At 42.1% G+C, this 138,244-nt stretch overlaps 13 protein-coding genes across 25 annotated transcripts; 5 read left to right on the forward strand and 8 right to left on the reverse strand.

Moving 5' to 3' along the window:
* Positions 1-397: 397 nt before the first annotated feature.
* Positions 398-4,371, reverse strand: Hey (Hairy/E(spl)-related with YRPW motif). Its single transcript, XM_078183405.1, has 3 exons — positions 3,734-4,371; positions 2,901-3,115; positions 398-825 (listed from the first exon to the last, which is right to left on the reverse strand). The coding sequence occupies exons 1-3, from the start codon at positions 4,369-4,371 to the stop codon at positions 398-400; spliced, it is 1,281 nt and encodes a 426-aa protein (XP_078039531.1).
* A 7,337-nt stretch (positions 4,372-11,708) lies between these two features.
* Tap42 (immunoglobulin binding protein Tap42) lies at positions 11,709-13,278 on the reverse strand. Its single transcript, XM_078183161.1, has 4 exons — positions 13,028-13,278; positions 12,621-12,959; positions 12,165-12,562; positions 11,709-12,091 (listed from the first exon to the last, which is right to left on the reverse strand). Exons 1-4 carry the CDS (start codon positions 13,169-13,171, stop codon positions 11,893-11,895), a joined length of 1,080 nt encoding a protein of 359 aa, XP_078039287.1. The 5' UTR covers positions 13,172-13,278; the 3' UTR covers positions 11,709-11,892.
* A 166-nt stretch (positions 13,279-13,444) lies between these two features.
* LOC144471276 (proton-coupled zinc antiporter SLC30A2) lies at positions 13,445-20,386 on the reverse strand. 4 transcript variants are annotated; one of them, XM_078183158.1, is made up of 8 exons: positions 20,267-20,386; positions 15,380-15,582; positions 15,171-15,287; positions 14,941-15,089; positions 14,698-14,849; positions 14,381-14,612; positions 14,069-14,309; positions 13,445-13,992 (listed from the first exon to the last, which is right to left on the reverse strand). In XM_078183158.1, the coding sequence occupies exons 1-8, from the start codon at positions 20,287-20,289 to the stop codon at positions 13,850-13,852; spliced, it is 1,260 nt and encodes a 419-aa protein (XP_078039284.1). In that variant the 5' UTR covers positions 20,290-20,386; the 3' UTR covers positions 13,445-13,849. The 4 variants fall into 4 exon arrangements, with proteins under 4 accessions (XP_078039284.1, XP_078039285.1, XP_078039283.1 ...); XM_078183159.1 differs by lacking the exon at positions 20,267-20,386 and adding an exon at positions 19,035-19,211; XM_078183157.1 differs by lacking the exon at positions 20,267-20,386 and adding an exon at positions 18,495-18,969.
* A 365-nt stretch (positions 20,387-20,751) lies between these two features.
* Positions 20,752-28,493, reverse strand: Uggt (UDP-glucose-glycoprotein glucosyltransferase). 5 transcript variants are annotated; one of them, XM_078182965.1, is made up of 25 exons: positions 28,399-28,493; positions 27,999-28,240; positions 27,316-27,526; positions 27,012-27,247; positions 26,767-26,949; positions 26,516-26,688; positions 26,237-26,432; positions 25,937-26,150; positions 25,637-25,857; positions 25,351-25,572; positions 24,919-25,277; positions 24,612-24,855; positions 24,316-24,522; positions 23,985-24,243; positions 23,805-23,913; positions 23,540-23,725; positions 23,264-23,470; positions 22,796-23,188; positions 22,605-22,619; positions 22,278-22,455; positions 22,030-22,212; positions 21,668-21,943; positions 21,472-21,588; positions 21,223-21,364; positions 20,752-21,152 (listed from the first exon to the last, which is right to left on the reverse strand). In XM_078182965.1, the coding sequence occupies exons 3-25, from the start codon at positions 27,524-27,526 to the stop codon at positions 21,103-21,105; spliced, it is 4,581 nt and encodes a 1,526-aa protein (XP_078039091.1). In that variant the 5' UTR covers positions 27,999-28,240; positions 28,399-28,493; the 3' UTR covers positions 20,752-21,102. The 5 variants fall into 5 exon arrangements, with proteins under 5 accessions (XP_078039091.1, XP_078039094.1, XP_078039093.1 ...); XM_078182968.1 differs by lacking the exon at positions 22,605-22,619 and having other exon boundaries at positions 28,399-28,492; XM_078182967.1 differs by lacking the exons at positions 27,999-28,240; positions 28,399-28,493 and adding an exon at positions 27,886-27,938.
* Positions 28,494-29,600: 1,107 nt separating this feature from the next.
* Apt1 (Acyl-protein thioesterase 1) lies at positions 29,601-33,437 on the forward strand. Its single transcript, XM_078183399.1, has 7 exons — positions 29,601-29,798; positions 30,121-30,152; positions 30,235-30,300; positions 30,375-30,422; positions 31,406-31,652; positions 31,727-31,891; positions 32,002-33,437. The coding sequence occupies exons 1-7, from the start codon at positions 29,745-29,747 to the stop codon at positions 32,044-32,046; spliced, it is 657 nt and encodes a 218-aa protein (XP_078039525.1). The 5' UTR covers positions 29,601-29,744; the 3' UTR covers positions 32,047-33,437.
* Positions 33,438-33,617: 180 nt separating this feature from the next.
* LOC144471307 (enoyl-CoA delta isomerase 3, peroxisomal) lies at positions 33,618-35,351 on the forward strand. The gene is made up of 6 exons (XM_078183223.1): positions 33,618-33,936; positions 34,010-34,182; positions 34,255-34,375; positions 34,447-34,536; positions 34,601-34,735; positions 34,819-35,351. Exons 1-6 carry the CDS (start codon positions 33,835-33,837, stop codon positions 34,972-34,974), a joined length of 777 nt encoding a protein of 258 aa, XP_078039349.1. The 5' UTR covers positions 33,618-33,834; the 3' UTR covers positions 34,975-35,351.
* A 2,757-nt stretch (positions 35,352-38,108) lies between these two features.
* Positions 38,109-41,815, reverse strand: LOC144471609 (DNA repair and recombination protein RAD54B). 3 transcript variants are annotated; one of them, XM_078183826.1, is made up of 11 exons: positions 41,605-41,815; positions 41,201-41,511; positions 41,015-41,114; positions 40,848-40,940; positions 40,645-40,777; positions 39,996-40,558; positions 39,186-39,924; positions 38,957-39,116; positions 38,756-38,882; positions 38,451-38,678; positions 38,109-38,380 (listed from the first exon to the last, which is right to left on the reverse strand). In XM_078183826.1, the coding sequence occupies exons 2-11, from the start codon at positions 41,491-41,493 to the stop codon at positions 38,306-38,308; spliced, it is 2,511 nt and encodes an 836-aa protein (XP_078039952.1). In that variant the 5' UTR covers positions 41,494-41,511; positions 41,605-41,815; the 3' UTR covers positions 38,109-38,305. The 3 variants fall into 3 exon arrangements, with proteins under 3 accessions (XP_078039952.1, XP_078039953.1, XP_078039954.1); XM_078183827.1 differs by having other exon boundaries at positions 39,996-40,086; positions 40,177-40,558; positions 41,201-41,612; XM_078183828.1 differs by lacking the exon at positions 41,201-41,511.
* Positions 41,816-42,707: 892 nt separating this feature from the next.
* Bc10 (BLCAP apoptosis inducing factor bc10) lies at positions 42,708-44,343 on the forward strand. The gene is made up of 2 exons (XM_078182232.1): positions 42,708-42,868; positions 42,940-44,343. Exon 2 carries the CDS (start codon positions 43,016-43,018, stop codon positions 43,256-43,258), a length of 243 nt encoding a protein of 80 aa, XP_078038358.1. The 5' UTR covers positions 42,708-42,868; positions 42,940-43,015; the 3' UTR covers positions 43,259-44,343.
* Positions 44,344-44,643: 300 nt separating this feature from the next.
* LOC144470740 (small ribosomal subunit protein eS10) lies at positions 44,644-45,939 on the reverse strand. The gene is made up of 3 exons (XM_078182231.1): positions 45,856-45,939; positions 45,158-45,302; positions 44,644-45,017 (listed from the first exon to the last, which is right to left on the reverse strand). Exons 2-3 carry the CDS (start codon positions 45,299-45,301, stop codon positions 44,682-44,684), a joined length of 480 nt encoding a protein of 159 aa, XP_078038357.1. The 5' UTR covers position 45,302; positions 45,856-45,939; the 3' UTR covers positions 44,644-44,681.
* Positions 45,940-45,985: 46 nt separating this feature from the next.
* On the forward strand, positions 45,986-49,626 carry Snx17 (sorting nexin 17). 2 transcript variants are annotated; one of them, XR_013494181.1, is made up of 9 exons: positions 45,986-46,704; positions 46,901-47,190; positions 47,271-47,636; positions 47,714-47,804; positions 47,885-48,135; positions 48,279-48,485; positions 48,554-48,736; positions 48,825-48,930; positions 49,017-49,068. XR_013494181.1 is itself a non-coding variant. In XM_078182230.1 (9 exons), exons 2-9 carry the CDS (start codon positions 47,131-47,133, stop codon positions 49,194-49,196), a joined length of 1,434 nt encoding a protein of 477 aa, XP_078038356.1. In that variant the 5' UTR covers positions 45,986-46,704; positions 46,901-47,130; the 3' UTR covers positions 49,197-49,626. The 2 variants fall into 2 exon arrangements, 1 of the variants encoding a protein (XP_078038356.1); XM_078182230.1 differs by having other exon boundaries at positions 48,835-48,930; positions 49,017-49,626.
* A 40-nt stretch (positions 49,627-49,666) lies between these two features.
* On the reverse strand, positions 49,667-54,253 carry Hpo (serine/threonine-protein kinase hippo). 2 transcript variants are annotated; one of them, XM_078182228.1, is made up of 9 exons: positions 54,057-54,253; positions 53,489-53,569; positions 53,242-53,422; positions 52,931-53,158; positions 52,411-52,863; positions 52,169-52,331; positions 52,003-52,094; positions 51,736-51,930; positions 49,667-51,588 (listed from the first exon to the last, which is right to left on the reverse strand). In XM_078182228.1, exons 1-9 carry the CDS (start codon positions 54,068-54,070, stop codon positions 51,409-51,411), a joined length of 1,587 nt encoding a protein of 528 aa, XP_078038354.1. In that variant the 5' UTR covers positions 54,071-54,253; the 3' UTR covers positions 49,667-51,408. The 2 variants fall into 2 exon arrangements, with proteins under 2 accessions (XP_078038354.1, XP_078038355.1); XM_078182229.1 differs by having other exon boundaries at positions 49,670-51,567.
* Positions 54,254-55,207: 954 nt separating this feature from the next.
* Yki (Transcriptional coactivator yki) lies at positions 55,208-86,346 on the forward strand. Of its 2 annotated transcripts, none has more exons than XM_078182525.1 (6): positions 55,208-56,705; positions 79,641-79,864; positions 80,233-80,420; positions 80,501-80,704; positions 80,831-80,916; positions 81,657-86,346. In XM_078182525.1, the coding sequence occupies exons 1-5, from the start codon at positions 56,062-56,064 to the stop codon at positions 80,870-80,872; spliced, it is 1,302 nt and encodes a 433-aa protein (XP_078038651.1). In that variant the 5' UTR covers positions 55,208-56,061; the 3' UTR covers positions 80,873-80,916; positions 81,657-86,346. The 2 variants fall into 2 exon arrangements, with proteins under 2 accessions (XP_078038651.1, XP_078038650.1); XM_078182524.1 differs by having other exon boundaries at positions 80,501-80,687.
* A 28,959-nt stretch (positions 86,347-115,305) lies between these two features.
* LOC144471483 (uncharacterized) lies at positions 115,306-116,646 on the reverse strand. The gene has a single exon (XM_078183564.1). It carries the CDS (start codon positions 116,644-116,646, stop codon positions 115,306-115,308), a length of 1,341 nt encoding a protein of 446 aa, XP_078039690.1.
* Between the last annotated feature and the right edge of the window lie 21,598 nt (positions 116,647-138,244).

A 138,244-nucleotide genomic window follows, 5' to 3' on the forward strand; every position in this document is an offset into this window, starting at 1 on the left:
AATGAATCGGGCGTGCCGGACTCCTTGTTGCAAATGATCGTTCTCTTATTTACAAGAAAAATATGTATAATATGTACACTGTACAGTATCGCTCGCCATTCGGCAGACTTCGCTAGTCAAGATAATAGAATAAATAATATCGCGCTAATATTTCACTATTAGGTACTCGCATGACTATCAATCGTATCACACATAGAGAAAATACTTCGGTGCGTATTTCGCTGTCTCAGATCCTTTCGTTTCTGTTTTGAATCAGTTCTTTGTTAACACTGAGAGACCAACAAGCTTTACAAACGAAGTGGCCAGTTCGCGGTCGCTACCGCGACATCGTCCTCCTCGAAGGGTCTCTGCTTCCGTTTGGATTCGTTCGCGAAGGGTTGATCCGAGAGGTCAAGCCTCAATATGCTAGCTCCGCTCCCCAGGGCCTATAGGGTTTGCCATGCTGCTGCTGAGGGTACTGTCCTGGATACTGGCTCCATCCCAAGGCACCGCTGCCGAGAAGGGGCGGCATAGTTCCGGTGCCAGTCGGCATCCCCGAGACGGTGCTGGCAGGCTCGTAGCTGATCGTCGATGACGTGGACGTCAGAGACGTTGGCGGGGGTACTGCGGAGGGAACAGGTCCGTGGCCACCTGGGCCAGGCCCGGGACCCGGTGCGTGCTCGCGGTGGAAGCTCTGCAGGTGAGAGAGCAGTCGCAATCTCAGAGGATCCCTCTCGTCCAGGCCCTCCATGGTGACAAGGTAACGGCCCACTTCCGCGGCGCATTCACCCCAGCCCACCGCGTGGTAGTCCATCGCCAGTTTCGTGCTGTCATAGCCTTCGGGTCCTGCAAAGATAACCGATCATTGGTAGAGTCGCTTCCCAAACTCGTCCTCGAAAAGGAGGATTGCAGGCGATCTCTCTCGTAGGGTGTCTCTTGTAGCCGGCTGTCGGCTGTCGGCCGCCGGCTGCCGGCTGCATTGTGACGGTCAATGGGACAGGTAGCAGCGTGGGAACCTTATTAGACCCCCATAGTGCTCCGTGCAAATACTCCGGTGATCTAGGATCTTAGCCATTGGTGGCCCCTCGAGGAAAAATAGATAATTTAGGAAGAGGAAATACGGCTATTCGAGCATCGCGGCTTGTTTTTACATTGGCTCGAATCGTAAGTACTTCCGAGGCAGCTAGGTAGAATCTATTGTTCTTATTTTCCCACTATGAATCATCGGGACAAGCGAGCTTTTGCTTTAACTAAATAAGTAAGCGTTCCAAATAAATCAAATAAAACCATAGAAAAATAAATAAAGAAGAAGTTATTAAGTTCTATTAAGTTAAATTTAAGAAACCGACGTTATTTATGACTCGACCTTTCGCCGATTGTTAACAACTACAGAGACAAAATATGGGTTCTTGCTTCTCTCGTAAGCCTCCGTATTCATTTTTCTAAGCGAAAAATATCATATCTCGCGCGAATTAACACGAAGTCCACGATTGAGAGTCCCTTCTTAGTAGCGACCCCCATGAAATTCGATTCACTCGTATTCCCATTTTACGAATGAAAGGTGCTCGTCGTTAATAAACGATTATTCTTGTAGGATGATTGAACCAACTTTACGGATGTGTAAGGGTATATAAAGTGAATGCTATCGCCGGCATCTCCGGAGGTGCTCGAGGGCCGATTTGGCAAATACTGTATGCATAAGCGTACACGGACACGGAATAGAACGGAATGGGACGGAACGGGACGCGAGTCGGTTTCCCACAGAGTTCGACATCTGTCCCAGCCGTGGGCATGGGAGTAAGGGAGTAAGGGAGTAAGGGAGCAAGGGAGCAAGGGAGTCGACGGCTCGTCCGCGAAGGGTGCCGAGCTCGGCGCGGGATACCCCACCACCTAGCACCGCCACCAATCGTGGGAACACCGCCTCGGAAGAGTCGTTGACTTCCTATCCTTCCCACAGGATCTCCGTTTCGGGTCCCAGCACCTGCTGCTCCTCCGGGAATATCTCGACTAGCGGTACGCTCACCGACCTCGATCCCTATTCGGGATCACGGCTAGGAGCGGAGATTCCCGCGGTATTTTCTATTTGCCACGGATACTTTGTCCCCCCCCGTTCGACGCCATTTAGGCATCCCCATTTCCGATCTGTTTTACAGTAAATTCTCTCAAATTGTTTCCTTGTAAACATGAATGGATAATTTGGGAAAAGAAAATGCAATTATTCGAGCCTCGATATTTGTTTTTATAGTTTGTTGATTATCAAGAATCAGTACTGGGTAAAAATAGATTTTCGAAATAGTAAAGAAATACTTCTATCTTCTTATGTAATAGAATAATAATAATATTGAAATATATTTGAAAGTCTTTATCAACGTGTTAGCACCACTTAAGAAAGAATCTATTTGCCAAATTCTGTACTACGTTAGAAGATCTATACTATTATAGTCTATAGCCTATATTATAGTCTATACTATAGTCTATTACTGTTTTAAAAATCTATTTTCTCCAACTAGCTTTTCCCAAATCCAGTCCATTATCATTTTCAAGCTAAGGACAATGTGAGTAAAATTACCGTACTCCGAAGATTTTTCGAACTGTCTCTGCTTCCACCCGACCGAGAAGTGAGCAACAGGAGTCGCGAAGATGTGCGGTATATGTAGGTGGCCAGTAATTAAACGAGGAGGGTGGAAAAGCGCGGAACGCGCGGTGGACATCGTTACGGAACGACGTAATGCGACAGATGGTTGTTCGGTTGCAGAGTTACGCTGGCAGTCGCTGAGGTTCGCGGGACGTCCCACGGTCAACAGGTGTCTTCCGGTCGCGAGTAGGGTCGACGTCGACGTCGGATCGACGAGAGACGCGACGATTCAGATAGGGAAGGCGAGAGAAAAGAAGGGAATCCTGAATATATCCAGAGGACTTACCTTTGTTTCGGAGCGTTCGCAGATGCTCGACGGTCAGCTGTAGGATTTCCGCCTTTTCCAATTTGCCGCTGTGCGGATCCCTCGCCGCTGCGGGTACCAATCTCCGCAGCTCGCCGAGGGACGCGTTTATCCTGTCGCGACGCTTCTTCTCAATCATCCCTCTCCTACGCTTCCGCGACGCGTGCTGACAGGAATCGCCTCCGGGCGAGTTGCAACTATATTGAACAAAAAAAGAGAAACAAAGGCATGGTGAGCGGCATCACAGACAGATCAGATGCGCCAGTTATATTTCAAATATTCGTGCGACGCTCGTCTCTCTTCCCACCCCTATCATTCGATCCTGTCCTCTCTCCGTCGCCGCTCTTCCCACGATCGGGAACGTTCGAGCTTTTAACGCCCGCGACGATTCCGACAGCTCGAACCAAGCCCCAAGACAAGCGAGTTCCTAAATAATCAATGCCGCGGTGGCTTTCTAACTTACAGTGAAAGGATTCGGCGCAAGGTTCAAACGCGTCTCGATCCTGCGGAACCGGAGAACAATCGCCTTTTAATTATTCGACGATTGTCAACGTCGGCATATGTTGCCAAACTCTACAATATGGCTAATCAAAATGCTTCGCCGATTATAAACACAGGGGTTGAATGTGTCGGCAATTATTTAATTTGCATATGCAACTGAATGAAACGAAATGCAACTAGATGCAACCGGATGAATCTAAATGCAACTAAATACAATCAAATGCGTTGCTTATCTATGATAATCGACCCGAATCGATAGTTTTACCATTAGGAGTAGTAAAAAGTCGTAACACGATCATTCCTCGTGTACTTACGGTTCTTTGCCGCTCTCTTCCGAGAAGACGTCGTCGCAGTCGGAGTCGCTCATGGCTCTCTTCAGGTTTCTCTGCTGATGTGGTTGACCCTGCTGCGATGACTGCTGCTGTTGTTGTTGTTGCTGTTGTTGTTGTTGCTGCTGCTGTTGTTGCTGACCAGCCTGTTCTTGGTTTCTAATGTCTGCCACGTCGATTTTGAGATCGAATTCGTGTCCAGGTCTCATCTCAGTGGGGATATCCTGCCGCATAGCTGTCATCTCCTGATGCCTGATGTCTTGGTGCCTTTGCATCTCGGCTCTGTGCAGCTCCTGGTGCCTCTGCATATCTGGATGCCTGAGGTCGGGCCTGAGATCGGGCCTGAGGTCAGGCCTGAGCGAATCGTGCCTGATCTCCTGGGTCCTCGGATCGGGGCCGGAAGAGTGACGAAGGTCGTGGGGCGGTCTCATGTCGTGATGGTGCCGCATATCGGGATGCTGCGGCTGATAAGAGGGATGTGGCGGCGGCGGGTAGCCCCAGTGGTGGCCGGAGGGTGGTCCTGGCAGGCTGGAGATGTGACCTGCGGCCACAGGCCCCGAAGCAATCTCCGACGACAGCAGGGTGCTGTTCTCGTCAGACCGTGCAACCACTACTCTCCACATTTTCTTGGCTAAATCTCGCGGCTTCGAAAACCACGGGCACTCGAATTGTTGACACGGGAAGACCGTAGTAGGACGTCGAACTGTTTTTATTCACCACTAGTGGATGCACCGGGTCGGTAACGCGAACGTGACGAATTTTGCAGGGCGAGACGTCATCGCAGGAGAACGTCGACCGATGTCCTCTTGATAAGAACGCGTGACACGGCGATGGACACTTGTTACGCGAGAACGTCGATCGGATTCACACGTGCCGGAGGACATCCGCGGCCGCGGTCGCGTGCGCGAGCAAATGCGCGAGCAAATTGCGCGACCGAAGAAGCAGCGACCAAGTTGCTCGGTGGACACGTCGGTTGCTGGCTGTTGGTTGTTGGCTGCTGCGAGATGCACTCGCGTGCGTGTGCACTGGTCGCGTGGCGGCCGACGTATGTCGTGTGCGGGAGGACCGGGGACGACACACGACCGCGTGCCCTGTTCCGTGCCCTAACTCTACGCCCGGAGTGGGGAGTCTTGGATCTGCTCCCCCGTTAGGTGGGGGCAACTTCTCTCTTTCACTCCTCGATTCAAGGTGAAAAGCAACCTCGAGCCTCGAACCCCTGTTACTTCGTCCTGAGAGGGTAGCGTAGGCTAGACCGAAACAGGACGAGACGGGACGAAACGGGGAGGGGGCGATCGAAGGGGGCGATTATCGTGGGAACGTTTCGCGTTCGCGGCGTTAGCCTCTCGCCTCGTTCCTCCTCTCTTCCGCAAGCCCGAAAATCATTCGTTTCCACGATCGATTGCCATCGAACTACATATTCGAGACGTCTGTCTTGATTGTCGATAAGGATATTTGCTGCTTCCGTTATCGCTAGACTACGGATTATGGATACTTACGTGGACAATTTGTAGATGGGCTTTTACTTCTATTGGAATTTCTATTTATTTTTGGCAATCGATCGGCCGCAACAACTTCCGAGGAGAGTAAAATCATATTAAACCACGGATGACGGGCGTCCATTTGGACCCAGAGTTGCAAACATGTCATTTAAATCCTAATCGCAGCCATACGCAGTTATTAGCTACTAATATATAAGCTAATAAAAAGGTTAACTTTGGTCTTAAAAAAAAACAAGAGCTTTTAATAATATACAAGCGAAAAGTAATTGTAAAAATTTGAAAATTATTCAAAAAATACCATTGTTCGATTCTTCTTCTGCACTCGGTTATTCATATTGAAACTCTAGCTTTGAAAGGATTAGTAGCAAGAGAGTAAAGTGGGCTGTGTGTTTGACAAAGTAATAAATTGTATTTAAATAAACAAAGTTAAACAAATATAATAACATTGAACGGAGTATAATGGTGAGATAAACTAGATCGAGTGGTCAGTGGTAGTTATAACGCTGTAGCGGTAACGGTAGCTGTGAGCACAGAGAATATGTAGTTACGGACACGACGAAAGGAGCGAACGATAAAATGCAAACGCAATTCTATAGCGAACGCTGGCCTATTTATACCGTCGCGGGCTATCGGGCAGGACAGGAACAGGTTCGGGATTTCTGAATATTGAAAGGGCTGCAGCACCGAACGTTGGTTAACACGAAGAAGGATAATCCCCTAATGAAGTGTGCTGCACGGGAAACAATGGAAAATAGGTTATTAGTTTTGGTATTAGGATTATTGGAAGGACGGACCAAGAGACCAAGAAATTGTTTTGCGGCAATATTCTGAGTTTCGGAAAATGATGTGTCACAATTTTGCACAATACTTCTATTTGTTTCCTGCATTCAACGGTCGGCCATAACTTGTCACGAGTGTTAAATAAATAAAGATCGTGTTAATTCTTCTTCTTCCGCACCTGTTGTAAATATACAGTATCGCATCCAAGTAATCCTCGGTTAGCGAGAGTTTATTCTTGCTTGGTCCAAGGAGGAAACGGATCAAGGAAATCGCGCGACGGTGTTCACATGGAAATATTTCTGAAATCCAAGCAAATCCGAGCCGTCCCACCCACTTCATCCCTCGGTCCCGTAAATTGATACGAGCGCGCTACCATGAAATCACTTGGCCACCACCCTAGTTTCTCCCTCGGAGTCGATTCACGCGGTCACGAAGGGTGGGCGTTTGAAGAGAGAAAGAGAGAGAGAGAGAGAGAGAGAGAGCGAGGGAAAGATAGCGGGAGAGCGAGAGAGTGGAACACAGGGAGGTTTGGCGACGATAAAGTTCACACAGGAATGGTACGTAGCACGCGCTCGCACGATTATCGTCGCCCTGCGCCTGGGAACCGAGCTGACTAATCGTATCGTTAACTTTCCGCCGTGGTACTACCAGCTGGATATTCCATTTATTTAGACGGGAAACAGATTTCCCCCTTATTGCTCCGATTAAGAATTCAAATCTTTCCCATTGTCCAGCGATTAGCACCGTTTCCGCCGATTCTGGATGCGTCGCAATCCGCTTCTCGGTCGTTCGCACGACTAACGTCGGAGAAGAGATAAGGCGAGTGGATGGAGAACGGTGTCGCGTGGCCGATCCTCTCGCGAGAGGATCCGCACACGACGGGCACGCGTGTCCGACGCGCTCAGAGGGGATAGGGGAAGAAAGTGGATCGCGTGGCCGTTCTAGTCACTAGCCGGTGTCATTCTTACTTACCGTTGCATCGCGATTCAACAAATTTTGCCTCGCCCTTAGGGAGCTTCCCTCTCTCTCTCTCTTTCTGTCTCTTCCTACTTCTCTTCATACGCATTCCGCGTGTTCCAGTTATCCCGTACATTCTGCATATCCTACTTCCTGCATCTGTTTTTGACTCCCTTCGAGTGGCGTTTGCGTCGACGAGGGGTTCACGCGTTCCCACAGGTACAAGGACTGGAATAATACTTTCCCCGATTCCACGGGGGAAAGTATGTTCGATCGAATTATGCATCCACCGTCACAGAGTAACTTCTTCGGTACTGCGCGAATACGTTGAACGTAGAGAGGGGTTGGACAAAACGTCAAAAACGCCCCGCGTATCGATCTCTAAGTGGACCATTTGCGTTTCCGCTACTGTATGCCTATTTAAATTAGTTATTTAACGAGTAAGGGGGTTTCCAGGTGTTTTATCATTATTATTATTTTTCATTATCGTGCTTTATTTAAAATTGATAGTTAATTTTTGTTATTATTGGTAAAATATTAATACTATAGTATGAAACTATATTTTAATAGTAAAAAACAAAAATGTAAATAACGAAAATGGAGGATAATCGAATACGGTTAATTGCGATTCTCCTATACTTTCTCTTCCATCATCTATAGATATCTCACACATTGATTGAAACCATCTTGACATGAAGAAGATTCTAGTGATTGAGGGTGAAACGGAAAGAGTAGTCTGCTTCAGGAAAATAGAAAAAAAGAAAATGGAAAGAAGAAATAAATATAGGATATAGAATGTAAAATGTAGAATAAAAAAGAACTAAAGAAAAATATTTCAATTGTTAAGTTTGATACATATAGTTTCTTCTTACTACTTTATTTTATAATAATAAATAACTTTATAGTTATATTAAAGTTTTGGTGGAGCTGGGGAAAAATAGATTTTTGAATTAGTACGTATCTTCTCATATAATAAATAATTTGACAAATAAACTTTCCTTGAAATAGAATTTGCATTTAGAAATATTAGGTTGGTGCATACTAAATGTCTGATTTTTAAGTGACTATATATGAGTCTGCATATCTTTTTACAAAAGCTGTTTATTTAGTCATAATATGTTCCATTTGCTTCAATACATTTTTCTCAACAAGATCATAATAGATGCCTATCCGAAAATATACATATATTTCTTTAAGATAGACATCTATACATTAAAACCTCGTTGGAAAAAATCTATTGAAGCAGATGGAGCATATTTTGATTAAATAAATAACTTTTGAAAAAAGATGTGAAATTTTATATATTCACTTACAAATATGACATTTCACATGCATGAACCTAATAGCATATTCAAATGTATTTAACCACGATAATTTTTACATATAATTACTACTTTAAAAAAACGTTTATCTATCATTCTATATTGAATGAAAAGAAGATAACATTTATTTACTATTTCAAAAATCTATCTTTCCGCAGCTCTGCTAATAACTAGGTGACTTAAAAGGAAAAACGGAATGTTAATAATAATGTAAAGAGTCAGGTCTGCTTCTAGGCCAAACAACTGTGATAAAGATTCATTGATTACTATGTTGTACATATCGTACATTACTATATTGATACATTGATTGCTATAAAATTTCATGCAATTCGTCTGCTTGCCGAAAGTGCTATAGCCCAAATTCGGAATATTGAATTGTGACGATTGAAATTTTGCAATCGAACTCGAATACTTTTGAATGCCGAGGCGGTGTGTCCGTCGAGATGCTCGAAACGCTGCCAGTGTGACTCAGAATCGGTAAAATAAACGCGATTCCGCGGGACCGTGTCGGTCTGAACAAAGTATCCGGTCTAGAGCTTCCGGCGGGCACGCGACTTCACGTGCAGAAGTCGCGTGCCGTTCGCCGCGAATCGAGGTGTTCGCGCGTGCTCGCGTGTGGCCGCGTGTGTGCTCCCGTGCGCGCGCGTGTATCATCGACACAAGCCTAGGACACGATTGCAAGACGACTCCACTCGAGAACCACAGTCGAGATACAGTTTCTTTCGGTGAATGGTGTTCTACGCGTCTAGCCACCATCCAAGACCATTCCGGATTTTCCTTGCGAGCGTAAAACGTGAACGACGGGGGCACGCATCGACGCGGAGTATGTCGCCGATGCGGCAAATATTTATTCATAATTTCACCGAGATCGGTGGGACGGGGTTGAGTGGATTTGTCCGGCCCATCTTCTGGACAAATAACGACCGAGGACCGTGTGTGTAGCTGGTGTAGCTAGTCCTTCTCCCCGGGTGCAAAGCAAACACGCATAAAATTACGCGATCACGATTAGGCAGACGAGCAGGCGCGTGGACCGAGGCAAACGGGAGGAGACGTCTTTCTTGCGAAAACAAAAGTGCCGTGCCGGCCGTTGCGATACATGGTTGATCGATTCGAGTGATGGTCACTCACTCCCCCAATCGAACGGTTGACCAACGCTGACAGTTGGCACCGCGGCACAATCGTCCAATAATTGGCAGATATTGTTCGGAACACTTGATTTTCGGCGCGACTCGGCGCGCATATGCACGGACGTCTGTGTTCCTCGGACCGGCCCACGAGTCGCGTGCTTTACGATTTGTTGCTCGTCGTCTGGACAATCGGAAATATGAATTTATCGGCGATCGCGTTACCGAATCTTGACCGAGTCGGTGCCGATGTCCGTTTCACCGCCGCCATCGAATATGAATTTATCACCGATCGCGTTACACAATGGTCAACGCGCGGCGGTAATAGCGATGAACTCATTGTGCGCATAGTCCTTGTTTGCGTTCGTAAATCCGTGCGTGAATCCGTGACGAGACAACGAACTGTCAGCAAACTATTCTATTTGTCGCGGCAGATTTTGTCTCCATCTTTCCTCGTTTTTTAGGAACATGAAATAGTTTACGTTTAGGTTTAGTTTATATTTAGAATCTACTCCATCGATGATACGGATTTTTATTTTACAGAAGCTAGTTGCAACGGGACTATCGTGTAAGCTTCCGTGATTCGAAGCTTTGGAAATCGGCAGAGTCACAGTCGATATTTCCGCGCACCATCTGTGCCAGCGCAACGGCCCTTTTCAATTAATCAGTCATCGGATAAAAGCATTAGCTCTCCAGTTAACTACCGTCAAAGTACTCAGATTACAAGCTGACCAAACGTACTGCGGAGTTGCCGGGAACAGCGAATTCTAGCGCGGAGATTGATTGAATCGAGTCAGATCGGTTTGGCTCTGCGCGACGGACGGGGTCACGCTCCGAAATCGGTTATTGACCGACCTAGATGCGGACATCGGCTATTTTCGTCGTGTTCCCAGACGCTGCGAAACGGTTTCCCGATTTCGCGACAAAAAAAACCACACCTGAATGAAAACATGGTCACGCGAGGGTGACCGCGCGATTCAAAAGTCATCGATCGGACTTTAAATGAACGTAGACGGTCGCGGAGTCGGATGGGATTGTCCGCACCCTAAAATTACAGCCCCATTTGAAAATCACCCCAATCGTCGCGACGATTCGCCGCGGTTCGCGACTCGAACAAGTGCCGTGAAGAACAGTTACGGAACCGCAACCGAGTCGTATGTTAAACATTTTTTTAGGCGTGATTTTAAAAGGTGACAGCTGTCAGGCTGACTCGCCGGACCAGAACCGGAATGAATGCGAACACGTATACGTGTGCGCGTACGTGAGCCCGTGTTGGGTTTGCCAGGGTATTTCGACGAAGTGTGAAGCGCAGTTCATTAAGCCAGCGCATTCAGCCTCTGTTTCGACAACAACGCTTTGACAAACATCCTATCCCTACGCTAACCATGCATTTTTCGATTTCTTGCGTTCGCAATCGATTCGAAATTTAATCGTACGCGGTTATATACTATTTTGTGAATCGCGTTGGGCTCCAACATCCTCGTTAACTGTCTCTTGATGCGAATCGACAATCGATCACAGGTTCAAATTTTACAACATCATGCAGCATTGTGCGAATTAAGATGCGTTTGATCGATCATTTTCCAATCGATGTCTTGTATTGTCTGGCTTTGAGGGGGTGCGAATCTCCCCCTCGATTACATATAACTACATCGTACCATTAATTCACATTCTAGCTCTTATCCCGAGGGATAATAGCTATAGTGGATTAAATTCTTCTTCGCAGTCATTTTCGTCCCTTTCTTTTCTCGAGCTACGAATATTCGTAAGAAATGGATGTGATAAACAGCACGAAATCTGCTAATGTAGCAGTCAACTGATAGTTGACTGCTACATAATAGAGGAATTTTCTGGAGACTTTCCTACACCCGTATCATGAAAAATAAGTTTGTCCACTATTGTAAGTATAGAGAACAAATGATGCGTGCCGTTTCTGATGTGCAATCTGGCACGCATCATCAGCTTCTGAAAATGTCAGAAAGTGGCGCCTCTTGTAGAGAAGTAACAAAGCGCCAGTCAAAGTACCTGCAGAGCCAATTGGGTAGCAGCAAAACAGATCCTGAAAATAAGCTTTTACCTTGCAGTAACAAGTTTATTTATTATTGCAAACGTTGGGAAACATTTTTACCACAAAAATGACTTAAATTCCATAAGAGGGCACAATAATATAAATAAATGTTAATGTATTAAGTATGTACTGTTTCAACTTACATGTATTTTAAACAGCGATTTTTTTGAGGATTCTAGAACTTGTTGGAAAAGTAAAAAACGAAGGATGTAGACTACAAATATCTTTACCATACCATGATTATACAAAGTCTATTCTAAATAAATCTTATACATACAGAATGATTTATTCACTCTCAATAAAAAGGAAAACAAAGCGAGTATAAATTGAAATAATTAAATGACGCATACAACTAACAAATTAATAACAGTTTCTGTATGCAACATTTGTAATTTTAGCTTCTATTCATACGATTGCCCCATCCTCTTTTGTGCATATCTTTGTATTCGTCCATAGCCCGCATCTGTCTTATCGTTTCATCATCGTCGTCTTCGAGCAGTTCTTCTTTCTTAATCTCTTCCTGTTGATCGTTACTGCTTGAGTTTGCCATGTCTTGCAAAGATTTGGTACCAGCCTTCGCCGGATCCGGCCAGCTTTAGTAAAAAAAATATTAACACGATTAGAGTTTCTCAATAATGTGAAACAACTTTAATGTTTTATACTAACTCTCCATCCTTCACACGCTGATCGTAAAATTCTTGAACTGTAAGAACAGGTAAACTGGGATAGCCAGCTCCATATACTTGTTTCTGTAGTGCGTCTCGAGTAATTAAGATTGGCTGCAGCTTGCTAGCTGATGGTTTATATTTCCGTGAAGTTTGAGAACCCATGGTTTCGTTTTTTCCTACATTTTTCATATATTCTATAATCGGCTTCTCAGCCGCTATCATGCTCAGCTCTTCTACTGCTGAATTTACATACAATTTAACGAGCGTCGTGAAATATTCCCGTTTGTCCTCGTCGTCAATGTTCGGGTTGTCTAGACTCTTCTTCAGAATCGCCAAACGCGATTCTAATTCTTCCTGCTCCTTATATCTCCTAAGTTTAGTGTTTCTGCGTTGTACCTTGAAAATGTCCAAAATAAACACTGGTTTCAGGATAAATTCAAATTTTTAAATATACCATTTCAGTAATTGCTTCTGCGTTCGAGCGATTTCTCCCAGAATCGTGTTCCTTATCTTCATTCGATTGGGGTTTCGGTACGTGAACGTCTGTCAAACCGTATGATTTCACACGGTCCAAAAAGTCGATGAAATAAATCTCGGCGGAGTTAACAATAGACATTCGATCATCCCCGTTAAAAGTCTTCGTGGTGAGCGTACCAAGAAGTGCTGGGAGTAACAAATACTTGATACTTTCTGTTGGTAGTTCTTCAAAGTCTTCGTATTTGCTGAAGATATCCAGTGCAGATACCAGAATCGTTGCAGTATACAGATCATCTTTGGCTCGTGCGATATCGTGCTATCATAAAAAAAAGCAAAAATGTAAAGAAGGAATACGTTAACGTCGATGAGTTTCGCATTTAATACCTGAATTTTTGTACTATTTGTAGGTTGATCAGTCTGATTGATATCGTTGAATAGCTGGAACCCTTTGTCAAACTTATCTGACAGTGTAAAAGGCTCTTCCATATCGCAGGTTGCCATTTTTATCGTATTCTCTGAGGAGGACATACTTGTCAGTTTGATAGGTCCTGTTCACCGTTTACCAATTTCTTCAACCGGGAAACAAAGACTTCCGTAGTAAAGGTTATGATCAGCAAAAGCTCAACCCGAAGTTAACGTTAACAGCCAACCATTTTCGATAAGACTGCGATATTATCGACAGAGTTGAAAGCGGTTCTTTCAAACTGGCCAAACAAACTCGAGATTTAAACTTCGGAAGTTGATGTCGATTGGATTGTTTGAAATAAATTTTTTGTCGGGTTTCAAATAAATCAAATACAATTATTTCGTAAAGGTTCATTTCTTTCATGTTTCGCTATTTTTTTTCTGCGACAATTACTTCGCTTTCGTAGCGAAATTTCCACGTGTTTGGAACATTTAGTCGCAACTCTATTCACGGAGAGTCATAGTTAAAATAAACAACTGTAGTGGTGTGTGATGAGTTTGGAGATTGACGCGATCATGATAAAATGGAAAAGGCACGATCAGTTGGATGAATATGTTTTCAGACATACGGTTCAAACTTGTTGTAGACGTTTTATGCCTCATATTTCTGATTAGCAGTCGTTTTAAGGAATAAGTTCGAACTTGGAAACACGCTGACGAAGACTATAGTGAAAAACAGCATGTACACGCACGCTGTCCAAATTGACAGATTGTGATCAAACATAATTCCAGAAACGATCACTACGGCAATGCTCTGCACTGTTTACAATTCTCCATTTGTTCGTCGAATTCCTCAATTTGAAGGGTCATCTCAAAGAATCTGTACTTGTCGTGGATGTTCCTCGTGGCGATGCGCAATATGTCTTGAGGTTTCGTACCAGGTTCTATAAACGAACAAGAGAGTCGCGTTAATTTCAATAATTGACAACAGTCAATGATACGATTCATGTAATCGCATACTTATTGCTAGATGCGCGGATAATGCAGTTTTGTCCAGAGAAAGCGCCCATATTCGAAGATTGTGTACTTTGACAACACCGTTGATATTCATAAACGTGCTCTCAACTTGAGAGTAATCGAATCCCTTTGGAATTCCTTCCATCAAGACGTTCATCACGTCCTTAATTATGGCAACCGTGGTCAATATGACCAGCAATGAGAATAGAAAAGTACAAATTGGATCTACTATCCTCCAAGTCGGCTGGAAAATTATACGAGTTTAATGGTATGAAATTTAAAACCACTTCCTCGAAAGAGTAATATCTCTTGTACCTTGAAGTAAATGATCAGCGCCGCGACAAAGACACCAATGCTCTGAATGAAATCTCCAAGAACATGAATGAAGGCGGCACGCACGTTGATATTGCTCTTGTCTTCATCATGAGCTTCGTGTTCGTCAGTTTGGTCTTCCAGGTTTCCAAGCTGGCTCGATTTCGACCGCTCGTATTCATTCTGATGACTGTGGCCATGGCTATGGCCATGCTGATGTAACGACACGCCCATTCTGCAACACAATGTCATTTAGATTTCGAGAACGAACAATTCAGAGAAAAGGAATTCTATCTATATATGTATATTCTATCACTGACACTAGATTTACCGCAACACCAACGATGGAGGAGATCAACATCACGGTGGCATTCAATTCGAAATCTTGGTGGATGATTCTTTCTACTGCCAGATAGAAAAGAATTCCGGTAACCACCCATATCAGTAGGACCGAGGTCAGAGCTCCGATCACCTGAAACGATTCAATTGGTTAGTAGCTCAAACGATTTTCTTTCAGTAAAAAATTAATTCTAAAATTTCGAGAAGAGAGATACTATACTCACTTCTGCCCTATACCATCCGAACGGCATTTTCCTAGTTGCTGGTCGACTCGAGACCCATATCGAGAACAATGATATCATAAATGACGCGAAATCAGTGAGTAGGTGCGCAGCATCTGTCGCTATGGCTAAACTATGCGACAATATTCCACCTGAAAGAACGGATCAATCGTTTCGTTGACAAATCGTTCTAGTTTTCTAGTGACCAGCTACACGGAATGTTGTTGTATTACCTACGATTTCTGCGATCATAAAAATTACACACAGCGTGCTGGCGATCAGTAATTTCTTTCTTGCTTTCTTATCAATCTCTTCGTTTCTTTCCCTGTGACAATGGTCGTCTGGTATCACTGTAGCAGCGACAAGAAAGATCTAATTACCATAAGCAATGGCGGCTGTGCCGTTTGCGGCGATTGTATTGAATTGAATTTGAAAGTCCTACTCGAAGAATGTTTTCGGTAACCGGAAGCTGTCATTTCATCGACTGGACCACCACCGCCGCCTTTCACAACCGTGCAGCAACCGGAAAGCTTCCCGTGAACACAAAAGATCACCTGCCTAGGGGACGTTGCTGCGATTTCCTCGGGATCGTTATTGTTAGGTGGAATGGTAGTCCCGTATCCATATATAGCCTTGTCTTTAAATCTGTGTAATATTCAGAAGCAATTACCGATCACCGCCGTTTATTATCTGGTATCGAGATTTAGAATTTCGATCAATGCCTAACTAGATTGACCGGCCGTTTATTTTATTAGGGAAAAATACTTCCAGCGTTGCTTATGATATCAAATTATCATCACTTTAATTTAGAAAAATTTCTGTTTAGAAAATCTAGAGAAATAATTATTTTCATAAAAAACGTACAGAAAACTACCTTTTTCCAGTCGTTAACTAAACTCTTTCGCTGTTATATCGAAGTTAAATTGAAATGAAATTAACGAAAGGTAATTATTTACAATAGTCACATATCCTTGTCTCAAACCCCGCAATGTATGTAAATATGTATGTACTCCTTAAGGCTTTATAGTATGTACCCCATTTTCATTTCCCCATCTTATATATTCCCCTCTTATAGTTTTCGCTGATACACCAATCCATTGGTTGCGGACATACTAATAGTAAATAAACTATAAGAAAGAAATGTCCCTCGATGATCGAGAATTACCGTATTTGGAATTCCACGGCGTTAAAAACGGTGCGCGATTTTAAAAATAAGCATGAATTTTAGAGAAAGATATTTTCACAAAAAACGCTCTAATCACATCCCTGGCATTCACTCTGCTAACGAGTCAATACGTGCACAGACTTGAAGTTAGTGAGTTCGACAGTGACATCTAGCCATTTCACCAATATTAATCTGTTATGTTTTTAATTTGTTATTAATAAATGCACTATTCCATTTTTAGTACCTTTCTCTAATTATAATTTTTATAATTTCATATTTGTATTGTGTAACACTCGACGACCGTCTCGCGACTAAATCTGTGTATGCGTGCACAGAGAATAATTTATCGAGGACTCCAGAGTATCAGTACCAACCGTTTAACTATTAGCGTATACGCGCAAATATGTAAGAATAATCCAGCGACCCCGTTAAAAATTTCGTGATTTTTAACTGCGTTCTGTGAATAGTGAATACACAATCCGTACAAATTTGTGAAATTCCCGTCCGTTTCTCGCGCTTGACATCCGATCTCTACGCATCCCGCGTATAATTAAATATCCTTGCACATGCAAACGTCTGATTAAGATACCATCGTGTTCGCGGAGACAATGGTATTCAATGATCGTGAATCGCGAATCTTAGTTATCCATCTCATGTCGTCTCTAGATCCCAGTGGATCAAGGACGCCTCGATCGACCGGTTCGAGTTTCGGGCATCGTTCTCAACAAGACAGAGGACGATTCGCTCGACCGTTACGAATCATTTTGTTATCCCGATTGTGATCTCGAAATCGCTGGAATCTGGCGAAAGCGTTTACGTGACTCAATTTGTTGTTGGCCTGTCGCCGTGCGATTGTCATCAATGTGTGAGTCTTTTATCTGACGGCGAGATAACCATGATGCCGTGTGCAAAAGCCTATTCCTTGGATCGTTATCGATAATCTTGATTGAAGGCGGTATACGCCATAATCCAATTGCGCCTGACGTCATGGGACGCAATCGTATAATTTCGTATAAGTTGTACGAAATTATACAATAGACAGAAACCGATCCATCATGGAGAAACCAATTAATTACACGCCTCTTTGCGTTTCCTCTTTCGTTCGCGATACGCGCGACTTGCTATCTACTCTCTTCCTGCCCCAACCCGTCCTCGATGGTCCGTAAATAAAGAGACAAAACCGTGAAAACACGAAAACAAGAAAACACGAGCTACGCTTTGGGAATCCCTCGATGCACCGTGTCGATTCGTCGAACAGGATTTATTTTCGTCAGAGGTATAGGTCGCAATCTAGCAATGGCATTGCGGTACCCTTGCTTCAAGGTTCGACTACTCCGTTACACGTATGGTTCCTGGGGCACGCGACACCTGCCACCGATTGGACAAGTATCGGTGAACACAGGTAATCGTCGTTTAATTGCAAACCCAACCGCATCACCGACGACCGTGGATCATAACCAATCGTAACCCGATCCACACGTCGCAATCGCGATTCCCACAAACTATCTCGTTTCCTACGTCGCATTCTACTACCCTCGAACTATTACTAATGATAGAGTCTCACATACCTATTGCTGCGGAAGATTATTTTGATGGCTCATTAAAATAATGCAGTAATTCGTGTTGCACAAATGGTGAAAAAATGCATCCTGGACAGGCAGATAGACGTTAACGTAATTGGCAATTGTTTGTTGCGAGTTTTCAATACAGTAGAGGACAATTTGATAACGTGGACGACTTATTGTGGTACAGACGATAAGCAATGTCGAGATCTCAGTTTTTAAATGTCAATAATAAAATGATTGATTTTTTTAATATGTGGCCAGCGTACGGACGCTTATGCGTTGTACGTGATCTTCGTCGAATGACGCTTCGCAAGCGTGCAAAGTATCTGGTATCTTATCAAAATCTAGGGGTTTGCCTTGCCAAGCGACCTTTTCTCTTACCGTACAACTTCCACCTAGAACCAATAGATTGAAGAGTACAATGATGCCTCGATAACGGTAATAATCTAACACTCTATTAAAGTCTTTACATTTACAATAATCTTAAGCGATTGTACAAACAGTCTTGTATACTTTCAAAATAAAATCAATTTGAGATCCACCGTATGAAAATCTGCTGCGAGCCATTTGTTGGATACCGAAATGAAAAATGGGTGGCAATTTTGTCGAAGCATTACTGTATTTTACGATCGGACATTAAGATCGTCAACGTGGAAAAAACATTGGTAGCCTGAGACGCGGTTGTAATTCGCAAAGTGCACGCTCTGGAACCTCGTTCCGATGTATTTATGTACTTGGTGGGGAGAAGGAGGGGATGAAGGCTTGGTTCGATCGAGTAATCGAATCGACGCCGAAACGGATCCGGAAGATAGGATATTCGAACTCACAGCTTGATAGTCTCGTCGTCCATGTTCCTGGATCCGATGCGCAGTGGGCGCAGTCTCCTTCGATCGTAAGGTTCGCCACGGAGAATCGATTCGACACGATCGATATCGGCGATCGATCGATGTGAAAATATGGAAAAAAAGAATTGAAGACGCGAAAGCGAACCGCGAAAGCAAGGGCGAAGGCGATCGCGAACGTTGACACGAATATGGAATTCGGAACACGGAATACCAAATACGAAATACGAAATGTAAAATACGACGGGGAGGGGGCCGCGACTCTAGAAACGAGCTACAAAGTCGGCCGAGGAAACGATTTCGAGAGCCGTTAGGTCTCCGGTCGACCGGCGACCAACAGACACGGATGGACTGCACGCGCGTCACTAGTTACATAAACAAGAAAACCCGGTTGCCACTTCATGCCGTCGATCTTTTAGTAGAAAATCCTCTGTCCAGTCTAGTCGGTTTGTTTTAACAGATAACTTAACTTAACTTTCGATGAGTTTCTCCCACTCTCATCGATTCTCTGTTTCTCTCGCTCACCTCGCTTCGCTCCTTGCCCCTCCGTCCTATCACAATTCACCGAGCTGATTCCTCTCTCGTTCCTCTCCCGTTCCTCCCGATCGGCATCCGCCCCTCCTCAACCCCAACGGGCCCACCTCACCCTCTCCTTCTTGACCCGAGCAGAAGCGAGTTAGCTTCCTCTATCTGCTTCTGCTTTTCGATCCTGCTATCTACCCATCCTCTCCCGTCCCTCTCCCACTACCGCTCCCGCTCCTTTCCATTGTCAGCCCAAGTGTACTCGTTCACTGTCATCTGTCTCGTTCCTTCACACACGTACCAGTATTCACGTTGTCCTCGTATCGCGCAATACCGCGGCTTTCTTTTTCCTTCCTCGTCCGTTTCCTCGATCACTTATTCGAACGATCACTTCCGTTCGAACTGTAACTGTGCGCACGCGCTAACAACCGATTCCCATCGACGCGGATCTATCCGTTCCACGTCGTTCTAGCGTGCGGTTCTGATCGAGCAAAGCGTTCGTGGGCGCGTTCATTTCCCGACAGAAATATCCCATACAATATTCCTGGGTTATCATCGATAGATTCATAGTAAATTCACAAATGAACGGTTTAGTAATTACTAGTTGACTTCATCGCGTTAAATTCTTCTTGATTAAATTTCAACGTTGCGACTACCGCAAATCTATTTATTAGTAGGCCTTTCGATAACTCTGTTGTAGCTAAGAGAAACTCTATAATTTTCTTACAAATAATAGCCTCCGGAGAACTAAGTGCTTCTTATTGCTTATTAGTACTCTAAAATTGCATTTCGAGCCACCATGCGTCTATTCAACTTTTCATTTGAAAATGGAAAATCCTCGTCTAGAAGTATTCTATGTACATTTATCATTTTCAAAACTATCAGGAGGTAGCCAACGAAACGAGATAACAACTGAAGAAGCGTGTTGCATCCGCCTCGTCTTAATCCCACTTAATACCTACAAGATGTACAGATATTTACACTTACACAGAGCCTTATCAATATTCATATCTAGATACGAAGCAACGTACAGAATGTGAAATCATCAATCATCGAATTTCTTTCGTGATCGATTCGATACTCAAACATCACGATCTCCGAATTGTTTTTTCGATTTAGAACCCATGGAAAGTTCTATCGGTCATGGTTTCGAGCATAAGTAAACATGAATTATTCTAGCCCAACTAAATTTCAAAACTGCTAAAATTACTGAAATAATTAAACTATGTACGTACGATAGTGAAGCAGCTTCGGTCATCGTTGGTATGTATAGCTTCTCGTTCGAAATATGAAATCGCCGATCTTCTTGATCGTGACAAACAATGCGGCCGTACCTAAGAAACAACAAACGCGCCGAATGGTTTACACGCTCTTGCGTGCGACGAATCACGACACGATCTACGTGTTTTTCTATCGGCGAGAGATGTCATTAGCAGCAAACTAAACACTGTTGGTTTCTATTACCGTGAAATCGTAGCAAGTTTACCAATCATAGAGCGAAACTGACGATGCGCCGTCTTCTGTGTCGGGACACTTGTTCGAGCCAACGAAGATCAACCTTAACGTATCTGTACTGCAAACAGTGTAATTTTTAATACACTTCTAACTAACACACGCGACCATCGGTATTTAGGTGTCTCGTACGTTTCCTTTCTATCAATATTGTCGTTGTAGCCGTTGTCGGAGTCGAATGCAAGGAATGAGTATTCGAGAAAACCAGTTAGAAACGTTACGTGTTTATTTCTTACTACTATGCAGTAGACGATACAAAATCACAATCGCGTTATCCTTGCGAACCCGGATCCTTGTGTCCACGACCAACCACAATACCGCGAACAACGATCGACACATTTCAATCCATTTAGATTTTAATTTTCGTTCGTATTCTTTGATCCTTTAACGGATATAGGAGGCGGTGCAGAGATTGTACTATGAACGATTTAACATTGGGAATTAAATTGGTTGCAGTCACCAAATGCTTCCCAATGTAGACAAATTTTTGTAATAACGTTCAGTTACCTTATTGCACTTCGGCAATACTATTTTCGTAACTGGTGCGCTGGCACTGCTCTCACAGCTCTTCGTGTTTCGCGTCTTCCATAACTTCTTCTTCCAAAATTTCTGAAACGAAGAAAACCATGAAAGAGTTTGTATCATAATTGCTTATATATTTATATACGCGTGTATATACCATGCTCCTCTTTCTCAATTTGTCTATTTTGGTTTTCCACTTTTTGTTGCAATGTCTTTATCTCTTCGTCGTATCCTACCCATTCTGGTAGAATGCGTATGGCGGCTTGCAGCTTGGCTTCCTTCGTCATTGGATTATTACACTGCCATTTAAAAATATTGCGACTCAGCATTACGTTAAATATTTGTGCATTTGATCTTCCATAAATAGATAAGAAGTTCATATTTGATTTAAAAGGGTTGACTTTACCAAATCTATAGTCTTCGCATATTTCTTGGACGTATCATCACACCACGTCTCGCACCACAACCACTCTTGGGGTAGTGTTTTTATGGCCACTTGATGAATCATATTATTCGGGAGATCCTGAAACGGGCATTAAGAACGTAAAAATGTTTCGTTAAGTAAAAGTACGACGTCATTATTATTATTGTAAGATACAAACTTGATCTAAATTGGCCAAACTGTTAGGATCTTGACTGAGGGCTTGATACTGTCCCCTCAGTCTATCACCAGCAGCAATGCGTCGAAATCGTTTTAAATGCACCACGTACAATGCGCTAATGTGATAAGCACGACCTTGTAAATGGCTTCGCCAATACCCTTGCTTCCAGAATCTAAATCCGTCCATTTCTGTCCTACTGTCACAGAAAGGAGTGTACGCGTACGGTGCTCCTCCGAGATCCATAGTCGCCAATTCTTTCAAGTCTGCTCTTACCACCTTAACAATTGGAAAATAGGAAAAATCGATTGAATCTTATCTTTTTCCTCTGATTACTTTATCAGTGTTATTGTATTTTCTAATACCTGATCGGCGTCTACGAATATAATCTTTTTCACGTTTAATGGAAACAGCACGTCTAGAAATAGTATTTTGTAACCCCATATCGTCCTTTGCTTCTCAGTTTGTTGAATAAGCCAACGAGGCCACTTATACTGTACCAGCTCGTACTCAAAGCCATATTCTTTGGCCATATGAGGCAAGAAATCCTAAAGGCGTATATTTCAGTAGTTTTTCGATTCCATACATGCATTTTCGTATTATTTTGTATTACCTTTAGCGTTGGAGAAAGATAATTTTTTAAAAACCAGAATTTCACAGGAGTTTTTGTGTGTTTTATAACGCTTAACATCATGATTTTTAAGAACCTTTCATACAAGTGACCCGATGCCAGGGAAAAGATGTTTAACTTCTCGTCTTCATCGTCGCTCTCTTCATTCGCAGTGAACGGCCTAATTAAAAAAGGTGGAGTAAACAGAAGGAACAAAATTACATTTCATAAGCGGAAATTAAACGTTGTCATTCGAATATGTGCCAGACAACATTTAAAACTAGGAGGGTACGTTGTGCGACGCAATTTATGTAAACGTGAAAAGCTTACCAAAATTTGGAAAAGCTAAAAAAACAGAGAATAAGTAAAAGTTAAAGTTCGAGAGCAACTGAACGACATGTTCATAAAAGTATTACTTAATTGATCTCAGGCGATCTTTCAAGCAATGCAAGACTACGTGATGGACGAACTATACGCGAGATCGTTTGAAATAGATTAGATAGGTCCAAAGTACCACCTACCTAGAAATGGAATTCCAAAATCCAGAATTCTTTTCATCCTCTGACAATAGATCCATTCCAATTTTATCCGGTTTCTTGGATACTTTAACTTTCAACACATGACTTCTTAACGAACTTATGACAACTTTGACATCGTTACCCTTTTGTATAACATCTTGACCACCGACGGTAGTGAAATCATATATTTCCGCCGATCGACCTTGCCGAAGCCGCAGTAACCATTCTCCTGGATTAGCCTTCAGTTGGAAGTACCCCAAGTTCGCCATGACTATGGTGTCTACCATTAATGGTTGCTTTTCCGTTCCCAGAGTGAATTGCAATCCTCGTGGTGGATTTCCCATTACCGCTTCGAAACAATGCCCTTCTAGCAATAAATGTTCCAATTCCAGCTCACTGCAAGGATCAATGATTTACATCAAAGATTCAAGGGTATTGTGGTAAATTCCAATCTAATAATGTATCACTTACCTGTGTACTCCGATCGCAACATTATCCAACTTAATATTATCCAAATCGTAAACGCTTCTGACTACTTCCACTAACCAGTTTTCGGGTGCATGGATATTCTGCGTCAATAACGAGGAGGTGGGCAATTTCGTAAACTTTGCCATTGCTCCATTGATATGACCATCAGCAGAAAATTGTAAATGTGGCTCGAACACGAAGCGATAGAAACTGAAATAAGACAGAGATGCGTCAAGTAAATGAAGAAACAAATAGAGACAGTAAGAAAGATACGTTTACCTTTTCAATGGCATATCGCTGTTTTTGTCTAAACAGTTCAGAAATACTTTGATGTTGCAGTTAAGAGACTGTTGTAGAGTTTTTAAGATGGGGCCCAGCTTTTGAGCACCGCGTGACACAGGATCTACGATTGCGACCAGAGAGAATGCCACTTCATCTGGATTTGCTGCTGGGATCTTTATAGAGCTAAATATCACAATTTATTAAGTTTTGTAATGATTCTTGAGTCACAGAATTAGTTTGATCTAGCCGTAATGTAGTTCACCTGTGATCGTCACCATGAAAGAGTACATCGAATCGACTTCGTGTCTGAGGATGCGATACCAACAATGATGTGATTTTCATAATCATGTCATCCGTGACTTTATTCTTTTCTGTAGAACAGAAAGTACGTACATTATTCTTCGTCAAAGCACGTGTTTGATAATAACTTCAACTATCATACCATATTCGTCGTCATCGAGCAACTGTTCTTTTATTAACTTTTTAAATAACTTTTCGCCATAACTACTGTGGCTGAATCTTTCTAACAAGGAGAAATCTTCGCTTGTAAATCCCTCGTTATCATCAAACGGTCCAACCAGTCTTCCATTACACACAATTGCTCGAGCACCCTCTTCCATGTTTAATACAGCTTTAACGTATTGTCGATGTATAGAAAGTTCATTTACTTGCTTCTTCAATTGTTCTCTCACAGCTTCTTCCTAATTTTCATTCATCGCGGTCTTTAATAATTCGGAAACAATATAGGAAATCACTTATTTCTTCGTTCTTACCTCTATTTGGAAATCCCCCTTGGCAATATCGCCTGCAAAGTTTTCCTGAATTACACGACGAATAAAAGGCTTAGCTTCTTCTACAGGTAAGCTATTCAATGCAGCCAATACAATTTCATTAATATCGGGCTTGATGTTCTGATAGTTGTTATTTTTATCAGTTGTAGGGTTAACGATTACGGTGATTCTGATATGAACATTCGATTCCTGATAGATTATAACGAACATTTGTTTAGAGTTTTTTCTTTACGATTAGATCGTATATTTGTATGCAAATACAAATTTGTATGACTTACTAGGTAATCGAGAGTCTCGCGTAACAATAATCTGCCTGCTGGACTTCTTAAATCTGTTACGACCCAAAAGCTATACAAATGGTGTACACTTGTGCGACGTGGCATGTAAAGATAATGTAGTCTGCTCATCAACCATGTTGAGTAGTCCTCGGGACTCCACTTCATGTAATTTTCATCGCTGGGTGTTGTTCCGATCAAGTTTAACCATGTATGTTTCTCTGATTTTAAAATTCGTTCGTTTAAGCTACAAAATGATAAAGAATAAGTTATGATTGGATATTACAAATGGTAGACGAAAAGTACGTACCGTGGCATAACGTTCGGTTGATTCATAATGTAATCAACGACATCGTCTCTTTCAGTCAATTCGCCTCGAAATACTGCTTTCTGTAGCGCCGGGGTTTGCGACATGATAGTAGAAAGAACAGCTTCTTTGAACGAATCGGGGTTCAATTGATCCGAGGATAATGGTACACCATTAATTAAAGCTTGCGGAAATTTTTTAAAGCCTGATCGTTTCACGAAATCGCTAGCTAAATGACGCCCAACATCATATTCTGATTCCTCGCTGAGAATATAGTTAATATTGGCAGAAGCATCTCGTGCTTTTATAGCTTTCTTTACGCCGTCTAAGGTTGCTCCCTTTGTACTGATGTGATTTCCCAACTAAAACAAAACGCTGCACCATGGTATACAATTGTAACAAAACCGAGAATTGAAGTTCAAATAAAACTCTTACATCTATCAAAAATTGTAGAGCTTGTATCGACCCTATAACCTCGGCAAAGTAATGATAAGCACTGTTCACTGCAACACTAGGATCTGTTAATCCGATTGCTGAAGTATCAGAATTCGTTACAAATACAAAGCCCACTCGTAGTGGGGTGGCATGCAAAAGTAAAGACTCTGCGAGAGATACCAGAGAGGTGGATTCCGGGCTTAATGGATCGATTATTAGAACCTGTGGATAAATTGCATGATATACTCTAGAATCAGACAGTATTTTTGTTCGCGAATTTACGAACCAAATTGTACAAGTTTCTTCGAATATTCCGTAACATTCCTGGAAATGTTGGCCTCAGTAATTCTGTTAACCATGCCGGCCATCTTGCATATGTTGAATCCTGTTCGATATCATTTACCCAAATTATAGCCGAATCTCTTATATCCATTGCAAATTCTTGCTTATCCATATTTGTAGATAAATCTAGTGACAATAATTTGCTCATCTTCGTATTGCTGAATCCTACCAATGAATTAAATGGTAAATTTAGTAATTACAAAATGACGCAACATGTCAGGTTCTAAAAGAGGGTCCGTCATACCGATTTTACGAAGAGATTCCATTACTCTGAGCTCGCTTCTCAGCGACTCCAGAAGACTGAGCACATCTACTGCGTCCAAGTCAAAAAACAATCCATTCACAAAGAGCGCGGTATCAGTGGGTTGAATGTTCAAATTTAAAGAAAAAATTGCTTGATTCAGTTTCATTTCCTTTTTCATTTCATTGTTTACTTTTGTCCTGATTAAAGACTTCGCCTATTAACGGAAAAGGGCCAAAAATCAGTGTTTACCGGCTCAAAGGGAACAAAATTCGCTTGTCAAGTTTGTAAAGATATATTTACTTGCATGGGAAAGTTTTGGGAAATATCAGTTAAAACGTGAATAGCCTCACTCATTGGAGAGTTCATTATTCTTTCAGCTGCTTGATGACTTAGTTCTTGAAATTGCCATACTTTCAAAGCACCAATTTCGTGACTAGTTTCCAGCAAATGAGTTTGCATTTTATCTAACTCTGCTTGCTTATCAGGATATAAATTCCTATAAAAATTACAATGAGATCAGTCTCGATATTCGTTACCATGATTTACAAAAAATATAAACTAAATACATATCCACCTTACTTTAAAGTTATAAAGTTAATTCCATCTACTTCTTCTGTGCCATCGTCGGACGTTTCGGAATCTTTGCCAGCGTTATCTTTAATATCCGAATCATCCGTGGCTTTATATTCTGTAGACTTCATTTGCAATTCCACACCATATCCTGATAAGCGAACATTCTTATCTGCTCTATCCTACGAAAATCGTACAGAAAGAAGACATTTAAATTATACAGATTTATGAAAATAATTACTATGATCTATGGGTAATACCTTTAAATAATGCCTCAAAATGTAATTGAACCCTTTCGTTTCTGCAAGGTGTTTCAATTTTTCGTGAAAGGTTGCAAAATTTGGAGTCCCAACTTGTCCATACAATATAATAACTTTTCCAGGTTGTTGAGACACACGATAGCTATGATCTACACTGTAAGTATCAGGATTCAACCATGTCTCCTGCAAAATACATGCAAACTTTATAATTTGAATAAGTACAATTTATGATATTTATTTATTACCTGGTTAACTAGTTCTTCCAATTCTTCTATTGAACACGTGAATCTTCCACCAATATCCACTACATTATAGCAATCAAACTTGGAAATATTCTTATTTTGGGCCATTTGGGTAAACATTTCCACTCGTGCAGAATAAATACGCAATGATAGCCCTAATTTAAGTAAAGCTACCTCCGACAATGATAGAAACTCTTCAGCAAATTCAATAATAGCATTATAATTATCTCTCTCTGTAGCTGGAATGAAAAATTAGAAATCATAATGTTGTAAAGAATAATTGCGATATACAATAGGTCAGAATTACCGTTCCTAAAATCATTGTCAGCAAAGGTGTCTATAAATTTCCAAAAATAATTTGGACTTTCATCGTGTAGATACTCAGCTGCTTCGAGTATCAAAGGTGTTTCTCTCCATTTTGCATCTATTAAAGTAGTCACATATTTATTGACTTTTTTATCTGCTTTAAGATGAGTTGTACATAAAAGTAGCAGACAAAATATTATATTTGACCACATCTGTAAACAACGTAAGTATATGTTAACAATAATAACATGTCAAGAAGAAAATAAAAGAAAGACGATATTCAACTGTCACAACTATAATTATTAATAATAACTTTATGTAAAAGTATCATTATTCTCTAAGAATGTAACTTAACAGATTTTTCAACAATGTGAAAAATTACCGATATTTATAATACAGTTCTGTATTGGTTACGCGTCCAACCGAATAAGCAACACGTCAAACACGTCTATGGCAAATATCAATTTATGTCGGAGTTAATACCTTTCTTTCGCGAATTCAAATGTTAGAAAAATAAAAAAGCTGGTCAAATTTTTCATTATAACAATAAATACAACTGACTCAAACTTACAATCGCCGAAAACCAATAAAAGTAATACACACTAATGATACACAGCCCTAAATACTAATACATAAATACTAATGTTATACATAAAAACGGTTACCGTAATAGAATTTACATACCTTTAGAGTTGCAATAAAAATTATATTAATGAAAAAGAATCAAATAACATTGATAGCCAATCCATGCATTGCACGTGCCGGTAAATACCACACTGGTGGAAGAACTCGACGAGTTTCACGCAAATGTACACGTATTTAAACACATACATGAGATTATCATACGTGTGGCTTGGCTACACATTTACGAAATTTATATCAGAAAATCATCGCAACTGGAGCTAATTCATCAAAGAATCTGATCGCTATACATAAATATTAAATAATGATTAACTCTTTGTACATTTACGAATCACGTATAATTTCAACGATTAGATTCATGTAAAACAATGAATGTACATGTATATACATACACACAGGCACATGTATATTGCATCGTTTATGAATTTTAATCTAGGCTTACCAACACGTTTCTGATAAAAGACCGTAAAGTTTCCTAGAAGTTTTACCAAGAGAAATATCATGTACAAATTTTAATCACTGGTAGGCACAACATTGCAAGCCACGAGCTCGACTAAATTCCTCCTCGCATCTGATTGGTCGAGACAATACATTAATGGTATTCTGTGTCCTGTGCATGTACACGTCCGTAACAGTACCCTTTCGCACTTGTTTGAACGCATTTGCGACGGCTGACGCGAATTTACGTCATTTTAAATTCTATTAAAGGAAGTATAGCAAGTATATGAATTATAAAAATCTTTTTATTTTATACAACACATAATTGCAATATTGATATTTCAAAACAAATTTTATCATTTTTATTCTTGCTTTAACGATATAAATTTGCGGCAACCAGCTACAGAATTTCATTATTTTCGCCGCTATTCAGTATTAGAAACAGAAAAAATTTAAAAAAATGTAGCCTTTCTATTCTAGGTAAGAGGGTTTCACCCACGCACACACAACACTTCACCATACTGAACTGTCTTTTCAAAATTAACGATTAACAAGCAATTTCTCAAATTTGTAACTAATTCTTCTATTGCAATAAATGTACATTCAATCATTGACGAAGAAGTATCCTAGCAATAACATCTGTACAATATGTAGTACGTAAATGTATAATATATACATATAGTACTTTCTTACAGCATTATTATATAAAAGCAAATGATTAAAATTTTAATATCGATAAGTATTTAAACACTTCCAAGTTGATTATAAATTGAATATAATCTAAAAACGATTTAAAAAAGTGTCTGTATGAATGATTCGCTACATAAGAAATGCAGAATTATCGAATATTTATTAAGAAAAATTATATTATTTTCTGGAAGAATGTACAATTAGTATTATATTACAATAGTATTACGTTGTTTTTTAGAAACTCGTATTAATGTATTCCCCGTCAAATATTGTTGCATAAATGTCAATACAGAGCATAGTTTTATTAACTTTCTAAATCCACATACCGGATTCTTCAATCGGTCGTTAATAGATATTGTCGTTCCAAGAGTTACCATGAATCTTTTCACAATATTAAAGTATCTAACTCTTAAAGTATTCATGATGGACAATCATGCAGGTTTGTGAAACAACTCAATTTTAATTTGAAAGTTTACATATATGCATAATCATAATCTTGCGAAGCATGCGCAAGACTTCCGTCTATTCCGCATTTGATCGCTTTGGGGAATTTTAAGCGGTAGCAAAGAGAATCTTCCGCCATTCTATACTCTGAATTTTTGTGAAAGCGAGGTACATAAATTCTGTTTTTGCACAGTCCGTCCAAAAACACAAGAAACAATGTCGTCGATGACTCCTGTTGTAATAGCGGCTACAGCCAGGCACACAGCCACGGTAAAGACAAAGATACTATCATTTTTGGTTATATCTAGTGCAAAATAGTCTTCGATTAATTTTAATTTCATTATTTTTTACATGTTAACATTCTTGAAGTATCAACCGTAATATCATTATATATTAGCTTTTACCCTTCATCTTCCTATCGTCATAGAAAGTTTCGATTTCTAAACAGTGGATAATTTGTTGAGTAATGTTTGTTGAAAGTCTAAAGTCTAAACTATCAATCAGCAGCATATGTAAAAAGATATTAGTTTCTAAGACGTTGTTAAATACAATTTCATTAATTAATACACTTTCGTTTGTATTGTTATTATAGCTGATATTTTTCCATGGATTGGGTGATACAGGGTAAGTTAATGAATTATGTAATGCTATAGAGACAATGTAACTTTGCATAACATGTTAATTAAATTTCCATTTGTACTTTCAGGCATGGCTGGGCCAGCTCAATGAGCGCAGTACGATTACCTCATATGAAAGTTATTTGTCCTACTGCGTATGTATAGTTTCATTTAAAAGTAGTGACATATATTTATTTTGTATATACATAATTTAGTTCTATTATGTTAGGCCTACAATGCCTGTGTCATTAAATGCAGGATTTATCATGCCATCTTGGTAAGTATTCAAATTTATTCTATAAAATAAACTATGTCATGCAGAGTGTCTCAACCAAATTATGTTTTTAAAGTTATTTGTTTACTAGATTTTGAGGCCAGTAGTATTCTTTAAATAAAGCCTTATATATTAGGTTGGAAAGTATGAAACAGGCGCCGCAACCGAATACAGACTAAACAAAAACGCCTGTTTCATAGTTTCCAACCTAATATATTCTTCCAATGCATGCATAGAGCTTTTACCATTATACAGGGTCTCCCGGAAATTGTAGTACAACCGGACAGGGGGTGATTTTACATCGAAAAAGAAGAAAATATTTTGGTATAAGATTTTTTCATACTGTACTCTGTTTTCATGATAATCGATTTCAAAGTTTATTCAACTTGTAAACCATTTAATACAATTTACTTGTCGTGTATTTCATTGCTCTGCTTGTCTCTGTCCAGGATAGTGTTTACAAACCGTAATAATTGTGCGGTTCAAACAATACAAAGTGTGTCTACTGATGTGTGACATTTTTTATTCTGTTTTACTACTTTCTATTACAATGCTACAATAATTGTTGAAAATGTCCTCCTGACTGCTGCATACATAAGTTTGCTAGATGAATTAATGACATCTGGACAAATTGTAAATTGTTATCGCTTTTTAATTTTTCGAATACCTCAGTAATCTTATGTTTCATATGTGTAACATTTGAAATGTTGTTCATGCTATAAACTTGTCTTTGATATGACCTGATATAAGTTGAACGAACTTTGAAGTCGATTATCACGAAAACGAAGCTCCAGATGAAAAAATGTTATACCAAAATATTTTCTTCTTTGATGTAGAATCACGCCCGCCCCGGTTGTACTACGATTTCCGGGACACCCTGTATATATTCTTTGGGACACACTGTATATCGCTCAGTTATAAAATTATAAAAAATAAGGATATATATGGCAGTATTAAAACAAAAATTTATGCATTGACAAATTTAGGTTTGATTTGCGTACACTGGATCCTAGTGGTGCTGAAGATGAAGAAGGTATAAAGAAAGCTGCAGAAATGGTACACTCTTTAATTGCGCAAGAAGTTGCAGCAGGGATTCCTACAAAACGCATTGTACTTGGTGGTTTTAGCCAAGGTGGTGCTCTAGCTATATATAGTGCTCTTACATTTCCAGAACCCTTAGCTGGTATTGTAGCTTTATCATGTTGGCTTCCTTTACATCAGAAGTTTCCTGCTGTATGTATATAATGGAAATTATAATAGAGTTAGAATGTTTCCATGCATCTATATAAATATTTTCTATATTTTAGGAAGCAATAGGAAATAGAAATACTCCATTGCTACAGTGTCATGGCAATTGCGATCCGATAGTACCATATAGATGGGGACAAATGACAGCATCATATCTCAAACAGTTTATGACAAAAACAGAATTTAAAACGTACAGGGGAATGATGCATACGTTCTATGAAGAGGTGAGCATATTTATATACAGCCTACTAACACACTATATATCTACTATTGAAAAATATTGAAAAATTATAAGGAAATCAGTAATAACTAATAACGACTATTACTTTTGCAGGAAATGAGCGACATGAAGAAATTCATCGAAAAAGTATTGCCATAATAGTTCTGTGAAACACATCAATGTTTTAAGTGTTTGCCCTTATCTTATTGTTCTTTATTAAATTAATTACTTCCAACATTACTGCTACTTAAATCTAGAGCTTGGTGACAGAATAAATGGAACGCAGTAGTAGGTAAAAGTATTTAAAATATTAAGAAAAAGAAATCAATACTAATAAAAACTTTGATTCCATTGTGGCATTTGCTAATTCAGTTTATTATTTGCTTTCTTCGTATGCCGAAGTTGTTATTGTGACACTGTCTGTCCTTAATTTAATAATGAATAATTATAATTATAGGCATTTCTAAGCCTAACTATTTTACTACATATAGCAGATACTAATATTGGAAAATATAAAATTGTCTTCTATGTATTTCAAATACAGTTCGATTATTTTTATCTGTTTGTATAAAACGCGTGATATTAATTTAAAATTAATTTGATTATTGAGAAAAAATTCTTCCATTCTATCTTCAAATAAAGATTCTATCGTTGTAAATGTAACATGTGTAATTCGATTTACTTTGTAAAAAAGTGTTTAATTTTATACCTTAATTTATGTATTAAGAAGTTTTTAAGCATTTAGGAATGTTTTATAATATTTCCATTTTATATAAGTTATATATAATGTACAAACATTACGGCGTATAAAACAATGAATTTGTAGAAATGTTGTTTAGAAAACAGTAATATAACCATGTATTTTATGGTTACAAAATATAGTTTTTAAATCAACATACTTTATAATTTTCGGTGGATATTGTAATTGCGAGTACCAGTCGAAAAAGGATATATATATATATATATATTAGTAAAATAACATAAACCTGTTACTATATATAGGGATATTATCTTCAGAGTATTTATTTTAAGTCTATCTAAATAATACTATTAAAAATAAAAAATGTGAGTACCGTAAGTTGTAAATTGTATGACTGAAAAGCAATACTAGCTATGTAATGATACATAAGTATAATCTTATGAATCATTAATAGTACATACCATAAAAACTTTTAAATTGTTTTAAAGAATATTTTTATTTGTTTTATAGGAAGTTTTATTATATAACTAGTATTAATTCTATCAGAAATCAGATTGTACAGTTGTGGATTTTTGTTAAATTACTCTACTTAAAATTGTAATAACAGTGATTTACTAACGTTCCATCTGCAAAAAGTAAATTCTTAGCATTGTGTAAAGTTTATACATCAAATGTATTTAAAAATATTGTTAAGTAGTTTACTGCTATGGGTGGACGTTAGAAAACGCAATGTCTTACCACATATATTTAAGACTATCACTTATATAAATTGCTATCTACGTTAGTTATACCTTTTTAATTTATTGTCAAAAATTACAACGTATTAATAAACTTTTTGTTACCACTTCAACCTATGACGTTAATTGTTTTATAACTTGATGACAATTATATAAGAGGATGAAAAAATTCTGTAAGTATATGCATATAGAGAAAATGTACTTATGTATACGTGCTATATGTGTGTATATATGTATATGCATGGAGAGAGAGAGAGATGATATTATATGTAGATATATACATTTGAAACATAATCAATCAAAGTCATATTCTACATAAAAGATGAGTAAGATACGAAAGTAACATTTTTATTTTGGCAAAATATATTTTTTTGCGATAACGTCTATTAAAATCTGATAAAGATTTTGAATATTTAACATAAACATAGCGATGTTGTATACAACTTGACAACCAACGGAATACTGGAGGAAAGTATCGTGTTATTAAAATTGCATAAATCACTGTTTACAATGACAAATCAAGATTCATCAGATATATTATATTCTATAGAAAACAAGATTTTAACAATTAAATTAAATCGACCAAAAAAAAGAAACTGTATCACCATTCCTGTAAGTATATTGTTAAAATTTCAACAAAAATTCAATTTTTAGGTTGAGGCAAAAAAATTTGTTTATTTTGTAGATGTACAATAAATTGTCACAGCTCTTGCACAATTCTATTCAAGATAGTAATGTACAGGTAGTTGTTTTAACAGGAACTGGAGACTTTTTTAGTGCTGGAAATGATTTCTTTTCAATTATGTCTAATTACAATGAGAATTCTCCCAGCGCTGAAGAGGCAATTTCTAATTACACGTAAATATTTATAATGTAATTTGATACTAATTAGAAATCGTATTTCGAAATTAAACAAATCAAATCTTTCAGTAATTTTATAGAAGTTTTAATTACATACCCTAAGCTGTTAATAGCTATTGTAAATGGTCCTGCAATTGGTATTGCAACAACTATTCTACCATTATTTGATATGGTATATTGTTCTGATAAGGTAAAGTTTAATATAGATAATAGTATTTTTCAAATTGAATATATAAGATACGATTTCTATCTTTTTCACAGGCTTACTTTCACACGCCATTCTCTACTGTAGGTGTTACTGCGGAAGGATGTTCCACATATACATTTCCTAAAATACTAGGACACTCTAAGGTATGTAAAATACTATTACTAAATATAGAAACCATAAGTTTATAATGTTTGCATACACTTTTAGGCTGGAGACATGTTGTATCTAGGATATAAAATGAATGCTCTTGAAGCCAAACAGTATGGCTTTGTTAGTGAGGTATATAAAAACTTAAACGATGTATGGACATATTTGATAAAGATATCCACACTTTCAGTAGAGGTATTCACCATGATAGTGTTTTTATATATAATTTACATATAATTATTCAATGTTAATTTTAATAAAACGTAATTTGTTTTTAGTCGATAATGGCAACTAAACGTCTTACTAAAAGATGGGATAAGAAACTTTTATTAGAAGTTAATAGAGAAGAATCAAACGAATTGTTGAAAATTATAGAATCTCCTGAATTCTTTGAAAGAATTATGAATTTAACGTCTCGCAACAGTAAACTTTAAAAGAGAAATTAAAGGAATGGGATGTGGGGTTTTTAATGGAGACATGGTTGCAGAAGAAAGGATGGGAAAGGATAAAAAAATGGCTACCGAAGGGATATGTATGGGAAATGCAAGAAGCGGGAAGGAAGACCAAAAAAGGGAGGGCAATAGGAGGAATGATTGTGGGGATAAGAGAAGGGATAGAAAGAGAAAAAGAGAAAAGGGAAGGGAAGGAGGAGGGAATACAAGCAATTAAAGTTAACTTAGGGGGAGAGTGGTGGAGGTTAGTGGGAGTGTATGTAAATGGGGATATAGAGGAAAAAATGAGGCAGCTAAGAGAGTGGATGGAAGACAGAGAGGAAGGGGTGAAGGTATTAATAGGGGGGATTTCAATGCGAGAACGGGGGGCAAGGGGGAAAAATAGAAGAGGAGGGAGAGGGAATAGTAGGGGAGGGAAATAGGAAGTCAAAGGATGAAAAGGTGAATAGGGAGGGAAAGAAATTGTGTGATTGTATAGGGGAATTGGGTTGGGAAATATTAAACGGAAGCGTAAAAGGGGATGAGGAGGGAGAGTGGACTTATACGGGAGGAAAGGGAAGGACTGTAATAGATTACGTGATTGGGAATGAGGAGACTAGGGGGAAGGTGGAAAAGATGAAGGTGGAGGACTGGGTGGACTCTGACCATCAACCAATAACGGTTTGGATAGAGGGAGGAGGAAGGAAGGAAGAGAGACAAAGGAAAGGAAAGGGGAGAGGAAGAAGGGGGGTTTGGACGGAAGAGGGAAGAAGGAAATTTGAGGAATACTTTGGGAAGAGGGGTAGTGAGGGTAAGGGGGTGGAAGAGGAGTGGAGGAAATTGAAGAAGAGAACGGAAGAGGTATTAGAGAGAGTAGAGAAAGAAGAGAAAAAGGAATGGAGAGGATAGTGGGATAAGGAATGTAGGAATATGAAAAGAGAAGTAAGAGAGGAGTTGAACAGGTGGAAGAAGAGAGGGGAAGAAGTTTAGGGAAATGAGAAAGAGATATAGGGAGCTATGTAAGGAGAAGAAGAAAAAGGAAAGGGAAAGATGGGAGAGAAAACTAAAAGGAGTAAGATCGGAAAGTGATGTATGGAAGGTAGTGAATAAAGGAAGGAGAAGGAGAAAGAGAGTAAGGGAAGGGATTGAAATGAGGGAATGGGAAAGACACTTCAGAGGAGTGCTAGGAGGAGTGGAGTGGAGGGTGAGAGGGGAGGTGAAGGAGAGGGGGGAAGAGGAGGAAGAAGATATTAGCAGAGAGGAAATTGAGGGGGTGATAAGGAAGTTGAAGGAGGGAAAAGCGGAGGGAGGTGATGGAATAGTAAATGAGGTATGGAAATACGGGGGAAAAGAAGTAAGGGAATGGCTGTGGGGGATTTGTAACAAGGTGTGGAAAGGAGAGGGGTGGCCAGAGGAGTGGAGGGAGGAGATAGTGGTACCTATAGTGAAGAAGGGGGAGGGGGAGAAAGTGGAGGAATATAGGGGGGTGACGCTAACGCAGACGGCGTATAAAATATACGCAGCAGTACTAGCAGAAAGGCTAAGGGTGGATGTGGAAAGTAAAGGAATTCTGCCACCGAGTCAAACGGGATTCAGGAGAGGGGTAGGAACGATCGACCAAGTATACGTATTAAATTATTTAATAAACAGGAGAGTGGCGGAGAGAAAGGGAAAGTTAGTAGTAGCTTTTATTGATATGAAAGCAGCGTTTGATTCTGTGGATAGAGAAATATTGGTACGGACGATGAGGAGGAAGGGAGTGAGGGAGAGTTTAGTGGTGAGATGTGAGGAGATGTTGGAGGAAACGGTGAGTAAAGTGAGGGTGGGGGATAGGGAGGGGGGTGAGGCAGGGGTGTCCTCTAAGCCCAGGCCTATTCACACTACTGATGGCGGATTTGGATGAGGAGTTAGAGAAAGGAGGATGGGGAAGGGTGAAGGTAAAAGGAAAAAAGATCTATTCGCTAGCGTACGCGGATGACGTGGTAGTGGTAGCAGAGGAGGAAGGAGGGATGAAAGGGATGTTAAAGACGTTGGAAAGATATGTAGAACAGAAGGGACTGGAAGTGAATGTGGAGAAGACGAAAGTGATGAGGTGCAGAAGAGGGGGTGGGAGGCAGAAGAAGATAGTATGGAGATGGAGAGGGAAGGAAATAGAAGAGGTGAAAAAATATAAGTACCTAGGGTATATTTTAATGGCAAATGGAGATCAGAAGGAGTAGGTAGAAGAAAGAACGAAGAAAGCGGCGGTGGTAATGAGAGAGGTATGGGGGATTGGAAAGAGGAAGTTCGGAAAGGATTGGGCTAGAAGGATGTGGTTGTTTGATAGATTGGTATGGACAGTAATTAGTTATGGAGTGGAGATATGGGGATGGAAGGAAAGGGAAAGGGTGGAGAGAATTCAGAACAGGTATATCAAATGGGTGCTAGGGGTTGGAAGGTACACACCGGGATACATGGTGAGAGAGGAAATATAAAGAGAAAAGCTAAAGGGGAGGGCAGGGATGAGAGCGTGGAGTTACGAGAGGAAACTGGGAGAGGGAGGAGGGGAATTGGCAAGGAGGTGCTGGGAGGAGATGAGAGATAGGGCGAGAGAAGGAAAGGAAAACTTATTACGAGGAGAAGAGATGGAGTATAAAGAAGATAGAAGAGATGAGAGAGGAGGGAGGGTTGAGGGGGGAAGAGGTAGTGGAAAGAGAGAGAAGGGGGCAGGAAGAGGAGAGGTGGGAAAAAATTAGGAAGTCTAGATACAACAGATGGTATGGGTGGGAGAAAGGTAAGGGAGTCCCGGAATATTTAAAGAGGAATTGGAAGGAAGAAAGGTGGAAGAAAATAGCTAAGTACAGGTTAGGAGACGGGATGAGAGGAGGTAGATATTGGGAGGGGGAGGAGAAAAGGAAATGTAGGGTATGTGGAGGGGGAGAGGAAACGTGGGAGCATGTGTGGGAAGAATGTACGGACTGGGGGGTGGAAAAAGGATGGCAGGAGATGGTGGAAGAGGTATTAGGAGAGGGAGGGGAGGGAGAAGTATGGATGGAAAGGTTAGAAGAAATGAGGGAGGGAAGACAGTAGATGAGGGTGAATGGAACGGTAGAAGGGGGAGGGGGGGGGGGGGGGGGCGGAAGCGGAGGGCCGAAGAATGAATGGGTGTGTGAAGGATGTTTGTATCTCTCTTTCTCTCGAAAATGTAAGCGGAGCGGAGGTCCGCAATGTGCCCAGCAAGGGAATAAAAGTACTACTACTACTACTACTACTACTACTACTACTACTACTACTAGTAAACTTTAAAATGAGTTATTTTTTAATATTTTTATAAATATTTTACAATGTCTAATAATTAAGCTGCCTTATTTACGATAGAATTCTTAAACACGTATGTTATATTATTAGATACTTCTGATAACATAAGTTCCTACAAAAATAAAACAACAATTTTGAAGAAAGGTGTATTGCATTATATACTATTAAACTATGATGTGTACCTGCATTATTGTATTTGAAATTGGATGTTGATAATGTTCCCACTCTAAAAGCTGATTTATCGTTAAATTTCGTTGCGTTAATTTATCTTCCAAAAATAACTGGTGTTCTCGTTCATTTTCATTATCATATTTCTCTAATTTTGTTCCTGATTCTTTATATCCATTACAACAACATTTGATTAGATCATGCGTTAAACAGTTTGTATTTGTCGCCAATGTAAAAAGATCCTGAAAGTATTGAAACTATTATTATTGAGAACAGTAATTCTTTTAAGTAAAAATGAATTTTATATAAAACAACAAACTTTTAATTCAATTGTAGACAATTTTAGAGAAACAAAGTTGTTTACATCCACAACAGTCTCGCTTAAGCTTGCTTTACTAACTTGTCTTTGAAAAATCTTTTCTTCAATTGTTCCTGTTGTTAATAAGCTAAAAATATTCTTTTTACTTCTTACAAATCTGTACTTTAGAAAATATTTTATATAAATATAAAATGTTCAAACCGTAATATAAAAACATTCTTTTTTTGGCCTTCTCTCCAAATTCTTGCCATGGCTTGAGAATCGGATGCTGGATTCCAGTCTGAATCGAACAATACTAATCTAGATGCCCCAGGAAGGTTCAAACCAACTCCACCAGCTTTTGCACTTAATAGAAGTACCTCTAAAATCATTATTGTAGAAGTTACAATACTATATTGATTTACTTAAATACTCTACGATATGTACTAACTGTGTTCATCATTTCCTGAATTGAATTGCTGAATAATTTTTAATCTGGAGCTGCTTGCTGTACTACCATCTAATCTAAGAAATTGTAAGTTTTCATTGTTGCAAATAGTTTCCAATAAATCGAGCGTTTGCGTATAATATGATATTAATACTAGTTTCTCCTTGGTCTTCTTTAAATTTCTCATTAAAGTTTGTACAACAGATACTTTTCCTGAATAAGTACTTTTTGGAACATTCCTTTTTATATTTTTGAAATTATTCGTCAGCCAATCATTCTTTTCGTTGTAAAACAAATCTGGATGATTACAAATTTTTTTCAACATTGTTATAACTGTTAAATGGGGCACTGCGTTGGTCGGAAGTCCAGTTTTGTCAAACCACGCGTTCGTAACACGTGTATACAAATCTTTTTGTTCGTCCGATAAACGGCAAAATAGAACCAACTCGTGTTTAGATGGTAGATACTTATTAATTGTATCCTGCGTACGTCTTAAAATAAACAATTTTGTTTTTTCGTGTAATTCATTGGCTCTTTCTTTACCCAGGGATATAACACTATCAGATGCATGAGAACATTGCGATGCCACAATTGGATTTTCATAATAACTTTTGAATTTACAAATGTTATCTAATATACCTGGATTTACAAAATCAATTAATGCGAAAAATTCTTGTAAATCATTTTGTATGGGTGTTCCACTCAAAAGGACTCTCTTTTTACAACTTATATTATTTAAGATCTATAAAAGAAACATGATGGTGAGTTACTTAAATTAAATATTCAAATATGAATAAATAAAACTGGTATCACCTTTGCTGCTTTAATATCATTATTTTTTAGTCTGTGACCCTCGTCGCATACAATTAAGTCAAACTCTATCAGTTCTAATTCTTCTTGACATCTGATAAGCATTTCATAACTGATTATCATTACTGAATTCCGGGATTGCTTTTTGAAATCTTTTAGCTTATTTTTAGCATTTACCACATACGGAGAAATTCTATGTGAACCCAACCAATTACTGAATTCCTTGCTCCAATTATTACAAAGACTACTAGGTGTTACTATTAGTACATATTTCAATATTGGCTTTCCATGTGGTCCTTTTTTTAACAATGTCCAAATGATAGCAATGCACTGTAGTGTTTTACCAAGACCCATTTCATCAGCCAAAATTGCACCAAAGTAATTAGGTAATTTCAAGCCCATAATGCATTCATAAAGAAATATAATACCCTGGCGTTGATGTGGCCTAAGTGCATTTACTAAACAAGCATCCACAGATACTTCTTTTTCTGGTATATCATTCTCCCCCCAGTTCTGAGAGTTATATACAGAAGGCATTATGAGTGGATTAGTTAATAATTTGAGTCCTACAATTAAAACAAAAATTACAATATCTTGATATATCATTCATAGTATTATTAGATTTCAGTTTTAAGTAAATTATATGCTGAACCTTTTTTTAAAGAGGTCAAAGGTACATAATGGCCAGACTTTGAAGTTTTTAATCTTTTTGTGGGTGGTTCTGATATTGTTTCTGTAAGTAATTTTTCTGGTATTGATTGGTTACCTATTACTTTATCAATAATCTGTAATACAAACACATATTAATCTTTCATAAATATTATCTATCTACATAAATTAAATTCTACTTTTTACCTCAATTTCTTTACTATTTATATACATTCTAAATCCTTCCACGAGAACCTCTGGATCAATCACTGTTCTATGGATAACATTACCTCCTGAATCCTATTAAATTGATCATTTCATTCGTAATTATTTAAATGACATGGAAGTAAACATATTTCGCTTGAATATATTACCTTTAAAATGCCAAATTTTCCTGTGACTTCCAATGTCCCATCATCTTCCCATTTTTTATGTTTCCTCTTGGATTGTTTGCCTATTACCACATTGAAGATACTAAAAGAAAGATAATGTTAAATGAAAAATATATCCATAATACCTATAACATATCGTACTATTAAATAAGCAATTAAAATTCATACATTTTATCATCTTTAGTACTAGTAAATGTTTTTTTTTCGATCGCACTCGCATTGTTTTCATTCGGTTCGACTGGCATATTTTTTTCAGATATTTTTTCATGTATTTCTTCATTACATTTTCCAATTGGTCCCTTAAGTAAATTAAGAATGTTCGAAGTACTTCTCTGATAATTATCTTCCGAAATTTCAGTTATTTTGTTAATAGTTTCTAAATTATCCTTCGTTTTGCTATTCGATGATTGCTGACACTTTAGAACAGATTTGAATCCCTTCACGTGAGTATTTCGATACATATTACTGCGGTTGGAACACTTTTTTTAAAAGGAACACGCTATTTACTTGTGCGACACTCAATTACTATCTTATTGAAGCATTATTTACGTGAATATATAATTTACACTCACATTTGAATTTCAACCTATCCCACTATCTTCTGTGTTACCATAGTAACCGGGACGCCAATGTATATGTAACGCCATCTACTGTTTAGTCCACAGACTAAATAGAAGGATACAGTCTTAACAATATGATACTTTACAACTGACTGCAATATCTTCATCTCATAGCCTATGATTAAATTGGATTGTTGCGTGATCACGCGAACGTAGCTATAAATAGCGCCTCAGGTTATGCAAATCATAAACTTAGTTGATGCCGACAGGAGGGAAATTCGAATATAAATACAAATTTAGATCGTATATATATATAGAGAGATACAGTATCGGCCGAGAGGAATAACTGAGAATATGTAAAGAGATAATGAGAGAGTTCTCACGAAATTCTTCGCTGAGCCTTTTTTTTTTATTTAGCGACACTACTAGACGAGCACACTACAACTACACGAGCCACAATAACAAATCCGGATCTCTCAAATACAGGATGTCGTAAATGTTTAGACGAGGACTTCTCGGAACCCTCCCTGACCTCTCTCTCTTACTCAGTCCTCGAGCCGAAATCTTCGCGCGCGGCACACCCCTACACCGTTCGTTTCGGCGGACTTTTTACCCCGGCGCGCTCGACTACCGCGTACTCCCATCCGCACGCACACCGTCGAACCATCACTCACCACCAATCTGCGACCGGAAAACGAGCCATCCGACGAATCAGCATCCAGCTATATGACCTCAAGTTTCCTATTGGACAAAGAAGGAAAAACCAGAAGCAACGCAGGAACAAAACTCGATTCCTCGGGTTGGTAATTTGTTTTCCACGGGTATCCGAATTAGTCAAACTCCCCAAATTCCAACCAAAGCTACGCAACATGTGCAATCAGAATCACCAGGGGTTGACTTAGGGATTGTTTCGTTGCAATTTTCTTTTCCCGGAACCTCAATATATGATTTTGAACAGGAGTTAACATTTACTGGTGACCCAATAATTCATAATACGTTCCCTAACTTTCTCGAATCCCGTGCAGCATCATAACAACAGATATTAGGAATTTCTAGGAATGTTGTCCTAGTAACTATACGAACGATTGAAATGCGTCGTATGCAGTCGTATGTTTTCTTAGTATTTAATTCATGGTCGTTGTACGTAATCTCGTACATGCAGAAATCCACAGTTAAAATACTTGCTTTAGCATGAATACATATCGTTGAATTGTTAAAATCGGCTGGGAGAAAATGGTTCGAAACGTTTATAGTGCTTCCAAATAAAATACCTAAGGTGACATTAACCGACGCAATAAATTTGTAAGCCAATGTAAGAGAAACTAATTACGTTTGTTTCCTTTCCAGAAAGGTTCTGTCATAGATGAGAGATCTAGACTGACTAAAGTCGAAAACAGAGCTTTGACAACGAAATAAAAAAAGGATGTATTGCCTACAGTGGTTGATTCCGTTATTGCTAATACCAAAGCCAGTAAATCCAACGTTACTGCAAACACATGCCATGTTCGTGATGCTCTATCTAATTGGATTCTTCCTCGAACGAAAACCATGCACTATATGTAGTTTAGCATTTTTTGCCGCGGTTTTATTAATTTGTTACGGTGGCATAGGTAATTGTCCCCTCTGGAGCACAAATTGTGATACAGTGAGATGCGATAATAGTTAAGATTATTCAAACAATTGGTTCTAGGTTCTACAATTGTCATTACTTTTATATTCCTTTTAAATGAACAGAAAATTGAATTATTTTATGATATAACCCACACAGTAGCAAATTAGTATATATACATACACCTACTTCAGCATTGTGCGCATATGATTTTCAATGTAGTTTTTATGGATCTTGTAATTGATACACATACATGTTTATATATGTACATATGCGACTAGTATGTGTACGTATACGCTCATTTATAGATGCATGTACATGTACAGAATATAAGAATCTGCAAAATTACTAAGCCATAATGGACTTTACACAAAGCTGAGGAACTTTTGTGAAAATTACAATATGGTTGAAGTCTATAATCTTTGTATATATGACTAAATTTGAGTTTAATTTAAGTGTATTAGCTAATCATGTTGTGGTGTATATAAAATTAATTCTTAATCAGGATTCTCTTAATTTTTTTGTAAATTGTATACTTCAAAAGTCAAGAGTATCTTCTTTTCATTTTATTCGAATAAATTCTTGTCAGATGAATTCCATCATTAACTTCATTTGTATGTTATATAATATTTAACTTTTCCTAACAATCTTATAATGTATTAGCATTTCTCATATATACACCAACTGTTGATACAACTAAAATGTAACCAATGATGTTCCAAAAGAAATACATGGTAAATTGTAATATCAAATTATGCTTATATTAGAGACGAACTGTATTTCTATTCGTTGATCGAATATGAAAAGCAATAGAAATGAATATTGTGCTAAGGCATGAATTTTACGTATTTCATTCTAATATGTATTACATTAGAAATGTCATGTACAGGATTTTGATTTATTTATAGAATATACCTCATTTAGCATAAAAAATATAGTAAACATCGAAATGTAACTGAGTATTGCCTTTTCCAGAGCAATTGATAAACAGTAGAATACTAAGATAGCATGCTTCCAGGGTTTTTAAAATTGTAAAAGTGAAGTTTCTTTTCTACTACTAGAGCGCAGAGTCTTTTAGTTTTGAAAGAAACTGGAACAAAATCGTTTCACTACGTAAATGAAATAAAGGGATTGATAATTCATTTAGAGTTTTTGCTTTAGCACAATCATGTATCTGTGATGCTTCCAGTTTGATGCATATGTTTTAAAAAGTACTTCAATTTACCAACAGAAACCTTTCAGTATCTCTACCTCATAGCTATAAAACATTCAATTGCCTACTGTTTGCTTCCACTCGAGATTTTACGTATTTAACAATTGTCAAATGTAAGTGAACATACATTTTTGTAATGTAATAGAAAATAAATGAAAGGCTTAACTTTCATGCTTCATTGTTTTTGAGACTTGTTAATGTAACAAGGATGACTGAAATAATAATACTGTTTGATTACGAAAGATTTATTTATTTTACATTAAAATATTATTGTGGTTTACCACGACCGAAACCGCCACGGAATTCAACATCACCAGTACCCGCTCCCACATCAGCCTTCTTGTCACCTGCACTACCTGGACCTCCAGGTCCTCTCCTATACCCAGCACGATCTTCTGTTGGCCTAGATGCTTCACTTCTTGTGGCTGCCGCAGGTCGAGGTCTTGATGCTTCCGGCCTAGCTTGCCTCTTCAATGTGGATGGTACAATTTCAGGAGGTAAATGCAAGTATCCACGCAAATATTCAATGCCTTCATTTGTGAGGTACCAGTAAAAATGTCTCCATGCAAACTGTTCTTTGACGTATCCTCTGGATTTCAAAGACTGCAAACATAAATTTATGAGAAATTTATTTAAGTTCACAGTCCCTTATCCAAAATTACACATAGGAATATTTAATTCCATTAAGATAATACACAATTGAATGACAATAATCAATAAGTTTGATTGCCCATGAATATTACCTGCATTGCTTTAATAACTTGGAGATTAGGAATTGATTCCAATTCTGGATGTTTTGGTGCATGGTAGTCTTTCTTTGCTACCATAACACCCTCTTTGAAAAGGTATTCATAAATTGCTACTCGATTCTTTTTTGGCATCAACATCCTGAAAATGAGAAAGCAAAATAATTCTTCCACCGATATACCGACATTTGTTTTGAATCGTTTAACATAGAAAATAGGAGGTAATATCTGTTTTTGTAAATTTATAAAATATCAGTAAATGATTAACACGTAATAACAAAATAATTTATTAAATAAGAAAATCAGTTAAGAGCAGAAATATGCAAGTTCTTTTAAATTTAACAAGTGTATCAACCATGTTGACAGATAATACAAAATATTAAAATTAATTTTCATGAAAGAAATTTTGATGTTTGTCTTTGTACCATTGAATATAATATTTTTATTTAAGTGTGCAATAAAAAATTTCAACAAAGCAAATCATAAATTTGTGTAGATCACGTATGAATGCTGTGAGTATTTTGTTTGGTTAGGTGCATGTCAATAATGTTCAATAGGAATTATAATAAAAAATATATATCATATGAAAGTTCTTTGATTAATTGAAAGTTAAAGAATCTAACAAACCTCCTACTTTCTCACAATATTTCTATATAGCTAGGATTAAAACAGATATCGTAAGAATCTTAACATACTTGACGTTTCACCGCGAACGTTTCGTCGGAAAGAAATCTTTCTCGCTTGCGATTTATCGTAAGCATGAATCGATATATCGTTCGAGACTAACCGGAAGCAGTTAGGTATATACATTAAAGGATAAAATTGTTCACAAACATATTGTCGCATTGATTAATATTAAATCGCAAAATAAGTTATTAAACGTATTTAAACATTTTCATGTTGTGTTATAATAATCTACGAATACAGTGAATTCTATAAAATATAAATATTTGTACCCTAGAACAGTATCTTCAATAATTTAGTAATTTCGAGAAATTTTTATCGTAAATAAAAACTATAAAATATACGTAGCGATTTAATAATACATTAAATAAATTTAACGTAAGTATATACTAGATATATACATCTGCCTCAATATTTTCATTCGTCGCAATAAAAAAAGCATTATTATTTTGAAATTTACAATCGAGTATCGGATCTAGTATTACCTGATATTTAAAAATACCATCTGTTAAAGCGAGCGCCGTGGCGCCCAGAATATTACAAAACGAAATGTCATAGATAAGAGAAAATTAAATGTATTCGAAAATGAAAAAATAAAATTGTTCGGCAAATATGTGAAAACACATGCCGTACGATTGTATTGTAAATTGGTAACTGTGAAACACAAATCATTGAGATTCATACACGTATAATCATACGAAGAATTTCATTTCTGAAAACTTGTATTTGTTTATGTGGATGAGTGTTTCTCTATTAATGTAAGCACTAAAAAATGTGTCACCGTTAATCACTTGAAATATAGTTGCTGAGTGGGTGTAAAACGTATACGCCTACCGTGAAGGAAAAGAAACCAGCCATACGTAAGTAAATATTCCATACACTTCAATAATTGTAGCAAAAACCAGATAATAAATTATATTTACCTAACGCGATTAATCAATTGGATTTTATTTTAAAGCAGAGAAGATGAAATCGTTCGAAACATTTGACATTTACAGAAATTTCACTTTTTACAGATTTGACATATTCACATACTTTCATTATTCTAATTTTCAGATGGAGTGATTTTCTTTGGAGCTATATGCATATACGTTCGTAAATACATTTGCCTTTTAATAAAAAAAAAATGATGACAACATCTTTATATGGATATTTTTGTACATTTTTGACTATATTTCTGTACATGTTAATATCTGAACATATTTTACATACCAGATCAATTGATTGGAATTGATTATAAATGAATTGCATTGCAATACTGTATATATAATTCTACTTTATAAAAAATGCATTTTTCCATACCAGATACTCAAGAATTTATTGATACAACTGGCAATACATATGTGGTAATTAATCCTTCTTTATAACATATACATATGTTAGAATTTGATAATGTTTATTAAATGTGTTTAATTTAAAATTTCAGGGGTATAATATCCATATAAATGGATTATTCCACTGTACTATCAGATATAAACAGTTGCATAATTTTCATGAACAGTTGGCCAAGGACTTGGATATATCTTTACCATCATTTCCACCGAAAAAATTTTTTCCTTTAACAACAAATCAACAAGAAGAACGTCGTTTATCTTTGGAAAAATACATTCAATCTATTGGTCAGAATGAACTCATTAATAATTCAGGAATGTTGAATGCATTCTTACTAAATGCTCAGCATGAAACTATAGGTGGCTTCTCTGATAATGAGAGTATAGATATTTTCCTAATGAATGGATGCAAAATAATAGTGAATGTTTCATTGGGTGACCATACTGGAGTTGTTTTGAAGGTAAGAAATATAAAATGAATAATAATAATATTGGTGTATTTTTGATTAAAATTTGAGTGGATTGTTTTGTTCAACAGAAAGTTTATAAGCATCTTAAACTGCCAGAACAATATTATCCCTACTTTGCCTTATTTATTGTTGCTCAGGACGATGGTAATAGTGTTTATTGTAGGTATAATTTAGCAGATGTATTTAGTGCATTAACATTCTTTACAGTTTGCAATTTTGAAATTAATTTATTCTTTTAGTGTTACGCAAGTTACAGAATTTTGAGTCTCCTTTTATCACAAATAAACATATGCATAACATAGGTAGGAAGATTGTACTTGGAAAAAATTACTGGGATATAGCATATGATCTTGAATTAATGAACAATGCAGCAGCTATGAACTTGCTTTATGTTCAAGCTGTATCAGAGATCCAAAGAGGATGGGTTATTGCTAAAGATGAATTGAAAGATTATTTGATTACATTACACAATCAAGGGAAGAAGAAGGAAGTAAGTTTCAGTACATAACATAAAATGAACATAGGAGTCCATCTATTGTCTCTTACATTAATCTGTATATCATAGACATTTATAGTTTCTCATGATTCTTATATCTCTATTAAATTATTTATTTTTCATTACTTTTATTGTAGTACCTGGATGTAGTGCGTACTTTAAAGTATTATGGTTATATTCAGTTTGCTCCATGCTTTTGTGATTACCCTCAATCAGATTCAAAAGTATTAGTTGCTATAGGTAGGAATGAGTTAAATTTGCGCATAATCTCTGATGGAGAACAGCGCGAAGAAGTTTTTAATGTTTCTCAAATGCGTTGTTGGCGAATAACCACTGTACAGAATGTGAGTTATTATAGAAACGTTTATGTTGGAACTACCGCATAAATTTACTGATCGCAACTGAATTTTAGGGGCTTGAAAGATCCGAGGACAATGATGATTTAAGTTTAGAATTATCTTTCGAATATTTGGTAGCCAAAAATCAACTACAATGGATTACTATCACTTCGGAACAAGCTATTTTAATGTCTGTATGTTTACAAGCTATGATAGATGAATTGTTGCTAAAACATGCTGGTGGTAGCCGGATTCAGGTTAGTAAAGCATTATTATTTACGCATACTATCACGGTACATTATTGTGTACCGCTGTTAACGCAAAATAAAATTTAATTTTGAAAAGCCTTTTATAGGAGATACCTGAAAAATCATGGACATATGTTATGAGAGATGGACGAACAATTGTAATGGGATCAAGTTCTGGTGAGCAAACTGATGAAAGTAAAAAGGTGTGCATGTATATATAATAAATAAGATATTTTAGATACATGACTTAGAAAAGACATCCCGCATTTATGTGGTAATATTATTTCAGAATCAAGATACAAAATCTGAACCGATCATGAAGAAACTAGCAGACAGACTGTCGGCAGTAAAAATAAAAAGATCTGTGGATGTTAGGGGTGGTGTAAATAATGTAGTTCAAAGGAAATATGTATCGGAATGTGGTATGGAAAACAATGCATTTCACATGATCGGCGATGACGACTTATAAACGTGAAAGACAAAATATGCCTTCTGTACATAGTTTCGTAAAATGACTAAGCTTCCAAGAAAACGATATTATATTTTTGATAAGATTAATTTGTAAATTTATAAAACTTTCATACGAAATATAAAAACATTGAACTTCTTACTTATGTACCAATGTTGTAACTATTATGTTCAGTACGCGTTTGCTTTGTCATTAATTTAGTACAGAAAATTATTATAATTAAATTTAATAATAATTTAATCCATTCTAATATCATAAGTGTGAATATGAGATATATGTTCATAGAAAACGAATAAGTTATGAAAGAACTATAATTGTTTACATGATGTACTTATGTTAAATCCGAGAAAACAATGGAAATATGTAATGGAAGAATTAATTAAATTAATTAAATAATTTAAAACAAATGAAATCGTGTATAATATTTTATTGTTGAAACGACGATGTGTTATAATGGTGCGAGATCATCGTTTTGACGACGGGGTGATTAGATTTATTTATTTTTCATCGAATGCTTATGTTTGCAGGAATAAAATTTATTCGTTTCTGTTACATTATTAACGCATATATGTTGATGAAGTCGCATATCGCAGTGAATGGTGCGTTCTACTTTTCATCAAACAGTAGAAATATTACTTTTTTAGATTGTAACTTATTTTATCTGCTCTTCTTATTAACAGTGGAACCCAACGCTATTATTATGATAATATTGTGTACCATGGTAGGGCCATATAAAGACTGAATTTAATCATTAATATTCGAATCTTCTTCGATTGTAATGTGCATATTTTCTATATCAAAAATATGTTGTAATTCTGTATTGTTACTTTCTAAATAAACAGAAAGGTCAGTTCTGGCTATAGCGTTTAAGTATTATAAATCTATTTCCGCTACTTTTAAAATAGCCCAACGTCAGCAAAGAATTACTCCACTTATGTTGAAGCATTGTCAGATGCATGAGTATACATACGTCATTGTTCTTCTGGTACAATATTGTGCATACTAGTATTCATTGAAATTTTTAAGTAGAATGATAACACATTTGCAAATTTCAAATACAAAAATAATTAAAAAATGAATGGGTTTCAATAAAATACACATTTATATGAATCTAAAAATATTATAAATCTTGCCATTGCTTCATGATGATTATTCTCAACAATTTAAATACTGGCTTAACGAATTAGCGAAATATTGAAATACATTCTAATACGGAAGACTAACTTTAGTAAGTTCATTCGTCATATATATTTAACTTCAAGATGCTCTCACTTTTATTTGTAATCTTGCATGGTATAAAACACTACCAAACAATTCGTGATATCTCACAAAATCTTCAAACTAAGTCAACCGACATAAGAACGTATATCTCGTAACCTAATGTTAATATCTGTAGGTAAACGCGCAATAATATCTATGGCAGTACAAAAGGAGTAAAAACTTTAATACCTTCTAAAGCTTGCTTACTTATTGGAAATTATCTCGCACGTAAACGATATGTTAGCGCAAAAGTCTATAAATATATTTTCAGGATGAAAGCTCCGTCCTTGTATTTCGTATGGGTGATAATATTTGTTGATGTAAAATATTATGGATAGAATAAATGGCATAATAGGTGACTAGCTTAAGATAAAAACCAAATATCAATTTTATGTCGACACCTCTACGATTTTTCTCAACGAAACGAAAAGAGAAAAGAAAAGAAAATGCAAGCATGGAATTCGAATTATTCTTCCATTCCCATTACATTCAATTTCTATGTTTCGGCTTCGGTTTGTAAAGAATGCTGATGGGACTGTTAAATAATATTTCTGTAATACCATATTTCACAGTGTATACATCCTCGATCAAAAAGATAGTGTACTCGTGCTATCTTTTTGTCCGAGAATGTAAATAAGAGTAATTGTAAAAAATTAAGTATAATGATGGTTCACCTAAATCATGTAAAATAATTTACATTGATGACGTGAGGCTATTGGCTAGTATTAGTTACTCGTGTCTGATTCACAAAGAGGAAGACATTGACTTCATAAGAGAAGAATATACTTTAAATCACTATTACTCTTTTCGTTAGGTAAACAATTTCATTGAGCAATGTTCTTCTCTTTGATGAAAGTCAGGACGAGATGAATAAAATCTATTCATTTATACAACTGTACACCCTTTATCTATCGTCATCACACTTATCCGCATAGAAAAAGTAATCGAACTGTTAGAAGTTTTGTTGACGTTTCCGTTTGGTGTCCATAGCGTCAAGAATCGGTTGCCTCTTGGTTTGGTACCTTCTTCTTAGCTCGTCGATTTCCCGCTCCATTTCTGCGTCCAAATTAGCCATTCGTTGCTGTAGTTCCTCGTATGAGAGAAACTTCAGCTGCAGGAGATGGTTGTTTATCTATATTCAAGTTTCTTTTATATGATGCCTAAAGTGGCACTACATCAATTGATTTTAAGTTCAAACAAAATTGCGTGACCAGTAGAAACTATTTCAAATTATTCTTATCTTATATAGTTTTGAAATTTGTAAGAGTTCGTTACTTACGAAGTCGAAGTCGCGTTCCGTGAAGACATTTTGAAATTTCGATATGTTATTGTGTGGTTGTTCCTGCACAGGATGAGAGATTTGATTAAGTTGTAACTGTAGATGGCTTTGAAACCTTTGAGATTCTGAAGGACTTCGTAGTTCTATTTTACTTTCATTGTCTGGATTATGCGCTCCGAGGATTTGTCCATTACCCTGGTAATTAATCAAGAAAATGTTCTTTAAAATATATCAAACATCAAAACAATATATACACACTTATTTTACCTTCCCTATTTCAGGCGCTTCCTTCTTATCAAAATGGTCTAAAAATAATGGCCGGTACTTCTTACCGGATTCAACTGACCCTGTATTGTGACCTGTAAGGGAATTGCATTATGTTGTAATCGTTTACATTGAAATGCATTGAGGGAAAAATGTTAGTTTCTCTAACGCTTCATAGTTGCTTCAGTATCCGTGTCGCTGTTGATAACCATTGTTCCCAAGTCCAACATTGCAGAAACAAGTGTTCCTGTGTCTGGAAGATCATGACTTGGTACTAAAGTTCCTGTATCCTCTGGTAAAGGTTTCATTGTTCCACTACAATCTTCTTCATCCTAGAAATATGAAAATTTTACTAAGGACATCAATGCTTATTTATGATAATGTGTAATAAATGTAAATTCAGATACGTACCGAATCTTCCGTCTGGTTTTGGTTCTTTATTGCAACATTATTGATTACGTGAGCACGATGTACACTCTGTTTCTCTCGTATTTCGTGAGCTTCAGCAATCATTTGACTTAGAATACTAGGTTGTTTGGCATTACCTATAAATTCGTGATGCAAAAGCTCGGTAGCTGTAGATCTTTCTTCTGGATTTTTAACAAGGCACCCGCTAACAAAATCGATAAATTCAGGACTCCATTGGTCAGGTTCTCTAAAGCTAGGTGGAGGTTTAGTTGGTATCATAAATATTGCTCTCATTGGATGTATGTCACCATAAGGTGGCTTTCCTTCTGCCATTTCTAATGCAGTTATACCAAGCGACCATATATCCGCGACACAATCGTATCCAATTTCTTGAATTACTTCTGGAGCCATCCAAAATGGAGTTCCTATTACTGTGTTACGTTTTGCCATTGTATCCTGAAAGAAGGGTCCATAATTAGTTTCTTGTTCATTGACAAATTATCGTTAAGACAGCAATGCTTACAGTTAGCTGTCCCGCTACACCGAAATCTGCTAATTTTGCATGCCCTTCGTTATTAAGCAAGATATTTCCTGCTTTAATGTCTCTATGTATTTTTCTTCTCAAGTGAAGGTACTCCAAGCCCTTCAGGGTGTCACTAAGGATTGTTGCTATCTCATCTTCTTGTAAGGTCTTCTTTCTTAACCTCATGATGTCGCTAACAGATCCTGCTCCACAATATTCCATTACGATCTGTGAAATTGTACCCTTATAAGTGCAAGCAAACGTTAGTTCGATGTAGTAGTTTTCGTTAACATAGCAATGCTTCAAGTTACCCATAAATCAGTGTTTTTAAAGTAGCTTCCATAATATTTAACAACATATGGAGAATCACACTGTTGCATAATAGAAATTTCTTTTATAATTTCCTGCAAATCTGTATCGACAGGCACTTGTTTAATGGCAAGTACCTGTCCACTTTCTTTGTGCAAAGCTTTGTAAACCGATCCATAGGACCTATGTATGAAACATTAGCTTAATAGTCATCTATGCAATATTTTTTTTTCATTATTGACAACTTACCCCTCTCCTAACTTGCATATTATGTCAAACACTTCTTCTGGTTGTCTTGTTAAGCTTTCTTCTGACAACTTTTTTAATTCACTAAAAATAGATTGCATGAAATTTTGAGTTCAACATAAATCAATATACCTGATTGGATAATATGTATACATATATATGCATAATTTGTATATTTTTATACAATAATGCTTATATTATAAAAAGTACTTTTATGACTAGCTCCATACTGTGTAATCATGTTTTGATTGTCTTTAGCATAGAGAGTTGAGTATATCAAGTAGAAAACTCAAACTACTCTGAACAGAATTCGAAAGGTTCTCAGGGTTAAACGATGTTCAAATTTATTGAAAAAAAGGAAGGTTATTATAAATTCAATAAATAATGTAGCGAAATTGACAATGCAGGTTAACAAAGAAACAAAGAATCAATAGAGTGCGATTGTTTCATCGAATAAGAGAAATGTGCTATGGATCGTGGGGCCGACTCCTTCTAGCTACAAATAACTTCCATCGGTGAGTTGGCGATGTTCTGCCAGTTTGAAAAACACGAAGTAAAAACAATTAAATACCTCTTCGAAGACATTTTCGCTTTCTCGTGCGAACGAGGTTCCTACTTGAATAAAAACACCTTCAATATTTACACAAATAACTTAACTTGGATAAAACAGATATCATTCCGGTTGCGAAAACATGGTCAATTTAAAATAGAAGTGTTACATTTTTGTCAATAAATTAAAGTAACCACACAACCGAAATATCGAAAACCATCGACCATCCGGTGTAGTAGTAGATGGCGAAACTAAAGACGAGCTCTCCAATGGCGACAGAAGTGTTTTGCCTTTGGTTCGATAGGTGGATTAACATGTGCGTGAAACGATAGCCATTCGAATTTTCGCCACGATAAGCAAGGTAAACAGAAATAGAATCTTCAAAAATAGACACGAATTTCTATTTTAATTGATACCTGAAAAAATTAGCGAGAGCATACGTGTTTACACACAAGAAGTTCATGTTTTCAAAGTAGTCTAGTCGACCATTGACCAATTAAGATAGAATCAAAATTTCCTCAATCTTGTAAACTGTGCTTTAAACTGAAACTATACACTTTTATCGCAGTTGGTGTAACAGAAGTGTCAAGAAAAATTGCATTACTCCAAAAATCAACCTTTAAGAATGGACCTAAAATAACCCGGAAAATATAGTCTCTTGACGCCAGTCAATAGACAACAGGTAAAGAATAACAAGAACATGTTTAATAACAGGTTAACAATTTATTTTCGATATTATCTACACAATAGTATCTCAAACAAATGGTAAACTCGAATAAAAAAAGTTTAAACTAAAATGTTAATTTGTGAATTTTTGAAAACAATTCACAAATAACATTGCCGTTTTAATCGGGATTTAAAATATCGAAATACCATCGTTACCTGAGCAAAACTACTAGGTGCTAGGAACTACTAGGAATTCTTTACAAATTGTTTTGACGTTCTATTGTAATCCAGATGTAACTATTAATATTCTTATAAGAAAAGTACACCAATGTTTGTTAGTAAATCTTGCGTAGGTTGAAATATCGACTATTAATTTTACAAGCATGAATCGCGAATTTGAATCTTCCGCCATTGTACTTTGGTAGAAGGCACAATCATCAGATGGCGATAGTGCTCGTTACATCGGTTGAATACACGGGAGTTTCTAGGCGCTATACGTAATCGCGTGTCCACGCACGGTGAACGCTAGCACTCGTTTGCTAGACGGCCGGCTAGCAAAACGAGTCGATTTCTCTCGGTGCGCGATATCGCGGTAGGAACGGTGGAGGAGAGACGTCGTTGCCCGTCGTGGGATATCGGAGGGTACGCACCGTCAACGGCCAAAAGGCAAACGGAACAGAACGGGGGAGTCTCCGGTGGATTCGAAACGACGACGAAACGAAGCGGCGACGGCGGCGGCGGCATTGTCCTGCTTGTTTTGTTGTCTCGCGTGAAACGCACAGGTGGAACAGAGAGGAAGCTATCGCGTTCGTCGAGCGATTCGAGAGAGGAGTGACGGAGGCGAGCGAGACGGTGTGTGTACGACTAGAGAAGAGGACTGGTTGTTCCGTCGTGTGGAGGAACGCGCTGGCATAGGTGTACATAGCCGTAAAAGAAGATTACTTGAGGAAACGAGAGGCGAACGTAAAAGGTAGAAAGAAGGAAAGAAAGAAAGGCGGCCGTCCAATCGGGGAAAGAAATAAAGCGAGATAGATAGACAGAAGGAGAACGAACGAAAGAGCGAGAGAGAGAGGAGCGGTTGTGTTGAGGCAAGAACAGGCTCGCGCGAAAGAGAACGACAGGAACGGAACGAGACAGAAAGGGACAAGAGATAGATAGATAGCTAGAAGAGAAAGAAAGAAAGAGGGAGATAGAGAGAGAGAAAGAGAAGAAGGGAGAGAGAGAGCAATAAAGAGAAAAAACGAAAGGTAGCCCAGTGGTAGAACAGGACACAAGGGAGGGAAGGAAGGAGAGACAGGCACGCGAGGTAACCGCGTTAGATCTGCGAGCTGGGAGAGCTGTTCGAGCTGCGTGATCCAAAATGGCGCTGAACCAGGACGTGGACCAGTTGTCGAAGAGCAATCTCGTGGTGAGGATGGACCAGAACTCGGAGTCGGATTTGCAGGCGTTGTTCGATAGCGTCCTGAAGCCTGAAGCCTCGAAGCGTCCGCTCCAAGTGCCGTTACGCATGCGCAATCTACCGGATTCCTTCTTCAATCCGCCGTCGACAGGCAGCAAGAGCCCCTCGATCTCGCATTCCCGGGAGAATTCGGCGGACTCTGCTTTCGGGACAGCAGCGAGCGGCGGCACAGGGCCAGGGGCCGGCGGAAACGCCGCTGGGACCGGCACGCAGGGCACAGGGTCGGCCTCGGGCCAACCTGCCAGCGGAAACGGCGCCGGCACCGGGACAAACGCTGCAGGTGCGGCCGCGGCTGCGGTCGCGGCCGCCGCCGCCGCTGGCCTCACAGTCGCTCATCCTCGCGCTCACAGCAGCCCGGCCTCGCTGCAGCAGACGTACGCGTCCGCTCAGCAGGCGCCTCAGCACGCGCCCCAGCCGCACGCGCGTCACCACCATCATCAGAAGCAACGCAGCTACGACGTCATCAGCACGGTCGACGACCTGGGTCCCCTGCCGCACGGATGGGAACAGGCGCGCACCCCCGAGGGACAGATCTACTTCCTCAAGTGAGTAGTCCACTCCTCATCTTGTTCTACGAGCCACTCGCCAACTCGCCAAGTCGCCACTCGCCACTCGCCACTCGCCACCCACCTTCTTCTCTCACCTTCGAGTCCTCTTACTCTTGCTCCTCCGAGAGATCAAGATCTTCCTTTCGCTTTCTGTCTCGCTCCGACTTCTGCTACTATCAACCTGTTCATCGGTTAGGGGAGGACCCATTAACCCTTTGCAGATTGCTACGGGCCACTGGCCTATGTTAATCACGCAACAGTTAAGCAAAGAACAGTGGCCTTTTTACTGCTTTGGGATGGCATTCATTCATAAACCATTGTATTATTCTACATGATGTTTCACCTGATGCAGATGACTCTCGAAGACAGGTTTATTCCCAAAACATGCCGTGTTATATGAAAGAATGGACTAATACAAAGAACGGGATTAGGTAGAAAATATTAAAATATCGACTTTTGAATAAATTTGATTTATCGTTGTTCTCATTTACACCAAATTTGTATAATTAATCACTTCTTCTACCAATAATTTTTCAATATCATGGGACATTTGAATCGTCGAAAGCTGTAGAAAATTTATTCTTAATTTTCGGAACATGTCAGAGACAAACCACGTTAGGAAGGGGTTACCTGTATTATATGTGTACCATTCTGGGTTAGTTCATCGTTATCTATAGCGAGAAACGTAGATAAGGGCCTAACGGTTTCTCATGAATAGATGTATAAGAGTTGTTCGAGAAGCAGTTTCCTGCAACTTTCTTCTGTTTTGTCTTTTGTTCTGTATTCTGTTCTGTTTTCTGTCCGCCTGCCTGAATGATTAACTCATCAATCGAATTCGTTCTTCCTTTCACCGATTTTCTACGCTGTTCCTTTTCTCTTTTTGCGTCGAAATCTGTCGTGAGCTGGTAAGTAAAGTTCTAAGAATTTAAAGGTACTACGGGGGGAAGGGGGTGGGGGGAGGGGGCCGCAGGACAAAGGGTGTCGTAGTGTCCGAAAAGAATCATCTTGCCCCATGCAGGGACCGATTCCGGGAACTTTCGAAAGATTTTTATCTATTGTTAGACCGACGGAGGAAGTTTTCGTCCGTATATCTGTGGATTTCGCTGCTTCTGCGTTGTTACCTGCGTCGTTACATGTCCACCTATTGGGAGAACGGAGCTTATCGAATAGAAGTTAGATGTACGAAACGATTGCTCTTACAGCAGATATGCTTGAACTCATGAGCTTTTAATTCTCTTGATCATTCGGACTGATTTAGCGCATTCAGTAACGATTCGAACTGTTTCTGGCCATTTATCGGAGAATCCGTCACTACGTAGTTACGACGTCGATCCGTTTTGGTCGTGCATCCGTGTGTTAGGGTCCCACATACCTCAAGGCCGTCACCGTCTTTATCGCCGACTCGACTCGCTCATCTCGTCTCGTCTTGACTTGCTCATCTTGTCTCGTCTCGTCTCGTTTCGACTCGTCCCGTTCCCGTCTCGTCTCTACGATTCCACCGTTTCTCGGTCGCGTTTACCCCCACTTCTTCCCAGGCAAGTATCGTTGGTCCCCGCCGACCCTTATCCTCTTTCTCTCTTCGTCGCGTGTTCGTCTTTCCTCGTCGATCGTTCGGGACGCCTACTCGATACCGTCCCCGTCCCTAGCACTCCCCTGCATCGCGACCGTCTCGTCTCCTTCGCTCGTCCAACCTGATCCACCTGCGCCGCGACTAGGATTCCCACGTGTCACCTGTCGTGGGAAACGCTCCCCGTGTGCTTTGTCGCCTCGCTCTTCTCCTCCTCCCACCCACCTGTCTTTGACCTGCACGGGACCTTACCCACGGGGATGATTACGCTCGACTTTCGGGTTACGTTCTTCCCCTGCTGTTCAGCCTTTCGGGTACACATTCCCTTTACAGCTGAACATCTTTTACGTTTACGAGCTCGGTTTACCTGATGGAACAGACTACCGGCGATTTTTTTAATGCCACATTTTTTCAACGTTTCAATGCCATTTGCAACTACACTTGTGAACCATTAAGTCACCTCCCAAGATATCCTTGATTCTTAAAACCGGGCTCGTCTAACCTTCGGATCACACAATTTTTTCGGGCATTATTTCTTTTTTTTTTTTCTAAGTGCTACGGTAAACATTATACGATGTTATTATGCAACTTGCGTTTGTAGAAAATTATTTATATAGAATTGTTTGACAAATATAGGAAAATAAAGGAATAACAGGGAAATATAAAAGACACAGAATGATTATACAAGTATATGTATAATAATGTTATAATAAAATGTTACAATAAACCTGGATCATTTGTGTCATTAAATAAATCTATCTATAAACACGTTTAATATTTTGAACAGTTCGTTGCTACAGCTGGGTGAAAATAACCCAGTTACCGAAGTCTGAGGGTTAATCGAAGCTGCCGTTTATTTGGAGCAAGACTGAAAGAACAGAATTTAATCGAATAATTCTACTCTTCTTCGCTTAATTGGGTCAGTTGCTTGATCGGACCAAGGACGATAGCAACAACCGACGAATATCTTAATGTCTGATACGCTTAAAGCGTTTAGGGATTAGCCGACGATGAGTTGTTTAGAAAAGAGTTGTAGCTTCCCGTGGTTCGTTCGACTACGCTCCATTACGAATCAGTCGGGCTGACGTCACGACGAGATATATCACCGATAATCGATGCTTCCAGCGATAAAATAAAAGGTATTCCAGGGATACGTGGGAAGGGATCCGGGCTGTTCATTCAGCTGTTTCGCGAAGTATTCATCGTTTGGTCGTCGCGTTGCGCGCCGCTGGCCGCGTTTACAACAGCGCGTTTGTCCCGCGCGCCTCGCGTTCTATTGTTCTTCGCGTTTCCAAGCATTTCTGCCTTCTTCTTCTTCATCTTCTTCTATTCCATCTCCTTCTTTCTGGTCGTTTCTCTCTGCTTCTGTTTTATTCGTGAACCTCGAGAGAACGTTCGAGACGGAAAGAATTTCAAAAGCTCGTCCTCTTTGACGCGAGCCAGTAGGTCATTCCTTGGGTTTACCTGCAAATCCCGAGGGTGACGCGACGCTTCTACCTGCCGCTGAAAATCGTGAGAACTTGCACGATACCTGGCTCGGTTTTCGGGAATACCGGGAACTCGGTTTCACCCTCCGTGAGAAATCACCGCAGGCTCGCAGTCGGTGGAAACTTCTTTTTTCGGGGCGTTCTCATAACACATCTCTACATTTATATTAATTCTTCCCTATTCTTTTTAGACATCTTCCACTTCGAACGTATTACTTCTACATTTATTAATTCATCCCCATTCCTTTTAGATATCTTCCATTTCGAACGTATCTAATTACAATAATGTAAACGAGATGATCTTTTTTTTTTCTCGCATTCGAGAAATGTCAATGTAGCATTCACCGGACTGTGTACGTCAATTGGTTTTGATTCGTGAGGAGCGATGGCACGACTTCGTGAGATCAACGGCAAACTCGTTAATTGCACATGCTGCTGGATAATCCGTGAAATAGGGCCATCCAGCACGTAATCCTTGGTCGTTCGTAAACCTAACGAGCAGTCGCAGTAACGTTCCCTCGAAGGATAATGAAGATTCCCCGAGTGGCGCCTACGCGATTTCGACACGAATCTTGGACATTAGCCTCGTCCGGAACAAGATAGGATCGCGGACCTCGTAAAACTTTTAAGGGACAGTCCCTCGATAACGCATCCTTAACCTTTCTGTTTCTAAACCTGGCGGCTCCCGTTAATGCGAACTTAATCCCCCCCGAGAGTAGTTTCGTCTTCCGGTTTCACCGCGCACTTTGCTTGCCGGTTACGTAAACGCGTAATGGGAAGTACGTATCTGCCGATCTCTCGGCGTGATTCAAGAATGGCATGGAAGTTCGAGCTAATTTCCCAACCGATTACCGAACCGTCGAACGTAAGCACCTTCGAATTTCCCCTTCACAATCCAAACCGCGACTACAATTTCTGGAGAAATGTTTTCGACCCCTTCTTTCTTATTTTATTAATTGGATGAGCTAAATTATAGAATCTAATATGATGAACTAATAATTTAGCTCGAGAGTGCAGAGTGTAAATTGCGTTGGGACATTTGTGAATCGCAGAGAAAATTAATGTTATCCCTGTAAGAGTTCGTATTTCTAATGATTTTATTGGTACAATTATATTGATTATAAAGGATGCGATGGACTTACTTCTTGGTGGCGCATTAGGGAGAGACAAAAAGTTGCAAAATTAAATTTAGGATATCAGAGACGATTATTTATGCTTTTATCGCTTTCTGGACGAAAAACGAGACCCTCGTGATCGTATCCACATTGCGGATTCTTATACAAAATAAAAATTGTCTTCATTGATTACAATATGTAGAAACTACATAGGCATTTATCTCTTTTTTTAATCATTCTAATGAGGTGAAGGGAAAATATAATATTCTGATATTGTATAAATGTTTTTGCAATTTTGCATTTGATTTATTCATTTTTGTCACAAACACATAAAATCCGCAGTCTAATGATTAGCCGGCAAGAGAGCAGTACAGTGATCCTAGATTCTGGATAATCTTGAAGAAGCTTAAATGCTATGGTTGCAGCTTCTCAAATCCGTTGTGCCAACGTGTTAATCGGTGTTGATTAGTAGCGTGTCACCAGACAAGAAGCAAGCTCGAACGAAAGCAAATCGTTTCGAAAAGCGTTCGATGGGCAGCGACGCGGATACGTTCGGTGCTCCGTGGCCAGGGCAATACGTCCTCGGTTACGTTGCTCGAAGTTTTCACCGCGAAACTGTGTTTCCATTTTTCTTTTCGTATCAAGAGCCCCCTACTATCCGCGACTCGCGACGTCGACCATTTGCAATGCCGGAAGTTGCGCGAAAACCTAAACGAAAAGAAAGGAACGATTCACCGTCTAACGATCGTCTGCCTCGCGATCGCGGGTATCGTTCGACTTTATCGTATTACATTTTCGCGGTCGCGATTAGTTTATGCCTATCTGTTCTCGACGCGATCCAACGTAAATATTGTTCGATCGTTTCGCCGGCTACTGCGCGTTCGATTATCGTTCAAACGTGAGAAACCAACGGCGGGAGCGAACGATGCACGTAATGCTCCTAAAAAAACACGATTTCTCGAACGTAGAGGCTTTGGTTTCGCGGGAAATATTATTTCTTTGTTCCGGGAACAAAGTATCGGATACGATGTGTTCGAATGACGGTAGAGTCTCCATTATCCGAATCACCGACATCTGAATTTCGTATTATCCGTACGCGTTGCATATCTAAATACGATCCGTGTGAAGTTTTCGGTATAACTTTTCTGTTTACTGTAAAATGATTAAAATAATTTGATTAAATTTCACTATTATTTGGAATAACAAAGGAAGAGGAAACACCCGCGCTCTCTTAAGTATTTCATCGTTTCAAGATTAGCACCGTTGATCCAATTCTATAAAAGTTACTTTAAAGTACGAATACTTTATACACAAATGCAACACTATATCTCGTACAGATCGATTAACGTTGTTTTAATAATATCCAATAGCATTAAAGCTGTAGAAAGTGTGTTTTCACTTTACTGATAAAAATATTGTTAACCCCTTGCGCTACAATAACGAGTCAGACTCGTGGTGAACATTTCATGCAAGCTCTACTAAATATGAATATTATTCATTTCTTCTAAATCGAAGTAAAAATAAATTCTTCTGTAATCAAAGTATAGAAACGAAGGTAAATAAAAGCAATGTAGGAAATAGAAATTGTCTGGTCCTATTAGGAAAATTATTCAGTACGAATAAGTGCTAATCGTCACAGCATGAAAGTAGCGAAAGGGGTCAAAAGCAATAACAAAAAGTATAATTCATTCGGTAAAAATGAGTCGTATGGGAGTTTTCGGGTTCGCACCACTGTGCTCCTCATGTTTATTGCGTCTAATGAGTAATACGGGCGCTAGAGAGTTTCTCTCGTCATGGTGTGGCATGGCGCAGCGTGGTGCGGCATGGTGTGGCATGGCGCGTCGGCGAGGCTGCTTGTAGAAGAAGTGCAGCCAACCGCGAGAGCGCACGGTTGTGTTGTATTATGCGGTAATGACTGCAGTGTCTTCCCTCTTTCTCCTCTGTGCACCGTCTCCGCTGCGGTCTCCGTCTTTCTCCGAGTATGTTATCCCTCTTCCCAGCCTGTTCGTCCAATTACCTCTGGTCGTCGTCTCCCCGAGGTTTGGATCTTATCCAGAACCGGGACTTATTAGAATCTAATTTGCGTAATTGAAACGTGATTCGAGCCGCGAACAAACTGACTCTTTGAAATCCTTCTAGGAAGCGTCGCGCGTCGCCTCTGCTCGTCCGCGTCCGCGTTCCGTCCAATCTATATTTTGCTCGAAACAAGCACGAACAACCGAAACCGATGAAGCTGGTCGTTACACGTTATTATGATATCTTCTCCATGGCTCTTGCGGCATCGAACGTTCTATCCGAGATTTGAGGATCGTACGGTCCATTTAGGACCATGTTCACATTTTCGAGCGAGTTAGATCTCGCCATCTTTTGCAGTAACCAGCAAAAGGAGTCGGGTGACGCACTGATAAAGGACCACAAGACAGTCGTCGGTACTGTGTGCGTTTTCGCTTTGATTCTCCGGGGAATCCTCCTCGAATACAGTGACAAAGTGTTGGACGAAACTTCTTTCTCGCAACTAGTAGAATCGACCCGTGTTTGCCAGCTTCTATTTCCGTGCACCACGTTCTGCATCTTAAGAATGAACAATCGAACGTCGACATTTCTAGTCTTCCCTACCTTCGTGCATGATCAATGAGGTATGGAACGCGAAACGAATGCACGAATGACGCTGGCTATGCTAAAACGAATTAATTGGTGGATCCTCGTTCGATATATCAGAGTTCATGCCGGCTTCGAGGGAACAGAGGATGGGTGGGTTGTCCGGGAAAGGTTGCAGCACCATGGTTTTCCTGTACAGGAATCGTTCACGGTTCCCCGACCCTCGATTAAAGCGGAATGGTTGCGCGAAGATGCTCGTATCGTGGAAACGGGCATCCTTGAGCCAGAACACTGGCCAACGATACTTATCGTTCGTCGACTCCGATTTTCCCGCGCCGAGGACTTTATCGTCGCGCTGCTCGTATTTTTCTCTTTTTCCCCTATGATCGTTGGTGTCTCTCCTGCGCCGACCGGCGCGTTACCTCGCCGTATAATGTTATACGTTAGTCCCGTTATCTAGGTTCACGTATCGTACACCTCGAGGAGGAGGAGGAGGCAGAACGGGCAAACGAGCGAGTGTGCCCCGACGAAACGCCGAAGCGGCTCCGCGAGTCAGCAAGCTCCTTCATTTTTTCTTTCCTTCTTCCTTTCTTCCGTTCTTATTTTCTTATTTCCCTCTTTTCTTCATTTCTTCGCGCCTCATCGGCTGCGATGAACAGAACGGCTCGCTCTCCTCGTCTATCCTAAGGTTGCGTTCCCACGTGTACACGCTCTTGAAAAACCCTCCAAAAGTTTCGCCTTTGTTTCTCTGAAATGTTCCCGAGATGCTTTCCCGCCCCCACGAATATTTTCGGCGATATTTATTTGGCTATTACACGGCACGAATTCTGGTTGGGATACAGAGGGGAACATTCGTTCCTTTGCACGGTCCACTTCGTCAAGTTGAACTTCTCAGTCGTTAATGATTTCGTAGGAGCCAGAGAAGATCTACGTTTGTGAGCAAAAGTGAAGGCACGCATTTTTAAATGCAATAATTTTTTTGAAAACGGAATGTATGGCTGAACATTTTTTAAACGTTACAGGGACTTATTTACAACGACTAGAAATACGTTTTTCAATTTTACCATTACTTGGAATGACAACAGAAAATAGAGGACACCTATTTTTAAAATAATATTTAAGTCATTATACAGTAAACTGGTAAATTGAATGTTATTGCATTTTAACACTAAACCTACCACCGCCGATCAAATGGCTGGTGCCAGATTTATGTTTTATCTCGTAATTATTGAAGTCGTAAAGCTGTTCTATTAAAAATTGTTGACTATAGTTCTCTATTTGGCAACGCACTATTATAAAAGTTGTGAAAAATTTGAATAAACTTTATCTCGTAATTCTTATAAAGCAACATTTGCTAGTCAGTTTTAAAACTTTAACGTTTAGTGTTAAAATATGTTCTTTAACTTTTGTCTATAAGTGTATGTTTGTTATTCCCGCATTCATTAATTTACGGTATCCGCACAGAATCGAAGAAGTAACAAACATCCTACATCTTAACTTTCCAGTCCTTGTTTTATCAAATAAATTTCTCCGGTTTAGTCGAGATTTTATGGTCGTTGGATGAGTGGTCAACTTGTTGAAAGAAGCGAATAACATGCATCGGACCACGAAGGATAATGGGACTCGTTGGGAATAGGATTATCCTAACTGACATTACCGATCGCCCAGAAAATGCTGCTTTAAATTAATAAATTTATTTTTAAATAAGTGGAAACAAACCATGGAATTACATTTGGGACTTTATGGAGTATATAGAGTAGTCTAGCTTGGTTTGTAAGGTGTTAAAAATATTTTTTAGACATTACGGAAAGTGTAAAGTTGGTAGATAAGACATTTGAACTAACGAATATAGGATTCTTCTGTTAGGTGCAACTACGTCGCACACAACAAAAAGTGATTTCGTATCGAAACTTCTCTGCACCAGTTTAGTAGATTCGTAGAAATCCTTCGGCAAGTGTAGACTGCTCGAAAACATCGTTCGATTCCGTCGCTAGCGAAGAGGAACGCGCGCACGCCCGCGAGACGAAAGGTCTTGGCAGCATTGGGAACACGTTTCGCCGCCAGGTGAACACACGAGACACGACGAGCCAGCGAGCGACGAGTCCAAGGTTTTCCGTCAACTGTATCGTTTGACGAAACATTAGTCACGAGCGGAATCACATTTTATCCGCGGAATTCGCGATGCATCGTCGAACCCGCACGCCGCAGCTCGACACGATCGACTTTTTTGGCTGGGTCAACTGAACGATTTCCCTGCGACAGTCTCACGATTCCTGGAAGGTCGGATACGAGCCGAACGAATGAATTAACGGGCTCGGAATAGGTCCTGCGCTAATCGCAATGGCTTGAGATGCCCGAGATCACGATTAAGAGCTTTAGTCACCGCCGTTATTTTATTTTTGTCTTATATATATATAATAATAATATAATAATAATATATATAAATATATATATATATATATATAAGGTAAAAAACCTTTTGTTAGAAAATGTTTAAGAAGATTTATAAATAGTACAAAGAAAGAAAAAAAGGAAATACGATATAAATTAAATGACAATAAAAGCAGTGATTGTTAATAACAATAAAAGTAATAATTGTAATGATAACAACAATATTATTTATAATGATATTACATGTATGAAAGCATTGGTGTGTTTTAAAAAGCATTTGCAAGATTTGAAGCTTCGCATCGTTTGCCGATTTTTGGCAAACTAAGATAATTTGTGATTATTTTGGTATTCGTTACAGGTACAGTACCGGACAAATGAATTCGGACAGAAATATTTTTGTTTCTCAACGATGTTATTAAGCTGTTATTGGTAGGAGAAGGTTACTTTTTCTTTTGTTTTCTATTACTTGAAAGCTACCTCACGAAGTAGTTAGACGTAGATATTTTCCCTGCATTACGTATAAAGTAGATTTTATTCGAATTTGCTCGGACAAAAGTATTCGGACGTTTCATTGATGTATGTAATGTATCTTTTAATATCGATATATTTATTGAACTCTTTTTTGTGCTTTTATTCTATCCTTACGAAGATGGTGCGAGGACAAAGTTTACCGAAATGTATGAAGGAACGAGTTGTAAATGCTTTAGAAAACGGTGAAACCATATCTGATGTTTCCCGAAGGTTTTGCATCGCAAAACAAACTGTGTACTCTATTCTGAAGCAATTTCATGAACGAGGACACTTGGAAAATAAATCCAAATCCGGCCGTCCGAAAGAGTCTTCGATTAGACAAGGACAGACAAATACGACGTTTGTCGGTTGCTGATCCCGGGAAGACTGCAGTAAAAATCCATAAAAGTTTAATCGAAACTGACGACTTGGATATTAGCGTGCGTACAGTACGACGTCGTTTAACGTTTTTCGGGTTACATGGACGACATGGAGTGAAGAAACCACTGATTTCAAAAAAGAATAGAGTGGCCCGACTTAAATTTGCTCAAGAACACCTTCATTGGTCAGTAGAAGACTGGTCCAATGCGCTTTTCAGTGACGAAAGCAAATTTAAATTATTTGGATTTGATGGAATTCAGTGGGTACATCGACCAACAGGTCAAAGATTCAACGTGCGTTATCAAATTTCAATTTCAACAATAAAGCATGGAGGAGGAAGCATTCTGGTTTGGGGGTGCTTTAGACATGTTACCTCATACAAGGGAAATCATGGACGAAAATTGGATATTCCAACACCATAATGACCCGAAACGTACCTCTCGTGTTGTGATAAATTGGATTCGTGTAAATAATGTGAACGTTCTTAAATGACCATCGCAAAGTTCGGACCTAAAGCCAATAGAACATCTTTGGGAACATTTAAAACTATCCATAAAACATGAAAAATTTCTAAATACTGCTAAATTGTACAGCACTCTTTGCCAAAAATGGCAAAACATTACTCCTGCTACATTAGTCTTTTAGTTATCGATTCTAGAGGTTATTCTACTAAATATTAATTTATTCTTTCATATTCATCTATAATATTCGGTTATTTTATATTTTCTTCCAGATTTCAGTTCTGTCCGAATACTTTTGTCAATCAAATTTTTGTTTATTATTCAAAATATATATTTTATGTTAGAAATTGCTAAATTGGTTTATATATTGGTTATATTATATTGGTATATTTATTTATATATTATTGGTTTGATATATTATTTACCATTCTGACCCTCATATACTGCTCGATTCATTTTATATTAATATTGTGATTTATACATAAAAACTAAGATAAACCATTTGTCCGGTACTGTATCTATAGGGTGGGTTTTTTCAATCTTGCAATTACACCCTATTGAATTTACCCGAAGATTTAGATGCTAGAACGGATCTAAATAAGCCTGATAGTTGTAATTATTTCGTAGCGATCATCGCCGTAGAGAACGGAATCCGCGTCCTCTATCGGTGAGTTGTTAATTGGCGCATTACGCGGGAAAAAGATTCTGCAGACGCATGAGTAACCTTCGCAGATCTTTCGATTGTTACTCAACGCTTCCTGTTTCCCATCGTGAGTAATCGGGACGTAGCTCGTTCAAGAGCACGTTATGTCAATGCGGGTGGTATCGAGATAGATTCGCAGTGGAAACCGACGAAAATAATCTCTTGAGCTTTTTAAGTGTACGGCGAAGTATGTACTGTGAGAAAAGCGCGTGAACGGCAGTCGACTAATTTCCCGAGGTATCGAGGTCTCCGAGTTGTTGCTCGTCGACGAGAAAGACTCCCGAGACTTTTCTGCGCGACACAGAGCTCTGACGGTAACTGCGTTAGCGTCGCGGAGAGATTTTGCCACGGGTTCTCGTAATCCACTTATAACTGAAAAATGGTGAAAAGTGTCTTCTACCTAGAGTAAGGATCCCAATTACCTAGGTTCTCCGGAATATCGTCACTTTCATTTACTTTAAAGATAATAACAATGATATGGCATAGAATTATAAATAACAAAATCTTAGTGCAACATTTGATACTGCATTAACAGAATAAAATCATTTAAGTACTGCATAAGTTTACCGTACGTTTCAAAGAAGTGATTAAAAAATAGTAGTTGCGCGTTTGTCGCGAACGATACCTTTCACTTACCAATATGGTTAAAAAATTGAACTTATATAAGTAGTCACAATTTTAAATAACTTAGCTTTTTAATAAATAAAACATTGAAAGCTTTCAAATAGCTTTTGTCGACTAAAACGCTGTTTCTATACTACGAAAATCATTCGATTATATAAAGCAAGTAAAAAAAAATAAAGGCACAGGTTTTTGAACTCAATAGTTCAAGATCATCAAGAGACAAGTCGTATTATCGATATGTATCCGTAATTAATGTATTAATTCCCTATGTTTAGTACAATTTAAATTCTTTAACAGTTTAATTTCAGACATCTAGTTTGGTATAAATATGTACAAAAAGGCACGAAGAACAAATTAGAAATATTTGGGACTTGTCGGTATTCGGGTCACGATAACTGGTATAAGTAGCTTTTCGAAGTATCAGTAATTGGGACATTTACGTTATCATTATTTTTCATGAATTTTATATCAATAAAATATTTAAGTGGACAATACAAAATGTAAAAGACAGCTTTTACTATTTTTTGTTATTTTTACATAAATTTCAAGGATAAATGCTGGAAGACGCATTTATTTACTTTCGAGAATCGTTGCTTATAAATCCTCATTAACGTTTTGTATTAGTAGCTTTTAAAGTGGTATCATTTTTTCGAGTCTGTAGCATTTGTTTTTGCGACCTCTTTTTCAGATAAATACGTACATCCTATACGATGTAGTTCATTTAACGCATTAGCTTAAATCTCTTGAAATTATGACGGGCGGGATTTTCCTTCCTAACACGTTCCGTGCCATGTGGGGCGTATACGACCCCCGTTGCACTTTCCGTTCAGGCCATTTGCAATTCTCATTGAAAAGCGTTCGACCTTATGTTTCTTAAAATAATTCATTAAAAATTAAATTTATTGCTTTGTTGTCTAATGCATATTAAAATTTCTATCTTTTTCCTGCCAATTGTAGCTTTGCAGTATTGAAAAAATGTAAGGCAAACGTTTCAAACGACTCTTTTTAATCTTTAAAGTGTGTGCCGTATATGCCCCACGCGGCCTGAATGGAAAGTCTTCAAAAATTGCCGTGGCAGGGAACGTGCTGGCCACAGAATTACTGTCAATGTGTTAATAACCGGGACCCTTGCCCTAGAAGATTGATAGTCGAGCCGAAAGAAATCGACATGCTACCGATCGATTACTAGGCAACCAATTAGTATTCTCGCTGCGGGTTAAAAGCCGTGTAAATGGCAAATGAAACGTGTCAAAAGAAGCGCATAAAAAGAGTTCCAGGTGTATACGGGACAGGGAGAGGAGTGGGGGCAGCGTAGAATGTTTTTGTCGGTAGGCTACGGTGATCGCGTTGGAGTAAGACATCGGCGTAGAAGCCGCCGTCGAGCAACCATCGATCCGAAAAAGTTTATCGCGTCGCGACGCAGGGAAAATGGAGCGTTACGCGAGGCTGATAGAGCAGCCGGTTGTTCTCGACGGTATCGAGCGGTTCGCTCGTAAATTCATCTCGAGGACGTTTAGTATGCGTTTTCGAATGCAGTGAAAGTGGCGAGCGCGCGGCGACATCGGCATCCTGTTATGTTCAGGGTCAGATCAGCTACGCGAACGGATCTTTTCCTCTATTTTCTCCGTCTGCCGCCTCTCTCTCGTCTAGCTCGCGTCCTCTCCGGCATTCGAGGAAATCGGGTCGAAATTACGTGCGCCCGATAACGAGCGTTATTCTCTCCCGATAAATGGAAAGGTGGTCGCGATAAACAGCCGCGCGACGCGTGGAGAACTGAAAACGCGAGAGATTAAACGTCGTCCGCGTCAGACTTTATTTTACCGGCACGTCACGTTCCATCTGCGGCAACCTCGAAAAATCCATCGAGCGTTATCTGCCGGCGAGCGATCGTTAGGAAATCGCCAGTTGACTTTTTCACGCACCGAATGGATTACCACCTCCGATTCGATCCGTCGTCCGTAAATAATTAACGGCAACGACGTCGCGTTTCTTTTCTTCGAGACGCACAGCGTGTCCGATTTGGATATAATAAATCGGAGCAATTTCTTTCTCCTACCAGAAGATTTCTCTTGGTCGAAACAATAGTAACAATAATGGCTGCTTGTCTAGGCTAGAGATCTTATCCCATTTCAGCTTGAATAATAGTTTCTGAGTTGCTCTAAGACATCCTTCTTTGTTGAGACAAAAATTTCATAGTACTAACTATTGCCAATTCAATTGTTTGAATGGAATTTTCATCGTAGTAAATAAATGATGCGGGCCACTGAACTTGTTTCGTACACTTTCAAAATTTAAATGTGACGCTTTACAGTTATCACAATCCTATGATGGTGCTTTAATAAATTGTATATATTATTTATGTAATTGTTGTACGATTTCTAATATTTATGGGGCACTAAAGGATGTAGAAGTCGTATATACAAATAAATTGTAAATTGTTTTGATAAAGTCTATATTTTGTATTCTAAATTTGAAATTCATAATTCGAAGTCTTAAATTTTAAATTCGAAATTCTATATTATAAATTCTTAATGCTAAATTTGAAATTGGAAATTCGTAATTCTGAATTATAAATGTCGGTTTTGGTTGCTGCCTGGTTTCTTCGTATCTTACGAATTCGCGCGTGCGATAGATGAGTAACGATACACAGTCCACGGATAACTATTAAGTTGTATCGGATGAATCTAATCGATAGCACAGTGTTCGTTTATATCTCCCTGAATCTCGCTACAGATGAGATTGGGATAGCAATACGAAGAGTACAAACGAAATTGAATAAATCAAACTTCCATTTTGATATTGTACCTGTCGATCATTGGCCATCGATCCACGAACGATTCGATTGGTATCCGAGGATACGTTCGAACTCTACGCTTATCGAATTTTCGTGTCGAGAAGTCAGTTGGACAACCGAGCAGAGCCAAGTAGGCGGCTAACTGGACGGCTAACTAGGTGGTTAACTAGGTTTGTAATCGCGTTTGCGTCGAATCTACGGGTTCCAGCTCGCAACGGTGGCTCCCGCGAAGTATTACAATGCGTCCGCCGGTACGGGAGGATTGGCGTTTTTACCTCGCGGCGCTGAGGCTAAAGACCCCGGACACACCTGTGCGGACGCGAGAGAGACTTAGGCGACGAACGCGCCAGAATGCCGGATAGGAGGACGAATCTCCGGGAATACCTCGAACGTATCGAAAGTTCAAGGCAAGCGCGAGTGTCCTCGACTCGCCTCTCTTCGCCTCTCTTCTCTCTCCTCTCCTCTCCTCTCCTCTCTCGTCGACAAGTTCGTCGTTAGAATTAGCGATCGCCGCTGGGACTGTGCAGCACGCTCCGAGATTCATGGTGGTGATCAAAAAGGGTGGCTTCTCGTTCCTTCATTCGGTTGATCGTGTTCAGTCTTTCGGATTTTTCTCGGGTGGCTTTCATCCCGCGGTTCGAGAACGAATCCTCGAGAGCCGGATTTCCGGGTTACGAATCGAGCCGGTGGCGCCGGGCCGCGTCTAACTTTGAGTTTCGTGTCAACAATTCCGAGCATCGGTTCCATAAATATCGTCTGTCGCATCTTTGATGTCGATAGCCGCGCGTGCAGCTTCGTTTCTCCGGAAATACTTCGATCGATACCCGTCTTCCGCTCGGATCCAGGGAAGACAACATCCGAGACTATATCGGATCGCGACGGTCACCGGATCTAAATAAATCATTATTTATATGCGTGCTCGTCCAACGGTACTCGTAGCTCGCGGATTAGACGCGGAAATTGTGACGCACGATTTTCGGTAGCGGCCGGTGTCGTGGCCATCTCGGTTATACATACGGTAGTGCCTCGGCTGTCGAATCGACGTCCGTATGAACGACACGAAACGGAAGCAACCCGATTGATCGAGCAAAGTTCCGGTACCAAGTTGGAACTTTTGATTTATTCATTTTATTTATTCTATAACGAAGATTGTGCTTATCGATTAGGTTCGTCCAATCGATATCGGACGATATTGCACATGCGAATTCGTAAGATATAATGAAACATTGTCATGTCATTACCTCAGTATAAGGTAAGAACAAAAAATTTCGAATTATGAATTTAGGATTTAGGATTTGCTATTGATTTACATATACGACTTCTAGACCCTTTAGTGTACCAGAAATATTAGAAATTATTCGAAAAATACACAGAATCTCCAGAGTACCATCGTAGGATTGCATTAGTTGTAAATTATTTGTTTGCTTGCAACGATTGTTTACATGTCGTTTTGCTCTCCGAGAACTGTGGTGAATAAGAGTCGGTCTCGCTGGACTATCTGTGTCTGTAAGGACAACGCTGCATGCCACGAGTACAAAAAATTTTACTTTACGCATCGATCGGCCAATAGAAGATTCTGTAATATTTACCGGTAAAAAAGCCGTGAAAACAAATTCGATAGGCAGATCAAGAAAAGAAGAAAACAAGGAGACACTAGTAATACTACCCAATTTTGCCATAAATAAATAGAATTCATAGTCTAGTTATAAATGTTACTGTTATTACCACCATTATCAATCTTACTATTCTTATTGCACACTCGTATCGCGCACTCGCTATTATTACACTTTCGGTAATAAATGGTCTGCCCCGCTAACATAACGAATCAATTAAAACAATTTAAATATAAAGCAACTAGTGATCAGAACTTTAAGCGACAACAACATCTTTAGGATGAGCACACGTGACATGCGGTGCTTGCAGCCACGGACAGGTTGCTAGTTACTTGTTAGCGTATCCGCAAGTTTAAGCAGATTCCGGTACGCTCTTATAGAGTTGCCGTGTGTCGCAGGACAGTTGCGAAACAGCGCGGGGACGATGAGTGTTAAAAGGGAACGAGGCAACCACCATGTTCATACGTCCAACTTTCCGTTCCACGTGTTACCGAGCGTAAGGTGACCGAATAATCCGTTCGACCTTCGTGGCGGAGAGATTGCCACGGATCCCTAGGTGTCTAGGATCGAGGCGGATCGGTGATCGCGACGTTTAGCGGCGTTGATCGTGCGCCATTAAAAGATCGTGTTGTTAACGGTATTCGGTCGTTTCGGCGATAACGTCGCGGGGCGACGGACGAGTCCGCTTGTCGTCTCCAAGCAACAGAAGAAGACGAAGACGAAGACGAAGACGAAGAAAAGGACGGAGAAGATAGGTGATAGGTTTCCGGGGCAGAGGAAGGGTGTGCTGAAGGGAGGCAACGAGAACGGTAGACACGACCACGAAGACGGCGACGAAGACGACTACGACGACGGGAGAGAAGAGTAGGCAGGCGAAAGAGAGCGTCGGTACGAGAGTGTCTATTTACGAGTTGTCCGGCGCCGTGATGTCCGGAGTAAAAATACATCGTAGTCCGTATGCCGTGCGCCACACAGAAACCCTCTTGTAATTCTCCAATGCTCTCGAGCTGGCTGCCTGACTGCCTCTTTTCTGTTCGCCTGCCTTGCTGGCTGCCTTGCTGCCTGCTTCTTCACCTCTCGTCCTCTTTTCCTCCTTCCTTTCTTTCCATTTGCCTCGCTTTTCTGTCTCGCCTGCCACCGTCTTCTCCTACTAGTCCTCTCCGCTTCGATTCGATACGATACGATTTGATTCGATACGATTCGATCCGATTCGACTCGACTCGACTGAACTCAACTCCATTTGACTTGACTCAACTTGACTTCGACTATCTTGGAACGATTCCAACAGCTCCTCGGAGGGACCCACGAGCGACATGTAGCTTTTGGACCACGCCGATACCTTTCTGTATTCCATCGTGTAATTGCGCATCCCCGGAGGATAGATTTTCTATTTCTTTCCGGCTAAGTATTTCCGTGCCGATCGCCTATCACCGATCGAGAACAATTCCGCTCTCTTTTGCTCCCTCTGTCTCTCCGTTGGATCGCGAGGATTTCCCCGCTCGGACAAGTCCGCGCGACTGGAAAAGCTGCTCTCCTCGAGACGAACGTCGTCGGCCAACCGTCTCGAATCTTGAACGACACCGCTCGATTTTCTATTCGAATGAACGCGCGTGATCGCCGCTGTCCAGGCCTTCGAGCTGCCGCACACGCGCCGTGGATCGAGATACATTTATTTATAATTACTAGACTAAGGATCCTTGTTGCGCTTGCCTGCCACGTGCTAGCAACAGATGCTTCGTGGCCAAGATCTATAGCTGCTTTGTTTTTGTCCTCCGATCTCTGCCATTGGCCAAACCAATTCCGCTCTCGTTCCGATCAACCCTATGGTCCGCATCGTCCTCTCCAATGTGGACTTCATTTAAATGCTGGGATTAACACCACGTGCTATCGCGGCGTGCCGGACTCGTTGTCAACATCCTGAATACGGTCTAGCAAATGTTGATCTATTGTTATATTTTTTTTATTAGACTACAGATTTTAATGAAAAATGAAAATTGTATACATCATTTGCAAATACAAGACATAGTAGTACAAATTCATAGTAATGCAATTTTTGTAATCATTTAGTAAGTAATCATTTTTGTCGTAAATGCATAAAATCCGCAGTCTAATTATTATATATTAATCCGTTTCACGGCAGATTTCAATTCGTGAATATCAGTATTGGAAAGACAGACATGTTTGCGGTTAATGTTACAAAATCGAATACTAGTCTTTTTAAACTAATCACTGATTTAAACTAATTTACTTGATCTCCGTTATTTAAGATATGATTGGTTTTTGTTCCTGTTATTATAAAAATGGATTGTCTGCACGAATGAAATTATATTAAACTGAATTGAATTGAATGTAAGGGATGCTTACATCTCTGAAATGTAAATTAAATTCGACTTTCTGTCTTTGATATTCTGACAATTTCAATTAACGTAAGCACAGCGATAAATAAAGACTTTCTTTCTCGTATAGAATGCCATTAATAATAAAGAAATGATAATTGAAAAATTGGTGAGGGACCAACGCTTCACCCACCGAAATACCTGCTCTTTAATAGCAATAGGCTGTGAAATCTTCATAGAAAATCCTAAAGGAACGATTATTGCATTAGTTTTCAAGGGATACGTTTCAAGAATTTAGCAACACCGGTGCATTATTTCTACGTTTGCTATTTTTGTATTGATATATTTCTTAGCAAACAGAGATGCATATATTGCAAGTGCGTGGGCAACCCGATATGTCGTTCCCAGACCAACGAATGTGCCCACATTTTATTCTCAATCTATCGTAAAAAAAGAGTTACAACAGTGAAGGTATGACAGTTCTCGAACGATTCCGATTGACGATTGTTTGTCGTACGTTTGCGAGGAAGTTCCCCGAGCTCCGAACGACCGTGCCGACTGGTCGCGGATCACGGAAAACTGCAGGCTTAGCTGGTTGGATCGGATCTACGCCGATCGGATAATGCTCTTAATAGCAGAAAAAAAAAACTACGTCAAACGTTCCCGGCTTGGATATTATTAAACCGCGTTAAGAAGATTCGTTCCTCGCGCAGGGAATATACCGGGAACACCGGGCGCCCGACCATTTAGAGAACTTGTTTGCGTCCTCGCCTCGATGACTTAAGCGAAACGCATTAAGTCATCCGGGATGGGATACGAGAACGGGAACGAGAACGAGTCGCCACGGTTTTGCCAGAATACGTAACGCCTCGCGAAACCTCTGAGCAAACCGTTCCTTTCCGACGAACGAAACAGATTCCGCTGTTGCATCTCGTCATTTGTCCTAAACGCTATCGTCGTCGTGGTTATCGTGGTCTTCGAGCTCGCAATCAGAAATACACCTTGTCCACCGTCCGGGGAAGTTTCAAATTAATTAACCCTTTGAGGTGGCCGACATAATGGAAATATCTCTCAGAAGTCGTGCGTTGCGTTTATGAAATCAACAGCCGCGCGATTGTGCGTCGCGTCCTGAGATGGAACGTATTCGCTGTTTTGTGATTCGGACGGGGACAAAGATTGTTAATTTGGAAACTATTTACAGAAATTTCTCTTACATTGTCCCTCTGCTTCGTAATAAAAATGGACAATCTGTGAAGATGAGATACGATTATTCGGGCTTCGTGATTCGTTTTTATAGTTGTGGATAAACGGCAACTATAAAAACGAACCGGGGAGCTCGAATAATCGTATATTCTCTGCCCGCAGTTGTCGATTTTCGTTCGTAAGCTGAGAACACCAATTTAAAGATAAGGGTGCACGAGTAGAACGATGAATGGAACGGTGACAATGAGATTTCTTTTCGACAGAAAATCTTTTTAAAAGTTTCCATTGATGACAATTTCGGACTCGAATGATTCTATTCCCAGGTGAACTCAAGCTGTATCGAATGCCAAAGGTGTCTAAGATTAATCCTAAAATGCGGTCACAGTGTTCAACCTTATCTACGACAGATAATATCTAGAAATTTCAGTTCGTACTCCGCGTTTCGCGCGCGGCGTCCCCATTAGATACGGAACAGTGTCCAGAGGTTTTCGCAATTTTCTTGCAGCTTCGGCCGCAACGGGTTCAAACGGTTATTCTCGCCTTATATTTGAGGAAATCTTGAAATCTGGTTCCGTCATTCTCTGTGTTAGGCGAATCAGGGGGGGGGGGGGGGGCGACACGAAGGAAGACGTCTCTGACGCCTCTTTTGCTCCGGAAGAGATAGCGAAGATCCAATTAAGAGTAAGAAGCTTAGAAACGAGACCTATTACCGGTTATTAGTTTCTCATTTCTCTTCACCCACATTCGTCTGCGCCTCGACCGCGTCCACCCCTGTCGCATAGAAACCATTTGATACTTTTCTCGAAGCGACAGTTCGCTCGAAAATTCTCGGGCGCGCATTCCCACGTGTTTCATCGATCCCGAGGTCTTCTTTCGTCAGCGATCGGGACGATCGAGCCGAAAAAAGCGAGATCGAATCACGTGCCGGAAGGTTTCAGGATAAAAAAAAGAAACAGGTATCGGTATCGGTACAGCGCGACGCAATCTGTTCTCGTCCAGCCGGGAAACGATGCCCGAGCATGCTGTAAAGTATGATGCAGAGCATGGTGCAGAGGGTGGCGTGCAGCGAACCGCATGTTTCCAAGCTGTCTAAAATTTCCGTGGAGCCGAGCAAGGTGGCCGGTACGCTCGGTATTCGTTTCATGAAGGTAAATAAGAGGTTCGGCGGTGCGTCAGTGTCGTCGCCAGCGTCGGCGTCGGCGTCGAAGCCCCGGTACATGCTGTCAGCCCTGGTCCCGGTCCCGACACCGGCACCGGTGTAGTGTTTTCCACTTCCTCACGGCTGAAAAATGACACGCGAGTAAGGTAAATACGTTGCTCGGGGGCCGGTGGGAAGATGTCGGGCAGCGACGACGGCCACGAGCACGAGGACGAAGACGGGGATCGGCAATCACAGCCATTAGCCGCTATTTTTGTCGGAGGACCGAGAAACGCAGTGTTTTCGTGCGACTAAAGCCGTTTCGACACTTGGTGCGATTTTATCGGCGACTACCGCTTCGGACACCAAAAAACTCGGACTAGTTAACTCACCGGTATCGTTTCTTTCCTCCGACGATTCTGTGACAATTTTTGTACGACGTTTCGGTCTCAGATAGCTGTGACGATAATCGTCTCCGCAAATTCCTCTTTGGATCGTTACATCTGGATAGGTTAAGCATTTTGAAAGCATAGTTTCGATTTACAGTAAGTTCTCCTAAATTGTCTCCCAGATTGGGTACGAAAATGGACGACCTGGGAAGAAGAGATATATGATATTGCCAATCAGCAACTATAAAAACGAGCCGGGTAGCACAATTAATCGTATCTCTTCTTTTCAAGTTGCACTTTTTCATTTCCAAGTTGCCTGCTGAAATTACTGTAACATTAAATGGGCATTTAAGTAACGCGATTTATAAAATGTGGATTAGCTGTACATAAGAAGGAACACATTTTCGTAATTCGCATTATTTCATCGTTCCGTTCGACATGATTTCGATGCAACGCGCAATCAATCGCGTTACAGAAGGATTGATATAACTAGCATTTGCAAAATACGATCGGGGTAACGGTTGTAGAAGGAAGACTAGTAGATCCGATTGAAATCGTTTTTGGAGTAACTTTCAAGAACACGTTCCACGCGGAAAACTTCCTCTGTTCGAGCTCGAATCGCGTACGGTCTTTTCTAATGGTGGCCGGTATTTGCTCGTGCTCGCAGAAATGTGATATTAACGCGTCCCGTGGTTTCTTTCCTCGAACGGCTTTAAAATACAAGACGACGTCCTCGGGTGCGCGCCGGTATTCCGTGGCTCTTTATTTCTCGAGACGTTTCGAAACAAATCCCACGAACAAATAAATAAGACCAAGAGATATATCGTTTCCCCGAAGGAACGAGTAGGCGGTTTCCGAATTATTCGCGGGAAAATTTTCCCATTGACTGTACCGATGTTGTGGAAACAGCGCTTCTGTGGGGTTGGGCCTCATTTTGGTCAGGTGAAATGCGGCCCAGATTGCGACCAGGTGCATGTTGCTTCGTCTTTTCATTTCTCTTACAATTTAGTTGCGGAAATTCTTACGTTGGATGCCATTGCAGGGTTGACAAGGTAAAACCGGCTGCTTTCAACTTGGCTTGTTGGGATACAAGGGAAGATGCTCAGAGCTAATAACGACAATGGCGGAGTTTCATTCAAAAATATTTTCTTCGAAGAAGTAGCTTGTGTACTGAAGACTTAGCCCTGATGTTGTCCATATATCGATGTTTGTCTTCGAAGGATTGGCCATTGAGAGTTAATTATTTTTGGTCGAACGAAACTCATTATGTTTTTGTTCAACAGTGAGACGAAACGGTGCTTTCTTGGGAGTGTTGTTAGATCCAGGGAAGCTCGTCGGGCAGAATAGGAAAGCTCGAAATTTCCGTGAAAAAATGGGTTTTATTGAACCTGCGACCATGGTTGTGGCTGTGGCTGTGGGCTCGCGCACACCGCTCGGTCGGCCGCTCTTACTCGTTCGCGTCGTCGTCTTTTGAATGGGACTAATTTTAGAATGCGCCTACTATATGTGGATAACTGTATACGCGCCGGTGGCGTATTCAGTTTCTGCAGGACGGGGCCCGCCGCGCCACGCTTAGTACGTAGAAAATAGCGTCGTTCACAGTGTTAATTTTCTGTTTCCAGCCACCTGACGCGGACGACGACATGGGAGGATCCGCGAAAAACAGCGGCCGCAGCGAACGTGGCGGCCGTCGCCGCCGCCGTCGACAACGGAAAGTCCACCAGCGCCGTTGCAGACTCTCTGGGCCCGTTGCCCGAGGGGTGGGAACAGGCCCGCACCCCCGAAGGAGAAATATATTTCATTAATCACCAGACGCGCACCACCTCCTGGTTCGATCCGAGAATCCGTAAGTGTCTCTATGCCCACATACCTTGCAATCGTAGAAATCAAACCAAAATTTTCATTCAAAGTTGTATCCTTTCAATATATTTTTTGAGCACACCACTAGGTCCGATTCTGTAAATCTAAAACCCTCTGATAATCAGCCAATATTTTGAATTCACTTGAATTATTGAACTGTGTTGAGAAAAGCAGAAGAAAGCGTCGAGTAAAGAAGTGTAAACAGTAAAGCAGCTCTATCCGCTGATCGCTTCAAATAATGTTATACAAAACAATAACGCGTGGTCCCTTGTTGCGATACAAACGGGTTGAAAGGACTGCCATTGTGGGTTTGCTGCTTGAAGGAAATGTATTCACAGAGGAAACGTGTTATAGCTACCCATCTTCAAAGAGCCCCCACTTCCGGCGCCATGCTGCCCCAGAACTGGCTCCAACAGCAGCCCACAGGGGGCGGTATCCAGAGCAATCAAACGTTGCAGGTTTGTCAGCAGAAACTCCGTCTTCAGTCGCTACAAATGGAACGCGAACGTCTCAAACAACGGCAACAGGAAATCATGCGTCAGGTCGGTGGAACACTTTTTTCCGAGAAAAGGTTTGCGTGTATGCGGGGGAGTAACAACGCCGCGTTTTGGTTCTCTCGCAGCAAGAGTTGATGCTTCGACAGAGCACCACCGATGCTGCCATGGACCCGTTCCTGTCGGGGATCAATGAGCAACACGCGCGCCAGGAGAGCGCCGATAGTGGTCTGGGTCTTGGTTCCGCGTATTCTCTTCCACACACGCCGGAAGACTTCCTCGCGAACATCGATGATAATATGGATGGCACAAGCGGTGAGATATCCTCGCAGGTGTAGAACTATACTCGTAAAGACGTAGCGCTGGTTGAAAGACAACGGTTGTTTTTCCATCAGTTTCTGTACTGAGTCCGTAACGGTGCCCGTACTAAAAGATAGCGTTTCCTTTCCGTTTTTTAGATGGCGGCGCACCCATGGAGACACCAGACCTTTCTACTCTGAGCGACAACATCGACTCGACCGATGATCTCGTCCCGTCGTTACAGGTGCTTAGTAAAATCGACTAACTCCACCCAAGGTACAGAGCGAGTCTCCTAACATCTCGACGTCGATTAATTGCTGTACATGGTTTCAGCGGTTGCTGGATCTAACTCGATTAACACTAGAACTACCAAACCCGTAATATCGATGGGACTGTAGACTCTTTGTTTCAAAATTACTGCGATTGTAAAGACGCTTCCGTGGGCAATTACAGGGTACATCCATTTGTTCAGACGATTGTTCTAAATGCGGTCTAGCTATTTTTAAAAGGCAATACAAACTAGTCGGTTTTAATGCTCGGTATCTGTAGCGTTAACCCTTTGAGAACGAATGTCGCCGTGGCGACAAAATTAGAACTGCGTGTTCTATTCAAGACGTTGCAAACATATTGTTCGTTCCGCCCAATAGTTACATCTTTGATGAACAATCTAGTTGTCTGAGGAAAATATCACTCGTTCGCAAAGAGCTATTCTGTGAATTGTTATGAAGATTATTATTTAAGGAAGTAGTTTGGGAGTTGTCAAGAGACTCGCCCTGTACACAGTGACTCGCGTATGCGATCGTCGTAGCCGTGCGAGAGACAAGCTGGCAGAATCAAAGCGGAATGAAAATTGACATCGACTGGAACCGTTGATGGAACCGTAACAGTATACATAGAATCGATCGCAGGCGCGAGAGTCACTGTAAATTGCTGGCGTTGCGCGATTTAATGTTCGCCTCTCTCTCTCTGTTGTCTCGTTTGCAGTTGAGCGAAGACTTCAGTAGCGATATTCTGGACGACGTGCAGTCGCTCATAAACCCCAACACGACGAAACCCGAAAACGTGCTAACGTGGCTGTAGTGTGCGGAGACGGAGATTGTCTATGACAGGCAAGCAATCGATGAGATCGACTCGAGACAAACACAAAACAATCGCAATTTCAATACGTCTAAACCGAGCGTAAGGATTCTGGAGGATCATACCAGCCGAACAACGACTATTCCACGCAAACGAAAGAAAGTTCAAAAACGGAAACATAGAAAAGAGATAATCGCACGCGTACACCGGAGAAATAAGGAAACAAGGAAATTTGAAAGATTCAAGCGGAAGAAAAGAAGCTAAGGCTTAATCGCGTTCTCCTTTGAGAACGTAGTCGCGTGTATATTATGGTTTATGTTTATACCACATCGGAACTGCCCGCGGATAAGTGTCCCAGAAATATTGACGCCGATTCGTCGCAATCGTGCTTCTTATTGGGTTCCAGATTTTGGTGGTAAAAATGGTAAAAAAGTTCGAAGCCTTGATTAATTCTAGTGTTCATGGCAAGCTTGTCTGTGTCTTCCCGGAGAGAGATCGTTGAGAGTATATCGAGCAGGCCGCAATTACCGCCCGAGGCTTCGTTTCGAACGAATCCACTGTGTTTCTTCGTTACCATTTCTACCTCTCTCGTTACACGTAGAATAATGGATAATGTTTGTTGGAATCGAATAAGGAGGTATGATTTCATTATCTTTTTACACATATACATATGTATGCATAGCAAAAATGAAAAAGAACCTTGAGGTTTTTGGGATATCGCGTGTACATGTACATGAAAACGTATACATACATACATGCATATATTCGGGTCTTTCTCTTTCTCTCTTACCGTTAGAGTACCGCTCGGACGTGTTCGCGTGTTTGTATGCGTGTATGAGTGCATTTCTCTCCGAACATTTTGTATATAAGTTTGTATTTCTATGTCGAAGCACTGTACGAGAGGAAGAGCGAGAGAGAGGACTGAATATTTTAATAATAATATTTAAAGTAAACACGGCCGACGCTCGGCCGCGTTTGTCGATATAAATATATACGGTGTAGAGCGTGGAGGTTGAACGTGAGGAGAGCTGGATGCACTTTCCGAGATGCAGTACGAGAGTAGACAAGTTAAAGAAAATTGTTGTTTAATTATATTTATATCGAACGTTGATTTACAAACGGGGATCTGGTATCATGACGTATCAGATTGTGTAACGATCATGGATCTCGCGTGCGATCGAAATTTTAAAGGGAAAGGGATATGGGATAAAAGATAAGAGATTCGAGATATGAGATAAGTGGTAAGGGATAAGGGAATGGATACTGAAGAAACAGCATACCTGATGTGTTCACGGGATCACAATCGTGAGACGAAACACAAAACAAGTGCAATTATTTACGGAACCAACGAGGTGGAGAGATCTAGGATGATAGAGAGAAAGAGAGAGAGATTAGGGAAAAAAGGGTATGATGTTCGAAGAACGATATTTTATTCGATATTCATCAGTTCATATAGAGCGGTGATCTTTGTAGGATGTTTACGAAAGCAACGACGAGCGCCGTCTAAAAGTATCGAAGCATTTTTAACGCACGGACACTTGTCTATACCTTGATGTTGGCATACGGAGCAAATCGTGTTACGTGTATGATTCAGATTCGAAACGAGATTTCGTCGAATCGTGTGTCCAAAGTATATTATACGCATATACAGAACTATAGATATACACTGCAATCGAGTGTCGATAATGCTCAGACTATTTTACATGAAGCGACATATGCTTGATTTAAACGAAGTGCCTTTCTCTTTGCAATCGATTTATATATTATATAAAACGAGACGATATTATACACGTTAACTATTGAAGATCGTCAACTCTTTCAAAGCAATAACCGTCCATAAACGAGATGTTTTACGCGAAAAAACATGTGGTAATAATTGTTAAAAATAAGCAAACACACCGTTTTTTAAGACCCTTTTTAAACGATACTTCGAAGAGGGGAACACAAAATGAATATATATATATTTTTTTTATATATAAAGTCTATACTTGTTACGAATTGCAGTTATATTGGTATTTTGAAAACGCTGTTAGATTGTAAAATTCTCTTACGTTTTATACTACTATACAGTTATATAATGGAGATTACAAAAGGAGAGTATATGATATTTATAGATTATCTTTAAATATCTCTTTAGCCGTAAGGGTTTTCTTTTTTTTCTTCTCTCGCGTTGATTCGTTCTCTCGCTCGATCCCCCGCATGATCAACGGGGGATCATGGGAGCGCGCGTCCTGCACGAAAGCGAAAAGAAAAAAGAATAGAGGCCGATCAAACTTGTACTTGTCTGTTTCTTGTTGAAACAACCTGTAGAGTAATGGTTCAACTACCGAACAATCAAAGCGACTTGGTAAAGAAACAACGCGCGTACGCATATACATATGTACTGGCTGAGTCGCCTAAAACTTCAAGCTCAAACGCTTTCGAAACTTTTAGTTGCATTAGAAAGTATTTCAAACAATTGAATGAACTCTAGTAAAGATTGTAGTAAAGTTTGCTCCTTTAAATGGACTTTTAATAAATCGTTCATTATGTCGATTGATACAGCTGTTCCGTAAAAACAAAGAGTAGACAAAATTATCATGATAAAATCAACTTTTGTCTGAAAGATCTTTCCATAGAACCATTACTTTCGAAAATATTTTAGCTTCCAGTTGTGGGTGACTGACCCCGTATAAACAAATACGTATATATATTATATATATATGTATATATTTTTAGTTACATGGCAGCTTAAGTGTACACACATATACGTCGTGAAACAAAGGGAAAGAATAGAAAGAGAGGAGGAGAGAACGCGGGGGTTGATGTAACTTCGCTCGTTAGCCCGAAAGGAATCGCGGCGATAACGATTGATAAGTGGTACCCAGTGATAACGATCGCGCAATCATGAATTTTTTAATCCGTCTGATCCGTACCCACAATTATTTTTTATTTCCCTCTCCGACAAAGGGGAAGGAACGGCGAGGAGGAGGGGGGCCAGAGACGATTTTATTTTTCTGAATGATCTAAGCATTATCTTGTTGAAGTTTATTTGTTGATTGTCAAGCATTGATTGTTATTGGTTCGTCGCAGTTACGTCTGCCACCACCCCGGCCATGTTCATCGGGGATCACTATGGCGATCCTTTGTGAACGTTTACGAGGGGGAAACGGAGTTACGAGAACGCTCTCCCTGCTTTTCCCGGCCCACGGAAAAGCTCCGGAGACGCATTATACTTTCGTTTACGGTTGTTCGCGCGCGCTCGGCCCAAAAACCATTTCTGTTGTGTTGCAAAACTGACGATCGGTGCGCGTGCCGAACACATTCGACCTCTTTCTTTTTAGTTTTTAATCGAGAAACAAAACGATCATTGTACTGTTCATTTGACACTTCCCGTTACTGTTTGTATTATTCGACTGATAACACTTGGAAAGCGATCGCCTGCATTGTTACACACGTGCCAACAAGAAACACGGTAGTGTCGACCTGTTTAATTTTACCAAACCGAGCGAGAACATTTTACTTTATCGTCGCGGCGCGAACATCGTTACTCTCGAGTCACGCTTCCTCGATCGTCGCAGCGAATCAATCTTTCTCTATAGTATTAAATAGTATTCTAACGTTGACACGAGAGTCAACGAGAGTTATCAAAATAACGAGTAAGCGAGAACGAGACCGAGACGTGGCTCGAGAAATAGAACTTTCGCGTGAACCCCTTATAGGGCAGAGTTTCGTCTATATGTAAAACAAAATGTGTTTTCGATGGTTTTGTTATACGAGGGCAGCTTGTCCTGATCTTTATGCAGATTCATATTTTTAGAGAAACTTGAAATCTAGAGAATTAGATTCTTTTAGTTATCGATTTTATCAAACGAAATGTAGTATCGTAACATACAGTCTTCCGAATCTTTTGAGTTTTTACATGTTATGCATAAAGATCCGTAGTCTAGTAATAAGAGGTTCACTGTTAATGCTTTGTCTGCCGGAAGCCTCGTAATAGGGATTGTAACAGTCCCAAAAGAAATTGTAGCATTCCGCTACTCGAGATTATTCAAGAAGAATTCAATTGTTATTCTGTAATTTTATAATATTTATCGAAGTAATCTTCCAGTGGTCAAGGCGTTAAAGATTCGCCTCGACGAACAGAGGTACGATGGCAATGTTGTGGAGTGTTAAAAGGCAATATTGTTTTAAACGCGAGTTCGACCAACGTTCGGTTCGAGCGAGGACAAAATTTTATAAAGTCGTCGAGAGGCACAAATTCTTGTATTTTGTCACCACTATACATACATACACCACTATATACACCTGCGTCATGTTCGATCGAGGCGTGTACTGCCGTAGAACCAAAACCGATCGACGAAAGTTACCTTCGTTAACGGGTGATCCACGATAGATCTGCGCGCTCCCGCAAAATCAATTGTTCAGCGCGAGCGTGTTCGCCGCATCGCGCGATTAGCTCTTTCAGACATGTGCAGGTCAGAGATACATTTAAATGTATTATTTTAATTGCTAGTTAACGATTAATATTAATATTACCATACACCGTATCTTGCTTTTAGTTTAAACATAATTTAGTCTTTACGTCGACAGGGGCGGGGAGGGGGGGTATTAAGGGGTGGGATCCGGGGAGGGAGCGGGGAGGGCGCGGGTTTTCGGAGGAGCAACGTGAAGAGGTAACGATCCTCTCGCCAGAAGTGCCTTTTATTCAGAAACGCGAAGAACAATTCTTTTGCGAAGCGTGGCAGCGTTTCTTGTCAATAAAAACCAAGTTGACTACGAAAGCTGTAACAAAACGGATCGAAAATGAAAAAAAATCGAAAACAAAGGAAAAACTCAGTTGTCAGACTCCCCTTAGGCGGTGCAACCATAATATCTGAGATTATAACTACGACAAGCAATTAGTTGTTTAATATCAGTATTTAAATATGCTCATTGGCAATAATTTGTGACGTACATTTTTATATCGGTAACAAGTGCCTTAGTAATAACGATAATGATAAATATATTGTTTACTTACGTACTGAGAAGCAACGTTATTTTGTCTCTTTATTTCCATCACTTAATATCGCCTTCCTATCCTCTTTCCTCAGATTTACGTAATTTTTTACATAATAGAGTGTCGATTAACCGGAAGATTATCGATTTTTTATATGATAATCATGGAGAATATTCCACGGGCGTAGAAATGTGCAAAAGACTCTTCTGCATCTATATAAATTTATTTATCTTTCGAAATAAAAATAACTGATGATTTTTACCACTTTCATCATACGGTACAATATAATATCCGGTACAAGTCATGCACGATAGAGTAAGAAAACATTGACAACCATCGTGATGTTTTAAAACATTAATTATGGTAACGTCAGGTAACCGAAAAGTAAATCGAAGGCATAATGTTGTTTAGAAAAACCTAGTGCATTGTTATCATGTAACAAAGTCAAACGATAGCAATACGAAATATAATTAATTAACATAGTGGTTAATCAAACTTTAAAGAGCAATTAATTAGGTTTTGCAATGTTGTCATTTGATTTGATATACGATATTGATGTAATAGATTTTTCTAAACAATTATATAACTTTGGTACAGTTTTTTATGCCTCAGTTTCGTTATAATTAATGTTTTTAGATGACCCATATAGGCGACGGTGGCACCTCTTTTGGAGAAAGAATGAAACTCTTTTTGGTATCCGTACATCGTTAATTGGTATAGTAATAAAATGTTCAAATTGTTCGCCAAATTACCGACAGTCGATTTTGACTAACAGTTTAAACATTTTGCCACCTCGATTGGCGCTATACAGTTTCCGAACACAGCTTCGAAATTTCGTTAGAAGTGATGACATGATCGTCAATTTTCAAGACTACCTTCACCTCGGATTAAAAACAATACTTTAACGGTTTCCTATCGAAGTTTTACAATTTTTGGGTACTTTAATCAAAGCCGGAGAAATGCTCTACATAATATATTGATTCTTTTTGGGAAATAAGTACGATGGTATACTAAAAATCTAAATATAAACAGCAGTTAACTAAGGGGAATCAAATTTTTGCAAAACTATAACGAGGACGTTCATTCTAGATATTCCAATCTCTGTTTTCCTTCGGATTTTTCCTTTTGGATCACTGCAACCGCCTGCACTGTGTCAACGGTCGGATGCATGTTCACCGTTGGTAAGTATTTCTGTTACACCGACAACTGTTCTTACCCATACTCATCTATAGCTTACCATTTTCTGATCCGTCAGCATTCTATAATTCCTTCCTGCCGAAACGTTGTCGCTCCAATAACGTTTAATTTTACTGAGAGACAATTGCGATCATTGAAATCGGAACAATTCGAAATTCCAGCATGTTTACCAATCGGCAGAACGGAAGAACGGTGAATCCGATTGGGCAATCAGGCGAACGCTCACCCGTAGGTGCACCCTCGTAGGGTGGAAATCTCCGAAGGGTGGCTCTGGCCGCGTGACAGACGACTTCGCGGGGACGCGTTATTCAGATTTCTCTATTCGATTATGCAAATTAATGTGAGACACATAAAACTGTCTCCAGTGCCTGGCGGGGAACGCAAACGGTAGTCTAAGGAAAACGAGTTTTATGCTTCTTCGGAAACAAAAGTCTGTCGGCGCCAATCTTTCTTCCCTGTTGGTTCCCTAACTCGCAGGTTTGTTGTTCCCTTCTCCTTCGGTTCGGTAACGTCATAACTTCTGGCATGGTGCCTCCGCCACGGGGGTGAAAAAGGGGTTGCATCGGTTCCCTTCGTCCTGTCGTGCATATGTCTCCCTGTAACGGGAAATATTGCGGACGAGATCGGTCGCGATTCCTCCGCAACTTCGGTCCTGAGCCAATCGAACTTTCATATCGTCCGATCTAGCGTCTCTCTCGTGAAGCACCGAATGCATCTGTTTACGTGATCTGTCTCTCCCTCTTTCTGTTTCTTCTTTGGTCCCCTATGCGATCGGAGAAATTGGTAGAATGTAATCTAGAATGTGATCTTTTGTAGAATGTAAGATCGGCAATAAAATAAGTTGCAAAAAAATGCTATGGAATGAACCCATCCAAGATGACTCGAGCCGTAGAAAGGAAACGCAGCGACGATTGGTACCAGAATCGGAAAGAACGAAGGCTCGACGACACGAATTTCCGGTTCGACGAAATATCTCGCGACCCACGACAGGGCACGCCGCGCCGAGCTATGGCAGCGTAATGGAGCACCGTGTATTTAGATTGCGCTCGGTAAATCGAGTTGTCGAGAGAGAGAGAGAGAGAGAGAGAGAGAGAGAGAGAGAGAGAGAGAGAACGGGGCATCCAACAGCAGACACCGTGAAAGGGAGAAAACGGAGGACGGAGGGGTTGTTTTAACGAAATCGCGTTGATGCCATGCAAATGGCTCGGTAACAGCTTCCGCGGCTTCCTGCGCCCGCCGCCGGACTGCACCGCGGCTTAACTCGATTCCATACATATTTTAACACGGCCAAAACCGTAAGAAAATTGCTCGGATATGCATAAACGACTCCGCAAACTAGGTTACACACCACGGAGCATCCCCGCCGGGCAAAATCCTCGCCCCGGAACCGTTTTCGTCAGCCGTTCGTCTCGGAACGCGTCGGAGTCGGATGATTGTTCGGCGGGTCCATTCGTTTCGCGCGTCAGTTCACCTTCGAGAAAATATTGCAACAACTCGTATAATTTTGCGTGGGTTATGGCCTCGATAAAACCGATGCAACACGGAACAATGGGCCGGCGCGTCGCGTCCACTCGTTTCAGTTCGTTTCGTTGCGAACTTACGATGTAAAGCTCGTCGAGCAACGGGAAGCGTGGTCCAGACAAATTCCCGAGGATCCCGGTAAAACGTCTCGCAGTTTCCATTACAAATCATCGGAGCAAAATTACAATCCCGACCGTTCCAATGCCATTCAATCGCGCGCTAGATATTTATTCGTCGACAGGCTCCATCGAACACCTATTGTCACCTGTCACTCGTGTCGGCCGTTGCGACCGTCCGCGGCAAAAACCGCAGAGTTTCGATGGAATTTTTAACGTACCGAGATCCTCGTCGATCTTCGTCGAACCTCGCCGTCGAGGCAAGGATCCCCGGGGGCCGAAGGAGCGTCCGCGCCGGATAAAAGCGAGGCCGACATGCAGCGTGCACATTAAATTATCTATCGCGCAATTATTCATTTATGCTTATTCGCCTTGATACACACGCGGATCTTGAATTATTACCGGCTTAACCGGACTTTTTAATTCTAACGTATTACCATACTTATCGTACCGTACGAGCGATCCGCCGCTTCGCTGCTCCTCCGCTCCGCCTCGCCCCCGCGCCTCCGGCGCGCTTCTTTTTGCAGGAGGAGAACGTTTACCATGACCCCGCGAGCTTAAAAATATTCGAATCGGGTTGACGCAAGGACAAGTAAACGTTTTTCACGATCCGGTCCAGATTTACACATCGGATGCATTCGTTGTGGGGTAGAGCAGACTCCAAGACAATGGGGGGATGCTTTCAAGAATGCAGCGCAACCAACTCGGCAACGAGAAGCTGTGGTTTCTTCCAGGTTCCACGGTCGGTTCGCGGGCAAGGCATATTTAGTACATAAATCAAACCGCGAATGGCCCTTGCTGCGGGCTACGAGTTTATATGCTAATATAAGGTGGAGCACACTGCGCGCCATGCCGGGACGCCATCTTGACCGTCCCGCAACGTCTTGAGGACTCACCCCCGGAAGATCTATTCGTTGCGTTATCGCGATACGATCCTGACCCCGTTCTTAACTAAAAATACCCCTTTGCGCTGGAAAACACGCTATACATACTTCCCTGGGAATCCTCTCGGCCCTCCTTTGGACAGTGTTCGGCTTTTTCCAAAGCTCTTGAATGTTCTTATCTTTTTTCGTCACTACTTTAAACGAGGGCGAAAATCTGCAGAGAATTGGTATCGATTAAGTAAATCTTATTTTTGAAAATTTTGATTAATCTCTTGAAATCGAATCTATGAACATATAATAAATCGGAAACGTTAAAAAGAAATGTAGAACGAACGATAAAGTTGCTACAAATTAACCTAACGTTAAATTTATTTATTTATTTATATATACGGGTAAAAATCCATTCACATGATGAAAAAACTAAGAATTGATATTAATATTGTAGGGATTATTTTCAAGGTAAATCCCACGAGACTCCGTGGTAATAATAAAACAACAACTAAGGGCAACTTCGATTAATAATAATAACAATAATAGTTTATTATTAATGGTCCACGACTTACAACAAGAATAATAACGACAACAACTACGACAACGCAAAGACATCGACAACGACAACGACTCAACAACAACAACAACGACTTCAACAACTACGACAACTACGACTTCTCTACGCAACGGTTCTCCTTCGACTGAGACGATCTCTGCCGCTCGTTCCTCCACCCTTACTCGCTTTTTTCCAAATTATTCTACTAGTCTCTCTCTCTCTCTCTCTCTTGCATTCATTCTCTTTCGCTCTGCCTCACTCGCTATCTCATTCTTACTCATTCTTACTCATTCTCTCTCTTTCTTTGTTTTATTTCCCTCTCGCTCACTCACACTCTATCTTTCGGCCACGCAGGACTTCGGGGAACCTAAGCAATAGACTCAGGCCACTCGAAGTCACCCAAACACTCTGTCCCCATCCGTCGCATTCATTACCATTTTATGACACTCGACCATGCATACCCGGAAAAAAACCCTACAATATTAATGAACTATCTCGTCAATAAAGCTCACTAAACAGTACACACGTTGGTAGGCAATAACACTCCTTTTTCCTCCCAATGAGAAAAATGTGACTAACGTCACTCTCACTTTGTTCTCCGAAATTGCGGTTCGTCAAAGTAGAAGGAGAGGATTGATCGAGCCATTCATTTAGGAACGTAGCAGACTATTACCACCAAGACGAGTCGAATTTTCAGGGGATGATACGATTTCGACGAAGAATAGCAGAAAAGATTTCTCCAAAGAGAGCGTTCGCATCGGGATAAATTTGACTTTGAACAGAGTTTCCGGAAACTTGGTGAAAATATCATCGATTCTCGGCGGAGTCTCGGTTCTCACGATTCGTCAAAAATCCCCTGATCCGGAATCCGAACGATCCTTCAGCGACGGACACGGGCGTTTGGGGAGAGCGCGCGCAGGCCGAAGAACCCGTGTCTGAGAGCCGGGGAACGCGAGGAATTTATATGCAAATGGAAATCGGAGTGTACCGTATAGAATCCGCCATCTTGACCGCGATAGAGTCGGCGTGGGGCGGCCGAGAGATTGGAGGGCGAGGGGCGGGGAAGTTCTGGCAGAAATATTCTCCGTGCCCGAGATTACCAATATGCACCCGACACGGCGGGTCCATTCTTTCTCGGTGAACGGAAGCGGAATGAGGTTCCCGGACCGATCGCGGTGAAACTTCTCGCTTACACGGACGTCCGCAACGTAAACTTGCTGCGCGCACCCATCCCCCCCTAAACTCGAAAACTTTCGGGGTTCCACTCGCCGGAATCGCGGGCGCCGGATGCACAAGGCTGGAACGCGTTTCTCGAGTGGTTTTCGATCGTGCGAACACGTCCCGCGAACAGTGTCCAAACGGAACCGATATTATACGTGTTGCATTCCGGAAGCAGAATTAACGAGCCGGACTCGAAACTTTTAAATGCCTCCGTCCATTGTTTCGATCCTAAGATACCGTGAAATCTGCTTCCGTTGCAGGCTTTAGGAGCAATGGGATGTTCTCGCGTATTCGAAATCAGAGGCTGGAAAGTTCCCGAAAATGACCGTTTCACAATGTTATAAATCGGTTCTGACTGAAATAGCTATTTATCATTGAATGCTGTGTAATGCACCTAACTTCTTAATACATTTAAGATATATAACTACATTAAGAAATAATATGTACGAAAATAAGTAGAACAAATTAAACTAATCCTTTGCCGTCTAAGCCGAATCAACGCAAAGGTTAAAATAGTTTTTCTGACCTACGATTTTTCTATCTTGTATGACCATATATTTGTTGCTGTTTGACAAAGTACGTCATATTTATTCGATAGAGCTGTCTCTGCTCTACAAAACTGTGCTAATTTTTTCCTTTTTTAGTCATTTAATTTGTTATTATTTTTGAGGCTGTAGCGGTACATGTTCGGCGAGCGAAATAACAATTCGAGCCGTACGCTTGCAGATGCCAAGGTTTTGGCGAAAAAAATACTCCTTGACGTTTGCTAGTACGGGAATTACCTTATTCCTTCATTTGTTTTTAATTTATTTTTCATTTTTTCCACATATCAACAAATTGGTCGAGAGGTCGGAGGAGGTCGTAAACAATAACAGCGAATACATAATGGATTAATTAATTGCTATAACTATTAGCATCGTTTTGTAGAGCAGAAACAGCTCACACACTTTGTCAAATAGCAATAAATCGTTGTAAAATAAGGGAAAATAAAAAACGCTACGAACTTATTCCCCAACCCAATATTTTATACATATGAAATTGAATTTTTTGATTCATGTGTCATCTCCTTGACATAACCGTGACAAAAACGGAAATGACTGAAACAGTTGCAAACAACCGAAAACCAGACGGAAAAAGACATTTATTTATTTATTATACATTTATGAGAGAAATGGATCGGTCAAATAGAAAATTGATAAAAATATTAGAGGAATTTAGGACTGCTGTTATATTAATTTCAATTTATTACTATTATTAAGGCTGAACCTACCGAGCCGGTTAAAATGACAGCTTTCAATCTTTTTCTCTTAATGTTGCTGAAGCTGTAAAGATTTTTTCATAGAAAGTGATTGAATAAATTTCGTTATATAAGCATACATTACAATAAAAATGGAAAAAGATCTAAATAAATATAATCTTTCCATCCTTACACAGATATAGATCTTAGCTACTTGTTATTACAAATCTGTCGTTGTAAATCAATTTTAGGGCACCGTAGGTTTAATGTTAAAAGGGAAACAGTATTTTCATCTAAATTTTATTTTTTACAATAAACTTAGACAATTTCTTATTTATAAAGATCCGTTGTCTAGTAATTGTTTTGAACCGGTGATTTTGTAAGAGAAACAGTGACACGTACCGATGGGAACAGCTGGATTTACAGTAGACATGCTTCAGCAGGGTAGATTTCCGTAAGGTAAACAGATAATAGGTTGGATTTCCAGATTCGACGGCGTTGTTCCGGGGGCAGGAGCCCTCTGAAGGGGTTGCGATCGTTCCCTGCAGGCCGCTTTATCGAGGGATCGACGGAAATACTGAAAGATCCGAGGGCGAAGGTAGGTGGTTTCTTCGGCGGCCTTTAGTGGCACCGTAACGGCAAACATTTAATTAAACTTCTAAAGTTGCGGCGCGCGGGGGGCAGCGCCCCGTCCTCGACCGTCTTCGGTCGCCTTCAACTGGCTTCAGCCACCTTTAGCCGCCTCCAGCCGTGGCCGGGGTGTTGTTATGCGCGGAGCGTCATCCAACCCCGTTCAGCCGTATCGCGGCGTCGTAAAGGCGACTGCCGGTTCGTGTTTCGTAAATGCGGGCATCTTCGTGGTCGTGTTACGAGCGTCGTTTCCTTATCTCGGTCGCGCCGTGCTCTTTCGGGATGAACGTGTCATCTGCTACGGAGACTCTGTTCTCGAAGCTCACCTATGCCCCTGCCCACCACTGGCAACAATTCCAAAAGATAACTCGTCTCAACCGCAGAAACCACCATAAAAGAACGTCTTGCGTTTTCAACCATAGATCGTTAAACATCGCCCACGAATCTGCGACGATTCGTTGGGAAACTCCTTGCCCCGGCACTCGGGATCTCGTCCAAGAACTGTTCGGCATCCGCGAATGGAGGCCGCGAATCATCTTCTAACGAGCGAGCCCTCGTCCTCGGAAGACCTTGTTCGTCGAAGGACCCCCGGTCCTCGAATGGTATTAAATGTAAACGACATTGGCGGCAGGACCGAAGGCTAGCCATTTCCATTTTTCATCAGGCCGGCCGTAATACGGGAGCGAAACCCGGTAGCCGTAGGGGTAGGAGAAGGAGGAAGCTCTGAAAAAGGCGGAACGGGTGTTGTATAAAACCGCTCGCGACATTACCTCCAATATTCGCAAAACGGATTCTCCGGCGGCGTTCTCCCCGTTCCCCCGACCGCGCAACCCCGTCCACACGACCCTCCGCGAGGCAAGGCGAGGCGGGTGAGGCGAGGCGAGGCGAGGCGAGGCGAGGTTGGTAATGAGGTGGTTTCAATTCTGGCCTCGGGGAACAGCCCGATCCGGTGTGTAGGTACATCAGCTATTGCCATGTAAATGTCCGAGCGAGAGGAAACGAGCGAGCGAGATTGATAGGAGGAAAAGGGGCGTAGCTACCGATCCCTGTGCGTTTGCCGGGCGCTTTTCGTTTTTTATTCTCTCTCTGGGAAATTTCGAGCGAATCGCGACGATCTGGGGCCGGGGGATCGCGCAAGCGCCACGGGGATTTCCACAGTGACAAGAAGTTTCCCGGGACGTGAAAAAAAAAGAGCCAGAAAAACAGGGAAACTCAGCGACGAAGTTGTGTCGGGTTTGTCCTCGGCAAACCCGGAAATCGTTCGTTGCCGCTCTCGCGATCGTTCCAGTCCCGTCCTCGAAAATTCTCGGAGCTTCAGAAGTGTCCTCCAGCTTCTCCCTGCAACCTCTCACCACCGCCCCTCCCCCCCTCCCCTCCCCCCTCCCCGTCCGATAACGGTAACGATATAAAACAGGACCATCCCGGTCCCGCGAATGTTTTATGTCATCGTTGCCCGATGAGCGGGCAATATCTCAGATTTCTCAGAACGCTCCGCGAACTTTTCACCCCGTTAACGTCCAGAGTTCCACGAAGAAAGAAACTTGCTCGACCGGGAGCCGTCGGCGGGCGCGGCGGGGGCGGCGGAACGAGGCTCGTGAAATAAAGCAGTCTAGGTGTCGCTCGACATTGTTTTACGGGTACACGGGCCGACGCGGAGTTACGCGGGGCCGCGGGGGGCTATGGGAGATCACGAGTGGAGGGCCGCCCCTCAAAAATAAATCGCAAAGGCGCCGCAGCTCGTAATTTAAACTAGCGCAGTTTCGGTAACTAGTTCCCCTGCCCCTGCTCCACTTGGACTTTCGACGACAAAGAAACGATCGAAGGGTGGAATGCGTTGCGCGAGCGAGACGAAGAGATGGAGAGATAGAGAGAGAGAGAGATAAAGAGAGAGAGAGAGAGAGGGAGAGTAGTGAAACGGGTGCCGTAACCGAGACGGCTGTAAAGCGATTCGCAGTAAACCGCGGAATGAGTTTATTGCGCTTATTGGCCGAACCGCGGAGCAGAAGTGTGCGCGTTAAAATCGCTGCTAGACAGTTTGCACCAGTTCGCCAACATTCGTGAGGGTACGCGGGCGTTTGCGGCCGTCGCCGCCACCAATATGGAGTAAATGGAAGCTCCTCTGACGGAGCCGATTGTTCCGGGTCGCCCGCTAATCCGATGCCGGAGCTGCCTGACACCTTTTCCGATGTAAACCCCGGCAGGATCGAAGACGCGGGGTTATGAATCTCGGTTAAAATGTTTTTCCACCGTCTGCTTGGCCTTTCGCGTGTCGGCCATTCGTCTCGCCTCTCTTGTTGTTTTGTTTCGAAGGGGGGTGGCTTGCTCTCTATTTCTTCGGCCTCTGGTTCTCCGGCCTCTCCTCTCTTCTCGGAGGTGTCCGCCGGCAAATGGAATCGCGGGCGGCAGTATTTTTTCCTTCCGAGCTCTAAACTTCCGAGGGACGCTTTCGTTGTCCTCGCGTCCTCCGTGTCCCACGGCATTTTAATCCGAGGCCTCTCTAACGAGCACTAAATTTGCCGACAGGCAACGCACCGGTGAACGAGAGCCTGCTCCTCCACCGACAGAACCGATCCACTTAGTTTTTTCCACCCCTTGACGGCGGCGGCAGCGGCGGCCCTTGCACGCCTGTATTAAATACTAATTCCATTAAAACCGTAGAAGGGTTGCGAGTTCATATCTCTGACCCATATTTCATACAGAAAGCTTTTCAATCTGAGAAAATACTCACGGGTCCGGCGGACCCTCCGCGCGCAGGCACGAAAATATGGAAGCGGGATCGCGCGAGGATCGATCGGGGGAATTATAGTTGAAAGCTTTTGTTTGTCCATCGGCTCGTCGTCGAGTCGTAACGAAAAAAGGTGCCGGAATGCTGCCCCAGCCGCGATCGCCTCTCTAAAAATACTAGATCTATTCGAAACTCCTCTTCTGGATTTCTCGGGTCTAGCGTGGGAGTTGCTATTATTACGGCAACGCAATCATTCGCCTAGATTTCAAGCGAATGTTTGTGGCAGTATATGTACATGGAACGGGCCACATTTGGCTAGGTTCTGCCGGGATATATGTATATTATGCGTTGCTATGTGTATAAATAGTACGGTTTAAGAAGGAGTATTGGCGAAACCCTGACATAATCCGATCAACAACTTTTTGTGACGCTGAAAATTTATTTTTATCATTATATTTGTTTATAATTGTGCTACTACTTAGATAGTGTTAATGTAGCGTGTACCGCGCATCCTTGTTAGGAACTCGTGCCGATACTATGAAAGTTTCGTGAAGCGTTTAACGCACTGTATCAGTCGTGAGCTTTTAACCCGCAGCGCTAGGACGCATTGCACGCAACACATTTAATCTGAAATAAGAAAATTAATGAACAATGAGACTAGCTGAACGTGTAAAATAAAGTTCGTCTTAATGACAAATGTCTTCGACACAGTTGTAATCTTATAGCTAGACTGTGGATGTTTATGGAGAATAGAAACATTTAAAGACGCTAGTAAGAAGCTGAAATTAAATAAAAATAAATTGTTTCTCCCAATCATTTTAATAAATAGAGAGTAGCGTAGTAAAATGATAAAATTCCTCAAAATTTTCTATTTTACATTTTCGTCACGAATGAACGAAATCCGTTGTTCACTTATAATCGATCGACTTACAAGCTTCTATCGATCTTACAGTCGGACCACCACTTCTTCTCGCAAGTACGCGAAGTCTGTATCTCCGTGGAGTTCAGCCTCAAGTTCCGTACACGACGAACATCGTCGAGATCGTCTGGATCTCGGTTGATCTTGATCGAGACGAAAAATCTCGGGTAATTTACGATTGGTCTACCTGGGCGGTTCTGCGGGAACTTTGGACGAACGAGTCCCCCGATCGAACGATATCCGCGGCTGCAATTTCATTAAGTTCGCGGCGACGCGGGGCGACAGGGGGGGGGGGGGGGGGGTGGCTAAAAAGTCATGGCGGTCTATTCGATCGGATCGGACTGGATCGGATCGACGAGACGCGGAGAGATCGCGCGAACTTCTTGCCGGGCAGATAAACGGTTGCCGCGCGATGCAATCACGTAGAAGGTCTCGATAACGGAGTTTCAATTACGTGCCATTCGCCTGTCCCCCCCCCCCCCCCCCCCCCTTATAGGGCCGCGAAGTCTCGCGCGCGCGCGCGATCCAAGATTAAAAGCCGATCGCGTGGATCGGGGCGTGTCGGTACGATAATAAGAGTGGCCCGGCCACGGCAACTTCCGTCGGACACTTTCCAACTTCTTCCGCCTTCTTTCCCCGTTCCCGGCCGCGTTTCTAAGCTCGTTCCCGCGTCTCGAGGTACGGGGGCGAGGAGTACCGGGCAACCGGTGGCGAGAAAGTTTCCCTTCAATTACTTGGCTGCTCCACGGCGACCCGCGGCGTCGAGTTATCGCGCGATAACTCAATCGGCCGGCCAGATACATGGCTGCAATCGCTAAAAGGCCCCGCGAGGCGACGATCGCGATCCACCGATTCCGCCCGCGAGATTCTTTACGAGTAATCGGTTGCCTCGTAAATCGACGAGTCGATTTCATCCTCCTTAACCCTCGTCCTGCCACGTCCGGGTTATTTCGGACCCAGTACTTGAGGCCCGAATAGCTGTTTCACACCTGATGCCATTTGCTGTTTGGTTGAAAGAAAACTACGGTAAGATAATAGTAACATTGCAACAGTGATGACAGCAATGGTGATAAGAAAATCAAATTTTAGTTCTAAATGTTTGTATAACAAGAACCCGATCATGAGGTTTCGCGTGAACGCCGAACCGTCGGCGCTGCGAGGGTTTGAAGTTGCAAACAAAATCTTCAGTCGTCTAAAAAGTAAATAACCAGTGGTCAAGCGTTTGAATGATCGAGGAATCTCGACACAGATTCTCTCGGCGACTCGTTTGCCCCGGGTACTCGGGGGAGCGTTTACCACGGATAATTCATATTTATGGGCGAACGGTTTATCAACCCCACTTGCCTCGTATACATTTAATTGAGACGTCCGTGTCGGAGGCAATAGGGTGCGAACCCCGTTGTCTCAGGGGGGCGACAGAGGAACGCACAATGGGCGCAACACTCGACGGACGTTCACTCCGTTTCTCCGGACCGTCGTTAACGATCCGCACAAATTTCGTAGACGTTGCCGCGCGTCCGGTTCGATCGTTGTCGCTTGTCGTCCAATTCGTCTCGAGCGATTCGTGGCCGATCCGTCACCGCCGCTTCCCCTTCGGCCTTCGGGTTCTGCTCCGCGGATCCGGACACGTGGTCGCCGAAGCACAGGAACCAACGAAGTTGTTAACCAGAACGACGAATTTCTGTATTTTATGAAAACCTCCGCATCCAAAGTTCGGAGCTTTTGTTAGGGTTCAGGTATATCTGTAAGTAAGCCAGGCACAAAAATTGCGTACTTGTCGCCTAGCTCATCAGTTCCTCTGTGCAGTCCGTGCTATTCGTGTCGTGCGCCTATCGGTATAATTATATTTATTCCACCGCACCTTCCTATCCTTCCTCTAAATATAATTATTTACACTAGTTTTACACTACACAAGTGTTTTATTTCACGCAACCCCTCTCAGCAGATGTACACAGAAAACAGAAGCAACACACGATTGCCAATTGTGTCGCAAGGAAAGGGAAAGACCTTTGTTTCCGGAGCAGCTACGGCTACTCTTGAAGGTAACGGATAACTCTTCAGGATAGCGACTTGCGAAACGTTCAAACGAGACATGACACTTGGCAATTTTTTTTACAATATACCTTGATGGAATTGATCGTCACTTGGTACACGTATTCTTTAACATTCAAAGTTACAAAATATGATCTCCTCGTCGACGTTTCGTTCTCAGTCAAACGATAAAAGCGAAGCATTTTTACTTTGGCTAATAAAGCACTTAAGCGACACTGTCGACGTGAAGATTTATGCGGAATAATAAGTATTATTTGATTAAAAGTCGATAAAATAACCTAACGAAAAGAAAGAACATTTCGTATTTTGAAATGCCAGAGAATGTGTACATCGAGCGGAGATCAAATTCATTGAGTTGCTTCGCACGGGTCTCTCCGCAGTCGAACCGTAAAGTAGCCCAGCGGTCCGAGCAGAAGATTCCGAGCATTGGACGAAGCGGTGGCTGGATATCGATTGTTTCATTCGTTCAATCGGTCTAATAGAAAAGTGATGCGAACCCCGGCGCTGCCGGTCGGGAATCTGGAGGCTAATACGTCTTGCGGGTCGCGCAGGGGCGTTTATGAAGTATGGCGATGCGTTTTAGCAGATTGGTGGCGATACCGGGGGCGAGATCGTAATAACGCGAACCCGGTCGAACGAGCGGGCCGACGTCGAAGAAAGGTTGCGATTCAATTTGTACGATTGCAGCCGAAGGATGCCGCGCGATTTCGTATACGACGACGTTCCCTGCTAACGCGCCATTAACCGCTGGCACCCGAAACGACTAAATCGCGGGACGAGTTAATTTACCAGAGGAAATCTGGGTTCGGAAAGTCTACCTGTCTCCGCCGGGCGACGCGGCGTCGCGTCGTGTCGCGCGCCGGCGAAGGGACGAGCTAGTTTCCATGGCGAATGGGAAACTCGTACGGTTAGTCGTGGTGTATCCAACAACCTACATCGGTGGTTTCCTTCCTGCGGGACCCTACTTCGGTGGCCCAATGGAACCAGCTCGTACGAGTGTGACTCGACGAGTCCCAGGAAGCGTGTGCTTTGCTAACGATGACAAACTGTCCCGCTCCAAGACGCCATATTTATGCTAATCTGGCCGGGTAGACTGCCTCGAACTCCGTTCTCCCTTCTCTCTTCCGGCTCTCTTCCGTCTCTACCGAAATACCCGAGGAATCGACCCGATTCAATTGCTTCTCCCCAATCTCATCTGCCTTGGCAGTCTTCTCGAACGTCGCTCGAAGAGGTCCAGCGTCCGGCAATAAATTCTCCGGGGACTCGTCTCGACTTTGGCGCGTGATCCAGCGAGATCTCTGCACCGGGATCTAAACGGGTCTGCCACGCGTCGCGGCTCGCGGCTCGCGGTTCACGGTTCGCGGTTCGAACGCGACAGGAACCGTGCGTGCGTTCCGCGATTTCTTGCCGTGCCAAGAGGATGTTTTGCCGGTCCTCGATCCGTTTCTCCGCTAACGTCGGCCCCTCGGTTCTACGGACACCCCCCCCCCCCCTCCCCCTGGTACACCCTCTGGAACGTCCCCAGAATATCCCCGAACATCCCCGACCGCGCTCACGGAGAATATGGATCGGCCCTGACAATATTGCCGCTGGAACCACCCCGTGTCTACCGTCGTGATATACGCGGCCGCATTTCATATATTCCATTGTTTCCAAGTTTTCGGATCCATTTGTAAGATTAAATTTGTAATGCGGCCCATCGCCACCGCCCCGCCGCACCCCCGCGCTCGCCGCTGCTCCCACCAGCTTCTCTCTGCGCGCACATCAGAGCCGACGCATATGGCCGGCCGGTCAATTTCCATCCTGCGACCCGATATACTCGTCGCCAATACGACCGAACTTTTTCGAAATCGAACTGTGGGATGCGCTGGAAAGATGGAGGTGCGAAGGAACAGATAGAATAGAGAGCGTTCCATCCCGATCGCGCTGCAGGACTAGGCGTGGGATTAAATTTAATATACAAGGTGCCTCGAAAGTCACCCGTAATCGGGAAATTAGAGTTTTCTAAGGTCGTTTGAAGCAACTTTTTCCTTAGCGAAAGGGTAATCCGCTGCTTTGTTTACTAGTTATTAATAAAAAAAACAGCGACCAATGCGAGTCTAGAACCAGCCGTAATGATTCCACGTATAACAAATAAATACATGCATATTACATACTATGCTCCTTTAAACCACGTAACTTTTGTATTGAAAAAATTAGTTGCCCAATGCGTACATTGGAAGTTACACGAGATGCCCATGTTTCGTGGACTAGCCTATATATATAAAGCGCATTTTGTTTAGAGTGATAAAAATGTCGATGGGATTATCTGTCATTTGACAGTTAGCAGATGACATTACCTTTCGACAGTTTAGTTCAGTAAGCTTTGGTGAATCATCTAGAAAAAACTGAGGACACATCCATCATCCATCGGAACAATTTATTCGTTGAACTATTGATAAATTTCGAACATTTGATACAAAACGATTAACAAGACAGAAAACTGTAAGCATAGGAGATAATATCGGTGCTATAACTGATAGTGCCACTCAAACAATCGATTTATTGAAAGAACAGTTTGGTGAGAAAATTACTTCAAGAAATTATATTTTCTTGTTATTAAAGAAATACAAGCCCAATGACTTGAAAAAGTGGTTCACAATTGGACTGATAGAATCCAAATCGTTTCAATTCTTATGCGTTTTATTTCAATTCGAGGTTTTGTCACTATAATCGAAGGCACACTTTACAAATCGGTGACCGATCAAATAATTGCGGGGAAAGTATCCTATCTGCTGGCGGATGCCGAAGGTAGCCGTCATAGAACTTTTGCGATATTCGAGCCCACGAAGAGCTTTCGTTGGTGTCGCGGTAGTAGGTGGCTGTCTCGTCTATGCTACGCGGTCTGAACGGAGAAACGGAAGCGAGAAAGATGAGGGCCGATGAGATGGAGGTCAGTCGTCGCGGCGTTCATTCTCATCGGTGGTTTTCGTCGGTTCTGGACAGTATCACGAGAAGCGAAACGTCCGTAACGTATGGCGCATAAGCTGTTCGCGTTAACCGGCCACTTTCAGATTGGACCAGCGTTCCTCGGCTCCCCGGCATATGGATTCGTCGCGGATTGACCCGCGGTTTTCATCGCGAAATGGGAATTTCATCCCTGTCGGAGCTCCGCTGCCAAACGGGGACCGCGGAGCGACGGTACTTTCGCCCGGTTCGCCGGCTTTTCGGTCCACGACTTTTTGTCGATCGCAACGCGATAGCAGATAAATCTACGCGCTTGCCGTTCGCGTACGCTGGGTTACGGAGAGAAGACGATCATCCGACGAGTGGCACTCGGAGAGTTTCTCTGTACTCGCGGTTGACCACTGTCGGTTTAATTTTGGCGGGACGGGGGTGGTAAAACGTTCGCATCGGTCAGGATGCGGAACATGTCGAGCAGAGCCGGCCACCTTTGCGCTGCCACAGCATCAAGCGGAGCAGCACGAAACAGCACGGCGCGAAATGGCAGGGCGAGAGTGAGAGCAGGGTACGGCGGGGCATCGGGCTCGGGCAATTATACCGCGCGCGGGCTCTGCGAAACTTTCATAAATTTCGTCACAGAGCGAGCAAATGGCTTCCGGTCCAGCGGTCGGACATTGTCGATAACAGGCACGTCGCCAGGGGCGAATTCAATATCGCATTCGCACCGTTCTCGTCGAAACTCCACCGGGTTCTGCGAGCGCACACCCCCCTCCCCCCGCCCCTACCCTCGCCCGTTCCACGCTCTTCCATCCCCATTCGCGTGTGTCCCCGGTGCCTGCCTGCCCCCTCCCCCGCGCCCTTCGCCCCGCGGTCCGCCGTACAGCATCGTGCACCGAACCCCCTCCACGCACCCCTCGCATTGTCCCTCGTATTGTTCCGAAAGTTTTCGACGGAGCCGAGCCACGCCGAGCCGCGCCGCATCGCGCGATTACCATATGAATTAAAGTAATGTGATATACGGTCACGGGGTCTGTGCCGGGGTCGACTCGGTTTCCAGAAGACGCCGCCGACCCCGGGATTAAGACGAGAAGGAAACGCCTGGGTCCGGAAACGATCTCCGGTCGGACCGATCGCGAGAACACCCCCGCGACGCGACGCGACGCGCCGCGACCCTTGCACGGGATCCGCAAGTTTTTACACCGAAACTTCGTTCGAACCGTGCGCGCCACACTTTCCGACTTGAGAAAGCGATTGATTCGATCGAGTTTCTCGAATAAAATTTTACTGTCGCCCCGTTAACGCCCTCCGGGAAAACACACCGGGAGAGTGCTGCTTCGCTCGCTGTCTCGTTCGCCGCCGCGGGAAACCTTTATCGGCGCGCTAATACTAGAAATAAACTCGACTTTTATCGTATTCTCGTTCTTAGAAGATGATGGATTCTAGAAGGTGGGTAATTGCGTCGAGCTGGGTACGAGCGTCGTCTTTACAGTGACCAAAAACGCGGTACGGAAACTCGACGGTGCTTCGGATCCAATTTTTAGATTGGATTTATTTGAAGCATAAATGGAGCAAATCCTTTGTTACAGAAAGCGAGTATTAATAACAGCGAGTACGCGAGTACGGGTATATAATAATAAGAAGAATAGTAACGATGGTGATCGCTAGACGATTAATTACAAATGAGCCCATCTTTGAAAGTGACATAATTCCGTCTGTTACTTTTTGTTATTGACTGTAGTACATCTATATTATTCATTTAATAATTACTATTATTTAATAGGAATTCTAAAAGTTCTTTAAACCTTTGACATAACCTTGACTGTAGTACGTGTATATTATTCATTTAATAATGGTTATTATTTTAATAGGGATTCTAAATTTTGGTCTCTTAGACACACTTAGACAGTGTGATACGTTCGTATCGTATACGTACATCTTATATTTTGTTGAAACGCAAGCCCTAAAATGTCCCAATTTCAATATAAATGAACTTGGGAGACGTTCAAAATGGACGGCTCACATAGAGGTTTCTTCTTTTTTTAAAGAATTTTCATGTGAATAATATATTAACATATTTTAATTCTTTTAATCTTCTTAGCGTTTTAAATTGTATCAATTGGTTCGTGTTATAAATGCATTATGTCCGCAATCTAATAATCACAGTAACGTTAATGACAATAATTCAAGAATTAAGGATGGTTGCGTAAACAGCGATGGCAGAACGTTTGATTGAGATAAAGGAATTATGAAATATGTCGACGGAATGAAAATAAGGATAGTCATTTATGGAGCAATCGATTTAAACAGCTGTAAAGATCGCATAAATGGGTCTCTGTGAGAAATGGAGAAGGATATTTAAGAGCACGCGACGATACGTAAAAGTTAGGGGTTCATAATTACGAAGTAGGTTTTTCAGAGGTTATGTCAGTGAAATAAAATGCAATGACAAATACCGTATGATAGGTTGTATGTACCCGTATTCGAGAGTGAAGCAAATTAAAGATATGTAGAGTCGACGTGAATCATAAGTCGACTTGATTATTTATTTACTTTTGAAAAGTGTTTTGGGTAGCGGTGACTAAGGTGAAGGGATTTACGGCGAAATTGGTAATGTGTTGAAAATGATAGCAGAAAGATAGAGAGCTGAATAATCTATTTTTGTCTAGATTGAATTTATTTTTGTTCAAGTGCCCGGAACTTAGACAATTTCCGTTGCTTTACACCATTTCCACTTTTCTTATCGTGCGGTATTCGCATATAACAGTGGTACATTGAATAAGAGTTATGATGTTGCTGCGTCATAACCCTGCTGCAATGACACGAACACTTAGAAGAGGCTGCGCTCGTAGTTGATCGAGCCGATCTCATCTCTTTAATTTTTGCAATAACGAAAAAAGCACCCCCCCCCTGCGCGAGGATGCGATGAATTTTGCGGTTCCCCGATAACGAAGTCCGTATTCTCTCGATCGAGAGTCGACGCGGAGCCGTGAAATGGCGCCTCCCATTCGCTTATTCGGAAAAGAAACCGCACGCTCGGTCGGTTCAGATCCGTCCCAGATAAGATCGCTCCTCGACCCCTGGAAAATGGTTGGCTGGTTTAAAACAGTGACCCCCGTCGCTCCTGTCCCCTTGTCACCCTGTTGGCCGTGAGCTCTTCCACTCTCTCTCTCTGTCTCTCTCTCCTCGCCTGATTTCAGAGCGGTTTCGGGAGCCGCACAATGGCTATCGGCTTGACGGTGCGCGTAGCACGCGTCTCTGCTTTCTGGCCGGCGCGATATCTCGATCGCAATAAATTCACATTAACCTATCTGCCGGTGTGTGGCCGTGGCCGCAGCTTTAATACATCCCATCGGCTCGCCCGCCCCTCTATCGTCCGCGGATCCGCTACGTTGTCGGCGCCGATTTTAATTTTCCAATTTTACGAGTTTCCCCCCTCCTTTCCGCAACCGATCACCGATTCCTTCTTTCTCGCGTTTCCCAATATGATTCTTCCGGGAGGGAGACCGTGTCGACGATTTCTCAGCCGACGCGGCTGGAAACATTCGCACCGACGTTTCGTCAAACGGCCTCGGAATCCGCGGTTTCCCTTTTGCCTACAGATTTTTATGGAATATCTACTTGTTTATTTACTCGTCAAATAAGTGATATTTTAAAAGTATTAGTAAATTTATAATTAGACTAGAAGGGTAACACATTACCATCAGGATGCTTAAAAGTAATTTATTCTCTTGATTGCTCACAAAATAAAATAAAATATGTCGGAAATATTATTCCCGTTGACTTGACACTTTGAAAATAATCAATCGCTTTACAACTCCTATGAAACGAATAAATAAACAATTTCCCACCGAGAGAAAAGTAAAGGTATCGAGTGTAGTTCGAAAGAACCATTGCGGAATTATTATGTGGGGGCTTGAGGTCGAAATCAATATCGCACGAGCTTGAAAAGACCGATCCAGTAGTTTCGAGTGACACGCGGCGAAAGGGTCGTCGAGGTTCTAGGTACCGAGGGGTGGACGCAGGTGTCGTGATTAACAGCATAAAAGCAGGTAAACACGAGACGGGTTAAACGACGCGACTCGCGATGACCGTTGTAAGACTCGCGCATTAATTTCTGGTAATTATCAGAGGCGTAATTCAGCAGGGTAGGGTCGCGGGTCGCGTCCGGGGTCGACCGGCGCGTGTTAACGCCGTTGTTATGCCCCATTATATTGTCCTGCGTGCAGGCCGGCCCGAAAGGGGACGGCGACCGCGTCCCGGCGATCCGTTTTCAAAAATCCCACCGCTGTCGGCCGTGTCCGCGGGAATTATGTTACGGGAATTTCTTTAAATACAGTCCCATAACAGCCTGCGCTCCCGTTTCATCGAATCACGATCGGAGGTTTCCGTCGCCGAAGGTTACCGCAGGCAGCGAGAACGTTCCGCGGGTGCTTATCTTCCCAGGAATATCGCGCGAGGTGATTCATCGCGGTTCAAAGTTGAAAACTCGGGCAATTGTGCCACGGAACAATGGTGAACGCCGTCACCGCGTAACGAATCGTCGCGAAAATTGATAAAATATTATTAAATCCATCCCCACCGTTGGCGCGGCGCGCAGTCCCGAGCAGGAGATAGCGTTACTAATTTATTTAAATGAACTTATCTTTCCGAACGCCCTGATAGGAATGTAAATTGAACCCCACCGAATCAAGGGAGTAATGGCACAAGTAAGATAAAGATATTTTATTGCTCTGCGGTCGGACATATTTAAACAGGGCGGGAAACTTTTCTGTCCGTCGCCCCGTCGGACGGCGGGTGCCGTTCCGATTCGACCCTTCGATCTTTTGCAAAATATCGAAAGCAACCCCTCGCGCGACCCCAGTTTCTCCCCGAACCGAGAGGCCTTCGTAGGTGCAACGATTAGCGCACTGGGTGCGCGTGTGGTGTTAATACCTTTTTGAAATATTTAATTTCTTTTAATTTCGTTATGTAGTTGAAAGTATCCCGCCGTAAAATCCGAGAAATTCTCGTTATGTACCTGTTACAAAAATCTATCAGTTTTCCAAATGCTAAATATTTTTCTAAATTCACTGACTTCCGATATTAGTCGTGAGCTAAGCTCGGCCCGTGACCCGGAGATAGCGTGTTAAGATAAATTGTATGAAATCACGATGTTACGAAGCTGTGATCATTTAGTAGTGCATTCTTCCCGACGGAGCACTAGATTTTTAAATTGGAAGGAAGGTACAGAAGATATTACAGCATTTCTAGTTTGTCTTAATAAGAAACGTCGATCCAAGATGTACAAAATAAACGCATCCAGGGAACATAGTAATTTAGTAAGAGAAGATATAATAGTAGATATAATAAGAATTATAGGATTTCCAGAGATCAATTTATATTCTTTCACGGATTAATCGATAACGGTATTAAAGGATAGAATATCAAATTTCGTAGGATATAAAATGTATTATTTTTGTATTCTTAAATGTATTATTTACAATGTCACATCAACTTTATAAGTTCTTACATTTTTAACAGTAGGAAAGCGGTGCCGAATTACATTTGATCCAAGCTGAATTATCGTACGCCAGACATTATGAAAGAAAGATACAAATTTTTAACTTCATGATGAAGACATTTTTTTTCAACCTACAGTATTTCTGTACTTATCTGATACATATGAAATTGAGCGTTTATGCTTATAGAAGACTTCATTATTATTAGAATATTTATCGAATACATGTAAATTTGATAACGTGTAAATCGGGTGCAAGGGGTTAATAAGTAATTCTTCCATTTCGTGATGGGTTTCCTTGGATTTCAAAGTTTTAAGAGTTTGGAAATATAATGTCACGTGAAACAGAATATGAGATCCGTCTACACGTAACAATAGGACGTGATCCTGATCTGTTTCTAATAGATTACTATAGATTTCGAAACTATGCAAATACGTAGGCTGCTACTCTTCAAACATTGCATGTCTTCGCTTGGTTTCACGCGACATGACATTCTCAAATTTCTACCTTTAGTCATGTAACGTCCGCCTCCATCTTATTCTCTATCAATTATCTGTTATTGTTGTCTCTGCAACAATGTGTTCGCCTTCGTAAATACCAGATGAATAACGATAATCAAAGTGGCTGAATCGATTCATAAATTACAAAGAGATCGAACGCAGGAGGAGATGAAACGTCTTGCGATTTTTTCGATGCTTTTTTTCGGATACGCGCGGATGGATCGGCCACGGAAGCGAGCCGGAGGATCATGGTGGACCACACGCAACCTTGGCGGTGACGCGAAAAGCCGTCGTCAGAGTGTGCGGGACGAGCGGTGACGAGAAACGGAAGCGGCCGGCGCTGACGGACGTGATCGCGCGGCTGGACAGTCCGTGTCCGTGTTCCCGGCGGCCCGGAGGGATGAAACTGCCCTTTGGAAGGGGGTTGCCGCGAAGCGGAGAGAGGACGATGGGAGGGGGAGGATGGAAGGCGGTGGGTCCTCTTCTGCACCTTGATTTACTGTCGGTGATATTTTCTCGTCGGCGTTGGTTGGCGCCTACCGCACCACCGCACCCGACAATGGCGGTCGCTTGACATTTTGTTTCGAATTATTGCCCGCCTGGCCGGTCCTTTCTATTTCGAGCCGCGGCCGGCTCGCTTCTGCACCGCACGACAGTGCTTTTGTTTTTTTTTTTTTTTTTCGTCGCTGTTTTTCCCGTTTTTTTTTTTCGACCATCCAGACAGGTCTTTGTTGCGCCGCGCGGTATCCGCTTCGGATTCGGCGGCTGTCCGCTCGCCGCGGATTTACAGCGCCGCGACAGGACAGAAGGATCCAGCGATGTCGGCGATATGTTGGCCACGACGTTCCCGCTTCCTCGTTCAAACGGGCCGTTCTCGACGGTTCGCGGTTTCTGGAGCTACGACCGGAGCTTCACGATAGAGAGGTCTCGCTTTCGAGGGAAGGATCGACGAACAGGAAGCCACGTCCTACGGAACGGGGCGACCTAACCGGAGAACACTGTAATTGCAGTGCTGCTTTCCGTGTGAAAAAGCGTTGACCAGAATCGGAGCATATGCCCGGGGAAAAGTGCGATCGTGAACGGTGAAAATCGGTTAGCGACGCCTGGTCGAGATCGAAACACCGAGACGGGGATCATCGTGAGACCGGTGTAAGCTGCGTGTTCGCAGTCAAGTTACATAATCGCGGCGAAGCACCGTGGCTAATCGAGAATCGGGGTGACCGGGTCTCTCTCTGATCGGGGATCATCTCTCCAGCTCGTCTACGAATACGTCTGCCAGTACAGAATAAATCTATTTTTATTTGCATGTTCATTTATTTATTTACCGATAAAAAAAATCCTTTAGTATACAATGGTCGATTACCGTTGCGACATTCGAATCATGTGACCTACGTATTTATATTATTTCAAGTCCCCAAGAAACAGATCAGTATCAGCTGGTCATGTATTGTCACGCTTGGACGGATTTCACGTAATATTTTTCCGACAATTTAAGGAATTACACGTGTCATGATGTTAGTATATTTCAATCTTTGATAGGTAGCAAGGGTATTGAAGATGCTTAAAAAGTAGTCTCCGAGTGGAATAAGTCGATGGGTTCGTGATATTTGTTAACATGTAATATGACACGATTGATGCAATTATATTCACCGAAAAGAAGGTGGCGAGCTTTGTTTTTATTGGGTTCGGGAATAAGTTCGTAGCGTTTTTATATTTTCTTTTATTTTACAACGATTTGTTGCAGTTTGACAAAGTGTATAATATTCTAATACTCTACAAAACCGTGTTAATAGTTATAACAATAAATTAATCCATTATTTACTATTTATTATTTATTACTCTTTCTATTACGTGAAACTAATAAATAAATAAAGAAATAATGTAATTTCCGTCCAGGCACACGTCAAGGAATGTTTTTTTTTTCGGCAAACCCTTGGAATCTGCAAGCGGACAGCTCGAATTGTTATTATGGTCGCCGACCGTGTGTCGCTACAACCTCAAAAATAATAACAAATTAAATGATTTAAGAAAACTATTAACACAGTTTTGCAGAGCAGAAACAGCTCCATCGAATTAACATTATACACTTTGTCAAACAGCAATAAATCATTGCAAAATTAAAGAAAATATAAAAACGCTACGAGCTTATTCCCCAACCCAATACTTGGTCAACGTCTTTCTTTATACAAAAAAGTCTTCGTTCCCTAAGTTACCTGATACAAACAATGCACTCGAAGCAAATTAACTAGGATATCAGCTTGTAAAAAACAGGTTGATTTTGTAAGCTGTGTCTGAGGCAAAGAAAAGTGGACTCGTCGAAGATGGGGAACCTGAAAGACGATGGAGCATGGAAGAGTATAGAGTATGAAATGCAATGATCGTCGTAGCAAGCGGAATCGAAAGGAATGGCCGAGGGTGCGAGACGCGTTCCGTTCGATCCGTTGAACCGAGCCAGTCGATACAGAGCCGTAGGGAACGGATCCGGTGATCGACGTCCTTCGGCGCTCCGCGGCGTGAGTCGAAGACGTGACTCGTCTGGCGAAGATCGGCAAACCGAGAAGTTAATGTCTCGGAACGGACGCCATATTAGCATATCCGCGTCCAATCGTCGCCCACGTGGCTGGGGCGCTGTGGCGAATCGGCCCGGAGCTATATGACATTGTCATTATTTCACTGACAGAACAAGCATGCGCGCGATTCGGCACGCAGAAGTATCGCTAACAAGGGTGGGAAGAGTCCGGCCAGAATCGGAGCTAAGGGGAGTAGATGCTCCTTTTAAATCGGGCCACCACACATAATGGGTCGTGTCTCTTTCAAATCCACTTTCGTACCCTCGCTTGATCAAGAGATCGCGGGGGTCATTGCCTCGCTAACCGATAATCTAGCTTCGATCTTTCGACGACGGTAGACCAATAAATAATCCTCTTTGTAACAGTCTCGGCACACCGGTGTCAATCTTAATAAATCAATTGTATTCGCCCGCAATTACCTAACGGTGTACTTTAAGCGAAGCTTAACCCCTTATCGTACTATTTTCATCATAGGTAGAATCATAACAACTTCTTCGATTCTATTACGTCGAGTTCTAAATAGCTTCCGTTATCCTATCCGAGATTCGTTTTGTTTTTTCTTAGTTTTTTTTTTTATATCTTTTTTTATTTTAGATATTTCGAACCCTTATCTATTATTTAATGAAAGTAGAAACTCATTTGTTCCAGTGATTCATACCGGACAGATACCAACAATAGGATATAACCTAATAATAATTACTTGGAAAAAAAAGGAACTTCAATTGACTCGAATGCTTAAATATTAATGGTAAAAGAACAACATTTTTTCCGGATTCAATTAACAATAAACGTTAAATCTTGCGGATAATTACTGGAATCCTCATTACGAGTCAAACATGTCAAAGTACGGCGAGGGGTTAAGGAAGTTTATGGAATGGTAGAGATTTAGAAGTATACTGTCGATTTATTTGACAATTGAATATAAATATAATTTAACGTAACATTTAAATTAAATTTATTTATCTGTTCAGGTAAACATCCAGTTTCCCAATAACAGAAATAAAAGTTTAACTCATGTTGAATGGCGGGGGGTCACTGAATTAGATGAACAGTTTATAAATACTCGCTTCTAATTTATTAACATTGTACAAGGTAGTATAATAAAAAATATTTTGAAATATCTACGAATTTTGAACCAATACGACTGGCAAAACTACGACGATCGTCACGAATTTTCAATCGTGAAACAGTGGGTGGAAGAGGTTTGAGGAGGTAGTAGAAGGGTGACGATAACAAGACAAACCATAGTGGAAACGGAAGCGTTGAACTCGTTAGAAGGGGCTGAGAGCGAGAGGGCGGCGGGTCGAGGGAGGCAGGGGTGGAGCAGGAGAAGACGAGAGGGGGTTCCGATGGGGTTCTTCCTAGTTTTATAAGGGATACAACTACTCCCGGATCCTGGCGTGGCTGCTTCGTGTTATTTATCTTTATGGACCTCGGGCAGAGGGTAAGTACACTTACCGTGAGGGGTTGCGGGGGGTTAAGGGGCAGGGCTAAGCCGGAACGAGGGCGGTAAGAGATTGTTTGTCGTATTGGCTGCGGTTTCGACGGGCTTAACGTTACCCGTTTAGGAGACTCCTCTGTATTTCTTCGCCGAAGACATCGAGCACCTATCCGAGCAGCCTTTCGGGATCTCTTCCGGTTAGGCGTCTTCCATTCAACAAGTCAGCGTCGCGCGCGATTTACAAACGCGGCTTCGTTTGCAGTAAAATCATTTCGAAAAGGAATGGTTCGGTCGGTCTGGACAATCGCGAGAACAGGGGGGGGGGGGGGGTGGGTTGCCTCGAGTGGTCAGAAATTAATCTATTGCCGTGTAATCGGCTTCCGGTGGTACAGGGACAATCGAACAAGAGGGGAGAACGAGAACGGCGCGACAAAAACTCGAGAGCCCCGGCGAATGAACGATCGCCGCGGCGAATTAAATCATTCTTTTCCGATCGAACGCGAAGAAACGCGCGGCTATATACCGAGAAGGTGGGTGAGCGGTGCGGAGGGGTTGGTTCGACGGTTTTTCAAAGTCGTTCTCACGGATACTGTTTTCCTTTTATTCGTTAACAACGAGTTCGGATACATACAGTGCTTATTTACAGAGTGGTATTTACATCGAGCGACAAATTATCCTTAGAAAACGAAACAGAGAACGGTGTCCTTAATTCTAGAGCACGAATGTACAGTTCGCTTTATCGTGAAACAACGTCGTCCGCGGCGCTGCGGTTACACCTAGCTGTCCGTCTATCGAAAGGAGCAATCTAATCGCAACCATCTTAGAATACTAGAACGTGTCTCTCCTGGACCAAGTCCAAAGCTTGCGTCGGATCAAAGGGAAGTATATACACGCTACTGGTAATTATTGCTGTACAGAATACTGTAGTTCTTAACATTTATCGATCGCAACCGGTCGTGGCTCCTGTCGCTTCAAAAACGATTTGCCTTCGTTCCGAGACCCATTGCGGTAAAAGCGAGTACGAAAGAAAGATCCGTAACGTTCGCGCGACTCAGCTTAGGATCGAGGACGGAAATGGTGTGACAACGTATCGCAAGCAAAGTGAAAACGAAAAGGCTGGCGAAACGACGGGGGGCGGAAGCGCTGACTTTCGCAGAGCGGGGAGACACGCGAGCAACGAAAGTTCGAGGCAAAGGGAGGAGCGTGGTGCATTCGCAAAATGATAGGCGAGCGCAGGTGCGGAACGCGGGGGTGTAGACGATCGAGAACGCCGGCGAAATATGCGGACATTAAGCCCCGGTGGCGGAGGTGGCGATAAGTCAAGCAATTCGGGGCAATATTAAGCCACTTGGGCCGGTCGGCAGGTTAACCCTATGCTAAGCCGTACGTCGACAGGGATCGCAGGGCCGCGCGGCGGGGGTGGAGCCCGGTGGGGGGTGGCTGGAGGTCGCGCGTATTTAAAACGCGAATGCGCGCCAGCCGATTCACTGTTTGAAGTTAAATGGAGTGTAAATGGCAGATAACAAACCGGCACTGTTTCCGATTACGGCATTCATTGTTTCCTACCATTATGCGCGCTCCGACGGTTCGTGTGCTCGCCCGGGGTACGGTTTACGATCTATTTATTGCCGTGCCACCGCCGACACACGAACAAACGCGGCTTACACCGCGGTTCGTCCTCGCCCCGTTCCCCGCGCCGGCCCTCAGGAAACCGTACCTGCCCCGATCCCCACCTGGTCGAGGGTGGAGGCCACCCCTCCGGGATATCACCTGCCACCATGCTGAAACGAGGTCCGCGAGACACCCCTCAGAATCGCGGGATCGTTTAACATTTCCCGTTGTATCGTCGCCCTCACCAGAAAGGATTTACAATCCTCTAATCTGTTCGGTATAACCGTATCTTAGGTCTACGATGAAGTCCGAGGTATTTACAAATTGTCTCCTACCTAATATTGACTAACGAGGGATATCCTGGTCGCAGACCGTAAGAGAGCGTCTCTTATGATAATGCTTACATTAGCGCCTCATCCGTACATACGTATACCACGTAAATGACATTATTAATTATTCTCGATATCGATTAGTTTGTTCGTTAAAAGGGTGTGCAAAAACTGGCGTGGACATCCAGTAACAAGGACTCTAGTGATAGTGGACTACGTATCGTCATTGATTACATTGATTATCTCCCAATAATCTCTCTCGGCTCACAGCTCGCCCCCTCCAAAGTCTTTCTTCGGGTAAACCGTCTCGAACTTGAAACGAATCTCGCCCAGATTCCGATAGGTGGGAATTTAAACGAACTCGGAAGTTCCTGGAAGAACTCTCTGGCTTCCGCGCCAACTTGAAACGCGAAGACTCGAGAAATCTCAACAAACAAACAAACAAACAAGAAGCCAACCGATACTCACGGCTGCCGCGTTCGAAGACCGCGACGCGACGCGACGAGTCCCGTTTTCGAAAGGAAATGCTTCGAGAACCAAAGAAAGAGATCACGCCTGCACCTGCGGCGAGGACTCAGTTCTCGAAGGGATAGCCACTGGCGAGGATCGTCGGGTCTTCCGTAGAAGATTTCTTTCGTCACTTGCTGTGCACGGTGGTGGCCCGCCTCTTGACCTCTACCTGGTCGACAATCGCATCGCTCTCTTTGTCCTGATGCGCGGTCATGTGCCTGGTCAGGTGGTGCCTCTCCCTGAAGCTCTCGTCGCAGACGGGACACCTCAGCTTTTCCTCGCGCCGCCTCCTGGCCGCCTCCGCGGAGTTCTCGTTCTTGTGGTGCGAGCGCATGTGGTAGACCAGGTCGGACGTCATCCGGAACGAGAGGTTGCACTTGGCGCATACGTTCTGGGCCGGCAAAGTGAGAGCGGCGAACGACGGAGGCAGCAGGCCGGCCACCCCCGCGGCCGTCGCCAGGAATCTCGGCCTGGTTAGCGCGTCGGCCATCGGCGGGAAAACGGAGATCGGGTTGTATGAAAGATTCGGGTAGACCGGTGGGATGTCTGGTCGGAAGCTGGGCATCTTGGGGCTGGGCACCTTGGGCGGCTGGGCGATCTGCGGGATCTTGAGGTTCTCCAGCAGGCCGGGTTGAGCACCCTCCGGACTGACCAGGAACGGATAGGTCATCTTGGCGGGGAACTGCGCGTATTTGTATCCGCTGACAGCGGTCAGGGGGACGACCGGCGGACTGACGCTACTCTGGTAGCTGGCTCTGTCGTCCGGCGAGATGGAGGACCTCGGCGAGGTCTGTCCGTCGTCGTTGAAGCCGTTCCTCTGAGCGGCGAGATTTACCTTGGTGAACGCGCTGCGAGACTCGCCGTGGCGCTCGCTGGGGCATGGTATCACCGTCTCGTAGACCTTGTTGCAGGCCAATCCTGGCTCCACCGACTCCGGACAGTTGGCCAGAATGGCCTGGTGGGCCGCGAACGATGGCGGGCTGGGTGTCTTCTGGAGTCGGGAGCCGGAGACGTATCTGCGAGCGTCGTTGTCCGGAGATAGACCCGGGAGAGTTGGCGTCAAGGTCCTGGGCGAGATGTACGGCGGACTCAGCGAGTTCTCCGTGCAATGAATTGCTCTTCTTCTATCCGAACCGCCGGTGTCGCTCTCGTAGTTTTTGATGGTCAAGTTCTGGGGCATTCGGTCCGCGTCCGCGACGCTCTCCGGCGCGATCTCCTCTCGCAGCCGGTCCCGCCTAGCCGAGACCATTCTTAGCTTCTCGCTCTGCCGTCGCGCCAAGTTCTCGTCGGGCGCTACCAAGAACGCGACGTCGAAGGACCGCTTGCTGGCCCGTTGCAAAGGGTACGAGGCGTCCGAGGTGACGTCGCCGATCGACGAGGGGCTGGACGACGTGAGTGCCGTGGTAGCCGTCGTGGAGGTCGCGGGGGCGGCACGGTCGATGCCACCCGTGCGATCTTCCATTGTCATCGTGCTCGTTCCGGATGATCGACCTACGACAATCACGGCCGACGGTCAATTTAGTCGGACACCGGGATGATGGATAGCGGTCCGTACACCCGGACCAGGTGTCGCAGCTACGCTATACAGCGGGATAATTGGGTCAATCGGATTCGATCGGCAAATCTCGGAGGCTGTCAACGGACAATCGAAACCTGACTACCGTCGCTGTTCTCTCCCTCTCTCGCTCTGCGTTTGTGTGTTTATGTGTGTGTGCGTGCGTGTGTGTTCGATGGCTCGCATCGACGTCAATCTCGTCAATCTCGATTAAACGTAGTCTTTTGAAAGTTTAAAAGTTCGACTCACCGGATCGGTCTGCCAATGCGAAATTCTTCGGTCAGGCTGTCCTCGGCAGATTCAAGCAACCGGTTCGCACTCTTCCATTTCGACGGGGAACAAACGTCTGTCTCGAAGCACGAGAGTCCATCCACTGAATCCGGCGGCACAACAAACACCGAGGGGATCGAGAGCGGCGGGTAAGAGAAATAGAACGAGTGACAGAGAGCGATAAAGACAGGAGTAGAGAGGAAGAGCACAGGCGAGAAAGCAAAGAGGAGAGGAAGGGAGATCGAGGGCGCAGCGTGCGTCGACGACGGACCACGTTCAAATGAAGGAACTGGCCGCGCATCCCCTATATTTAGGGGTAGAATCCCGCGGAGGGAAGCTCGGCGTGGCAGGTGGAGGCGCAACGAGGGTGGGCACCGGCCAATGGCAGCCGTTCCAGAGTTAGACGGGGGTGGAGCGTACGAACGGGGTGAACATATTCGGTCGTCGGAACGCGTCTGCTAGTCCCATCCAGACCACGCCTACATATTTCAGGTTCGACACATGTGCCCAGGACCGTCGTAGTCGTCGTCGTAGCCGTCGTAGCCGTCGCGGCCGTCGTAGTCGTCGTGATCGTCGTCGGCGTCGTCGTAGTCGTGGACCGACGAGGACCCGTAGTCGTGGTTGTAGCCGCCGACTCTTTCCTCCTCCGTTCCCGCCGCGTTGCGCATCGCGTTCCGCAGGATCCCGTTTTACCCCGTTATCACTTCGAGTGCATAGGGGGTCGAGGGTGTGCGACGAGGACACGGCATGCCACGCCGTTGCCGCGCCACGTCCAGGCTGTAATTCAGCCTGACAAACGATCTTGAATATTTTTAACGCCCGCGCCAGCCTCGACTCCTTTTTTTATGGCCCACCTCCTAGATATTGGACGTTCGGCAGACTCGTCGAATCCGCTGATGGACCTCCACCGTTCCCGATTATCCCGCGAACGATCATCGCTCGCCCCGTCTCACCGAACATTCATTCCAACGAGCTCTATTCGGAAGATCGTTCTCCTCCACTGCCCCCCCCCCCCCCTCCCCCCTCCTCCTCCTCCCAGCCATCGCTCCATCATCTATCCGTTCGACGATCGCTATAATACTGCCCGTAAAACAGCACGACGAGTCAGCGATGTACTCTCGCTAGCAGAGCGACGCGAACGGTCCGACAATAATTCCTTCCTCGTTCTCTCGTCTAATCAACGTATTATTATTAACATCGTCGCAGGTGATTGCTCCGTCCGACCCGATTGATAATCGTTCAGATAGGCGGGCCACCTTGCGGACACGTCGTCGCCGTGCCGCGCCGGTGAGAAACGGGGCGCGTTAAATCGACCGCGTCGGGCAGAAGGTGCCAGCACATCCGCCAGGGATCATCGTTCCTCGGATTATCTTCCCGACGAATTCCCAGCGATTTCTCCGCGATCTCTTCGAGGGACATACGGGCCACGGCCAAAGTCTTCTTGCGGCGAACGACCGCGACGGGGCTGCTTGGTAAAGAACGTGAAGCAGTCTGAGCGGAGTCGCAGGGCTCCGCCGCGCCGTAATGCCGGCGCGCTCCGGTCGGTAAAAATAAGGCAGGGTGAATCAGATCGGAGTTGGATGGCGGGGCAATAATTCCCGATATCGCGGCAGAAGCGAGAGGAAAAAGGCTGGCCGAGCCGCGGAGCCAATAGGCGATCAATCATAAGCTGGCGATCTATTTCGCCGGGCATGTGAGAGCCGTCGAGTTCTTGCTTCCGACTCCGATTCCGCCGACCTCCGCGGGGAACGTCTCGAGGTTAAAGGACATTAACTTCTTGATTGAGTCGGCAAAAAGTTGTAATGACTTTTCGATTGGGCTCCGGCAGCGGAACACGAGCGAGGAGTATCCACCGTCCAACTTTTTCCACATATTCCAGATTAAAAAATCTTTTTCTTCGTTCTACACGCTTTCAATGCTCTATGCGTCTCTACTAGAATAATTTTATTTACATTATTGTCGTATCATGTCTACATCATCTGTTATATAATTTTTGTTTCTTTTTCTTCTTTACCCGCACTATGGCTGCGCTGTTGCATCATACAACAATGGGTTCGCTTCGTTAAACGAATAAACATTATTGTTGCTCGACCGTTGATCATATACACTTATGATGAAAAAGAGTAGATGAAAGACAGAGCGATGGTACTGTTAACACTACAGTTTCTCTTTTACGATTGCTGATACTATAAAAATGTTTCCGTTAGAAATTCTTTTACCAACTTCTCCATTGAAACACTTATTACGATCACAACTGTTTGAAGCGTAAATAAATCCAATCTTATTATCGTTAAAAAACAATATACGTACATTAGTAATATACATGATATATTAGGGAAGCTTAACCCTTAAATGAATAGAGTCCCAAAAATGAATCAATAACTTTTTGCGCGGATACCCGACAACAGTTTTGATATCGATACATTTGGCTGAATGGCAGTGATTCCTTTGTCCATTGACTTATCAAAAATTAACTAAAATAATGACATTTGACTTCAATATTTGTATCTTTCTGACGTTATACCAATTGGCGCGCATTTGTGATAGCGGGTTCATTTACGTACTTTTGGAAGTGGATTATTTAGAAATATTTTGGTGTATTCAAAAAAATTACAAAGTACAATGTATTTCTTTGTTCCAAGAAAGGAAACGACTGCTTCAATCTCTTTCATACTAACTAAAGAATTTTTATGTCTATTTTGCATAGTGTACCAAAAATGAATCATTAATATTTTTCAATAAAAACCCTATAAGATATGACTTATAATTTTTTTTAATATTTTTCCCGATTTCCACTCATTTGAAATATTATAACCCTAATTTTTAAATAAAATTCATTAATTCATGCATTTAAGGGTTAATGAAAATCATTCAAAACGGAAATAAATGTTCATGCGGTTTTCGTTTTTTTTTTGTAAAGAATGCGCGAAACGTATGTTTCATAAAGATCCGCAGTCTAATTATGATTTTGTGCGACCGATTGAGCCGTGTAACTGTTACCCCCTCGAAGATGTCACCCTTTCCGTCGGGATGCGGAGACGCAGCAAATCGCGAGAAATTTATCGGCAGCTGGGACGCGGGCCGAGCAGGACGATGATATCGTACGAACGCAGCCGAATCTAATCCTAATTCGTGCTCGTAAAGTCGCGGGACTGCGCCGGACATCATTGGTGACACGCGTCGCGCGCCAGGACGTCGTTGAACGCTTCTGTGTCGTTCTGTATCGTGCGCCGGCCATCCCCGGCTTATCAACCATATTTATTGCCGATGGTGGCATCCTGTCCCACCGAGCTCGCTCCGGCCGACACACGCCGAGCCCTAAGTCTACTTTATGCCGAATATCAACTCCGTGCGTCCAGTTATCCTTCGCGCAGACTCAGTCTCGACACACTATCTCCCTCTCTCTTGACAGTCCACCTAAATAACCAGCAAAATGAACTCTCGAGAAGGTCATAACAATCCTTAAATATTGCCAAGAAGGAGGAACAGTTTCGTTAGCGGTCGTGCAAAGAAGATTCATGGGAATCGAAACATTTGTTCCGTTCAGCTGTTTAAGGCTCCGTGAGAAATCAGCAGCGTTCAAAGTGATGCCACGAGAGATCGCTCAGGAAAAATTGCTTCCATTTAATCTGCTGGTCGAGGAAGACAGGCCACGCGAAGGCTTCTTCGTTGTCTTCGCGGGCTCGTTCACTGTTCTCATCGCCGTCGACACGAGCCGCATTTCGAGCCGCGTGTGTCGATTCGCGAGAAATCGAATGGGTAACGGCTCGTGAGAATTTTCAAAGTTGCAGATTCTCCGGCATCTGGCTCTGTTATTCTACAAGTTGAAAAGGGCAGTCTCGCGAGGCGCCCAATTCGTCCGAGTTAAACGCGCGTAGGGCTGCGAGCGTGGCTGGCACGTGGCTGACACGCGCGAGCTGTTACCACTGACACTGGATCCTGCGGAGGGCTGTTAGCGCTGACAACCGAGCGTCCTGCGGCAAAAGGACACCTTGCAGAGAGCTCCGAGCGAACGCGACCCCTGCAGCTACAGTGAATTATGCGAACGTTTCCGCAAGATTGCTCGAATTAGTGCATGATGTAGCCGATGAATTTCCGTCCCTGCTCTGGTCATACAAGAACCAATTGCCTATCGAAAGTTGTAAACTAAAACTGTTGTAAAATGTTTGGCTGAAAGGCCGTTTGGATTCAAGCTGATACAATATAAAGTAATAATTGTTGTTTATTAGAATAATCACAATGGGTCATGCTAGCTTATAGCTATGCGTTGCACAAGTTAAAGTATTGTGGAAATTAAATAATAAACTAAGCTAGATCAACATAAAAATACATCATGTCAATATTTAGCATAAGACCTTATAACTAGTTTATAACTAAATCAAATACTGTTGTTACATTTGGTATGAATGCAGCTGCAATAACCGTCTATGCTAAAGAGAACATAGAAGATTTTATACATTGACGACAAAACTGAAACAACATTAAAAGAATTTAAGGATGTTTTCACTTAATTTATATTTCTTACAAGTATTTTGGATATTTTTATTTTGCATATTCACATTTATGTATTCTTGATAGTCAACCATAGATCAATGCTTAAGATGTGGTCTGATTAAAGAACAGTAGAGTAGTTTCTAGAGTGACAACTAGTGTCAACTAGTATTTTGTAGTGTCAGCTAGATGTTAACGTAATCAATTATATTAAGTAAATAGATAAATGTTAGTAATAAAATTAAAAAATAAAATATTAATTTTATGACTTTTTATTATACGATTATATGATTTAATTATCATACTAATATTGTACGATTAATAATGATATTAATATTATACGATTTAATTATACACTACAACAGCGACGCGTACATTTTTCAAGGAGATTGCGCCAGGTAAGTGGATAATATTTCTAAAAAAGTAGTCGTCCTTCGAACTCATAGTACACTCAAACTCTGAATCACGCGGTCGGACCATAATTTTCGAGTATCTTAGATAACAGCTTTCGCTCGGCCATTGTTGCGAAAGTGGACGAAAGCGAGACCGTTTCTGCTGAGTCTGTGCGGTGATAAATATGAAGCCGATGCAGTGTTGATGAGAGACGGTCGTTTATCAATCAGCCATTAACGCAGCCCCAGCGTTCCCGTGCAGCTTTACCAGCTCCGTCGAAAACCTGCTCGCTCCTGCCTCCATATTTCACGGAATCATCGCGATTCTCTACCACCGGGCTGCTCCCCGCGCACTCGATTTTCCATTAAAATCCGACGTCCACATTGGTCGCATACAAGCCCGCCGCTAGAAGGAAATATTCCACCGGAGCGACGCTGAAACGCCGCTGAACGGAGAGCGGAATGGCTCGGAGCGGTTCGAAGCGGTTCGAAGCGGCGCGGCGCGAGGCGGCCGACACTCGATAGAGATACGCTCCCGACGGCAATGATGGAACTGCCGAACCTTGCTCGAACCCGTAACCCATAATCTGCGGGATTGCGTTTCGCCGGAGCGCAAGGGGACCATGAATCGCTCCGGCTCGATCCAACGATCGCGCTCGATCTCCGTTAAATCTCGGTTAAATCTCTATCCCAACCAATTAAAATTTCGATGCGATTCGCGCGCGTCGTCTGTTGATCGAAACGCTAAGAGCCAAGACTTTCGCGAAGAAAATACTTGCTCGGAAAATTGTCACCCACGCGGAAATTCGATGTTGATTTCGATAACTCGACGATCCGAAAGATATTGTTTGCAAGAATTGATTTGCGAGAGAATTCAATGATCGCGTGTACTTTAACTCTTAGGTAACCAAGAGTATTTCAAGAGTACACACCACCGGATCCAAGCTGTTCTTCATACGATGAGAAGTTATGTGCTAAAGATTTTTATATAAATATTATAATTACATGTAGTTTATATATTTTCACTAACATATCGTCTCTACTTTTTCAAAGTTTCCTGCCAGGTTTCACGATTTTATTGACTTTCTCTGCGTATATAGCGACAATGGGTCCTCAAAGATTGGTAATACTCAAGATCACTGTCGATTGCCAGATTGCGACTGTCTCTGCTACACCCCAAAAACCTCTTATCGCCTGATTGAGAAACAGGTTAGTAGACGGCGTGGTTGCTTCTACCAGCCAATAGATCGATATCGATCACCTGTACCGACACGTTTTAACGCGGTCTGGCAGGGAGCGAGCGAGCGAGATAGTGAGGAGGAAACGGAAGAATCGACCATTCCCGATGGAGAAGAACGGTGTCTACCCGACTCGCTGATAAATTGAATGTGTGATGAGTTCAGAGGATTCTTGAAATAACCAGGCGTGATGTATACATCCTCCATGGGAGGAGGGAAGGCGGTGCGCGCGGGCGGCACCGTCGACGAGTGCCAGAGATTTAGATTTTACGGGCGCTTGAGCAATTCCTTGACTTATAACCCAGACCATGCATACCAAGTGAGCCATCAAATGTTTCTGAGTGTCTTAATTCCCCGAGTCACCCCTCGAAAAACGGCGCGAGCGGGCGCCACCGGCCATGCCCACCTAGATCCCTATCGAGGAAACTTATTAATTACTCCTTCGCGCTGTTCGCGGTCCCGAAAAAACGCTTGGTCCTCTCTTCCCTTCAAAACGAACAACCTGACGAAGTGCACAGAACCATGTCTACTTCATCGCTCGCAACTATATCACCGTGTCATCGAAATAAGATGAATATTATTTTCCATGTAGGAATTTATGAATGACAAAGTCCATAAGTCATCGAACATTTATTTATTTGGAAGAAAGTGATTATTAGAACACAGATGCAATTTTTGAGATTGATTGTTTTGCCTAACTTTGATATAAGAGCGTATACATTCTACATTGTCGATCAAATGGTCTCGGATCACTTGTAGATTTTTATCGAAATCGGATATTCTTGTTCATTTCATGCTGATGCTATTAATACTAGGCATTAACAGGAATATAGAAGTTTTAAGATATTTAATTATATTGTTGTATTATAAATACTCTTATGTACGTCATAATTTCAATTTAAAGTAACGTTGAACGTGAAAGATCCTATCACGATAATGTCTTCGCGTTATATTGGGCTATCTAATGCTATTGTTTATCGAATGAGACTTTAGTCCTACAATATTAGACGCCGCTTTGTTGACGTTAACATTGAGTGAAGCTGCAAAGCCACATTTGTCGTACATAGGCATCCTTTTCGATCACGAAGGTGCTCGACTGAGACGGACAATTAAAATTGTACCCCAATATTTCAAAATAGCGAAATACAACGCAGATTAGCGACGAGACTAGAAGTGCTGTTATCACGCTTCGAAAAGAGGGTTGCTCGTTACGGTATATTGCAAGCAAATTGAAGATATCATATAAGGAAATTCAGAGTACGGTACAACTGAATTCCTTAAAATTCATAGCGATACAAAACTTTTGGCCGGTAGAAAAATTTTCATTTTAAGTATAGAATCCAAGAATGTCCCTCAAAATAAGTAAGTGTTATAGAGCAAGTATAATTCTATGGTTGTATAGAAAAACCGCCACAGGTTACAATTTCAAAAAAATTTCAGTTTATGCATTAATTCAGCGACAGAGTATAGGATTCGCGCATTTTGTCAGAAAAATGATCATGAAAATAAATTCGAGAAATTCAAAAAAATGAGAAATCAAGGAAACAGTAATTTGGAAGCATTTAGTAGTCAGAACTTTCGGTGCCAACAATTCGAAAGTGAAAGCACATGCGCGTTTTCCTTGCAGGCACTGAATTGTTCTCGTCTAAAACTGTATGTCGAAGCAAGTAAATTCCTTCTTCGGTTCGATTCGAAAATTTCAGTCGGTGGACAAAAATGAAATTTGAACGTTTACGCGCATTGTTTTCAAACTGGATGGACGAACGGGGGAGCCTACAGGGTATTCGGGATCCAGAGCGAGAACAGGCTCGAGCTGCAGTGGAATTCGGAATTGACTTTGCTCCTGTGCTCGCCGGCCGGCGAAGTTTGTTGATATCATCCGGAGACGATATCGGGTCGCGGTTGCTACGGGAATTTAATTCTATTCGAAGTGCCACCTAAGATGCCACCTTCGGCTCTTATCTCTGTGCACACGGTGGGCTGCTTGTGGCGCGGTTGCTTATGTGTTACGTGAATACCTTACCTAAACGCCCCGGGGAGGGTGGCGTTTCTCGCCCCGCTCGCTCCCATTCGCAGGAGAACCAATCTCTCGCCCCTCCGGCAGCTAGCTCGCTCGGTTGGCAGCGAGCTGCTCGAAGAGCACAGGGAGGGAAATTAATGCGACTTCCAACCGGGGCGCTATCGGACGCCGCTATCTCGCGCCTCGCTCGCGGAAAACGTGAGCCGCCTAGGCGAGAAGTTTCGGAATTTAAGTGTCGAAGCGACGCACTACGGAGACCGCTCCGTACCCTCGGATCCACGAATCCCAGAGCCGAGGATTCGACGTCGTTCGATCCGATCCGACTTTCCGGAGGCTTCGCACCAGCGACGACAGCCCACCGATTCGTAAAACACGAGTACCCCAGCTCGACACGGGGTCACAAGTTACGACGGGACGTGCGCCGGGAAACCGCCAATCGAACGGCACAAATTAATGGCACGCGTAAATATTCATGCGTCGTTAATCATTCGCGTGACTGGCATCGACGCGCTCTCAAGAGCGATCGCTTGACGCCGATTTAATCGCCGCGCTAAAACGAAAATCACCCTGTAATCGAGCCGACCGATTCCCGCTAATCTTCCATGCATTCCTGGTTCGCGAATATTTTGGGGGGTGCCGGGACTATCCAGATGTCGACGAGTATCTTTTAGCATCCCTTCTCGACGGGAACTGCGCAGAAGGAAGAATCGAAGCTTTGGCCGGGATCAGCGCCAGCCAGAGAATCTTGTTGGAGGCGTCAGGGCCCATAGATCGCGTGGTCGCGACGCGCGACGGCCTCGTCAACGGCTTTACGATTATATTCGCCGAAATCTTGGAAGAGGGGCGGCCGTTCGGTGAGCGTGGGTTTTCCCTGGTTGAACAGAGCGAACAGGTCGACTAGAATGGGCAAACCGAGCGAGAGAGATAGATGAGAGAGAGAGAGAGAGAGAGAGAGAGAGAGAGAGAAATGAGACTCGGAGAGAATCGGCGGAACGGAGGTTTGAGGAGGCAACCGGAGGATGGCCGGAGAATTGCGGATGGGAGGGAGTTATTAGAATGGTCCGGAAAAGATGGCGCGGAGTCGCTCCGTATTTTTATACTGTATGGCCGCTGCTTTGCATAATCCCGCACTTAGCTCGCTCGTCCCGAGATGCCGGCTCGCTATGCAGATCTCTCTCTCCTTTGCTCCGAAAACCCGAACCTACCGAGCGTTTCGTCGTTCCGACGAATGATGGACGGCACCCAGACCCTGCGCGACCCGGAGACCCTCCGTCCTCGGAGAGCCGCCCCTCCTCCTCGGAGAGCTACTTCCTGACGCGCCAAGTGGAACCGTATCGGTGACGCTTCGTCGAGACCTCCGTCGAGACCTTTGTCGGGACTTCCGTCGAATCACCGAGTTACCCTCAAAGCTCGATTCTCTTTGTTCAAACACCTTCGAAAGGAGGAGTCGGCCGTCGCTTCTTCGACACATCCATTGATATTTACTAGATTTAGTTCCCATCTATGCATCGTTATTAGCCTGCCGATTTGATGCATTTACAGCAAAAAATGGATAAACGAAACGCAGAACAGTGAAGATATAAGAAGAATTTTAAAATATTGTTGCGTTACTTTCACTCCGTTAACACATTCAGCGCTGGCAATCGACCACTAAAATCTCCACATAGTTAAAACAGTTTAATTAATTAAAGCGAAACTAGAAAGTTAATATTTATCATAGGGGGTGGCATTAGAACTCTTTCGTATCCGAAACATTCTAGTTAAATTCAATTTATTCGAATATATTACAATAAAAAGGAATTTTTAAGATTGGTCAGAAATTAGTGTCACCCATATTTGGTTAACACAGCGTTCAATATATTAACATCATTAGAAGAAGAAATACATTTTTATCTAACTCCGTTTTATATAATCGATAACACGTATCGATAACAATTTAATCGTTATAACAAACATTTTTATTCTCCATAAATATCCGCAGTATGATTATTATCATTAATTAACCCCTTGTACTATAACAACGTCCCGGACTCGTGACACCCCAGACGTCAACCAGTTTAACTGGTTAAATTTTAAATGTATAGAACTGTAGATAGGTACATCGAACAGTCGCGACTTTGATCAGTCGCTGCAAACACCGTGCCCCGTCAACGTACAAGTGACTTCCGTTAATATTCAGACACCTTTTTATAACGCATTATCTTTATTTAGAAGTGAACTAAACGATTTGTGTTCCTTTTTCAATGATAGAGGAACCAGTCTACTAGATCATAATTATATCACTATTTTTAAAGTTTGTTATTACTTTCTTAATTTCTCTTTTAACGTTCCTTAACTTCTTTACCTGAGCTTACAACGAAACTCTTATAAAATGCGATCTGAAGACCTCGATAACTTATATGAATGTTGAAAACGTCATCGAAATGGATCGACCTTGGTACGAGTTATAAACTATTTAAGATCGCAGAAATTGCAGTTTTGCCCCGATTTTTGACACTTTTCACCAACAAATGTGAAACATCCGCACCTTTTTAAATCATACAACGTTTGCTAACTCGACATTGCATTAACCGGTCTCGATGACATTTTTAGCACGTATCTAACTTACGACAACCTACAAAATGTGTTTTTTAAATTTTGTTACATACTTAGATAAAAAATTAAAAAAAAAGCGAAAGCTATTCATTTTGCTTCGTGATTCGAAGTAATAGCAAAACTGTAACAAAGTAGTTCAGTCATGTATAGTATACTAATCCCTGTATCATATAAAAAGAATTCAAATCATTTAGGCTAGTTTTAGAAAAGTTATCTTAAAAGGTACCCGAATATTAGCGAAAGTCGCTATAGATGCTATCGATTGTTCGTAACAGGTTTCGAAGAAGATCGAAACATTTAATTGCATCGATTCCGACAAGAATGACGAAGAACGTTCCGTCAGCTATGTCTCGGAGCATTTGTCAGAGCGCATGGACTCGGCCGAAACTGGATTCCCGAGCGGAGACGTCTCATTTGCACGGATAAATCGCATCTTCTACGCCCGGAAGACAGAGAATGCTGGGAAACGGTGAATAAAACGCGGAAGGCGTCATCAATCTTACTGCGAAAAGACCCAGGAAGACCGTGGCATCGTTCTAGTTGTCACAGATGTGACTTTGATTCTCTTTCGGCGTTCCCTGGAGGAACGAGGCTAGATTAAGTCTGTCCCGCGTGTAATTTGTCCAAGTCTTGATTCCCGACACGCGGAAAAACCGGTGGCACCTGGGCTCCCGGGGAAGCCCGTCGTCAGCCTCGATTTAAATCGACAAATTTCTTCTCCCGATCCATCAAAGGAGAAATCGGCGGGCGAGGGCGGGTCTACCGACGAATACGATTAAACATCAACGAACATATTTCGCGCTCCTAACTGCGGAGCATATGTGCCAGGTATCCAATTTCGCTATCTTTCGATCCGCCAATCGGCCGTTCATCGCCCCTAACTGCGCTGTCGGAAGCAATCACGCTAGACAACCCCGAACCGGACCCCTGTCCTACCCTGCCCTGTCCTGTTCGGCGTTATCTCTACCTGATCGGTCCATTTCGCCTCCAAAGAGTTTATGCAAACATCGATACGGACTGCTGACCCTAACCCACACACCACCTTCCACACGAAGATGTTTGCTCCTCGACCAGATTCGATGACAAATATCGAATCAAACGTTATATTGTATATGTGCCCATAATTATGAAAGTGGTCTAAGTCATATATTTCTTGTTTCGAGATATTTAATGAATCGCATTCGAATAAATTAAAAAATATTTTTACAATATGCGACATTTTAATTTATAATTTTATTAGTCTCGATTAATGGAAGTTTATTATAGATATGAAATTTTGTGTGAATTTCATAGGAAAATGTTGTTTTTAAAGCTTCAATTGACTTAGACCATTTTCAAAATTAACTGAATGTCCTATAATTGACTTAAAGTAATAAAAAATTGTGCTTTTTATTTGAGCCGTTTATTTTGAAAGTGGTGTCACAACTTTAACGAAATAATTCATAAACATTTATTAATCATTTTTAAAAAGTAATCCATTTTTATCATAATTTCGAGTTTTTAAGATTTTTAAAATGTTCCTGAAAAACTGGAGGGATGTATGGTAGTAAACACATAAGATCTTTATGTTTTTCTTCCGTTACTGGTCTGCTGATGTTGTATAATGGAAGTAATTGAATATTTTCGTATATTTTTGATCTTCCTCTTTTAGGTGAAAGATCCAAAACTTGGAATTCAGGAGCATCTAAAGAAGTTTTATAGAACATTTTATATGGTTCATTTTTCACGAATCTCGTCCATTGTATTCGCAGCCAAGAGACAGATTTGCCCGTGGTATTTTTTCCTCTTCTTGTTGTTGACTCCTCCAGTGATTTCGTTGAAATAAAATCCGTCTGCGACATTCGTTTTATCGAAAATGTATTTCTTCTTCTACACTTTTCTATCAGTTCATAATAGTGCTCAGGGTTGTATAAGTAATTTGCTTTTTTTATTTTCATTTCTATCAACCCAAAATCACGGTCATTCGGTAGAAAGGACCAGAGTTATGTTTATATAATTTCCTTAAATTTTTGACTTAGACCACTTTCATAATTAACACTGAATGATTTTCATATAATGTTAAAATTAAAGCCACCATCTACTGGTTCATTTTTGACGATATCGTAAAAATTACATTGAATAAATTTAGTTTACAATAATGTGGTGTAAAATAACTGATAAACTCATTTTTTTTTAATTTTTACTTAGACCACTTTCACAATTATAGACACATATAACCTTAACTATCTCACAGTGTAGTGCAAGTTTGATCTTATAGGTTAAAATTTGTATAGTCCTCTATTAAATGATATTTTTATAAAAATTTTATTAATAATACCGATCTGGATTTTTATAAAATTGTGAATATTTTCATTCATTTTTATTTATTTTTATTGATTAAAATTCTTGTAAATTGAAATTTCGTATACTTTATTATTTTATGTGTCAGCGAAGAATGAAACGTTTATTTGAAATTAGATTAACACATTTTCTTGCACTTTTTATTTAGCGTCTCTCATGCTCCTAATACACAAGTTAACTATATGAAAATCGTTGTAACAACTGTTACAGTTGCTGTGATTATACTGTACATGTTTGATTTTTTTCACATCTTGTTTAAATTCAACACATTCGTGACCTATGTAATTTAATAAAGAATGTAAAACTATATCCCTCTTAACCAGTTAATAGTTTTTCACAAGCAGAATCGCTATAAAGAAATGGCAACCTTTTGTATTACAACGAATATGCTCGACAAAATCCATTAACTGCTACAACATGTGTACATATTAACGCATCATTATACATATTATGAATACATATTATAGAATACATATTACATATCCGTTTCAAGATTGTTACAAACGCATCGAAGATCAATTATTGCAAATACAATGGAATGTTCCGAAGCAAAGATATATCGAGGATGCGTAAATTGAATTTGTTGGTCGATGATCGCGCTAAGCAGTTGATAGGCGTTAACCGAGTTGCTGCATCCGCGCAGTCGTCTCTACAGATTCACTCGAGGGTTCAGTAAAAGGGTGCATTTTGTTTGGTACGCGTTGCGGAAGCTGCATTCGTTGAACGGTTAAGAAATGCATTTTCCTGTGGAGCTGGCTGGAGTTCGGAGGAAAAAGCTAAGGCGAACGTCGGGCACCGAGTATCTGGCCGCGTTCCGAAAGTTTACGCGCAGCGTATTCCGTAAGGGCAGTGAATGCGACGGACTCGGTCACGGTGGATGCATCCGCGACTCCGACTGCGACTGCGGCCGCGACTCCGAGCCGCGATTCCGACGTAGGAGCAGCCGGGGTATAAAACCTGTGGCCCGTTGCAGCGCCGGCCTTGTTACGGCAGCCACGATTATACCGGGGGTGCAGGGGGTGGAACCGGCAGCATACCTTAGTTGTCCGCTCGTAAAGCAACCCCGTATGCCCGCGAGTGCGTGCCCGAGTCTTTCTCTCCTTCTTCCGCGCCCTCGTTGCTCTCTGCGTTTCTGTATTCCGGCACTGGACCGTTTCTCGCTTCCTCCCGCAAAGGCCGCGTCTCCGCAAAGGAGTGTTTGTTAAACCGGAGGAATATGCATGAGAGGGCCAGCCGGCACGGAGTTCTGCTACGGTGATCTTAACGATGCTCGCTACCTTAAATATGTATACGAGCCGCCGTGGACAAGGGTAATCGAAACCGAGGATCATCCCGCGGAGGTGGAGGGGTCGAACTCTGCTCTTCAATGCGCTGAGAGGGGCGAGTATTCGAACGATCATCGGCATACCTTCGAAGCGATCGTCAACCTTTAAACGCTTGACTTGCGATTTCGTTCATTGGAACTTTCGTCGATATTAATAAATTCTTACAAATAGAATGTATGAAATGTATGAAGTAAACAAAATTATAGGAATTAACTGAAATTAAATGAATTTATAAACGAATGCATATAACAGTTGTATCTTGTATGTCGTTCGATAGCTTGGGTGTCATATGCAATTAAGTTAATTTTAATGAACATCTTCTATATGTTTGCTATGCGATTACACTCGTAATTAAGTGATAAATTCCTTGTATACTATGGAGTGAAAAATGTCGTAGATGTTCGTTCCTGTTGACTTGACATTTCATGATTTTTAAAAAATTAATCACTCCATGACATGTACGAAACGAACGACGTATATCGTAAACGACATAAACGCTAGGCAATTATTGTAAATCGTATCGGGAAATTTAAATCGAAATTGAACTGCGCGAACTCACGAACCGATCTTATTATACGTGCATAATAGCGGTAGTAGCATTTAATAAATTCTGCACGAAATCTTGATCATAAGTATGTTACGATGTCGTATTACAAGGGGTTAAGGACAATCTCTGATAGAGTGGCAGAAAACATAGGGTAGTGGTCAACCCAGTTACTGCGAGGTAGGCAATTATTGCGCCTTTTATTTATTTTCAACAAAATTGATATAAAAAGAACTTTGACTTTAAATTTTTAAGAAATACGATTGAAATTGTTAAAATTGCGTTTAGTAGCAGAATTTCCTGACGGCCGCTAACAGGACAGGGTAATTGACTTCGCTACCCTAGGTGATCCTTAGGAAGATTCTGAATTGAACCGCAGAGACGAATAATGTTAAAGCGTGGCAGGATCGGATATTGGGTCTAGTCGTACATGGAGTGACATATTCTCGCCGGGCTCGCGTCGTGCGTTTATAGTTGCGCGCATATACGTACGACATATGGTGGTTGGCACGGTGCTTGGCCCCCATGCGAGGTCTTGCCGAGACTTCTAGGGCAGGGTTCAGCCCTTAGCTCACCTCCCCCAGCCCCCACCCCCACCCTGAGAGTCCTCATGAGTTTTCAATGAGATTAGCGGCCCATCTGTGCGCGGACCGACCCCATCGTCATCATCGAGCATGGACAAAGCTAGTCAACCTGCTCACTGCCCGTACGTTCGCCATGGGGGTCTCCTCTGCTTCATGGTGTACGCGCATCGCCTGCACTTGCCGCGCAAACCGATCTCCTCGGACCCCGACGGCCCCCCTCCATCCTGCCAGCTTGGCGGTGGTTGTAGAAAATACCGAGTTTTTTCGTCGCCCCCATCATATGGTCGCATTTAAAGTTGCCGACGACCGCAATGCTTATGGGAATCGGTGAAACCCGATAGAACTACTCGACTCTCCCACTCTCTGAATAATCTTATACTTCCGCGGACCACGCCTCGATTGAAATTCATTCTCGATTAGTCGGCGGTATGATATTCAATTAACAAAAGGAGCTATGGAAAAACAATGTATTAAACGCTGGCTGAATTTACGAATTGATTTTAATCTGTTACATCTTCGCGTGTACAAAATATAGAGACGAAGATGTGCGCGAAAAAATAAGGTACGATGTGACATGATAGCGATTGAAACACCAATTATGTAGTTGTTATTTTTATAATACTGAAACGGCCAACCTTTTTGACAAAAATATAAGCGAATATGCTTAGGATCGTTCCAAATTTTATTTATCGAATTTCTTCGAGTACTTTTAGATGTTTTAATTTTACTACAATCTTTAATAATGTAGGGTTTTTCCGGGTATGACAAGCAGAATGGTTGAGCGTTGTAAAATGGTAATGAACGGGGCACATGGCGACAGAGTGTTTGGGCGTCTTCGAGTGGCCTGAATCTATTGCTTAGGTTCCTCGAAGTCCTGCGTGGCCGAAAGATAGAGTGTGAGTGAGCGAGAGGGAAATAAAGAAAGAAAGAAAGAGAGAGAATGTGTAAGAATGAAATAGCGAGTGAGGCAGAGCGAAACAGTATGAATGCAAGAGAGAGAAAGAGAGAGAGTATTTTGGAAAAGGACTGGTAAGGGCGGAAGAACGAGTGGTAAAGATCGGGGCATTCGAAGGAAAACCATTGCGTGAAGAAGTCGTTGTTGAAGTTGTCGTTGTTGTTGAGTCGTTGTCGTTGTCGAAGTCGTTGCGTTGTCGTTGTTGTTATTATTCGTTGTAGTAAGTCGTGGAAAGTCGTGAACTATTAATAATAAACTATTTTTGTTATTGTTAATCGAAGGTGCCTTTAGTTGTTGTATTATTATTACCACGGAGTCTCGTGGGATTTACCCTTTGAAAATAATCCCTACAATAAGATTAAAAAATAAAAAATAAAATTCAGTGTCAGGAACTAGACAGTCGAATGACAAGATTTATGCTCCAGATCTGACTGAACTATTCTATTCGTTCGAATGTTAACCTTTTAGATACTACGCGCCACTATAGTGGCTTTCGCGAATGGCTCGTGCTTTACTCAATGGTTTTATTATTTATTAAAGCAAACAATTAAAGTGAAAGTGTGTATATACAATATATTAAGAAAAGAATATATGTTATTAGTACTATATATAGATATCCGGAAAAAATATATGTTAAGAGAAAATCGTAATTTAGTTACGAAAAACTTTATTTGCGCAAAATCCTGCCGTATCTAAAAAGTTAAGGATTAACGGATCTTGGCAACATGCGAGTAAACAATATAAAAATATTGGGAAAACATTGCGGAAAGCCGCAGAAGCAGGCCGATTAAAGAGCGAAACGGTATCGATCCCTGTAGTCGGGGCACGGTACTTTGGCCCCGAGGGTTTCGTATTTGGGTCCATGGTGGCCCATATGGAGCCTGCCGAGCGCATATGTTGCGACAACGCCGCTAACGACCTGCCTTCGGCCTCCGTAATGCTAAACTGCGGTTCGATTCTCACCCCATGAAACTAAATAACCATACGATTGTCATTGGTAAATAGGTAATCAGGGCCGCATCATCTCGACTCCGCAAATCCTAGAAATCTGCTCTCGTTCTCCATCGAATCGTGGAAATCCTATCAAAGCGTGATTAAACGTCTCCAATGTTTAAACAATTTCTTCCACCTTTCTTCGATCTTGTCCATTACGTTGAAAGCCATCCCCGGCGGATTGAGAGATAGATCCGAAAATATGAGAAGTCGGCACACGGCCGGGAAAAAGCGTAAAACGAATCAGGGAGGCAGCGTTCGCGATTTTCGACGAAAGAACGGCTCGACGCAATCTTGGGGGTCCCTTAAATGATTTGGCCAGGCGAAATCCCGCGACGGTATCGCCCTTCTCACTTTTTCGTGAACCTGCGGGTCTAAACGAGTTACGTATTACGGCTCGAGGGGGGCGGAGGGAGGGAGGGGGGGTCGCCGAGGGGTGAACTAGCACTCGATATACCAGGTTGTATGTTCTGGCCGTGCCATCTGGCGCGCTATTATACGAGTATTTTAATTTAATTAACTCGCCGCTCGTCGATCGATATTATCGGCGCTTTCCCGGGATTAAGCTTGTACGCGGACCACCGGTGAATTCGAATCTGCCGTTTAATTAGGATTTCGGCCGGCAACGCGAGCAACAGATTTTATGGAAACGAACCACGCGCCGCGCAGAGCAGAGCCGAGCCGAGCCGAGCCGAGCCGCTCCAAAATTCGATTGAATCACCTGTTTTTTCATTCATCCGCTTTGCCACTCGATAAACGTCGACGCACTCCTGTGCAAGGTGTCGAGTCACGGGCCAGCGAACGATTCCAAGATATTTTTCTGCATTCCACGCGCTCTAGTTTGCCGCATTCTCACAATTCCACTGTTTCTTACGTTTCATTTCTTTTCGTATTACCTATGTCTGTTACCTGCCATAGTTACCAATCTGTTACCACCGAAGGTTACCACTTTAGAGCACAGGGGGAAGCGTGGACTGTGGATTTTTACGCAAAATACAAATCGCCAATATCAATTAGAAGATCTACTCGTTTTCGTCGTAAATGCATGAAACTCGCAGGTTGGTTATACCTCTTTGTTCATACAGTGATCGATGGTAAAGTAAACTGTTCTAATATTTTATAAATATTTGTTATAACTATTTTTACTAATGATACAATTTTTTCCCATAAGTAAATAAATAAATTTCTCCACCGGTTAATGGTCCTTTAAACTCTGCCCATATTATTCCCATCACGTCTACAATGATCAGGGTTTCTCCTTCTTCAATCGCTTCCATGATAGTTCGAGCAAATTCGTACTAATCTTAATGCTTGAATATTGACAAAAGGGGGAAGCACAATTTTATTTCGATTTAGTAGGAGCGAATCTGTAAGGGTTAAGAGTCAACGATACAGAGATCTGTCCTGATACCGCGGAAGATGCGCCACGGAAGTGTTTCCAGTGCTCTGCACCCCGGACGGACTTACTCGGTGTATTCCTGTATTTACTACATATTTGCGGGAGCGCGAACACAGCTCTTTGTCATAGCCGAGTGATTTTCGGATCGGCAATGGTCCTGGTGAAGAGAGCCAGTGCGCCATTGTGCGCTGGGGGGTCATTGTGATAGACTGTGCCCACCCCGTCCATACTGCGCGGCGCACTTCCCCTGCTCGTGCATCTGTCCTCAATCAGCGGTCCACGAAAATGGGATATACATCCGTCTTGCCGGCAAACTATTGACCCCGTCTAAGGCCAGCGCTTAAGAGACCATTCCCTGTTCTCGCTTAAACACACCTTTGCGGGAACAACGCGTTACTAAACGATCGACAACCTCGCAGACAACTCTTCTGGCAACGAATCCCGCACCATTGTTCCGGTAAGACGAATCAACTACTGAACGGTACAAGAGATAAAAGGCCGGAACACCGTGGGAGAGAGACAGCTAGGGGACGACTCTGTATCATTAATTCGTCCGGGATTTGTTTTTCCCCCGTTGAACGGATTCAAAAGTGAGGAGAATCGCGAGCGACAGGACATCCCCCGGACTAAAACAAGCCCGCTGAACCCGAGTGGGATCAAGGGGAGCTCGTGGGGGTCGGAGGGACGAGCGGATGCTCGAAGAATAGGGCGCACTTAACTCGGGGCTGCTTAAACAGTTGTTTGATCGGTATTATGCATTAGCATGTGGCCGGTGCCACTGCTTATTAGTGGCAGCGGTGTCGGAGGAAGCGGTACATCCCTCGTTGGTTCACCTGCAGGTGCTGAGACCGACCTGCTGCCGTGTTCCCTGAAAAAAGGGAAAGGAGGAGAGTAGAGGATGATACTAGCTCCCGGCTATAGGCAATCTTCCCGGATTGTCGCGCCAGGAAAAGGAGGAGATATCCCTCGAGAAGCATCGGGACGAGAATCTAGCACGTTCGCCTTTGTCAGTGTAGCAAGCCGCAGTGGGAGAGAGAGGGAGAGAGGGGAAGAATGATAGGTAGATAGCGGGAGAGAGAGAGAAAGAGAGAGAGAGAGGAGAGAGAGGAGAGAAAGGTCGAAACCTAGGTATAATATTCCGGATATTAAATCGCTTTTAAATCGGCTTAGCGTTAACTAGTGGCACTTTAAGCTGCCCGGTGAAATGATTATCAGGGCTTCCCACTCCGTCGACCCGGCTAGCTGTTATCGCCCGTTGATTAATTGTTATGCAATATGACGTCACACACGCCCGCCTACCCGGATTAGAATCCCGCGGTGGAGCATCACGGCGACTGCCACGGTCTCTCCCACCCCCTCTCGTTCTCAGGCTGCGTCTCTCTCAGGCGTTCGAGCTCTCCGGGACAGTCTTCGTCGTTCGTTCACGGGGACCGCGTTGCATATAGAACCGGAGGGAGAGGCGCGAAGTTTCCGGCTAATCCTACGAATTTGAGCCAACCGAACATAGGACGCTGATGAATATTGATACAGACGCGGCGGACACCCCCCCCCCCCCCCTCCCTGTCTGCTCCGCCCGCGCCTCGCCAGCCTCTATGCTATACCTTGCCGGGCTTCTTCCTCCACGGGCTGAGAAACGCAAGGTGTCGAAGTGCATCCGACGTTGCGCGCCACGGAAAGGCCTCGCGATCCTCGTGTTACGGGAACAGCGGCTGCGAGCACGCTCCAAAGATAATTGCAGCGGATCATCTGGCGAGCTTCCGATCTGGAGGTTCTTACAAGTTTATGTTTTATTTTAAGATATCGATGAGATCACAGTCACCAGTTAACTCGTGTTTTTAGGCTTGGAGGTTGAAAAATTATCGGTCAGCAATGTGTTAATAGTTTTCGAGCATACATAGGATGGGAATCAATGTGTAGGGGACGGAGAAGCGAAGAAAACGGAAAATACAATCGGAGGGGTTAGGAATCGATGAAATTGAAAGAAAGGTCACAAAGAAGAGCAGCGTATGTAATAAAAGGATGCGAGGCATTCTTGAGCGAAACGGGAATTGAACTGAAAGTGAAGGGGATCAACTCTTACCGAACTATGATAGCAGTGTCAGCCTGTACAACTTTAAACATGTCATCAATTAATATACGTTAGTGTAATTATTAAAAATTCATATAATCTTCCATTAACTTATCAATTTTGCAATTTTTCAGCGTAAAACTTGTAGTTGCTAATTTTAGGAATATGCAATATTTACTGAATATTTATACAATATTTACATGACTATAGTAATTAGAAGTTAGGTAAAGAGTTAAGGAGAGTGTCAATAGCATAATGAAGATGTACGAGAGGCATGCTAAGAAGAAATATAAGGAT

The sequence above is a fragment of the Augochlora pura genome, chromosome 6, assembly GCF_028453695.1.
Source record: "Augochlora pura isolate Apur16 chromosome 6, APUR_v2.2.1, whole genome shotgun sequence".
NCBI lineage: Eukaryota > Metazoa > Arthropoda > Insecta > Hymenoptera > Halictidae > Augochlora > Augochlora pura.

What these genes read in the sequence shown, in the direction of transcription:
- Hey (XM_078183405.1), bottom strand. Translation starts at nt 4,371, where the DNA reads ATGTGGAGAGTAGTGGTTGCACGGTCTGACGAGAACAGCACCCTGCTG. An exon ending in GAAGAGAGCGGCAAAGAACC is followed by an intron (nt 3,116 to 3,733) that starts GTAAGTACACGA and finishes TGTTCAATATAG; the next exon opens with TTGCAACTCGCCCGGAGGCG. An exon ending in GCGAACGCTCCGAAACAAAG is followed by an intron (nt 826 to 2,900) that starts GTAAGTCCTCTG and finishes TTATCTTTGCAG; the next exon opens with GACCCGAAGGCTATGACAGC.
- Tap42 (XM_078183161.1), bottom strand. Translation starts at nt 13,171, where the DNA reads ATGTCCTCCTCAGAGAATACGATAAAAATGGCAACCTGCGATATGGAA. An exon ending in CAGAAGCAATTACTGAAATG is followed by an intron (nt 12,563 to 12,620) that starts GTATATTTAAAA and finishes GACATTTTCAAG; the next exon opens with GTACAACGCAGAAACACTAA. An exon ending in CAGCGTGTGAAGGATGGAGA is followed by an intron (nt 12,092 to 12,164) that starts GTTAGTATAAAA and finishes TTTTTACTAAAG; the next exon opens with CTGGCCGGATCCGGCGAAGG.
- LOC144471276 (XM_078183158.1), bottom strand. Translation starts at nt 20,289, where the DNA reads ATGACCGAAGCTGCTTCACTATC. An exon ending in ACCGAAGCTGCTTCACTATC is followed by an intron (nt 15,583 to 20,266) that starts GTACGTACATAG and finishes AATATTACACAG; the next exon opens with ATTTAAAGACAAGGCTATAT. An exon ending in TATGATCGCAGAAATCGTAG is followed by an intron (nt 15,090 to 15,170) that starts GTAATACAACAA and finishes CCGTTCTTTCAG; the next exon opens with GTGGAATATTGTCGCATAGT.
- Uggt (XM_078182965.1), bottom strand. Translation starts at nt 27,526, where the DNA reads ATGTGGTCAAATATAATATTTTGTCTGCTACTTTTATGTACAACTCAT. An exon ending in CCCAAAACTTTCCCATGCAA is followed by an intron (nt 26,151 to 26,236) that starts GTAAATATATCT and finishes TTCCGTTAATAG; the next exon opens with GCGAAGTCTTTAATCAGGAC. An exon ending in CTCTACAATTTTTGATAGAT is followed by an intron (nt 25,278 to 25,350) that starts GTAAGAGTTTTA and finishes GTTTTGTTTTAG; the next exon opens with TTGGGAAATCACATCAGTAC.
- Apt1 (XM_078183399.1), top strand. Translation starts at nt 29,745, where the DNA reads ATGTCGTCGATGACTCCTGTTGTAATAGCGGCTACAGCCAGGCACACA. An exon ending in CAGCCAGGCACACAGCCACG is followed by an intron (nt 29,799 to 30,120) that starts GTAAAGACAAAG and finishes TTGTTATTATAG; the next exon opens with CTGATATTTTTCCATGGATT. An exon ending in AAAGTTATTTGTCCTACTGC is followed by an intron (nt 30,301 to 30,374) that starts GTATGTATAGTT and finishes CTATTATGTTAG; the next exon opens with GCCTACAATGCCTGTGTCAT.
- LOC144471307 (XM_078183223.1), top strand. Translation starts at nt 33,835, where the DNA reads ATGACAAATCAAGATTCATCAGATATATTATATTCTATAGAAAACAAG. An exon ending in GAAACTGTATCACCATTCCT is followed by an intron (nt 33,937 to 34,009) that starts GTAAGTATATTG and finishes TTTATTTTGTAG; the next exon opens with ATGTACAATAAATTGTCACA. An exon ending in AAATACTAGGACACTCTAAG is followed by an intron (nt 34,537 to 34,600) that starts GTATGTAAAATA and finishes ATACACTTTTAG; the next exon opens with GCTGGAGACATGTTGTATCT.
- LOC144471609 (XM_078183826.1), bottom strand. Translation starts at nt 41,493, where the DNA reads ATGTATCGAAATACTCACGTGAAGGGATTCAAATCTGTTCTAAAGTGT. An exon ending in AGTACTAAAGATGATAAAAT is followed by an intron (nt 41,115 to 41,200) that starts GTATGAATTTTA and finishes TCTTTCTTTTAG; the next exon opens with TATCTTCAATGTGGTAATAG. An exon ending in TTTGACCTCTTTAAAAAAAG is followed by an intron (nt 40,559 to 40,644) that starts GTTCAGCATATA and finishes TTTTAATTGTAG; the next exon opens with GACTCAAATTATTAACTAAT.
- Bc10 (XM_078182232.1), top strand. Translation starts at nt 43,016, where the DNA reads ATGTATTGCCTACAGTGGTTGATTCCGTTATTGCTAATACCAAAGCCA.
- LOC144470740 (XM_078182231.1), bottom strand. Translation starts at nt 45,301, where the DNA reads ATGTTGATGCCAAAAAAGAATCGAGTAGCAATTTATGAATACCTTTTC. An exon ending in AAGTTATTAAAGCAATGCAG is followed by an intron (nt 45,018 to 45,157) that starts GTAATATTCATG and finishes TTATGTTTGCAG; the next exon opens with TCTTTGAAATCCAGAGGATA.
- Snx17 (XM_078182230.1), top strand. Translation starts at nt 47,131, where the DNA reads ATGCATTTTTCCATACCAGATACTCAAGAATTTATTGATACAACTGGC. An exon ending in CAACTGGCAATACATATGTG is followed by an intron (nt 47,191 to 47,270) that starts GTAATTAATCCT and finishes TTAAAATTTCAG; the next exon opens with GGGTATAATATCCATATAAA. An exon ending in ATCAAGGGAAGAAGAAGGAA is followed by an intron (nt 48,136 to 48,278) that starts GTAAGTTTCAGT and finishes CTTTTATTGTAG; the next exon opens with TACCTGGATGTAGTGCGTAC.
- Hpo (XM_078182228.1), bottom strand. An exon ending in ATATGCAAGTTAGGAGAGGG is followed by an intron (nt 53,423 to 53,488) that starts GTAAGTTGTCAA and finishes TTTCATACATAG; the next exon opens with GTCCTATGGATCGGTTTACA. An exon ending in GTGTAGCGGGACAGCTAACT is followed by an intron (nt 52,864 to 52,930) that starts GTAAGCATTGCT and finishes CCCTTCTTTCAG; the next exon opens with GATACAATGGCAAAACGTAA.
- Yki (XM_078182524.1), top strand. Translation starts at nt 56,062, where the DNA reads ATGGCGCTGAACCAGGACGTGGACCAGTTGTCGAAGAGCAATCTCGTG. An exon ending in GGACAGATCTACTTCCTCAA is followed by an intron (nt 56,706 to 79,640) that starts GTGAGTAGTCCA and finishes TTCTGTTTCCAG; the next exon opens with CCACCTGACGCGGACGACGA. An exon ending in CTGGTTCGATCCGAGAATCC is followed by an intron (nt 79,865 to 80,232) that starts GTAAGTGTCTCT and finishes AACGTGTTATAG; the next exon opens with CTACCCATCTTCAAAGAGCC.
- LOC144471483 (XM_078183564.1), bottom strand. Translation starts at nt 116,646, where the DNA reads ATGACAATGGAAGATCGCACGGGTGGCATCGACCGTGCCGCCCCCGCG.